Below are 144,179 nucleotides of genomic sequence, written 5' to 3'. Positions count from 1 at the left end.
TGCTGGTGACTTTTCCCCACTATGAATGTAGAAACATTATTCTTATCCTCTGCTCTTTCCTTTCTGAATTGTATCTACATCTTACAAATGTGAAAATAACTTTTCTCACACACGTCTGCAAACCATGGAGATTCATTATTAAGCTACATGAAATGTAGGTCTGAAGAAATGCCAGAGCAAAGCACACAAAGTAAGGGCAAGATGCTACACAAAACCATCAGTGGAATATTCCAAGTCCTTTTGTTAAGATGCAGTTTGTGGAATTGAATGATCAGAGATCAGTATATAAGGTGAGATTATTAAAGCCCATTTAGAGAAGTGTCCATCACAATTGTTTCATGTTTTGAATCTTCTTACAGCAGAGATCTCCAAATGGGACACAAAGGAATCCACGTGTCAGTATATAAAGTGTGAGAACACAAAGAAGGAAAAGCTTTCCCTGAAATCTGTCTTGTAATATACAAAACTCATTTCAGGAGAGAAAGAAGATACAGAAATATTGTTCTTTATGCAGTATGCTAAGGCCTTTTTATTGACTCAGAAAAGGACTGATGGCCACATCATTAAGGAAAAGCCTTATGGAGTTTGGATAAGGCTCATGAGTACCAGGTTCAAAATAAGCCCTTACTGACTGAAAAGATCCAGTCTGATAAAGAAGAAATTGATAAGGTACTCAGCCTACTGAGTTGTTAAATCAGCTTTCCATCTCTAGAAAAAAAATTTATTAAACAACTTAATTTCAGAGACAGCATTGTGTAGCAAGTGCTGGGGCTTTAAGCACTGTGTGCTTTGCACTTTGTCATAGAATGAGCTGTCACTTAAAGCTGATGTGTTTTTTTGCTCTTTTGGAGAGACCACCACCTATGGTGAAGAAGAATACTCTGAGAATCTAGATGTGAGAGCACATAACCAAAATATTTGCTCTTATTTAAGGTTTCCCCCCTAAATGATGTGTTGCAGACAAAAGAAGGAATCATCATTGGCAGTGAGGAAGAAAGAAGTGCCTGGGTCATTGATCATTTGCACAGAGAGGTAGAGGCTGTATAGAACATCCAAGTTCCTTGAGTCTCAGTCATCCCCTTATTAGAATAAACCCTTCAGTCATCCAGAAAACATGGTGGCAGTTCCAATTATTAATGGAAGCAATCAGAATCTACATTATAAAAAGGTAATCAGATCTTATTATAAATCCAGCTCTTACTCCAGAGTGGCATGGAAACTCCAAGCAATCCTACCAACAGAACCCAGTGAGCTAGCTCCTAAAAACATAGCTGAGAAATTAAATACAAAAGAATTTACTAAATAAATAATTCTGGATATATATAATAATTCTGTGATTAGTTCCACATCATAGGCTTGGAAAGTCACAAGATTAACAGAAAAAAATAGTGTTCAATGCACTGAATTGCTTGTTAATTAGATGTTCTATTGGAAAGTAACCCCTACTCCAGAAATTATTTTCTAATTCAAACTAAAATTGTCAAGCAATTTACCATAACATGTAATTGCCACTTAGCCAGCTTCTGAGGCACTGAACCCCTGCAATTCCCAGAGCTTTCAATGGCAGGTTGTGGTCCACCATGCAATACATAAGATATGTGCAAAATCTAATGCTGTCTGTGGAAAGGGAAGAGTGGGGAGTAAAATGCAAATGGATTTATCATTGCCTTCTCTCTCTTGTTACTAGCTAGCTGGGATTCTTGGGAAACCATGCTTTAGCTAGGAAAATCCTGGAAATTGAAATGAACATGAGCCAGAAGTGTGCCCAGGTGGCCAAGAAGACCAGTGGCATACTGGCATGCATCAAGAATAGCATGGCCAGCAGGAACAGGGAAGTCATTGTGCCCCTGTACTCAACACTGGTTAGGCAACACTTTGAGTACCGTGTCCAGTTCTGGACCCCTCAGTTTAAGAAGGACATTGAGACTCTTGAATGTGTCCAGAGAAGGGCAATGAGACTGGGGAGAGACCTTGAGTACAAGCCCTATGAGGAGAGGCTGAGGGAGCTGGGGTTGTTTAGCCTGGAGAAGAGAAGGCTCAGGGGAGACCTTATTGCTGTCCACAACTACCTGAAGGGAGATTGTAGCCAGGTGGGGTTTGGTCTCTTCTCCCAGGCAACCAGCACCAGAACAAAAGGACACAGTCTCAAGCTGTGCCAGGGGAAGTTTAGGCTGGAGGTAAGGAGAAAGTTCTTCCCAGAGAGAGTCATTAGCCATTGGAATGCGCTGCCCAGGGAGGTGGTGGAGTCACCATCCCTGGAGGTATTCAAGAGGGGACTGGACGTGGCACTTGGTGCCGTGGTTTAGTCATGAGGTCTGTGGTGACAGGTTGGACTTGATGATCTTTGAGGTCTTTTCCAACCTTGGTTATTCTGTCATTCTGTGATTCTGTGACCTTTAAGTTAGAGACAGCTGGGTATTTATAACCTGGTGACAACTTGCCTTTTTCACATCTTTATCAGTATAAACTCCCACAAGTACATTTGTGGCCCTGAAAACATTTATAACATCCCTTGAAGAAAAGCATTGCCACTGGCAATTCTTGCAAGAATCACCATAACATTTAAATCCATCACAGAAATAGAGATTTATAGCCTGATTAAAATCAGCCACGGCAGTAGCCTCCTTGCCATGCCTTGTGAGGAGGCATAATGAGAATAAATTGTTGATTTATGATATTAATTGTCCTAAGTCATAAAATCTTGTGTATCTGCCTCACACACTGATAAGTGCATTTCAATGCAAAAATCTTTTCCCTTTTTTATTCATCCCTTCTGAGCCAATTTACAGTGGGGCTTCAGTTACCAAAGCAAACTAGAGAAGCACCACAGACACAGAGATGAAGCATCTGGTAAAACGACAGAAAAAACCCACCCTAAAACAACCACAAAGTATCCTCAAATCTGCAATCTGCTCCTGAAGGAAATAAAAGCTGCTTTTTGCACACCAGTTGGTTGATTAATGATACAGCTAAAGAAAATTTAAAACCACAATACATAACAAGTTGAAGGACAAGCAGATGGTGACTTCTATCGTATGGCTTTAAAGCTGAGAAACTTCACTTGAGATTCTAATGATGCCAGCGATATGCATACTGTAGCTACCTTAAAAGCAGGCAAAGGAGCTCCAAATTCAGATGCAGGTTATTAGAGTGAACTACAAAGTTAAAGAATTGGGGCTGAAGAACAAAATTTTCTGTCAGAAAACAGCGACTTAAAAATCACAGAATCACCAAGGTTGGAAGAGACCTCAAAGATCATGAAGTCCAACCTGTCACCACAGACCTCATGACTAAACCACGGCACCAAGTGCCACGTCCAATCCCCTCTTGAACACCTCCAGGGATGGGGGTCAGAGATGGTTAAATCTATCCTTCCAGAAGCAGTTATTGCAGCTGGTGAAGATGATGAATGGCTCTAAAAAGAACCAGAAAATGAAAAGAGTAAAAGTAATTACTATAGCACAAAACCTTCAGGTCTGGGGTTTAGTTTATGCAATGTGAAGTAGCAAAAATATGAACAGAAAATTAGGTAAGCTTTTTGGTGTCCTTTAAAATGATTTGTCTCTTTCCATTTTAAAAATGTATTTTTATTTCTATTATCTTGAACATTGTAATTCCCTGAAGTTTACAACAAACAAAAAATAATGCAGGACTCATCAAGGTTTAGATCAATTCATTATTGTTGTTTCTTTGAGAGAGGATAGTATTCTCTGCTCAGACTTTTTAACTGCTTTTGACCCAAAACTCTGAAAAAAAAAGAATTCATTATTTTGAATTAATTATTCTTTTTAATTGTTAATTTCCTTTCCCCACAGTCACAGCTTAACCCTGGTAGGCAGCTCTGCCTCACACAGCCACTTGCTCAGTTTTCCCTAGGCATGAGGGGGAGAATCAGAAGATTAGAAGTGAGAAAACTTGTGTGGGTTGAACTAAAGACAGTTGAAGAGGTAAAGCAAAGGCTGTGCATGCAAAGCAACATAAGGAATTCCTTCACCACTTCCCATCAGCAGGCAGGTTCTCAGCCAGCTCCAGGAAAGCAGAATTCTGTCACACAATATGGTTACCTGGGCAGAAAAATGCCATCACTTCTAATGACCCTCCCCTTCTACTTTCTTTGTCCCCCAGCTTTATATGCTGAGCATGATGTCATATGGTCTGGAATAGCCTTATGGTTAGTTGGGATCAGCTGTCCTAGCTGTGTCCCCTCCCAGCTTCTTGTGCACCCCCAGCTTGCTCTCTGGTGGAGTATTGTGAGGAGCAGAAGGACACAGTCTCAAGCTGCACCAGGAGAGGTTTAGGCTGGAGGTTAGGAAGAAGTTCTTCACAGAAAGAGAGATTGGCCATTGGAATGTGCTGCCCAGGGAGGTGGTGGAGTCACCATCACTGGAGGTGTTTAGGAAGAGGCTGAATGGGGCACTTGGTGCTATGGTTTAATTGGTTAGATAGTGTTGGATGATAGGTTGGACTTGATGATCTCAAAGTTCTTTTCCAACCTGGTTAATTCTATTCTATTCTATTCTATTCTATTCTATTCTATTCTATTCTATTCTATTCTATTCCATGCCATTCCATGCCATTCCATGCCATTCCATGCCATTCCATGCCATTCCATGCCATTCCATTCCATGCAAGCACTTCTCAGCAACAGCTAAAACATTCCTGAAATTTCAATACTCCTGCACAAATCCAAACCAAAGCCTCATAGCAGCTACTGTGAAGAAAATGATCTCTGTCCCAGCACAAACCAGTGCATCCAAACTGAATCAGTAGAATGTGCACACAGAGTAGCAATGGGAGTAGTTCAGGAAACTGATTGTTCAGATGGTTGGGGAATTATTGCCAGTCAGTGTATAATCACTGCTTTGTGTGCCAGTGCTGATGTTTAAGATATTTCTCTACAGCTCACCCTTGATTATCTTTCCCTTATCTTTCTCATTTCCTTTCTGTTATTCTCTGCGGGTTTGTTTCGTGATGAAGTTCAAAATGAAAGGTTCGTTTCATTTGCTCAGATAAATCAGTCTCAAAACATGGCTGAACAGCCCTCTATGCCATACACTTAAAGGAGATCTCACCAGGTAAAATAATTCTCAGAATTCCCTGTCTGAAGTTGAAATGCCATCTGTGACCCTTCTCAGCACTGTATTTGCTTTTATCCTAGCAGTAGCAGTGTCAGTTTGTACTGTTTCACGATTCACAAAGGGCACAAGTTTGTACTTTTTATCATTGGTCATTTTCAGAACAGTTTTCTTTGCAGTTCTCATGACTAGTCTCCAAAAGTACCTTTGCATACTGCAGGAGAATATAAAACAGGCTAGGTGAGTTCCTCCAAATGTGCTGCTAAAGATAATCAAAATAACAGCCCTGTGTTTTGCTGTGCTCCATGGTAACTTCCTAACTGTGGTGAGAAAAAACCTGCATGGTCCTAGCAGAGCAGCTTAGTGCTTGTCCTGGACACTCCTCCAGAATGAATTTCAGTTTCCTGACACTGTATTTCACCCCATCTACATTACAGAAGGCTGTCCTGTACACTCTTCTAATCCAGCTCACATTGATCACACTTGAGAACTCTGGCATCAGCATAGTTTTTTGCTTTTTATGCCAAGGCCACTGAAAAAATCTCAGGCATGATTATATAATCCTACTCCTTTTCCCTCCAAAATACTCTTGCACAATCTCTGTAAAGGTTTGCTTCAGAAGAAGCAAAGCACAGAGGTATGAAATACCATTTGTCTTCCACCTACATCTGTAGTTGGCTTCAAGACAAGTCAAAAATGTGTCTTATATGCACAGTTTATGTATTACCATTACAGTGCCAAGTGTCAGCAGCTAATTACACAGCTCATACATTAAAGCAGTAAAGTAATGGATGAAAAGGTCACAGTGAGAAAGCAGTACTTAAATAAACTGGGTGGGAAAAAGGATGTTCAATAATTTCTGATTTGTGGAGAAAGTTCCCATGAGGGGGAACTTCTTTACTCTGAAGGTGATGGAGCACTGGAACAGCTGCCTATAGAGATGGCGAGTCTCCATCTCTGGAGTCATTCAAAACCCACCTGGATGCCATCCTTTGTTACCTTCTCTAGGTGAACCTGCTCTGGCAGGGGGGGTTGGACTCACTGATCTCCAGACGTCCCTTCCAACCCCTGTTAGGGGTGCATGGTGCCATGGATTAGATAGTGTTGGATGATAGGTTGGACTTGATGATCTCTAAGGTCTTTTCCAACCTGGTTAATTCTAATTCTAACTCTAATTCTAACTCTAATTCTAATTCTAATTTGTAAAGTACTTGCAAAGCATCTTCAGGGAATGGATGAGTGTCAGTGTAATGGTGTGCACCAATGGGGCACCCAGAAAAATCTAGGAGGAATTCACCAAAACTGGTAGCGTTGGAGATTAAGCAGGATTAAGCAGTATCACAGTATCACCAAGGTTGGAAGAGACCTCAAAGATCATCATGTCCAACCTGTCACCCAACACCTCATGACTAGACCATGGCACCAAGTGCCACATCCACTCCCCACTTGAACACCTCCAGGGATGGTGACTCCAGCACCTCCCTGGGCAGCCCATTCCAATGATGAACGACTCTCTCAGAGAAGAACTTTCTCCTCACCTCCAGCCTAAACTTCCCCTGCTGCAGCTTGAGACTGTGTCCTCTTGTTCTGGTGCTGGTTGCTAGAGAGAAGAGACCAATACAGAAAGAGTAAACCTGGAGCATATCAGAATTCCCTAAGAAAAAAGACACAAAGGTGGCATTTTGGTACACCTGTATGATGCCAAACACTCCAACTGTGGCTTAAAATCCATAGATGTAGCACAGAACTGTGTCTGTTGGTTAGCTTCACCACCCCTTGTCCTAATTTATGCTTGTTACGCTTGGTTTGAGGTTATAAACAAGGAAAATTTGTTTACTTGTTAAGAGTTTTGCTTATATTTGTTTTGCTCAAGGCAAAATACTGTTGCCTGAGTAAGCGTGACAGCTACCAAAGAAAAAACCTTTATGAGCATCCCTACAAAGCAATATATTCCGTGAAGCTAAATTAGAACATGCTTGTAGTACACAAAGGGTTCAATGAGTTTTAAACAACTCTCTTTTTGTACTTGCTTTGCCTGTTTGCAGAAGGGTGACACAGGGCATCCAAGCATCAGAGAACAGTTTTTTGTTTGTTTGTTTTTTCAGCAATGACATCTCTGTAGGAGATGTGGCCTAGCTGTGACACAGCAGTGACAATTCTCTGAGTGAGCCACATGGAGCAAGCTGCCTCCTCCATTTTTTTTTTCCTTCCTTTCCCCCTGTGAATATTTATTTCAGAAACAAACAAACAAGAGCTTCCTAGCTGAGTTAGATCTCAATAATGTGTTTTTGAAGCAACTGCCATACATATGGCAAAACCCCACACATTTTAGACCAAAAGAATGTATACTTGATAAGCTTGTAAATCCCAAGAGCAAGCATAAGAATTGTCTTACACATTTTTGCATTACAGGCAATGGATGTAAAACATGAATATTTAATCATAACAAGCCATTTTCATTAGCTATTTTAAACAGATTTGTTTATGATATTGATATATTTTGCAATACATTCTCAAATGGGAAATGTCAGCTAATCAGATAGCTTTGGATTTTTGGGCTAGATTAGCAATAAATATTCTTGAGGAGAATACTGGATGTGCAGCCTGAAGGGAAAACAGAGTTCCTTTATTCTCTTTTTCAGGAGAAGTAGTTTGGTCCCTTCCAAAGAGACTGAAAATTTTATTCTGCTTTTCTAATGGGTTACAAATCCCTTCCAAGCATATGCACATGTGCAGAGGAGTAGCCACACAGTCACCAAAAAAAAGTCCATGTTGGAAATAGAATGGAATGGAATGGAATGGAATGGAATGGAATGGAATGGAATGGAATGGAATGGAATGGAATAGAACAGAATAGAATAGAATAGAATAGAATAGAATAGAATAGAATAGAATAGAATAGAATAAACCAGGTTGGAAAAGACCTTCAAGATCATCGAGTCCAACCTGTCATCCAACACCATCTAATCAACTAAACCATGGCACCAAGCACCCCATCCAGTCTCTTCCTAAACACTTCCAGTGATGGTGATTCCACCACCACCCTGGGCAGCACATTCCAATGACCAGTCTCTCTTTCTATGAAGAACTTCCTAACATCCAGCCTAAACCTCCACTGGTGCATCTTGAGACTGTGTCCTCTTGTTCTGGTGCTGGTTGCCTGGGAGAAGAGACCAGCCCACACCTGGCTACAACCTCCCTTCAGGTAGTTGTAGACAGCAATAAGGTCACCCCTGAGCCTCCTCTTCTCCAGGCTAAGCAACCCCAGCTCCCTCAGCCTCTCCTCATAGGGCTGTGCTCCAAACCCCTCCCCACCTTTGTTGCCCTTCTCTGGACATGTTCCATCAACTCAACATCTTTCCTAAACTGAGGGGCCCAGAACTGGACACAGTACTCAAGGTGTGGCCTAACCAATGCTAAGTACAAGGCAGAATGACTTCCCTGCTCCTGCTGGCCACACTGTTCCTGATACAGGACATATAAATATTGGTTATGGATTAGGATTATCTCCTGCCTTTGACAGGCTGCAGAAAATGGTCTCAAAAAGCCATTTTGCTATATTCTAATGGTTCTGTATGGACTAGAAAGTCAGAAAACTGCTCATTCCCATAGTTGGAGTGATGCTCTACTGGACTGTTACTTATTGAATGTCTAGTTTGGGTTTTTTCCAAGTCTTTTTGAGATGGAGGGTGTCTTATTTATACTTTTCTAGCTTCAGCAATTTTCTTGGCCTATAATAGTTTAAAATGGCAGAAAAATTGCTGTCCCTTTTTGGGTCATGTTTGAACTGAAACGAAAATGGGGATGGGGAGGGTTGCTCAAGGAAAAGCTTTCAAGGCTGAACTTTTAATTAACATTTTAATGCCCCAATAAACTACCAAAAGAGTAAGTACTTTAAAAACCCATTGATAAAAATGAAAAGTCTTGTCACCTTAATCTGCCATAAAAGCTCACAAAAGTAGGGTGACATGAAATAAAACATTGCTGGTAATCACCTCTCACCTTAAGCCAAATTAATTTGAACATAACTGAATTCATGATTAAAGGCTTTAGAAACCTTCATGCTTTTTTCAGTTAAAATTTAGAAAGTTCAGATAATTCCAGCAGATAATATGACATTCAAGGTATCTTATATTTTTCTGGGGTTTTTTTTGTCCTAGGGACCATAAACATTAAACTATTTTAATCTCTTATAAAAATTGGAACATCACACTTCTCAGACTCCAAATACCACGTCATCAGCAAATCAGACCCTTGGTTGAGTGAGGCATGCTTAATCTGAATGCAGGAAATCTGGGTCATTTGGAAGCTACAAGTCAAAGTTTTGCTGCTTCTGCACAAAACAGCCTTCTAGATGTAGGAGAAGGTAGAAGCCTCATCCCTGGAGGTTTTGAAGTCCAGGCTGGATGTGGCTGTGAGCAACCTGATCTAGTGTGAGGTGTCCCTGCCCATGGCTGGTGGGTTGGAACTGGATGATCTGTGAGGTCCATTCCAACCCTAACAATTCTATGATTTTATGTGTCAACTCAAAACTGAAGGAATCATCTCACATAGTCACAACGTTAGTTCATCGGTCTTGTGTCCTGTTCAAGCCAACAAGTGGTGCCAAACCTTGGGAAAGAGAAACTGTAATAAGAAGTAGTGAAATAAACTCTGCAGAAGTAAAGGAACTTCCTAATCTCCCACAGCTGGTAGCTGACATTTTCTGAAGATCAGCTCTTTTATTTTTTCCCCCTTTTTTTGTTTTTCTTCTCCAATCTCTCCCTCATAAAAATGCAACAAGGTTTTGATCACTTAAACCAGAGTGCTGATAACTACTGCTACATATCTTCCAGTTGCCTTAGAAAATGAAAGAAAGTGGCTATTTTTGGATGCAAAATGCCATGGAAACATGCACTGATTTCTGCTGATGTAAAGTTGCAAAAATCATGTATTTAGCTAAAAATGAACCTATTCCCCCCAAACATACTAAACCAAGTTATTTTGTAAACATCTCTTGGTTGTTTTGTTCCGTGTGGGGGTTTTTGGGGTTGGTTGGGGTTTTGTGTGTGCTTTTGTTTGCTGTTTTATTTTTTGTTAATGGGAAATTACTAAACAGGAAAGGGTCTATCTCATGTTAGAATAGAATAGAATAAACCACACTGGAAAGACCTTTGAGATCATTGAGTCCAACCTATCATCCAACACCATCTAACCAACTAAACCACGGCAACAAGCACCCCATCAAGTCTCTTCCTAAACACCCCCAGCGATAGTGACTCCACCACCTCCCTGTGCAGCCCATTCCAATGGCCAATCTCTCTTTCTATGAAGAACTTCTTCCTAACATCCAGCCTAAACCTCCCCTGGCACAGCTTGAGACTGTGTCCTCTTGTTCTGGTACTGGTTGCCTGGGAGAAGAGACCAACCCCCAGCTGGCTGCAACCTCCCTTCAGGTAGTTGTAGACAGCAAGAAGGTCTCCTGTGAGCCTTCTCTTCTCTGGGCTAAGCAACCCCAGCTCCCTCAGTCTCTCCTCATAGGGCTTGTGATCCAGATCCCTCCCCAGCTTTGTTGCCCTTCTCCTGCTGGCCACACTGTTCCTGATACAGGCCAGGATGCCATTGGCCTTCTTGGCCCCCTGGGCACACTGCTGGCTCATGTTCAGCCTACTATCAACAAGTTCCCCCAGGTCCCTTTCTGCCTGGCCACTCTCCAGCCACTCTGACCCCAGCCTGTAGTGCTGCATGTTCATCTTTTGTGCAGCAAAACAGCTGCACAGTTGTACTCTTTATAAATTCTACTTTGCACAAGAACTGGTTTTGAGATACATTCTAAAGAAGGAGAAAGTAATAAGAAGGGGAAAGGTAGTAAGAGGGGAAAGGTAATAAGAAGGCAAAACCAGATGTTCTTCGTGGATGATGGTCTGATTCTTAATGCTCAACTGAGATTCCAGATTGAAAAGTTAAGCTAAACATCAAATCTCACTGAAGAAATGTTTAAAATGTTCAATGTGCCTAGTGTTCAGATAAATGGTAGGAGAAACCACTTTCTCTTTACAGCACAGAGTCACTTAGGGAAGGGCTTAACCAAACCCTTCATATGCTAATTCACTTAGGGAGGGGCTTAAGCAAACCCTTCATATGCTGATTTATTTTCCTGAGAACTACCATTTGGCTTTGAGAATCATCAAGTCTATACTGTGGTTTCCCTCATATGATAAATAGGGGTTTTTAACAAATGTCAGTCAAGAAAAAAAAGCCTTTTCCTAAAACTTACATTTAATTATGTGTTATTTCACAGTGATAAGCCTGGCCTAGAGGCTGAAGGCCAAACTCTTCAGCTCTATCAACATCAAAAATTACTTCACTGAAAAGCCAGGAACTTTCCAGTTATTTTTGTGATGTTGTTCATCAGAGCCTCAGATGATGCATTCTGGATTGTCCAGCTGAAAGGAATGTGTCAAAATAATAAGGTCAATCTAATTTCTGTTGCTCTTAGATAGTTAGGAATCCCCAAAGTAGAGCATTTTAGAAATTCATCCATTTTAATACAGTTATTCTGAGAAGTCTGAAGCATCACCCACTCCAACAGACAGAAGGCTAAGCCACTCTGGGTAAAGATGCATGAACACTTCTACTTCACAAGTTTCCTTGGATTAGTTGCATCATGATAACTGCCTATTTTTCTGCTCTTAGATTATGTCAAAGTATTTCTACCTAATTTGTCATCCAATAAAAAAGGATTATGGGGCACTGTACAATTTTGCATTTACAGTTATCACCTATGAGCTGATGGATGATCTCTTGCTCTGATGCTATGGTTTATGATCAAACTGTGATAAATAAATCACTTTTCCATCTGAGCCTTGACTTGCCTTGACTTGACAAATGAATCTGCAGCAGCAGAGCAATGTACTGCTAGTCTCCTCAATCCTAACAGTGTCTGGTTTATTTACCATTTGTCTTTAAGGAACACTGCTGTGTTTAAACAGCTTTTGCAAGCTCTTCAGTAAATCCATTCCTACTGGGAAAGGAGCACTATCATTAGGAGTTCTCTAGCAGTGAAGAAGGATGTGGACATACTCAAGTGTGTCCAGATGACAGCAAAGCTGGTGAAAGGGCTGGGAGGCAAATATCACATAATTTCTAAACTTTTAGACAAGGTAGAGGAATATTTTAAGGAGCAATGAATGAGTTAGGTCTCTCCCTTACCTTATGCCCTCCTGTGTCCCATGCAGATGTTCAACAGAGCAGAGTGGCCATGAAACAGCTCAACCAGCACCAACTCTCTCATCCTTTCCTAGCCCAGTGCAGCTTGATGTGCAGCAGTACACCTCAGAGAAGGAGCATCACTGCGGGGAGACAGAAATGGGAAGAACATCATCCATCAACTTATTCCATCTGCTGGATCTGTTCCAGCCCTGCCAGAGCAGATCAAAGATACCTGCCAACATGTCAGGTACCTTAAAACTGTCCAAGTACAATCTCCCTGAGGAGTCCCAGTGTTCTGACCTTTAAAGCATTGCCATAATACCCCTAGACAGATCCTGGTAGGAACTGTATGTGCTCCTCCACAGGCATAAACACTCTGTGTCAGGCCAAGCAAGCTCGAGTGCTGTACAATTAATATCCTGCAGCCAGCCAGGCCCCAGTAATAAACCTACCAAAATGTACACATAAATAAAACAAGACTCTCAATCTGTGCATTGCTTTGCAGTGTCAGGGAGCTGTTCTTGTGCACAAATGTAGTCACAGCTGTCAGCGTGGGACATCCTAAACTGCAGTGATTCAGCAGACATTGCTACAGATTTTAGGCACAAAGAATCACATTTTAGGCACTAAGAATCACATTTCAGCTACACAGCAGAAAGAATTCAATATTATTTTTTTTTGCCAGAAAAGTTATCCAGCCATTTTAGGCTAACCTAGAGCATTACCCTCTCTAAACCAGCACCGGCCCTGTGCTACATTTGCTTTGGCCATTAAATAAACAAGAATTGGTGTGCTTGATCTCCTCACCTGCTACAAACTCCTGTAATGGAGGAAAGGAGTACAAGACCAGAGACATACACCTTCCTAAATTAATATCCTGCATGACAGATATTAAATATGCTGCTGCCCAGGCAGGTTGTGGAGTCTGCTTCTCTGGACACTTTCAAAACCTGCCTGGATGTGTTCCTGTGCAGTCTGCTCTAGGTGATCATGCTTTTTTGGGGAGAAGATGCTTTAAATTAGCCTGCAGAGCCTTGGTTCTTAACCAAGAGAGCATTCTGCTTAGCACTAGCTTTGACTTTTTGTCTTTTGGATTATTATTTTTTTTCACTTTGGCTGAAGCCATTATGAATTCTGTCTGTAATTCCAACCCACGAAACCTTTGATTGCCACCTAGGGATTTCTACCTCTGAGAGATCTAGAAACAGCTTTGATCACAGCTGTCAAGGCACTAACATTGTTTTTTCTCTGAGACCATAACTCTGATCTTGCATTATAATTCATTTCTGGATTTAAGCCACATGCTGATTCAATAAAGACTGTCAGCAGCTAATGGGGAGGTTCAGAGGAGCCAAAGGAGAACCATTGCCTTTTCTCAGTAAGCATTCCCCCATTTAAAATCAGCAGCATCCCAAGAAGCTGTTTTCAATGCGGCCAAAAAGCAGGTAAGACCACGGGGATACCAACACTTAGGCATAAGGACAGGAACGATCACTAGTAGCAAAGTGGCTTTATAGAAGAACTAAGCATAGTAGAGATTGCAGAGATGTGAAAATGACTGCCCTCCCTTCAGAAATCCTAAATTATACAGCAGCTTTGTTCAGATTCCAATAACAACCCAGTGCAATTCTTTTCCCTGTCAGAAGAGCACTTACCCACAGCTCATCTTAGGCATTTTATTGCAATAGTGACTGACAAAATAAACCAGATCTCAATGCAGCAGACAATTTGTAAAAGATTATATTGGCTCCCAAATACTGAGACATAGATGGAGCAGATAATTGTGAAAAATATAAGATAGTGCAAAAGATACACACAGAGCAGTAGGTTTCCTTTGCTTCCCCTCTTTTAGCCAGTCAAAAGAGATGATTATTCCATTGTGTTCAGTGTTGGTGCAGCCTCACCTTGAGTTCTGTGGCCTGATCATTGAAGAAGGATGTTCAGGCACTTGAATGCATCCAGAGCAGGGCAACCAAGATGGTGAAGGGGCTGGAAGTTGTGTCCTTTGGGGAGTGGCTAAGGACTATCTTGGGTTACTCTTGTTTGGAGAACAGGAGGCTGAGGGACAGCCTCAATGCTCTCTATAGTGTCCTGAGAAGGGGACATCGAGAGAGAGATGCTGATCTCCCTGGTATTCAGTGCTAGGCCATATGGAAACAGATCAAAGCTCTACCAGGAGGGGTTCAGACTGCACATGGACAAACATTTGTGTACTGAGAGGGTGGAATAATCCTCCTTGAGAGGTGGTGGATGCCTCAACTGTGTCAGTTTCTAAGACATATAGAGTCATAGGATTGTTATAGTTGGAAGGGACCTCAAGGATCATCTAGTTCCAACCCCCTGCCATGGGCAGGGACACCTCACACTAGATCAGGTTTCTTAGAGCCACATCCAGCCTGGCCTTAAAAACCTCCAGGGATGAGGGAAGAAGTCAGTCCATTGCTGTTTGTAGATACTTCCCAACTGAAATACCTGTTCTACCTCCAGACTCTGTAGTCCAAACACTTACTAGTTAGACTTCAGAGCATTTCTTTCATCTCTGTTGAAAAAAAGATCATCCAAAAGCTTGCTAGCTAAACTTCAAGTGAGTATTTCACTCATCCCCATCAGAACAATGTTGTGAGCTGGTTGCTCAGTAACATATTATTATTATTTTGCTCTTTTTCTCTGCCTTGAAACTGAGCACAGCTGGATAAAATTCAGAGGAAACTTAAGATTGCTTTTGATTAATGTTGGCTCTGAATCGTTTCTGGTGACTCTGCTTGCTTTCTTAATTTATCTCTGCATAATGAGAAGCAGATATTTTTGATCAAAGAACTGCTGATAGCTACTAAACTGTTTCCCTGTGGATTTCTTTTATGAATACTCCTGCACTCTGTTCAGCAGGGGAAAAAAAATCCTAATTATTACATGGTACCTACATGACTCTTATTATGCTGGATATCAAAAGGAGAATAATGAAAATATTTAGTGTCTCATCCAAAGACTCTGAAGGCACCTCATCAACAGTAGTCAATCTTTTGGACAGCAGGCAGTAATAATTTCACAGGTAGAAAATTCTGCCAGGAACTTGCAGAATAGTGTCTTATTCTAATACTTTTGAGCCACAGCTTCTAGGAGGACCTTGAGCACAAGCCCTATGAGGAGAGCCTAAGGGAGCTGGGGTTGTTTAGCCTGGAGAAGAGGAGGCTCAGGAGACCTTATTGCTGTCTACAACTACCTGAAGGGAGGTTGCAGCCAGGAGGGGGTTGGTCTCTTCTCCCAGGCAAGCAGCACCAGAACAAGAGGACACAGTCTCAAGCTGTGCCAGGGGAAGTTTAGGCTCCAGATGAGGAGAAAGTTCTTCCCAGAGAGAGTTGTTAGCCATTGGAATGTGCTGCCCAGGGAGGTGGTGGAGTCACCATCCCTGGAGGTGTTCAAGAGGGGAATGGATGTGGCTCTTGGTGCCATGGTTTAGTAGTCATGAGGTGTTGGTTGACAAGTTGGACTTGATGATCTTTGAAGTCTTTTCTAACCTTATTGATTCTATGATTCTCCGACCTGTTCTATGATCTTCCCACACACAGAGGTGAGGCCTCTGAGGTTGGTATTTCCCAGGGTCCCCCTTTCTGCCTTTCCCAAAAATGGGTTCAGTGTGTTGGATTTTTTCAGTCACCAGGGACTTGACCTGACTGCCATGACTTTTGTCCAATGAAAACCTATGCAAGTGAAAAAGACAGACAGACAGATGAAACCCCCTGTGACAAGGATTTGTGGGACAGCAGAAAATACTTTTCAGGAGTTGGTTTCAGGGATTAAAAATTCCAATTTGGGGAGATTGCAGAGAAAAGTCATCTGTTAGCAGACTGGTTACATTAGCAGGATTCAGAGAGATGTGAAATTCAGTGCAGAAGAATGCAAAACAATGCATAAGTTAGTAAACTGTCCTCCTGTGCCTACTATTGATTACCAACATCAAAACTCCAACAGAGATTTCTCAATGGTGAGTTTAATCTTTTATCTAAAATTTGACACCCACACAGTTTTGTGACATTTAAAGCAAATAAGATTAGGTAAGAAGATTCCTCATAAATAATTCAAAACCATTATGGCTCTGACTTTATCAGAACATACAAACTACCTACTTACTATAAGGGCAAGAGGAGAATTTTATTACCTTGATATCTAAAGGCTCTGCGCTCGCTATAAATGAGGTTGCTTTGATCTGGAAATTTCAGCTACAAATTGTGAAACCCAACTTTATACATCCAAGCTTGAGTATTTTGGCAGAGTTTCAAAATTCAGAAGTGATTCTGCTTCTGAATGTCAACCATTACATAAAACAGGTTAATGAGACCCATTTTAGTGTGCTGCAATAAAGTAACAGGCTCTTCTGAGGATGATACATGAAAGGATGAAACAGCATGACCCCAAATTTCTATGAAGTCTTGATAAAAACATAGGATTAAGTAGAAAGAAAGAGGGGGTGGGGGTGAAGGAAATGATGGTACTGAAAACTAAAGCCTAATTAGCTAGCAGACCAGCCAGAGCTTGAAACAAATAAATAAATGATGTTTTCCTTCCTGAAATAAGCTTTGCAATGTTTTTAAGGTGGTAAAATTCCAGGAGGGGGTCTTCCAAAATGCACCTGGATGTCCTGCTCCTGCTAAAACAAGGCTTAATCACAACTTTCCTTTCAAAAACCAGTTATGCATTTAAATCAAAGCTATCTAACCACAGTTCTTTCATCTTCTGTTCCAGATGAATCACTACAGAAACACATGAGAGGCCAACCCTGTCCTGCTCTTTCTCACTGAAACATAACAATGGAAATAGACAATGTTTTGAGGAGCAGCCACTGCTTTTGGCTTCAGCACTCGATGCATAAACACAAGGATTCAGTCAAGCTAATGATGAGGTAGTACAGTGAAACAGCGCAGAAAGTATGTGGGACAGAGAAAAAGTGAAGGAGTAATATCCTGATGGTATGAAAATGTATCTTATACCTAATCTGTAGGATTCAAAGTGTGTTTTGAATCTTTTTTGAGAGTTTTCAAAGTGTAACAGGCAGTACACATGTCCGTGATGCCTGCTCTCCATTCACAATGTTGCATGGCATTTTGTAGCAGCACCATAATAAACCTGGAGCTTCAAGAAGGGCGCCAAAGGAAGCATTCCCCAATTCACTCCTATGTCCCAGGAGGGATGCAAAGCAAATGCAAACTTACACAAGAAGACTCAGAAGCAGCAATTTCTACTGCCAGTTGGAAATGAATGATTCATGAATAACTGTACTGTATGCAGAGGGATGAGGTAATGTCATTAGGGGAGGACTGAGTTAATGAGACAGCCTGAAAGCTAAAGATTGCACCTTTCAGAGGTAACCAACTGGCTTACTGGGAAGAGCCATACAGCTCTTATGGCAGTGCTTCAGTTCATGGAGCCAAACAACTCTGATGCTATTTCATATGCTAAACCCATTTAAAAGTGACTCAAGAAGGAAAGGATTGTAGCTCAAGTAGTTGTCCCTTGTTCCACTGAATGGTAACAACCAGTCTTCAAATAAATACATATAGACTAATATTTTGTAATACAGTGTTTGCTTTCCATCTTCTTCATAAGCGAGGCTTAGAAGGTTGGGTGGTTTTAAATATATTTCTGGTTTGGGTGCTTACATTTGGAAACACTAAACCAATCTGGTTTTACTTTGATGGAATTTTAGATGTCCCATAGAAATCAGAATTCTGAAAAAAAAAAGAATAATTAAATGACAGAGTTTTGACACATGGACTTGAAAATGCAGGAAGTGAGCCACAGACATCAAGATACATCACTAATGCCCTGCAGGGCAAAGTGAAGCTTTCTAACAAGCTACAGAGTAACATGTTGGGAAGTGAAAAATCCAAACCCACAAACCAAACATTGCTGCAACTTGCAGAAAAAAAAAAAACACCCCAAGAGGATGCAAGTCTGTAGTTAAACTGCAATGGAAATTAAGTGGCAATAATTCAAAGTTGAGATTGCTGTCTTAATTTTGTGCCAGTTATCTGCTGGGGACAGAGGAGGGAGGATGTTGCCGCCAACCTTCACCTCATTCCTGCAGAGACAGAAGAAAAAAAGGCTCATTAAGTGAATTCATATCAGCAAACCTGTCTTTGAACAAGTTGTCTCAGTATTCGAAGTAATTAGTAGGAGGGAATCAGGCAGCTTGGATGGCTGGCTTACCCTGCTCTAGACTAGGCAGCTGAAATTGATTGAGTGCAGGTCTACTTCCTAAACTGACATTACCTAAAAATCCCTCCTTTTCTCCATTGCCTGTAAAGAGTCCCAGCACCTCTAGCTCAGCTGCTAATGGCTAATTTGTTGCTGTACAAGGGAAATGCCTGTGCTGCCAAGAACACTCAGCACCTGTACAAGATGCCTCCCAGTGACTCCTCCACCTCTGATTTGCAGCAGAGACGTGTTCCTACATCCCTTATAGAGGGCTGCCAGCAGGAGTTAAATGCAACAAATTTTGCCTAACTTCTATAGCCAGATGGTTTCCTGACAGCATGCCAGCCCCATCCCAACAGTGTCCAAATCTATATGTACTACCTAAAGAAAAATCTCAGTTCAAAATCATCTGGGAAAATTACACCTCCTGTTTCTTGGGACCATCATGAAAGAGCTCTCATAATCTCCTCTCTTCACCAGCCTCTTTGTAATTATTTGAAAAATAAAGCACTAACATAAAAGGACTCTTAAATCCCTACCATCAAATAACAATGCTTTATACAGCTGTCAACTACTGTGGATTCTAAGCACTTGTAAGCAAACTTTCTCTCATAATTCCTGAACTCTGGCAGGCTCCTTAAATCTCTGCTTTTTTGCAGCCCAAAAGCTACTCTTGCAAGGTTATGTCAGAAATCATGAGAGCTGCATCACTAACTTGACACTGGGTTCTTCCCTCTTATTTAATGCTTTGGGAAACTTAACACATCTCAAGAATTCACTGGTTTTTTTTGGGGGTGGGGGGGTGGGGGGGGGAGGGAGGGTAGGTGAGAGGAGTGAAGCAATCTGTATTCTATTACTCTCTGCCTTTGTGCTCTGGTGGCTGTATTTTTATCTACATCAAAGGGCTTGGCTTTGCTTTCTCACCTGGGTTCCCTCCTCTTTTGTGCTAAGGTGGGAGTGAAGAGCTCAGCATGCTGAGAAGTGAACTCCAAAGGGAACAACACCTGTTCTTTTAAGTACTGGTAAACAGATTCCCATCAGAAATATTTGTACATTTTCCCCCCCCTGCTACTCTTTAAGCATTCTGAGCAGAAATTAACCCTTTGCTACACAAACAATCAAATAAAGCATAAGAAAATCCAAACGTAGCTGTCTTTCATAAGTATGAAGATTAATTACATGATCAGAGGTGATCACCACTTGAATGATCAAAAGACTTTTTCAAATACAAAGGCTTTTTACAGTGATTCTGTGATAGCAGCCAGGGCCTGGATATCCAATTGCTTCTATATACAATCAGTTCTTCAGCTGCATCACCTTAACCAACAATACTTTATCACAGAATCGCCAAGGTTGGAAGAGACCTCAAAGATCATCAAGTCCAACCTGTCACCACAGACCTCATGACTAAACCATGGCACCAAGTGCCACATCCAGTCCCCTCTTGAACACCTCCAGAGATGGGGACTCCACCACCTTCCTGGGCAGCACATTCCAATGGCTAAGGACTCTCTCAGTGAAGAACTTTCTCCTCACCTCCAGCCTAAACTTCCCCTGGTGCAGCTTGAGACTGTGTCCTCTTGTTCTGGTGCTGGTTGCCTGGGAGAAGAGACCAACCCCCTCCTGGATACAACCTCCCTTCAGGTAGTTGTGGACAGCAATAAGGTCTCCCCTGAGCCGCCTCTTCTCCAGGCTACCACCAAGACTTCATATAATTTTTTCTGCTTATGAATAGGAATGTAATATTCATGGGGTGGTTTTTCTCCCCATTTTTTTCTTGGATTAGAGAAATAAAAATCTGTTCTTAAAATGTGTAACCCTTTGTCACTTTCTGCCAGGTTAAAGATGAATTGAAGTCAAAGATCTATCAGAGGCTGAGTTGTGTGTTTCAGTTCCACACAATAATAGATGATGGCTGACATGAACTTGTCAAGAGTAAATCTTGTCAAACCATTGAAGCAACTGAGCTTGGGGAGAAGGAAAAAGCAAAAGCACTCTATGCTAAAGCTTTTGACACAACCTTCAGATAACATTGTTGCATAGTCTTGGGAAATTCAGCCGGGGGTTCCCAGATTTAATTTGCTGTGATTTAGGCACCTTGACCTACGTTACAAACATCTGAGAGCTCTACAAAATCTCCTCTATCATCACCCTCGTGAACAGTTTCCCCCACATGCATCAGTGTGGCTACACTATCATCTAGATCCTCTTTGTGAGCATGTGGCAAAGTATGCACAGACAGCCCAAGCTTTCTGCATGCTCTGAAACTACAGAAAAATCTCTGGATTAATTCTTTTCCATGAAACATCAAGAAAGCAATGCACTGTGCTTGGAGCACCTCAGTTCACAAGTTGAAATTAGAGATGGTGGCTCTAAGTCTGCTTTTGAGACTGAGGAAAACTGAAAAGCACAAATATCTCCCAGCCAGCTCAAAGTAGCTCTTGCTAGCTGATACAAAAGCAGGGATGCCAACTCAGTACTATTACTAAATTTGTCTCATCAGGTATGGATTTTATTGTTGTCTGGAAGTTCCAGCACAGAGAGAGAATCCAGGTGCTTCAGATTCTCTGAGTTTAACATTTCAATCTGATTTTCACCAGCATGTAATTCCTTCAGCAGCTTGCAGGAGGGAAACTCTGGGCAAGGCACGGAGTTTATTTGTCCTCAGGTAAAGCTGCTCCAGGGATGCCATCATTGCTAATTTGGAAGGGACAGTTTCCAGGTAGTTTTGAGTACAATCCAGCTGCCTTAAGCTTTCTCCTTCCCAAGGAGACAAAGACCATACAAAATTAACATTTAAAACAAAACAAAACAAAAAGGAAAAAGCAATAATTAAAGAGGGCCAGAAAAAGCTTTAAGGTCTTCTAATTGAGACATATGTTTGCCACATGTTTACTTGTGTTGTGGGAATCTATAAAAAGTCCCAAGCCTGCCCATCCCATTTAAGATTCTTTCAATAAAATGTGAGTTTGAGCAACGACTCCATTCTCTAAAACCTGTATTGATGAGAATGAGCACAGGCTGCATTGGATTAACAATCCATATTGTAAATGCCGGGCATAAAATAGATGATTACCATATAACTTGGAGACAAATTTGAATTAAATATTGATCCATACAAACTCTTAATGGCCAGAAAACAACTCAGCTGTCGTGGGTCTTGGAGGCTCCAATGGTTTAGATGGACACACAGAGGCAGAATATATGGCATTAAAACCCCAGAACACAGGGTTCCAGGGCTATTTATTGGAGGTGACAGCTGTAAGGAGTTAAAATCTAATATGTAATAGTTAAGTCTGAAGAGAAAACTGCTCAATGCAGTGATTAGCACTTGGATGAATGGAGCCAATTTCTAAGCCTTCTGGTGGAGATGAAGTGCACCAAGTGAACAAGATTACACAGGGAAGAAGGTGACAACATTAAGGTTAGGTTTTTAATTGATAACACTGTCTGAAGTGGCTGCATGGTGGGCAGTTTCGCTTTACATTTCCTCATAAGCTTTGGAATAAACAAATTAACAATAAGCTTTTAGACTGGTCAATGCTATGACAGGAAAGTATATAACAGAAAGCACAGGTCTGCCTTCTGCTGCCCAAGGTGTACCAAGGATATCCAGACATCAAAATAACTTTATGAGTTACAGGAGCAGCCAGGTATCTTTATGCTACACTCTTCCTCTCCCTGGATTAGTTCATTTCCCCAACATTATGTGGCAGAAGATTTGTCTATTCTCTAAGCCCAAAGGGACATAATTTGACCCCTGTTAAACATCCAGCTTTTGTATATGCTCAGGAGGGAGCAGAACTGATGTAAACATAACAAATTCAAATCACAGTGAAGCTGAGGTGAGATAAAATGAGGCTGCATTGATGAACAGTGTCTGGATATAACTGGTTGGTAAATCTTTTACTTTCTCAGTGTGGTGATGGTAAAGCAGGTAAATGAGGATTCCAGGAAAGTGCATTCACAACCTACCTTTTCTTTTCCCACAGCACTTTCATTCATAAATATATTGGACTGGGAACAGCTTTTACTGCTGGTTTCTGACTACCTCTTTGATCCCTTCCAGCTTAACAACTGACCACTAAGAACTGACAACCACATCAAGTTTTTCAGTGAGGTGATCACCCATCAGTCAGCTGCTTCATTTACAATTTATTTCTGTAGACTGCTTGTAAGAACATCAGATGAAATTGTGTGAAGGTATGTGTGTGAATTTAAAGCATCATCCAATGCTTCTGCCTTATCCAGAAGGACTGGCAACCTGTCACAAGAAATATGTTAGCTGAACTCCATCAGTACTTGAAAACTGTGTTCTTATCCCCTAGGTGCTTATAGATCAACTACTAAAACATATGCTTCAGGAAATCTGCTTTGTGAAATGGTGACATTAGCCCAATTAGTACACAGCTCTGAGATTACCTTTTTCATCTGATTTTTGTTTCTTTCTTTTTTTTCCCCCCTCAAATATAAATATATATGTATATCTCATATATCTCTTATATCTCTCATGTTTTCTGACACATGAGGTCCTCAGCTTTCAGCATAGAAAGAGCAGATTTCTGCTAACAAAATAAAGCAAACTATTTACACCTGAGGCAGCCCACTCCTTTCAGCAGTGCACTGTGTGCTGATCATTTCAGAGCTTTCACATCCACTTTTCATTCCAGAGTGAAGGAAATAATTTATTCCACTCTGTGTGGCTCACTCCTGCCCTCCTCACCTCCTCTTCTGCCCTTTATTTTATTGAGCTGTGCTCTGTATTTTTCTATTTAACAGCCAGAACAAACCCCCAATTGTCTCCTTTAATACTTTTGCCTGCTATGAGAGCTGGACACTGCAAACGAGCTCCCCGTGAGCCACCTGCTGCACAAGAAATCAAGCAGGAGGAGGTCAACCTTTAAACCACTGAATGGCTCTGAGTGAAGCCACTGCTCTCAGCTCTGAAGCTTTTCAGTGCTGCAGCAGCACAGTTTGTCACAACCACCCCATGCAAGGCTACAGGTTTGGGGCAGAGTAGCTTGAAAGTTGCACAGCAGAAAAGGGCCTGGGTCTTGGTTGGCAGTTGGCTGAATACCAGCCAGTGTGTGCCCAGATGGCCAAGAAGGTCAACAGCATCCTGGCCTGAATCAACTATAGTGTATTCAGCAGGACCAGGAAAGTCATTGTCCTGACGGGCTGGAATTGGAATAGAAGAGGGAAACTGGGAGGGGAGAGGAGGGGAGAGAAAAATTGCTTTGGTGCAACCAATCCTATGGTAGATATCTCTCCAACGGCATTGTTTAGACTTTATTTTCCTTTTTTTCACACCCAGTAGTGATTTGTTTCCATTTCCACTCTTTTCTGCTCAAGAGCTATGAAAAAATTTAAAGGTATAGCCTAAAACTGCCCTACTAATGACATCAGTCACTCCTAAAAACGATTAGAGGATCCATTTATCTTAGAACAGTAGAATGCTTTGAGTTGGAAGAGACCTTTAAAGGTCATCTAGGCCAGCTACCCTGCAGTGAGCTCATCATCTCACCAAAAAATATCCAATCACCTTCCTTCAGGTACACAGTGGGAACTCAAGTATCACCCGATGCTGGTTTAACATTCAGATGAGATTCTCCACAGATGAGAAAGGAGCTGAAGTCTGAGCATATTTCATGCCTGAGAGCAGTGAGCAGGACAACACAAACCCCAGCACACCTCAAACTGCAGGGATCTCAATGAATTAAAAACAAACAAAAATAAGAAGCTGGGAACTGTCTCTGTCAATTACAGTTTAAAGAGCTTGGAGTTAAACCAGGTGATTAGCCATATGTTTCATCTACCCTGGGCCTCAGCAACTCCTTGGAGAAACATCCTGCTTTGCCATACCCTGGTGAGTGTTTGCACTCACCCACCGGTGCCCATGGGTGCAGCTCTCCATACTTCTAGGGAGTGGTTGAGCCCTCCTTCTCTTGCCAAACCTTCCAGAACATGGGAAGAGATTTTGTGACTAATCTCCTTTTCCCTGCCATGAGACAGAAGAGTTCCAGAGCAATAAAAGCATAACCTGCTCGCTAGCTTGTACACCCGCTGACCTAGGTTCAAGGTTAGCTAAGCATCTCCCAAGCTCCATCATCCTGTGGCAAAGGCAGGCAAGTCTGGGCTGCTTCTCTAACGAACATATCTTGTGCCTATGAACTTCTCACTTTACCTGTCCCCTGGCTAAGACAGTATTTGCTTTGTGTTTTGTTTGGTTTTTTAGGATTCAGCAAATAAAGGTATTTGCCTCTGGTGCTGTTCAATCTAACCTGCTGTTAAGGACAGATGCTTCAATTTTCTTTCCACTGCTAATGAAGCAAGTGAGTATGTGGCTTGCTTCTTCAATCAGAGCTCTAATAATTGAAAGGAAAGGGACTGAAAAATGCAACACAGAGCTTTTAGAAGATTAATGTCCTGACATGTCCCCAACCTCACTGTTTTATGAACAAGTTAGTCAGATCCCAAGCCTATAGGCTGAATTGCACAATAAACCCAAGAATCATAGAATCAATAAGGTTGGAAGAGACCTCAAGGATCATCAAGTCCAACCTGTCACCCAAGACCTCATGACTACTAAACCATGGCACCAAGTGCCACGTCCAATCCCCTCTTGAACACCTCCAGGGATGGTGACTCCACGTTCAGCTACTCACAGAGTTAATTATTACTCAGTGTGAGAATATCACAACACGTTTTTTGCAAATGTTGTCCCTAATGTTTAATTCCTTTTAAAGTCTAAGGTGATTCTCTCAATGGAAAAGTGAAAATTTTGAGGTTATGGCATTGATGTGATGAAAACTGTCTGTAATGCAAACTTTTGATGTATGTAATCATCACACTGTGGAAAGGTTTTGACACAGAGGCCAAACAAGGAACAAAGAACAGTTAACCTCAGTGACTGCAGTCCAAGCAAGTAATGGATCAAATCTAATAGAAACCCAACCTTCCTCAGCTGCAGATAGACATGGGAAAAGCAAAGGATTTCCAAATCAAATCAAAAGTTCAGAGTAGGCTCAGAAAAGGAAACATGGCTTAGACTCCCAGAATCACACAGGAAGGTTTGTAAAGAGCAGGTGAAAGGTGTGGAAAATGAGAAAAGGACATCTGAAACAAGGAGAGGATCACAAATTTATGTACTTCTCTCAATAACTTCACATCAGTGACACCAATACAAATTTCACAGCTTATACAAGAAATAGATTCATCATTTTTACCCCCAACTTTCTGTGGGGGATTTCTTTTGTGTTTTTTTAATCTCTTGACATGAAAAAAAGATATTAGAAAAAGTTATTAAAGGCATTAAAGCTTTAATGCAAGATACATTTCCTGTTCAGTGTTGATTTTCATGGCAAAGTTTTATTGTTTGGGGTTTTTTTTAAAGATAAAGCAGACTTTTCTGCACAACACCAGGCTTAGATTCAGTCTACTACAACTACTTTAGATGGTCTGGTAGTTCAAGTTATCTCAATTTGTGTTAAGGAGATTATGGGGACCATAATCACCTAGGTAAACAGTGCTTTATATGCAGTGGAAAAGAAAGGAAGGCTTGGAAGATTATTTAAATTGCATTGCTAAAGGGGTGATGCTTCTCTCATAGCATTTATGGGCCTTGATAACAGCTGCAATTTGTAAATGTAAGAAAGCAGAGCACTGGGTGAAAAGTTTAAGTTAAAATGGTCTGTATGAGCTGGTGCTGTTTTCAAAATCCAGAACATCAAGAGACATAGCACGTGGGCAAGAGATTGTGACTCTAGGCATGTCCCAGCCTCCTTTATTGTGTGCCCAAGTGAGATTCAGATTCCTTTAAAATATCTCCCACCATTTGGGTGTAACTTGGAACTTACTGATTTGCAATGGGTGGTCACAAGCAGTTCCCACCAGCAGCTAGGATGTTTTTACTTCAGTGTCTCTGCATAGTCCTCCTCTAGAGACAAAGTACTTAGAAGAAAAAAAATAGCTGTTCATTAACTCATGACTACTCTGGTTTGCAGTAGTACAGCAAGATCTAACTTGAGTAACTGTTTTGCAGCAGTACAGCAAGCTCTAACCTGAGTAACTGTTTTGCAGTAGTACAGCAAGATCTAACTTGTGTAACTAGTTTTGCAGTAGTACAGCAAGATCTAACTTGTGTAACTACTGTTTTGCAGCAGTACAGCAAGATCTAACTTGAGTAACTGTTTTGCAGCAGTACAGCAAGATCTAACTTGTGTAACTACTGTTTTGCAGTAGTACAGCAAGATCTAACTTGTGTAACTACTGTTTTGTAGCAGTACAGCAAGATCTAACTTGAGTAACTGTTTTGCAGTAGTACAGCAAGATCTAACTTGTGTAACTACTGTTTTGTAGCAGTACAGCAAGATCTAACTTGAGTAACTGTTTTGCAGTAGTACAGCCAGATCTAACTTGTGTAACTACTGTTTTGCAGTAGTACAGCAAGATCTAACTTGTGTAACTACTGTTTTGCAGTAGTACAGCAAGATCTAACTTGAGTAACTGTTTTGCAGTAGTACAGCAAGATCTAACTTGTGTAACTACTGTTTTGTAGCAGTACAGCAAGATCTAACTTGAGTAACTGTTTTGCAGTAGTACAGCAAGATCTAACTTGTGTAACTACTGTTTTGCAGTAGAACAGCCAGATCTAACTTGTGTAACTACTGTTTTGCAGTAGTACAGCAAGATCTAACAGCAAGAACACATAATCCAAACCAACCAACAACTGCTACCTTTTCCATGGATTTGCTGAACAGTGGAGATATGGCAATGGGGAAATTACTTTTGTAGACTTTTACATTCATAAAGTCTTCTTAAAACTGGCAAACAGCAAAATTTCTATTACCTCAGACACAGCCATGATGTGTGTTTACTGCTACTCAGGAAATAATTACATATGCTAAATCCCTGTGTTTGTATATTCCCATTTTGGCTTCCATTCAGACAGACAGAAAAGATTTACAGTTCCAAACTGCAGGTTGTTTTGTACACTGCCAAAAACAACACTTCTGGTAAGAAAACAACTGTAATCACACTGATGAGATTTCAGAATAATATACTCATGTTTCTGGAATTAAAAACAAAACAAAACAAAAACAAAGCCCAAGGAAAAGGAAAAAAAAAAAGAAAAAAGAAAGAAGTCAAATTCACAAAATAACCATCAGCTAAAAGGTCATTCTGATTTTCTCCCCTCAATATCCCTCAGGCAATAAAATTCCATTATTATAATGTACTTCATCTGTGCATTTTATCATTTCTGCTCAAGTATTTGGCAGTTCATTTAGATATGAATTTGGATCAACTTTCAGCTTTTCATGAAAGCACTGAAAACACAGGGTGCTGGACAAGCTCTAAGCAAGGTCAAGTCATGTTATGCTCCTAAACTGCCTCTGTAATCCTAACATCCACCAGATTACTGGCAGGGATGCTTGGACTCTTAGAGGTCAAAACAGGAAATCAAATGACTCATTTTCATATTTCTACCTGTGAATCTTGCCTCAAATTCATGTCTCTTATTGAAAGAAATATTTTTAATGAATTAAAGCACTGGACTTTCTGGCAACAAGGATATTTTACACATAGACATAAGAGACTGGATGGGGCGCTTGGTGCCATGGTTTAGTTGATTAGATAGTGTTGGATGATAGGTTGGATTCGATGATCTCAAAGGTCTTTTCCAACCTGGTCTCGTCTCGTCTCGTCTCGTCTCTTCTCTTCTCTTCTCTTCTCTTCTCTTCTCTTCTCTTCTCCTCTCCTCTCCTCTCCTCTCCTCTCCTCTCCTCTCCTCTCCTCTCCTCTCCTCTCTTCTCCCCTCTTCTCTTCTCTTCTCCCCTCTTCTCTTCTCCCCTCTCCTCTCCTCCCCTCTCCTCTCCTCTCCTCTCCTCTCCTCTCCTCTCCTCTCCTCTCCTCTCCTCTCCTCTCCTCTCCTCTCCTCTCCTCTCCTCTCCTCTCCTCTCCTCTCCTCTCCTCTCCTCTCCTCTCCTCTCCTCTCCTCTCCTCTCCTCTCCTCTCCTCTCCTCTCCTCTCCTCTCCTCTCCTCTCCTCTCCTCTCCTCTCCTCTCCTCTCCTCTCCTCTCCTCTCCTCTCTTCTCTTCTCTTCTCCCCTCTTCTCTTCTCCCCTCTTCTCTTCTCCCCTCTTCTCTTCTCTTCTCCCCTCTTCTCTTCTCCCCTCTTCTCTTCTCCCCTCTTCTCTTCTCCCCTCTTCTCTTCTCCCCTCTTCTCTTCTCCCCTCTTCTCCCCCCTTCCCCCCCCTTCTCCCCCCTTCCCTTCCCTTCCCTTCTCCCCCCTTCCCTTCCCTTCCCTTCCCTTCCCTTCCCTTCCCTTCCCTTCCCTTCCCTTCCCTTCCCTTCCCTTCCCTTCCCTTCCCTTCCCTTCCCTTCCCTTCCCTTCCCTTCCCTTCCCTTCCCTTCCCTTCCCTTCCCTTCCCTTCCCTTCCCTTCCCTTCCCTTCCCTTCCCTTCCCTTCCCTTCCCTTCCCTTCCCTTCCCTTCCCTTCCCTTCCCTTCCCTTCCCTTCCCTTCCCTTCCCTTCCCTTCCCTTTATAATATGGAAGCACGGAGGGTTGAGATTTACCCCCAACATTAACTGCTAAACCAGCCCAGTTGGAAGCAAATGAAAAAGGTATTTACAGGCAAAACTACAATCTACAATGAAATGCAAGGAATATGTACAAAATATGCAGTATTTAGAATAGAATAGAATAGAATAGAATAGAATAGAATAGAATAGAATAGAATAGAATAGAAAAATATTATCTTTGATTGAGGGTACAGAGAGAGAATCCCTCCACAAAACTTGGTTGGAAGTCTTGGAATGGGCTGCCTGGGGAGGTGGTGGGGTTGACGTCCCTGGAAGTGTTTAAGAAAAGCCTGAATGAGGCACTTAGTGCCATGGTCTGGTTGATTAGTTAGGGTTGGGTAATCAGTTGGACTTCATGATCCTGGAGGTCTCTTCCAACCTGCTTGATTCTGTGATTCTTAATTTGAATTATCTGACCTTTTTTAAACCAAAATAATATCCTACATTAAAAAGACACATTGTTGGCAGCTCTTTCATACTGCATGGCACATACTGGCTGCTGCATGGAGCTAATCATAGTAGTATCAGTCAGGGTTGGAAAGGACCACAAGGATCATCTAGTTCCACCCCCCCTGCCATGGGCAGGGACACCTCACACTAGATCAGGCTTGCCAGAGCCTCATCCAGCCTGGTCTTAACACCTCCAGGGACAGGGCCTCAACCACCTCCCTGGACAACCCATTCCAGGGCTTCACCACTCTCATGGTGAAGAACTTCCTCCTCACCTCCAGCCTGAATCTCCCCACCTCCAGCTTCATTCCAATCCTCATCTGATGGAGAAGTCAGAGATGTGGTGGTAGAAGGTGGAGGAAGGAGAGGAAAAGGAAGCATGACTGCTTATGAAAGGAATGGGGATGGAACTCAGAAGGACTAACTTCTATTCTTTGTCACCTTTACAGTTCTGGTTTTGGGATTTCTTTGATTTTTTTTTTCTTGGGGGTAGGATGGGGGGGTTGTTTTTATTTGTGATATAGATCAAGAGAAGCATTTAAAGGAAGAACTGCACAAGGGCAGACTGAATTCCATTTTGTGTACTATTTTGCTCTGCAACTGATTAAATTGGACCTTTTACCAAACATGAGGACTTCACAGATTGTATGTATGGCAGCAACAGTCAAAAGCTAGCACTTTTCAGGGCTTATGAACCACATGTGATTGTCTCACATAAGCATATGCATCAGAGAGAGCTGCCACATGCTTTCAGTATCATCTGCTCTTAAGTGCAAGCAGAACAATATATCAAAAGACCAGCTCTGCAGGCACCACCTGAAGTGTGACTTCTATTTGCAGAGACTGCTTCAGGATATGAAGCTGATTTCTCTTGATAACTAGTCTTTGCAGCACAGGACCGTGAAACCAAGCTTTACTGGCAGTAAAATTAGAAAAGCAGGCAAAGAATAGATCCAGAAATCCCTGCTGTGCACGTTTTTAATTTGCTAGCTTCAGTGATGGGATCTTCCTGACAAGAGAGTGCAATCCTACACGTTTGTACCAGAGCTTGGGTGTAGAAATCCTCCTGCAGCAAAAAGATAGCAGTTATTTTCCCTTTGATAGAATTTTTTTATCTTTTAAACACACTGGGGAAGAAATCCCCAAAGTCAAATAAACAAAAAGCTGTTTACCATTCAGACTTATCAGTGTTTACCTGTAACATCACTGCTATGCTTTATTCTCTATTCCACAGAGCACTACTGCTTCCTCACAGCCCCAGCTGCCAGCACAGCTTTGCAGCTTTGCAGCTGTGCTGCAAAGTTTGGAAATGCAACATCTGTCTCTTGGAACAAGGATTTTAATCTTTTTGGACACTGCCAACTAGAAGAAGGAAATGGTGCATACACAGGATCAGATTTGTTATCATAGAATCATAGAATCAGTCAGAGTTGGAAGGGACCACAAGGATCATCTAGTTCTGATTTATTTTCTTAAAGGCATCTTACTGCCTTGAAAGTAGCTCTAGACAAAGCTTTGTGTGGGTTGCTCTTCTCCTGAAACCACAGCCTGAAGATTTCCATGTGGAACAGAGAAACTTTATATTTAATAATCACATTTATTTGAGAGTTTAATTACCAGCAGTTCTCTGAGAATAAAACCTCAGAATAGATTCTCATTATTCAGTAAGTCAAATATATCTCTGATAACCCTATCAATACTTTCACTTCCTGCGTTCTGTAAACCAACCCAACTATTCTTCCAAGTTGCAATCAGAATCACTCAATAACTTCACTGAAATACTTAAACATTAGTAAAACTGTCTTTGCCTGCATCAGCTCTGTAGCTAGTTTATGAGCCAATTGCACAAGGCATTCACTCATATGGGTAAAGAGCTGCTTTCTTGAGCCACTACAACATATATCACTCCTTTATAACCTCTTTACAGATCAGTCTGGACTTGAAATATAAAAGATGTCACTCCACTGATCTTTATAATCTACTTCCATCTCAAGAATTTACATTTGTAACATGCAGCTCCCTCCTCTCACTTATTTGTGACCTCATAAAGGCATCACATAAATGAAAGCTAGTTTGTTTTTCCCAGCTGCTTCAGTAGGTGAAATAAAAGATACTGCCTACCTGAATAAACTCTGACCACAACACCTTACTTCATTTTAGCAAGCACAGTCAACTTGCCAAAAATTAAATGTGGTTTACTTCTGTCCTCCAATGACACCTCAAGATGTGGAGACAGTTAGAATCACAGAATTAATAAGGTTGGAGAAGACTTCAAAGATCAAGTCCAACCTGTCAACCAACACCTCATGACTAATAAACCATGGCTCCAAGTGCCACATCCAATCCCCTCTTGAACACCTCCAGGGATGGAGACTCCATCACCTCCCTGGGCAGCACATTCCAGAGGCAAACAACTCTTTTTGTGAAGAACTTTCTCCTCATCTCAAGCCTAAAGTTCTGGTGAAGGAAACAAAACTGAAGTCTTCTTGAGGGCCTTCCCTTTTAGGCACCTTTGGGTCTTTTAGGCTTTGGAGCCAGGACTGTGAGCTTCCTTTGCCAAGTCCTTTGCAGGAAGCATTCTTTCTGACTTGTGGATCCAATTATTATCAATGGGCTGACATGGGATGCAAAAAAGAAAGTCATGTTTCTCCTCAATGAGCCTATTTAATAAGAAAATCTGGCAGCAGGCTGAAAGTAGATCATTTGGTCATTCTGTGGATAAACCCCATCTGCAGCACACCAGCATGGGGACAGGTTTCTACTTCATGAAGTAATGCTTTAAAAACAAACAAACAAATAAAAAGCACCTTGACAGAAATGCTTTTAAATATTTAATCACAGATGTATTGGGCTATGCCTCATATATATGTTCATGATTAGTTGCCACATTTCCTCGTGTAGAGAAAGGCAGAGGCTAAGACACATAAGGATTACAGGATATATGACCAAGGAAAGGTCAAGTCTAAAGTATTGTTTGATATTTTTCAGACTCCATTGTTTTCTTTCAGGGACAAAAAGAAGCTAAACCAGATCAATTTCAGTCGCTTTGCTGAGTTTATTTTCTATCCCTTGCTTGGTCTCAGCCTCCAGAAATAATAAACTGATTGTATCTACTGACATTTCTCTGGAAGATTGATCTTCTCAGTCACACAGATTTTGCAAACATAATGCCAGCTTGCATTTATATAGCTCATTTCATCCCAAGGAATCCCAAAACCTTTTACAAATTTAATGCTGTGGAATCTATACTCATCCTAGTTTGAATGTGGCTGTCTCCAGGGCAGAGGACACTGTGTGACTATCTAATACCAATTTGAGATAAGTAAGAAATGCAAGGCAAGAAATACAAGACAAAACTTAATGTGGCTGCACACGATCAGTAAAACTATGCCACCTTCTCCAGTTTTACCACAGAGGGGAGATGGGATGTTTTCAGATGGGATGTTTTCAGATGGGAGGGCCTTGCCTTGCACTTAGTGGTCAGTTTACCAGCTGTAGCCAGAGGCATCTCTCTCTGTCGTATATAGCCTGTTTTGAATAAATCTCAGCTGTGAGAAACTTCCCAGTTATGAAAACAAAGAGATCCTGTTGAAGAGCAAGTGTCATCCACTGTCAATACCTGCAGATCCTTTGCCTACCCTGCACAGGACACAGCATTGTGTGAGAAGAGTGAGGAGAAGAAGGAAGTCTGTAGCAAGAAGAGTGCTGGACAACATAGGTTAGTTATCTCTGAAACTGTGACTGCTGCAGCCTGTGCAGGGATCAAGCCCTGGAAGTCAAGGATAAGAAATGACCATGAGTTTCCAGCCATACCACTCAGTTTTCTCCCTCTAAGGTCTTTCATCTATTTTTTTGTTTCCCATGAACACATTTCTCAGAGATGCTTAATCATTTCCAGTAACAGCATTTATCATTTGTCATTTTCCAGAATGAAGAGATCACAGAGTACCTCAGGCATGTTTTCACCAAAGCTGTGCAGACAGGCACTATCAGTTCTCCCATGACATGTTATTTCTCTGTATATTTAAAATCAGTCACACTATTTCCTCCCTCCCTTCCTTCCTTCCTTCCTTCCTTCCTTCCTTCCTTCCTTCCTTCCTTCCTTCCTTCCTTCCTTCCTTCCTTCCTTCCTTCCTTCCTTCCTTCCTTCCTTCCTTCCTTCCTTCCTTCCCTCCTTCCTTCCTTCCTTCCTTCCTTCCTTCCTTCCTTCCTTCCCTCCTTCCTTCCTTCCTTCCTTCCTTCCTTCCCTCCTTCCTTCCTTCCTTCCTTCCTTCCTTCCCTCCTTCCCTCCTTCCTTCCTTCCCTCCTTCCTTCCTTCTTTCCTTCCTTCCTTCTTTCCTTCCTTCCTTCCTTCTTTCCTTCCTCCCTTCCTTCCCTTCCTTCCCTCCCTTCCCTCCCTTCCCTCCTTCCTTCCTTCCCTCCTTCTCTCCCTCCTTCCCTTCTTCCCTTCCTCCCTCCCTTCCTTGATTGTTTTTGAGCTCTCCAGTTAGACTACTGCACAACCCCAGCTGATAAATTCTTGCCTCTGCTTTACAAATCTGTTTGCTTCCTCTTGTGTCATTAATGGACAAATAAAAGTGAACTTAGCACCATCTCCAGCCAACTTCCCCCTCTCACCTCCACCTTCTGATTCTTTGTATACTGTTCTTTGCACAGCATCTGAGAGAGCCTTCTAACTACAGTACTATTCCAGCCTTAATATAATTTTGTCCCATCCTCCCACACTGGTAAATAGAACCTGGAGTTTTCCTTTTCAGAACTCATTCTGGTGGTCTAGGGGAGAGTGATGTTCATTTAAGGTTCTTCTGACTAGATGGAGGCGCACAAAATGCAGACCCTGAGCTACTGGACCAAAGAAGCTTCCCAGTCCTACCGTTCACTGGCCCTCAGCCAGTACCTGCAACCAGCCACCTTTATAAGAGGCACGTGCTGGGGATGCCAAGAGACATGAGGATGGTATAAGGGAATTTGGATCCTAAGGGACATTGACAGAGTTAGATAATTGTTACACTCAATTATCTTAAAGGCCTTTTCCAGCCAAAAAGCACACCCTGGGGACATGCACAGTGGTACAATTCCCAGCTGACCATAAAATGAGGATTATGTTCATTCTTAGTCATCTCCTCTTCAGGACAGTATGAGGACAGAAGCAGCAGTATATCCAGATTTATGAGAGCAAAATCATCAATGACACAAAAATGTGTCATTAACACCAAAAGTTAAAGCAAGCCTCATAAAGAGAAAAGTCAGTTTCTGAAAGAGTTGAAGATGTGCCAATGTATAAACATACACTGTGGTTTATCTTTTGTGTATATTTATATGTACACACTGGAAACAAGGGAAAAGAGATAGAAATCTTCTAAATAAATATTATGCATGTGTTTAAAGAGGAGAGAGAGGATAATCAGTTTATATACATTGTTCCTGAATTAAAATGCTGGTTAGAGTATCAATCATACATACTAATGGCAAACTGCAGGCTTTCAGTGCCCAAATCCTCCAGATCCTTAAAGGTGTCTGTTGGGATTTTTCATATCCTGTTAAGCATGAGGGGATTGAGTCCATCATCAGTAAGTTTGGACATGACACCAAGCTGGGAGTAGTGTTGATCTGTTAGAGGGTAGGAGAGCTCTGCAGAGGGACCTTGACAGGCTAGACAGATGGGCAGAGTCCAAGGGCATGAGATTGAACACATCTAAGTGCCAGGTTCTACACATTGGCCACAACAACCCCATGCAGAGCTACAGGCTGGGGTCAGAGTGGCTGGAGAGCAGCCAGGCAAAAAGGGACCTGGGGATACTGATTGATAGTAGACTGAACATGAGCCAGCAGTGTGCACAGGTGGCCAAAAAGGCCAATGGCATCCTGGCCTGTATCAAGAACAATGTGGTCAGCAGGAGCAGGGAGGTCAATCTGCCCCGTACTCAGCACTGGTTAGGACACACCTTGAGTCCTGTGTCCAGTTCTGGGCCCCTCAGTTTAGGAAAGATGTTGAGTTGCTGGAACGAGTCCAGAGAAGGGCAATAAAGCTGGAGAGGGGTCTGGAGCACAGCCCTGTGAGAAGCGGCTAAGGGAGCTGGGGTTGCTTAGCCTGGAGAAGAGGAGGCTCAGGGGAGACCTTCTTGCTCTCTACAATTACCTGAAGGGAGGTTGTACCCAGGTGGGGGTTGGTGCCTTCTCCCAGGCAACCAGCACCAGAACAAGAGGACACAGTCTCACAGGGGAGATTTAGGCTGGATGTTAGGAAGAAGTTCTTCATAGAAAGAGAGATTGGCCACTGGAATGTGCTGCCCAGGGAGGTGGTGGAGTCACCATCACTGGAAGTATCACAGTAACACAGTATAACTAAGGTTGGAAGAGACCTCAAGGATCATCGAGTCCAACCTGTCTCCACAAACCTCATGACTAGACCACGGCACCAAGTGCCACGTCCAATCGTTTAGGAAGAGACTGGATGGGGTGCTTGGTCCCAAAGGTCACTTGTAACCTGGTCAATTCAATTCAATTCAATTCAATTCAATTCAATTCAATTTAAATCTATTCAATTCAATACAATTCAACTTAAATCTATTCTATTCTATCCTATCCTATCCTATTCTATTCTCAAGTCTGTTGAAAAGAACATGAAATTGAATTGTTCTTATCTTGCAAACCTAAGGAAGTGCTGGGGGAAGGAGGGAAGTGTTTGGTTTTGGTTGTAGGATGTAATGCACATGTACGTCGTATCTCTTAAAATGGAGAAGTATGTATAGATGATAAGGTCAGAAGAAAGGAAGAGCTGCACCTGCTAGAAATTTCACAGTCTGGTAATTAAATCCACAGTGTTGTCTGCCAATTTCTCTTCTAAACTCTATAAAACCCCTGCCTTTCACAGGTGCTCAAATGCAGCTATACATAAACAGTTACTGTGGCACCATCTGCACATGCAAGTGACTTTGAAATGTTGCTTTTCAGAAACATCACAGGAAAACACAGGATAATTCCCATCAAAATAATAGTAAGAGCAAGATACACAGTCTCATCATGCATCTTTCAGGTAGAGACACCACACAGAGCACCTGCTGCTCATCACAACAAATGAATTCATCCTCGCCTCTGAACTTATCTGCACACAAATTAGAGCAGCAAACTGAGAGCCTGAAACGCTTCATGATCTGTTTGCAATGGCAATTGGAATGAAAACCAATCACAACAATGGAATAAGAAGCCAGATAAGTGAAAACAATAGGGCTTGTTTGTATGCCCAGACTGCTTTTAAAGAGTGCCATTCGTTGCATTATCCCCTAAATGCTATTTAGAGGAAAAGATTGACACTTCTGTGTTTAACCATTTCAGATTAAACAACTAATTATTAAACTTGCTTATCCAGCAGCTCATGGGCACAGCTTGAATAGAGCTCCCCTTCCCACAATTTCAGCTAGTCTTTAGTTTGAAGGAGAACTTTTTGTGCTTTCTTTCCACAATTTCAGCTAAGCAGTAGCTTGAAGCAGAACATTTTTTGGTGCTAAATCAAAGAAAGAGTAGAATAGAATAGAATAGAATAGAATAGAATAGAATAGAATAGAATAGAATAGAATAGAATAGAATAGAATAGAATAGAATAATCCAGGTTGAAAGAGACCTTCAAGATCATCATGTCCAACCTATCATCCAACACCACCTAATACATAGAATACATAGAATAAACCAGGTTGGAAGAGACCTTCAAGATCACCGCGTCCAACCCATCAACCAATCAAACACCACCCAAACAATTAAACCATGGCACCAAGCACCCTATCAAGTCTCCTCCTAAACACCTCCAGTGATGGTGACTCCACCACCTCCCTGGGCAGCACATTCCAATGGGCAATCACTCTCTCCGTGTAGAATTTCTTCCTAACATCCAGCCTAAACCTCCCCTGGTGCAGCTTAAGACTGTGTCCTCTTGTTCTGGTGCTGGTTGCCTGGGAGAAGAGACCAACCTCCACCTGGCTACAACCTGCCTTCACATAGTTGTAGACAGCAATAAGGACTCCTGTGAGCCTCCTCTTCTCCAGGGTAAGCAACCCCAGCTTCCTCAGTCTGTCCTCACAGGGCTGTATTCCAAACCTCTTCCCAGCTTTGTTGCCCTTCTCTGGACATGTTCCAGCAAGTCAACATCTTTCCTAAACTGCCCAGAACTGGACACAGGACTCAAGGTGTGGCCTAATGAGTGGTGAGCACAGGGGCAGAGTGACCTCCCTGCTCCTGCTGACCACACTGTTCCTGATCCAGGCCAGGATGCCATTGTCCCTCTTGGCTACCTAGGCATACTGCAGGCTCATGTTCAGCCTACCATGGACCAGTACCCCCAGGTCCCTTTTGTGCCTGGCCGCTCTCCAGCCACTCTGACCCCAGCCTGTAGCACCGCCTGGGGTTGCTGTGGCCAATGTGCAGCCCCCACCACTTTCTTTTATCCAAATCCTGAAAAAAACATAATTAAATAAATAAATACACATAATCTATCACAGGACTTGACTTGAATTCTAAAATTTCTTCCACTTTGCTCCTCAAAAGTTAGAGTTAATCAAAAGTTAAGGAATTTAAATTCATCCTCTGTACCTGAACATCAATATCGTGAATAGCTTTTGATATATTAGCAGCCTACAGAGCCAGGGAAAGATCTCAGATGAATCATTGATGTAGGGATGACCCAGCTTATCAAGGGGATGTGTCTTTCACTTCCACATTGGTTTTCTGTGTCTTTCACAAGGGTGAGGTTTTCTATTCTTCCTAGACTGCTAGTGGAAGAGCTGGTAAGTTTCAAGAGATGCATCTGGAGCACCAGGAGTGCCAACCCACAAACACAGCACAGTTCTCAGTCATTAGCTGCACCATCGAAATTCACTTTGCTGGGGCAAGGAATAAACAGAACATTTTTAATGGTCACAATCTTCTTTTTACTCTGGGGTTCTCAGATCCTCCCATGAAACCAGCAATCCTGCTAATTATGGGAAACTGTACAAATGTAAGAGTTCAGCTACAACTTGGTTTCTACCTCCTTTACCAAAGCCATCCCTCAAACATTCATTACCAGTCACAACAACAGATGTGCTGCCTCCAGAGCGCTCAAGCACTGATTCCTCACTATTGTCTATAACAGGCTGCTATTTCCAACAGATCACACCGAGGAACATGTAATTTCCAAAGCAATAGTATGTGTGACCTCTAAAAATCAAGGAAGTCTGCCTACTCCATTCACACCCTCCTTGCTCCCATGAGACACCGCATTCAGCCCTCCACCTCCATCCTTTCACCTCCTGTCATCTTTGTGGGCTGGATTCCAGAGGAGCTATTTATTATTTTGACTGCTAAATTAGCATACAGAGCAATCTCCTTGTAAGCCAGGACATGAGAGACAACTTAATAACTATTCTCCATATTAACTTCAAATTAAGTCATTCCTTTGTCAGAAGTAAGTCAGCTTTCAGCTTTGGGAAGTAATATTTGAGACAAATGAAGAGCTTACTCTAAATCATTTGAAATAAATCTCCCTAATCTTAAATATTTTGATCATCCAGTGTAAAAAAAGAAATAACAATTGGCTTGATAAGCTATTCAGGCAAGGTCAGATATATTTTTTAACTCATTTATTCTTCTTTTTTTCCTTCTCCCCCCCCCGCCCCCCCCTTTTTTTTTTGTGGGAGGGAAATTTAAATACAATTTGATTTGTGAAACATAGAATCCTAGAATCAATAAGGTTGGAAAAGACCTCAAAGATCATCAAGTCCAACCTGTCACTCAAGACCTCATGACTTAAACCATGGCACCAAGTGCCACATCCAATCCTTTTTTGAACACCTCCAGTGATGGTGACTCCACCACCTCCCTGGGCAGCCCATTCCAATGGCCAATCTCTCTTTCTATGAAGAACTTCTTCCTAACATCCAGCCTAAACCTCCCCTGTGAGACTGTGTCCTCTTGTTCTGTTGGTGGTTGCCTGGGAGAAGAGACCAACCCCCACCTGGCTACAACCTCCCTTCAGGTAGTTGCAGACAGCAATAAGGTCTCCCCTGAGCCTCCCTATGCTATTTTCATTCATTAGAACATCTCCCATCAAAACATGATGCATAGCAATGTCAATAATTCATTGCAGGACAAACAGGTCTTTATTAGACCTACTCAACAAATCTTCACTCTTCTCTGTCTATGAGATATCATTCCTTCCTTTTCATTGTGATTCAAACAGCAAGAGCTGAGAGCAGTCTCACTGGAATATTCCTGAACTAGGAGGTCAGTTGACTCTTAGTTTCAAGAGGACATATTTGTCTAACTTAAAGGCATGAGAGAATAAAGCCTCACAGCACACAGGAGTCTGGAAAGAGTGTGGCATGCAATCAGGACAGCATAAAATATAACACTTTCTCAAGACAGCCAGAAACCCAGAGGGGCTTGATGAGAAAGAGGTTGCTGCATGGGTCAGAAGGAAGCCACTGGTCAGCTGGAGTTTTTGCAGGAGGGAATAGTAAAGTTGTGTTGAAGTTTTAAGCCATAAATCTTGGGTTCTGGTTAAAGCTATAAAGTCTAAGAAGGCTCCAAAGTCTATTAAAGAAAAAAAACAAAACAAACAAAACCACCACCACCAAAACAACCTAAACCCCAAACCACAACACCCACCCCCCCCAAGAACAAAACCAGATGTGGTGGGTTTAGGCTATGCCTTAAAAATTTAGTTGCAGATTTCGAGCAGAAAAGTAGAAAAATATGAATAAATCACTATTGGGTGTAAAAAGGAAAAGAAAAGATTATTCTAAACAAATTCATTGGATAATTATCTAGAGTAAGAGGAGCTGTACCATAATGATTCTCTCCTGATCTCTGCTGGTTTTGCTTCGCTTGGGAGAGATTAACCTGCTTATCGGCTGGCCTTGGCTAAGTCTATCCCACTGCTTTCCTCTCTGCTTCTCTCTCTCTTGGGACAAGGGGTTAGGGGGGAGCAGTGGAACAGGCTTCCCCAGTCTCTGCTAATTGTAAATACCTGTATAATATCATAAAACCTGTATACTTTGCACATATTCATTGCATTCCATCATAGAGTGCAGATTTTGCTTGCAAACACAGCTTCATTTGCTTCTAACTGAGCTGGTCTGGGAAAGTTAATGCTGGGGGAGAAACTTCAACCCACCACACCAGAGAACCCAATGACAACCAACCAACCAACCAACCAACCAACCAACCAACCAACCAACCAACCAACCAAAATCAAACCTAAACAACAACAAAAAATATGAAGCGGCTCTCCCAATTTACTCAAAGGTTGTTGAGCGCTGTGATGAATGCTTGCTAACAATAAAATAGTTGGTGTTTGCAAAATAAAAGTGTTGCCATTTCATTGCTTCAGGGGTTTTGCCTTGAGGAGACAAAGCTACCAGACACATAACCCTGGCTGTGCTCTAAATCTTTCCTGACAGCATTTCCTATGCATAGCATTCCTAATAAATTCTGTCTTCTGATAAGAAACTGGTAGCTGTCAAAACACAGTTGGGTCCTTTTCTGTTGTTGCAGAAGTGCCTATTAATACAAGACTAGAATCAATTCAAAAGACCTGCAAGGTGAACTTTGTTAACCTTACCTTATATCACCTCTAAGGAGAGCTACAAGGAACAACTGAGATACCTGAAGAGTGGTTGCACAGAAGTGATGATGTCAACACAACAAATAAAAGGCTTCACGAAGTCTTTTGTCACATCTATATTTCATAAGTCAGGCAGTCAGTTCCACATTAATTTTTAAGAAGCCTGTGCTTGCCCTTCCACAGCATTTAGAGTAATGAATGCAAGTAGCAAACAGAGAGGTAACTCATAACTGCTTTTGACAAGCCTCATTTTCAAACACCTGATCTAGTCATATATGGCAACTGCTATCAACAGATCTGCAAGGTCAGAATGTCCACAAGCTACCAGTCAAACTTACAGCTTCATTGTTCTTCCTCATGTGACTGTGACTCTGGTTTGGTTTGGGATGTCTTACAATCAGCCATTCAAATTTAAAACAAACAAACAAACAAGGCAGACAATAATATCAGAATAACAAAAGAGACTTCTTTTATGCAAATTATGCCCTTTGCATACACCAAAGTGAAAATGTGTGTTCACATGCATAATGACTTTGATACAAATATCTATTGATTTTTTAGCTATTAAAAAATAATATTCATAGCAACAGGAACACATCCAGGTAGGTTTTGCTGTCCTTTTAGTTCCTTTAGACTTCTAAACTGAATCCTGGCTACCCTTCTAGGAGTGCATAAATAAATAAATAAATAAACACATCATAGTCTTCTGTGCCTAAGGTGCATCTCTGGATAAGTAATATATGTATTTTGGGGCATCTGTGTACTTGCAACTACCTGTAAGTGCCACATAACAATTTCCCTGATGTTCTAAAGCAGTCTTTGCATGGAGTACTTGTTACACTGCTTGCATTTCAATTACCCAGCTGCTAGAGCATAGGCTTGGAACGTCAGCCTCTTAGACAAAATTTCTGCCTTGCTCAGCTTTTTATGCCTGATCCTATATATGTGTTATTTGTGCTTTGCATATCTTGTATCTGTATCACAGTGGAGCTGCAGCAAGAAGAGTATTCAAACATGAATAACAAAACTGTGGTTTGATATTGAAGATACTGAGATGCTCACTTAGAGCCAATGCTGAGCTAGCTGTATGTATTTATTTTTTCCCTACTACCAAATCTAACCAACTCTTTCAACTGTGAAATTCCCTTAGTGATAGGTATTAGGAAGATACTAACATCACATCATCAAGCAGTCAGCTGAAGAGCACTGTGGTACAATATCCTCAAGTTTTTTTCCAGCTGAAATGGTTCTATGATTCTATATTTATGCAAACAAAAGCAAGATTGCTTTAGCTTTCAAATCTCTGGTGTGTTGGAGACTTGATGGGGAAAAGGGTCAAAGAAAGCTTTTCCTGGGGGCATTTAACTGTTCCATTAGGACATACTCAGAAGCTACAAGTGCTTGTTGTTCTTATTTAAACAATCCAAAACTCCATGTTGAGAAAGCAGCAGGACCACAGACACTGCAAATGATCACCACAGGCTCTGCACAGCATGTGAGGGATGCTTTATGTGAGCACCAGCCCCACGTCTGCCTGCCACTGATCTAGACTAGGACAACTTGTTTGCAAGACTGCTGGTGTCTGGGTCAGGTGCAATATGGAGCATTTTAGGCAACCATCAGACTTGTGCCAGAGATCAGATGAAGTGTATATTTTACTCTCATGTATCTAAGAAAACTGTCTGGTGAAGAAAGCAAGCTGGCTCCAAGTCTGGTAAGCAAGGAAAGAAAGCCATGTGATAAATTTGCCAGTGCATTTGATGAATATTTTATCCTTCTGTTCTGAAATATTTACAAAACACACATTTTCCTCCTATTTCACAGAAAAATAAGTATATAGGGAAAAGAAGCTGCTGAAGCTGTGTGCCTTCTCTGAAAACACTGACTCGGTTGATAGATTTTATGCCAAAATTATGCAAGATCACTTAGCAGCATAAGGGACTGCAATGTGTCAGAGAAGTTGCAGTCTAACGTGACTTATCACTTTTAAAAGCATTCCTAGTGGTGAGAACAAGTAAGATAATCAAGCCACAACCAACAGATGTATTAGGGTCACAGGGTTGCTAACAACACCGACCCTGTCGGATGCTGGAAAGATGCCAAACCTACCACAGGGGGTCACAAAACAGCCTGAGGGCAACCACAGCATACCTCTCATGTACACAAACTGGAGACATGAGAAATGTCAGATGTGAAAGATAAAAGAGCCACTGTGTGACCTGGACTTCATTGTGAACAAGAGCAAAACACATTCCTGTCACACATTCTTGTGACTGCATCTACTTATACCCTTGGTCTTAGTCAGTCATAAATTAACCCATGGAATGCTGTGATGGTCACCTGAGAGAAGTGACACAGGTATGGTTTGAATAATTTCATAGAATAGTTTGGGTTGGAAGGGGCCTTTAAAAGTCATCCAGTGCAAACTCCTGGGGACATTCAGATCAAGTTGCTCAGAGCCCCAGACAACCTGACCTGGAGTGTTTGCAGGGAAGTGGCATCTACCACCTCTCTGGGCATCCTGGGCCAGTGTTTTACCACCCTCACCGTGAAAAATTTCTTCCTTGTATCTAATCTGAATCCAATCTCCTTTTCTTTATCACTACAGACCCTACTAAAAAGCTTGCACCCATCTTCCTTTCAGTATTGCCTAATTGCCCAAATAATCTGTGGCAAATGGGAGAGATGGCTCATTACTCAAAGCTGATGGAATAAGCAGGAGCAGGTAAAACACTGTGGATTTTCAACTCTCTTGAGCTTTAACAAGTGTTCACAGCTGAAGAGTACACTTGGAATAAATTTTAAAGCAGGGATGGGGCCTGAATCTTACTGAATTTCCAACAGATGTTCCCACACCATTCAGAGGCAGTAAAAAGCTCACTTCTCTTTCCGTCACTTCAGAAGGCTGCTCTAAAATGTCTTCATTTCTATAATTCTCTGACCCCCTTCATCCTAACTTCTTCAATGTGTCTGTTTCCTCTTGAAAGAAACACCATTTCAATCTGCTTCTGCTTTTCTTTAGCAATATGAGTGTATGCTTTGGTAATTTAGAAGCCTGCTGGCTACAAGACTGTTAAAATGCACTGTGTCTGAAAGCATGCAAAGGCACAGCAAGCACTGCTGTCCCACCCCAGGAAGGTCAACCATGATAAATGGGCACTAGAATTCCCCATGGAAGTAGGTGGGGTTTTTTTGTTTGTTTGTTTTCTTTTTCAGTTCTGCTGCATCAGCTCTTTAAGCTCTTTCCAGCAGAGATGCCTCAGAGGAGAGAGGGCTGGAGGAAAAGCATAGCCAGGTAGTACAAAAAATGTCATTACCAGGCAAGAGTGACTAATCCAAATACAGCCTGAGGGATGTGCTCAGAAAGGGTCAAATATGTTTGAGTGAGGAATTTTTTTCAGGAGTTTGTAGCAATTGCTCTTTCTGTGTCTGTCCCCACTCAGAAGCAGCAAGGGAATGCACAGGGAATGTCCAGCTGCTCACAGGAAGAGATAAAGAAGGAGGTGGGTGGCAATACCACCATGCACAGAAAATACAGGCGTTGTGATTACTCACATTTCTACTTTAGTCTCTGTCCTACATCAAATATTGTAAGAGATTATCTTCCCTTCTTTTGCCAGAATAGAGTGAGGGCAAGGGGAGATTTCAGTGGGATCGAGTTCATGGCAGGGTGGATTCTTTGGTAAGGACGCAGTGTGCACCACGTGGCTTGTGAGCCACCTACTTAGCCCCTCTGTTTTCTTCAGCTGTAGCAGGGAGAGAGGAGGAAAAGGGCAGAGTGAGTTGTGAACACCCACAGGGGTGCTGCTTAAGGCCAGGCACTGCAGCCTGTATTTTCCTAGTTGTAGACCTGATGGTCTACAAATGATACCATAGTTTTTTTTCCACACATCTTCCTTGTTAGAAAGCTGAAAAGACCGAGGAATAATCTTCCAGACAAAGTCAGATATGAATTTCAGGCATAATAAATTAGAAACAGTCCTTTTGAGTGTAGCCATCACCTCCATATCACCCTGAGTCTTGAGTCACCTCCATATCACCCCGAGTCCTGAGTTGTCAATGTACAAAACGAGTAGCATACACAGGAGAGCGTGGAAGTGCTCTCATTAGCAAATCAACACAGTTTTCTGACTTTAAAATTAATGATGGAAATCCACATCATTAACTTGGAATGGGATTTTCTAAGGTCTGCAGTCTCAAGCTGGTCTTCAAATGTACATCAATAGCTGTAAAGAAAAGGTGACTGCTGGTATACAAATGTTAAGCTGTTAAAATCATAGAATCGTAGAATCAATAAGGTTGGAAAATACCTCAAAGATCATCAAGTCCAACCTGTCACCCAACATCTCATGACTACTAAACCATGGCTTCAAGTGCCATGTCCAATCCCCTCTTGAACACCTCCAGGGATGGGGACTCCACCACCTCCCTGGGCAGCACATTCCAATGGCTAACAAATCTCTCTGGGAAGAACTTTCTCCTCACCTCCAGCCTAAACTTCCCCTGGCACAGCTTGAGTCTGTGTCCTTTTGTTCTGGTGCTGGTTGGCTGGGAGAAGAGACCAACCCCCACCTGGCTACAACCTCCCTTCAGGTAGTTGTAGACAGCAATAAGGTCTCCCCTGAGCCTCCTCTTCTCCAGGCTAAACAACCCCAGCTCCCCCAGCCTCTCCTCATAGAGCTGTGCTCCAGACCTTTCCCCAGCCTTGCTGCCCTTCTCTGGACACGTTCAAGTGTCTCAATGCCCTTCTTAAATTGAGGGGCCCAGAGCTGGACACGGTACTCAAGGTGTGGCACCCAAGTATATTACTGCTAATAAAGACTACCTTTCTTTTTCTTTTTCTTTCTCTTTTTTTTCAATATGGGAAGATACACAGAAGCCACTCCTATTCCAGGTAAGAGGAATACTCTAACAAAACAAGACTTCTGATAGAATGTTATCTGCTTTCGTTATGAGATGCAGAGTTTCACACAATTTTGTTGTCAATTGATACTATTAGATCGCTACCTGATACAGAAAATATGCTCATCCTTTATGCTGTATGTTGCTCTGAGAAATGAAAATGTTTTCAAGGAAATGCAGTGTTCTAGCAAAGACCTTATTTTCACATCACCACCCAGTCCATACTAACAGTTTGACTATAAAGCTTTAAGAAAAAAGAAGGAGGGGAAGAGGGGGGAGAAGAAAGAGAGACAGAGGCAAGGGGAACTGTCCCTGCATGCAGAAGGAATTATCAAAGTCAGAAGCAATCTTTAATGCTGAACACTCAGGCTCCATTCTTGGATCCTGAAGAAACTGCTTTGAAGTTAAGATTTATTAGACCATGAGGATCCAAAGTAGGCACTGAGAAACGAAATTGCTATCTCTGAATTATTAATATGTCACTTTTCTTTAATGCAATTCATTTAATGCCCCCTCCCCCCCCCCCCTTTTTTTATACATACAAAAAGTTGAAATAATCTCATCATTCAGTTAAAAGAATAAAACTACAGCAGTTACTGTAACTGTTGGGTCTTTTTTTTGGCCCAGCTATAAAGCAAATGAATTAAAGAAATATCAGGAGTTTAAAGGTCTGGTACCTTCATTACATTTCTGATGCTGGCACATAGTATATTTTTATCCAACTGACAGTAATTGCTTCAGTATTCATTTTAGGTTCTTGCACAGTTCCACTGCTGTAGAGCCTTTCCACAGAAATCTGTGGTGCTCACAATACAATCAGATCACAAAGGAATGCTCTCAGCTTCCAACACCAAATACAGTAAAAGAGCAAATGCATCAAACAGTTCTACAGCTGGTGAAGACAAGATTAGATATGGATATGCTTCTCAGCTACTTTTCATCTTATAGCCATTAGAAAAATGCTGTATATAAGAAACTGTGAAGAAATTGCACTGTATCTTTATGTCATTTGTCAGTGGTGCATAGAGCTCTGCATGAATGCTGGAGATGAAAGTGAAGATCTGCAGCCGTGGGAGCTGCACTCCCTCTACACTGCCTGATGGAAACAAGCAGGGAAAGAAATGAAATAAATTTGGTGCCACAATTGAGAGAGAAGGAAAGGAATTAAATTGTCCTGCTCTTGTCAGATTTCAATGCTATAAATTTTAAGCAAAAGCAACTTCATCTAAGCCAGCAATCAGTAAGGTACCAAGGGCAAAATATTGTAAAGATCTACTGCAGTACATAGTTTCCTTTCTCCTGTCTTCTGTAGAAGTTAGCACAGTCCCCAGAGCCTGATCCTGCAGTATGGGGGAAACAGAGTCCTCTGGTTGTGACCTGTGAATTCAGACTATGAACCTAACAGGAAACATGGTTGGGATCAGGGACACATTTTCCATTCCCTTCCTTCCCTGCTCTTGGGCAGAGGTTTAAACCAAAACCCCTGAACTACAGCCTCCCAGGGACTGTGTGGTAACAATCCGAGGTGAGGTCCCAGCGAGGCAGTCAGCTCCAGCTGGCACCACAACATTCCTGCCCCAAGACACCCAGGAGAGCACTCTGTGCAGAACAGATCTAACTGTGAATAGCTCTGCAATAAGGCCACTGGAGTTATGTATGTGGAGATCCTCCTTAAAAACTGCATGACCTTCACAGTTACTTCTCCACACTGTACAGCCACCTTCCTGTAGAAAGAGATTGTCTATTAGTATTTTAATGTTAATAATTATAATAACCAGGAGGGACAGTGAACTAAGGCTCTCATCAGCAGTAGTATTCTAAGGAAAGCATTTAAAATAAATTACACTAACTCAGCTCAGCAAAATCAAAGGTTAAAACCAACTTCTTACTCTGAGTCTGGAAGGACCTGTTACAGGTTCAACATTTCCACATACAGAAAGGTCATTTTGCCTCATGACATTCATCTGCTATTTATGTCCACAAAAATATTAATAAGCTGTTGTTGACTCATCTCTCAAAGGTCCTGGGAAGTAAAATAACTATTTGGGAGGTACTTTGATCAATCATTCCAAGTTAACACACTTAGCACTTACTCTGCTCTATGCATCTTACTTTATACAAATAAACTCACCCAAAGATATAATCAGCTCCTGTCTTTCTTTTATTTATCCCTTCAGTTGTATACTGCTGAAATATGTATGCCATACAGTCTTTTTTAGCCTGGATTTGCACACACACATACACACAGAGACTATTTTGTGCTTTGCATAAGAATAAATTCTTAGAAGCAGCAAAAGCCATGGAACAGAACAATCGCTCCCTCTCCCTGGGACACCTAGCAGCACCAACCATATTTAGCTTAATTTTACTAGTTGTCTATACAAAGTGAGCTGAGTTGGCTACAGAGAATGAAGGATATCCACTTCAGAATGTCCTACAAATCAGCACTAGCATTGTTTATTTGCACATTTATAGAGGAGAATATGGGGCAGTGCACCCTAACCAAATACTGCAGACATTGCCTTCAAGGAAAAAAACAACCAAACACATTTCTTATTCCTGAAGTGCCTTCTAGGACCAAGCAAGTATCAACTTGCTGACAGGCATCACAACAAACCCTGGTAACCAGTTCAGTCCCCAGATCTGGGACTAGATGAGGCAGGGTAAGACCACTGAGCCTTGTAGTATTTCATACTCTACACAAAGGGCAAATCCTATTTTCAAAGCTTTTGGTTTCAGGTACTCTAAATCAGTGCAAATGCATTGCAGGACAGGAAATCTATGTCTGTATCTGATCAGGGCAATTTGATGATTCATGGATGCCAGGAAATCTCACTACCTTGCACTGCCATACAATTTGCATCATTTTTCATTTGCTCTCTCACACACTCTAATAAGATCATTTCTGCTTCAGTTTCTTCAGTGGGAGTTCCCTGGGGACTGGATTTCATTATCAATTTTGATGGCTGAATGCTTTCAACCTTCAGTTTACATCCGGACAAAACATGCAGGGAAGAATAATACAATAAATGTCCTGTCATCACTTACTGACAAAGTACAGTGATCTACTCATTGTGTGCTTTTCAGCTTTGCAGGATACTTGGTTATGTTATGTTTCACAGCCTTTGCTTTGCATAGTTCTCATCTCAGGCATTTGAAAACCTTAAGCCAAATCCCCGCACCCCTAAAGCCGCTTTAAAAACACTTATTGTGAAAACAAATGAATCCTAAAGTCCTTCTATGTGCCTGTGATCTGTCATGTCTTTCAAGTTCACATGTCTTAGGTTTTAGAATGGAATGGAATGGAATGGAATGGAATGGAATGGAATGGAATGGAATAGAATAGAATAGAATAGACCAGACCAGACCAGGTTGAAAGAGACCTTTGAGATCATCAAGTCCAACCTGTCATCCAACACTATCTAATCAACTAAACCATGGCACCAAGCACCCCATTAAGTCTCTTCCTAAACAACTCCAGTGATGGTGATTCCACCACCTCCCTGGGCAGCACATTCCAATGGGCAATCTCTCTTTATGGGAAGAACTTCTTCCTAACATCCAGCCTAAACCTCTACTGGTGCAGCTTGAGACTGTCTCCTCTTCTTCTGGTGTGGATGGCCTGGGAGAAGAGACCAACCCCCACCTGGGTACAACCTCCCTTCAGGTAGTTGTAGACAGCAATAAGGCCTCCCCTGAGCCTCCTTTTCTCCAGGCTAAGCCACCCTAGCTCCCTCAGCCTCTCCTTGTAGGGCTTGTGCTCCACACAGAGATACAAGGGTTTCATTTGAAAAACCCAGAAAGGAGAGTTTGGGGACTGGGACTTCAACAAAACCACAACTGTCCTTTTGGAAGGACAAGGCATGGTGAAAATTGTCTCTTCTTCCTTTGTTCACCCAAAGGATTCCAGGCATGTCCAGGTTTAATCAAGAAAACCCCCTCAATTAGCAGTGAAACCCTCAATTAACAATGGAACTCAAAACCAGCGTCCAACCATGTGGTAGAGCACAAATGCATATCAGAAACTCAGGAGACACAATCCGATGCAAAAAGTAATGTCCAGGGTAAAACTGAGCCACTCTGAGCTGAAGCTGCACTCATGGAGTAAATATTTGTAATGCTCTGAGTGCAAACCATTTAGCCTTTCATTATTCACAGGAACAGAGAGAACGACTCAACTATGAGGACAAGGAGACTCTACATTTTGCATATTTTTCAAAATGGGAATGCTAAGACATCTTCCTCCAACAAATATTTGAAAGGCGTTGTGAATAGGCTAACTCACAGAATCACAGAATCACCAAGGGTGGAAGAGACCTCAAAGATCTTCAAGTCCAACCTGTCACCACAGACCTTACGACTAAACCATGGCACCAAGTGCCACGTCCAATCCCCTCTTGAACTCCTTTGCCCCTTACATTTTGAGGGTTAGGTATTGTTTAGGTACCCACAGCACATTAATGTGGACGCTGACTTCAGAAACAGAGGTCCATGCTCCAATTGCTCCCCTGACTTTGTCCATTCTAGTATGTGAAATGTCTCTGCCTGTCTCTCCATTCTCTTTCATGAACAGTCTATGGGAGCAGAAGCAGATTTTTAACCATGGGAATAAAAGAAACAATGGGGAGGGAGGGGGAAAGCCAAAACAAAACCATGAATCCTCAATAACTTGCACCAAATAGAATACTTCTCCTGGGGATACCAGTGACTTTAAGAAAATAATGTATCTACACTTTTTGTGGTTGTTTGGTTTGGGGGTTTTCTGTTTGGTTGGCTTGGTTTGGGTTTGGTTTAGGTTTGGGTTTGTTTTTTTTCAGGAAGTAATCTGTCAAATGTGGCTTTTTTCCCCACCATAAAAACAATCTGGTAACAAACTAGAAAGCTTCAATGGAAACAGAACATATGTTGCCAGCATAAAGAGCAATTCTTCAATGGCAGCCATAGCATTTGTGCTAGCAAATCAAGTGAACTTGGAAACGTTCCCTGACACTTAGGCCAAATGGTCTGGAGCAGCCCAAATTTCCCCTTCCACATTTGCCTTAACATCCAAAATTCAGTGGCTTATGCCTACTTCATTCCCACTAGGAATTGCTGGTGGATCATTTTAACTGCTGAACCGCACACTGAAGAATTATCTGTGAGAAGCCTAGATTAAACAGTTTCAAAGCACAGCCAGGAATGACACTGCTCCTTGTTTTCCCAGGGCAAAAAGGATCTTCTACACATTGCTCCAAGGATTAGCCCATCTGGAGCACCATTTCCCTTTTGGGCTCTGCTAAGGAGGCAGTAAAGCAGCAGAGCAAAGCCTGAGTGGGGCAGTAAGAGCAGTCAGACTTTAAGAACATAGTCCATGAAGAGATATTTAGAGACCAGGCTAAAAAAGTCTAAAAAGAGACATCACTGTGACTTTCAAGACTGACACAAGCAAATTATGTTGCATTTAGAAAAAGTTCTATACAGAAAGAGTGATTGCCCATTGGAATGGGCTGCCTGGGGAGGTGGTGGAGTCGCCATCATTGGAGGTTTTCAGGAGGAGACTTGATAGGGTGCTTGGTGCCATGGGTTAATTGTTTAGGTGGTGTTGGATAGGTTGATGGGTTGGATGTGATGATCTTGAAGGTCTCTTTCAACCTGGTATATTCTATGTATTCTATTCTATGTATTCTATGTATTTCTGCTACAGATGGGTAAGTAGTAGGTGCAATTTCTGCCACAAAGGATATTTAGAATGGACCTTAAAGAAAAAAAGGAGACTGAAAAAAGGAATAATAATAAGAAAAAAAGAAGATTGCTAAACACATAATATGTAGGCATATATTAGACACATACTCAGTGGCAATTCTAGGCAGGGTCAGTGTTACCTGCAGGTAGGGGGATGGCTCACATTGTCTCCTTCAGTTCAGATTGTCTCTTTCAGCTCTACTTTACCTCACCCCTAGTTCTTATGGTCTGCTTTGCACTTTCTTTCCCCAGATGCTTAGAGATAACAGTGCAGATGAGATATAGCTAATGTCACTGCAAAGCAAAGGCAACCTACACCTGTACATAATTTTCCCCTTATTTCATTTGGAGCTGGAGCTCCAAAGCATATGGCAAGGAATGAAGAAAACAAAAGTGCAACTACCTTTTTTTTGTAGAATAACTTTTTTCCTTTTTTTTTTTAAGGAAAGTTAACTTCATTTAAGTTTTTTAATTCTCCTTTATAGTTTAGGGACACAGACTTCTCAGGAGACAAACCATCTGTCCAACACTAGCAGCACATATCACCCTTACAGTATCATCTTATTTCAGCAAAGTTGAGTAAACAGAATGAGTTCCTGCATTTGTTTTCACTCCCAAGTCATAGGGGGACCAAGTGTGTGTTGAAATAAGGATTAAACTAACAAGAAAAATGACATCAGGAAACTTTTCCAAGTCCCTTTGAAGTTTTGCTGAGAGTGTAGTACAACAACAATGCCAAAGGACACAGTTTATTGTTTGTATTTCTGCGTGACTCCCCTTCTGCCTTTCTAGTTCTGTCTTCTCCACATTCCCTACCTAGACATCCATAGTTTCTCCTAAATTCTTCACTTTTGGTGAGTTTTTAGAGAATCATTGTGACTTTTATCAGCTGATCTTGCTTGACTTTGCAGGTTTCTTTCTGTTATTTCTGGCTGCAGAGCTGGTTTGCAAAGTGACTTTCCTAAGATTCACATGTTCAGTGCTGTATTAGGGCAGCTTTAGGGTATTTGGTTAAACCTGAGGAATTCCATTCCTGTTTGCATAGCACTGTAATTGACTGACCTTAGGTCAGACAAGTCCCTTGGTGAACATGAGTTTCCAACATTTTCCAGCTCTATCACTGATGCAAAAGACAGGAGATCAATGAAGTGCACCTGGCTGAAGGTGAATCTCAGCTCCTGCTGCCCAGCAGCTTCATAATTTGTGGGCTGTGCTGGAGATATCTGTCCAAGCATTCCAAAGTTTTGGAGGAAAGCTGAGGACAACTGGGAACCACCAGTGACCCATGGGCTTGGAAGACTGAGGGACTGGGCTGCTGCTGTTCATTCCATCGCTGTTTGGCCAAATGCATCCAGGAAAGTAGAAGCTTCATAAACCACCTTCCAAGGGCTATAAGGCTTTTAAATACAATCAGATAAATTCCTCTCTGGGAAGCCAAACATCAACCAACATAAAGACAAATAAATTCCTCTCTGGGAAGCCAAACATCAACCAACATAAAGACAAATAAAGTCCTCTCTGGGAAGCCAAACATCAACCAACATAAAGACAAATTTATAGACAGCATTGTTCTTGGAAAGATTTTGGATCTCTTGGCAGTAGCCTTGAAGATTGTCAATAGTTATACCACATATGAAAAATAAGCCAGGGATTATATGATAAACAGCTCTCATCATGTACAAGAGTCAACATAAATCACTTCACTGTGGTCCCTGTATACACTGCAGAGATGAAAACTTATTTTAAAACACATTCCCTTTGTCATTTCCCTTTTTTTATAATTAACATGCTGACATTGATAGAATTAGAACCAAGCATCAATTAAATGCCTGACCTTGAGAATGTTACAGAAGTAATTCCATGAATACATTAAGCATTTTTTTTTTCACTCATCTCAGCAGGCAGGATACTATGAATTATGTAAAAAGGGGCATCAATTTTTCAAAGCAATAGATGTGACACCACTATATGGTGAAAACAAAGCACTTGCATTAAATGAGACATGCAGTTGGTCCAAACTAATGTGATGTAAACAGTCTTCATTTAAAATATTTATCAGGCCCAAAAAAACCCCAAGATTCCACAGCTACACTTTGCAGCAATATTTTTCCATGGTATTTAGTGTGGTTATTCTGATGCTAATGCTTTAGAATGTTGACAGCCAGGATAGATTTCACCATCAGGGAAGCCAGGCCTCTACTGTATCTGTGTTTGAACTGTGTGTACTTCACACTTTTGCTCAATCTGCAAGAGAACAGCAGGACCACAGAAAAAAGAAGCAGCATTGAAAATAGTCTCATGGAACCTAACCTTTAACTTCCTTTTAACAGTTAGAGAAATGTTAAAAATAATCTTCCTTTTAAAAGGTGCTTCTGTCACTAAAAAGTTCAGTAGAGAACTGAAAATATTGCCTAATAGGCAGCAATTTGAAGCAATAAAAAGTTACATAATCACTGTATCTTCTCCTTTATTTCTCAGGAGCACCATCTCACATCACAGTGAGGGCAGGCAATCCACCCAGCAAAAGAAAACAACCCACAAATTGGATCTCTCAGAAAATGCCTCTTTCTTTCCTAAACAGATTTTGGTCAAAAAAACCCAATAGTAATCCCCAAACCCCAAACAAACAAACAGGAAAACAACAGTGAGAGTTATCATACTGCAAAGAGCCATCATTAAAATACTATCTAATATCCACATAACCAATTTTGGTTTAAGATTTACATATGGTGTGAGATTTACACATATGTGTACCATACCAGCATTCATGCTGGATGCAATTATGCCTAGCCCCTATATGAAAAACAGCTATTGAAGTGCAATTGCATTTAAGCAGCTGTGGTTTGCTGGGATTGTTTAGCCTAGAAAAGAGAAAATTCAGGAGGGAATCTTGTCAATGTCAAGAAATGCCTGAAGATTTTTAGCTGCAAAGAAGTCAGAGCCAGGCTCCTTTCAGTGGTGCTCAGTGACAGGACCAGAGTCAATGGGAACAAACTGAAGCAACAGAAGGTTCCCTCTGAACATTAGGAAACACTCTCACTGTGAGGATGAGCAACTACTGGCACAGGTTGCCTCAAAAGGCTGTGCAATGTCCATCCCTGGAGATAGTCAAGCTCCTTCTAGACATAGTCCTGTAAACCAGCTTGAGGTGGTCCTGCTTGAGCAGGAGGGTTTGCCTAGATGTCCTCCTGAGGTCCCTTCCACCCTCTGACGTTCTGCAGTTCCGTGGTTTCCAATGTCTTCTGCAGTTTCAAAGAGCTGTCTGCAGTACAGCTCCTAGCACATGCAAGACTAGATCCATCCATCAGAGATACAATTCTGGAGGATAGCATTCAACATGGAGACCAATAGTTCACAAAATTCCATCCAGATGTCCAAATCATGCAAAATTTCTGAGCTGTCTCACTAATTACCATGTTCATAATACTGCACAACACAATCTGCTTTCAGTTTGAAGAGGTGATCCTGTTCAGTGTGGTTAGAACACTGAGGCCACATGCCTAATTAAGAATGCAATTCACAGCAAAGTGGGCTGATAAACTACTTGAATGGCACATATTTGTGTAATTAATGATAGCATTGATTTTGCAGTAGGTTAGCAGTTGAGCATAGGGCAGCTTGGTTCCTGTTACATGGAGCTTTAGTGTCGTGCTAGAAGGATTCATCATGAGCATAATTACTTTTGAAACAGAGGAACTGAGGCTGTAAATATTGAAGTAGCAATAAAGGGTTTTAAGAAAAAGCCTAAGGGATAGGTAACACAAAACAATCACATGGAAATTTTCATCCCAAAATGGGTTCTGCTTCTTGTAGTGTACCAAGTGGTCTCTGAGAGACTCAAGATAGGTAAAAACAAATTCCAATACCTCTCTGGATAGCTATCACTCAGTTGCTGAAGGACAGACACACACTGCTGCCCAAATAAAACTATTTTTCATCACTCAGTCTTCCAGTTGCTGGACCCAGGTTGCAGGACCACTCCCATCTTACTGAGCACTACCTCGCCATCCAGCAACCCTAAACTCATGAGGCAGGCCAAGAGGGCACAAATTAATTTCTGACCAAGTAGCTGCAGCACACAGCATTTTAGGAAGATTTTATTCTTTCTTGTCACTTTTTATAGTACCACAGGAAGGAAGAAAAAAGGCTTTGAAGCTGGGGAACAGACCTGAATTACAGTTCAGTGTATGATGATGGTCAGAATCCCCACTCTGTCATGGGATGCATGTACTCATACCTTGTGGGAAGAGCCACCAAGAAACAGTTCATGTAATTTTGACCCAAATTTGGTATCTTGCACATATTTTTCTTCAGCTGGTCTGATTAAGAAAGAAGGAAAGCATTCTACTTCTGCTAATGTATAGTTACAGGAAAGCTTATTTTAACCTAGACACATGCCCATAAGGTATTAGCAATCTGGGAAAAGGAAAGATAAAATGAATAGAATTTCATTAATCCTCTCACCAGTCTGTATGATGATCAGAACAGAATCCTAGAAGTTAGTGAAGGACAGGCAGGAAATTTATACAAGTTGTTTTGATTCTCTGTGCAAGAAAACAGCACTGCTCTGTTAGAAGAAAACTTCTTCCCATGCAAGTGAGTCTTCAGCATCATAAGAGAAGCAGCCGTGGTACACTTTCTACCAAACTCAAGCTAAAACCTAACATTGAATATTTAGTTAGTTAGTTATTAATTTTCTTTTGGGTCAATGGGATGCTTGCTGATGGATTCCTGAAAGCACTAAAGGAAAATCAGAAAGAGGAAATGACATTAAGCCCTAATCTGGATAAGAAAAAAGAAAGGGCATGATTTTCACTCAGATTGGCAAAGGTGGGATTTCTGTTCCAGGCCTCTGTTTTGCCTTTGGTTTATTTTCTTCTGTGTCTGTTGGACTTAATTACACACAGTTCAATTAAGTTACATTTTAAGGACTAACTGGCAATCTTAACTCATCTAATTTGCTGGGTTTTCTAGTACATTTTCTAGTACATTTCTGCTTGTATGAGAGATTGTTCCAATTTTATGGCTGGTTCTTTTTCAGTTTCTTCCAAGCACCTACACTGATCCATGTGTAGCTTTCCACAGTTTTGGAAAGCATCATCAGCTTTCTGTGGATGTATTCTTTAAGTGAAAGCACTGATTCAAGGACAAGTTACAGCCAAATTCTGGATGGGGTCATAACTTGGAAGAAAAAAAACGAGCCTTTGTAGGCCACATTGACACATTTAGGACCTTAGGAGCAGCAATAAGGTTAGAGCAGGTAAAGTATGATGAAGGCAGGGATCAATAAAACATAAAATTAAGACAGAGGAATTACTTCTATATTGTAACAAAGCATTGCTGTACAGGGGAAAACCACATAATTTACTGTCTGTAGTTAATAAGTGTGTGAGAGAGAAATATAGTGTAAACAGCTGCAAAATAAGTGTGTGCATCGTGGAGAGAAATGTTAAAACACATTTAGTGGTCAGATCACTAAAAAAATAAGTGAATGATATTTCCTTTCTCCCCTCCAGTGCTGTTTTTCATTGGAGAGAAAAAAAAAGGGGGGGGGGAGGAGGATGGTGGGAGCAGAGGGTTTGCTATCACTGCAAACATCCTCCTCTCATTTAAAATGTTGGAGTTTTCTCTGAGAAGTTGAAAAAGAATGTGAGTGGCATTGTCTCACTGAACATTTCTTGGCATTTAGATGCATTTTACTTCTTTTATTTATAATGATTTTCTTTTTTATTTCGGATGAAGAGGTCAGCATTTGACAGCTGCCTGCTCCCACAAGAACACTCATGGGACATTTCTTTCCCGACACAGCTCAGGCACTAAAACACTGCCTGGGAACCCTCTGGGAAGTTCCTCATAGTACTGGCTTCTAGCATTACCTCTCTTCTGTTGCAGGACTTGTTACATCCACCCACAGAAGGTGTGCTCTACCCCACCTGGCCATAGAAATCATCCAAACATAGAATCATCAAATTGTTAGGGTTGGAAGGGACCTCAAGGATCATCCAGATCCAACCCCCCTGCCATGGGCAGGGACACCTCACACTAGATCAGGCTGCTCAGAGCCACATCCAGCCTGGCCTTAAAAACCTCCAGGGATGGGACTTCTACCACCTCCCATCTCTGGCAGGTCCTCAGTTGAGGCATACTTAGCTAACCAGTAATGTTTTCCAGGTCCAAGTTTGAAAATAAATGCAAGCATTACTTAAGTATTTCCCAATCAAAATGAAAACAGAGGACAGAAAGGAATTTCATTCAAGGTGCAGTTAACAAAGCACTGTACAGAAAGCAAGGCTGAGGTAGAAGGACCTAGACAAGACTATGCAGTAACCAATTTGTTATGACAAATGATTTATAGCTGCTCTGTTAAGAATTCGTGTGTGCTTTAGAACCATTTTATTTGCGCCATCTTCACTTTCACCCTCAGAGATAATTTTCTGCTGAAGCACCTCGAGAAGCAATAAACACAGGATAAACAAAAAATTATCACAGATCAAATTATAGAAAAGTTGGTGCTTTGGAAAGCTGCCAGCTGTGATTAATCAGTTCAGACAACTCTCATTGATTAATGCTTCTATCAGAGGAGACTACTCCAGGCTTTGCTTTGTGATCCAGCAGAGATCAGAAGATGCTATAAGATCTTTTAAATTACACCAGGATCATTTGAAACACATCTGACATTAACATGAAAGTTAAAAGAGGCACTAGAGAAGCACATGCACTTAATGCCACGTGCCTGGTTTTAGATAGTCAAACATGCTTCACAATAGGCAAAAGAATCATAGAAGGGCTTAGGTTAGAAGGGATGTTGGAGATGATCTACTCCAACCTCCCTGCCATGGGCAGGTATGCCTCCCAACTAGACTTGGCTGCTCAAGACTTCATTCAACCTGGCCTTGAACACCCCCAGGGAGGAGCCATCCACAGCCTATTTGAGATTATCTAAACCAGATAAAGTGATTTTCCAAGCAGAGAGGAACGGAGTTCACGAACAGCCTTCTGGTGGGATTTCTGCTGGAGATGCATGGGAGTTGTTGCAAAGTTGTTTCTTTCCTTTTGTTTACACTGATTTTCAAAAGGCAAGTAAGCCCACTCTTTCTTCCTTGTAACTGCTGCCTGAGATGGAGTGGTTTCTTTAGCATACCTGACTTCTCAGCATTCATTTTATCCTGCTTAAATTTGCAGCTCTGTAATTAGGACATGGCAATTAAAAAAGCCAGCGAATGACACCGGGTTCTTTTTAGAAACTATGGATTTCTTCTTGAATGCTGCATATTTATCTACCTCCTACTCATATGCTGTAGGTGGGGTTTTTTTTCTCCATCCTCTGTGCATGGGAAGGAAACCATCTGTATTTATCAAATCTGTCTAATTCACATCTCTGCTGACACCACTCACAGCTCCACAAAGCAGCTCGCTCCAGTGACAACCCTGACTGGGTTTTCATGCAGTGCGTGCAACACAGCCGAATCCTGCTCATCACAACATGAGCCCAATGGCTCCAAAAATATTTGCATGACTGAGGTGAGAAGAATTCCTATTTGCCTGTAAGTAGGTACAAATTATTGTGCTTGTCAGGAATTATCCATGCACCTGCAATAAACCAATTTTATGGATGCAGATTTCCGCTTCGCTGCTTTCGTAACCCAAAAAGTTGTTTACCATTCCATTAACTCCAGGTCCAGGAACATTATGCAACCATTAAAAAGCTACACCTCAGATATTTCTAATGGGCTGGTATTTACAGACAAGAAGTAGGGCCAGTGTTTTGTCACAGTAAATTATACGTGGAGCAGTCTAACCATGGGAGGGAAAAACCACAGCGAGTCTCACAATTGGGTAGTAAAGCTGTCAGAGCTCACAGCCTGCTTTTTAATCAAAATGTACTTTATTTCCTAATAAAAATTGATAAAAAATATTTAACTAGATTTTTTTTTTTTTAAAAAAATTATTACATTGCTGCTATAAAGGGTTTTTGGCATGCAGGTGAGATATACAAACACCTTTTCTGCTTCACCTTTGCCAGAGAAGGCCATATTTAAAATTGACAACTGAAATTCCTCTTGAGAGTAGAATTCAGCACTGGTTAGGCCACACCTTGAGTACCAGTTCTGGGCCACTCAATCTAAGAAGGACATTGAGACACTTGAACGTGTCCAGAGAAGGGCAACAAGGCTGGGGAGAGGCCTTGAGCACAAGCCCTATGAGGAGAGGCTGAAGGAGCTGGGGTTGTTTAGCCTGGAGAAGAGGAGGCTCAGGGGAGACCTTATTGCTCTCTACAACTACCTGAAAAGAGGTTGTAGCCAGGTGGGGGTTGGTCTCTTCTCCCAGGCAACCTACACCAGAACAAGAGGACACAGTCTCAAGCTGCACCAGGGGAGGTTTAGGCTGGATGTTAGGAAGTTCTTCATAGAAAGTGAGATTGGCCATTGGAATGGGATGCCCAGGGAGGTGGTGGAGTCACCATCCCTGGAGGTGTTCGAAAAAGGATTGGATGTGGCACTTGAAGTCATGGTTTAGTTAGTCCTGAGGTGTTGGGTATCAGGTAATAGCTTGGACTTCATGATCACTGAGGTCTTTTCCAACCTTATTGATTCTATGATTCTGTGATTCTAAGATCTTCAATGTAGGCTCTCCAAACAACTTGGAAAGCAAAGGAGGAAGGTGACAGCTTCATTTTTCATAAACTGGCCTCAATTCTCATCATACTGTAAGAGAAGAGAAGGCTTAACCTACCTTATCCCATGCAGCCACCTGAAAAGTTCCTGAGAAGATGAATAAATGAGTGTGCAAATCCCCCTGCTATTGAAAGAAAACACTGGTCAGTCATGCTATAAAGGGCTAAGAAAGCTTTCAGCACAGCTTCCTCCTCCACTTCCTTCATCACAGCCAAGAAAGCACCTTAAAAACTTTGGTGTAGTGCTGCAGTTAATTAAATACCCCAGCACATTTCCTGAAATGAAGCTTACATTAATGTCATATCTACAGTTCCAAAGAAAAACTTTGCTTGCCTCCTGTTTTCCATGGTGACACAGATACCTCAGGGATATCTTCTGAAGTCTTCTCAGAGGTGTTGTGACAGGACTAGGAGGAATGGAGCAAAACTAGAAATGGGGAGATTCAGATTGGATGTTAGGAAGAAGTTCTTCACCATGAGGTTGGTGAGACACTGGAACAAGTTGCCCAGGGAGGTAATAGACGCCTCATCCCTGGAGGCTTTCAAAGCCAGGCTGGCTGTAGCTCAGAGCAACCTGAACAAACTTGAACTATTAGAGATCAAACCCCACATGACCTTGTTAACTCTTTATGCCAGTCACAAAACAGACCTGCTCAGTTCTCTCCTACAATTAGTAAAAGGTGAGGCACTGGAACAGGTTGCCCAGGGAGGTGGTAGAAGCCTCATCCCTGGAGGTTTTTAAGGCCAGGCTGGACGTGGCTCTGAGCAACCTGATCTAGTGTGAGCTGTCCCTGCCCATGGCAGTGGGTTTGGAACTTGATGATCCTTGAGGTCCTTTCCACCCCTGAAAATTCTGTGATTCCACGGTATGTAGATGTACGTGTGTATAGACACTTATCTATCCCATATTTGCCTGTACACTTGATTTAAATGAAAAGTGTGGAGGGGAAAAAAAAAAAAGTCTTAAATTAACATTTGAGAGCTTTAATCCCTTCCACATTGTGATGCAGCATAGACTCATCGATACAATGCCTCACAGATGAATGGTTCACATGACCCAGGGGAGAGTGTTTTGGTTTATTTAGTTTATACCAGGGTTGTGAAACAAAGAAAATAGAAAAGAAACACTTCACCAGAGACTGGGGATGTGTGTCAAGGGAATTGCCATATATTCATACCTACAGACTATGCCCAGGATTGAGAGCAAGTCATGTTCCCAGCTGTTTTTGCAGGTGACAATGCAGATATTTAAGTGAGTTATTATTGTCACTCTCCTGATTAAACCCACAATTAGTTTTCTAACAAGCCATTAAACATTTATCAGCCAACAGAAATACAACAGTTATTATGCACAGCAGTTTATCCTCTGCTGGAAGGGTTCAAATGTTTTGGGGTTGGGTTTTTTTTTAACTTATAATTAGTGTTTTTCAGTACTTGAAAAAGTAAAATAGATTAAAAACATGTAGCAAAACCTTATGAGGGCTTGTAATTATAGATTCCATTGCAGGGAAATTAATAGGTGATCATTGTAGAAAACTTCCAGTCTCATTCATGTAGTCAGCCAAACTGACCCTTTTGTCTTTCAATTATCCCTACCATCCAATGCTAAAGTTGTGCCCTGCACTGACACTCAGCTGAAATAAACAGCATAAAAATCCCAACTGTATGGGTAGATAATTGTTCATCAGTGTCATGGACAAACTACTTCATGCAGGATGACTGACTTCAAAATACTGAATCCCCATCTGGTGAGACCTAATGAGCAATGGAGAGGTTTGAAGGTAATGAAGCAAGTCCCTTTTTGGCAGATGTTACTTGACAGCTGCATCTTGGGATCCTAGCAGCAGTACTGCTGCCTCATATTAATATACTCTTGAAGATATCATGATAAAGCTTGTGGAAAACACAGGATCCTTTTTTCTTCTTCTTCTTCAATGGGCTACATTTTATGCTGCTGCTCTTAACACTAAGTTTCCATTTCAAGTTTAATGAGTTGTGGTTTTTCAAATGCTTTAGCACATGCTTTAGTCCACATCTTGCAGGCTGAATACCTGCAGCAAATCAGATTGACCTAACAAGCCTGTCAAAGTGTTTGGTTTTCTTTTTTGGTCCCCCTAAGGAAAGAGGGAAGAAACATGGTTTTGGGTCACTGCTCACCACATGCATCTTGCGGCTCTCAAGTGAGCTCCACAAAGCTCTATTCCTGCCACATACTGTTCTGCAGCTCTTCACTGTCCCAGGGCAATGCTGCTACCTGAATGGCAGAAGCGTCCCCAAAGTAGGCAGCTCTTAAATACCAGGTACATCACAGCACACCCCAGCTCTCAAAAGGGGCCAGTCACTGGCTTTGCTCAGATAAGAGCACATCGTGCTAAGAAAGTCTTCAAGTCTCTCGTTAATGCAAATCTGTCAGATGAATTGCTGCAGTGCACTGAAGTCCTGAGCCACACAGGACCATACAAGAAAGAAAGAAAAAAAATCCTTCATGAGATGAATGCCTCCTAATAGCCACTTAGAGACAGAACAAAAAGAACTGAAACACTTTTCTGGATTTTATATCTGCCAATGTCTCCTTTGAACCAAAGGGAAGAAAAAAACCCCAAACCCACCATTTCTAATGCATGACTTCTTTCTTTTTTTCTTACTTTCTTTCTTTCTTTTTTTTTCTTACTTTCTTTCTTTTTTTTTTCTTTTTCTTTCTTTTTTTCTTTTTTCTTTAACTATCTGCAAGATAAAAGGGTGGCTCAGTTGAAAAAGACCTGATGTTTGATTGCATTTCTTTTCTTCCTCCATCCTCTCCTCAGAAAAACTGTTTGCCTGTTCATCTATCAAGGGAGGTCCAAGGAGAACATTCAGTCCCTTTAGTTTGTTCCATCCCCTTCATAACAATACACAGGAATGAATCATAACACACATTGCACTGCAGTGCTGCAACTCTGAGCCCAGGTTTTTCACTTTCTTTTCATTGTGAGTCTACAAGGAAGTGTTCTTCAAGGGCTCTCTCACAAATTAATAACTACCAGAGACTCACTTTGTTTCTCTTTCTTTGACTTCAGAATGCAAGCTTTTGAAGTGTTTTATGGGAAGTGTCATTGTATAATGTTAAAAGTCAACAGACCTAAGTTATTTCTGACTCAAGGTCTGTTATATTCAGTGGAAAAAAACAATTCTACCAATGTGACTGCACTGGAGGTCTACTCATTGCTCTTGGTAGCAATTATGAGTTCTATGAGAAAGGATAGCCATAACCAACAAAAAACTTCACAGGTTTTCTGCTTTACCCCCTTAATATTTTGGTTTTGGCTTAACAGGCTTCATCTTGGATTTCTTGAGAGGCATGGTTTGAGGGTTTGGTTTGAGGGTTTGGTTGGTTGGTTTTTATTAAGGAAAAGGGAGAGGAATGGCTCCTGGCCCAAAGTTTATATTTTACTGCTCTCTTTTTCTCAAGCCAAGCATCTGAGCAATGAAAAATAAACTAAAGAGAACCCCCAAACTTAGGCTAAGTTGGCATTCTCAATGTCACAATTGCTGTGGTGATCACCTAAAGCAGCTGCTGCTGACAGTTTTGTTGCCTGCAGCTCTTGTTGCAGAATAAAAGAGGCTCAGGTGCTCCAGTCCAGCTGGATTTATCAGATCAGAACATGCAGCACCATGCCAATGGTGCAATCCCAAAACTGCTGCAGTCATCAAGGCCTGCTGGACGCATGTGGGCAGCATGCAGATCACTTCAGAGTTTCACTCTATTTCTCTACTAGGCCAGGCAGTACAAGAGCACAGGTGGAACTGCACAAACCAGCTCAGATCCAGCCCAACAGCTTCTGGACTGTGCTAGGCCAAATAAGGCCATCCAGGCTTGCACTGGTTCCATGTAGAGTCACTTGGATGTTTGCATCACTCTGCCCAGTGCATTGCCTGAAGCTGGTGAGATGCCTACATCTGCAGCAGGACTGGTACATGATGAGGATGCACCAGTGCTGGCATTATTCTGCAATACTGTCCTGTAGAGCATGTGTCTCGTGGGATTTCCCTTCTGACAGAAGGAAGCAGGACATGGCTAACACAGCAGGGAGGTGTACAGGTTCTGTATTCACCATGACCTCCACGCCCAGCTATCATGTATTTTAACACATCTTTTGGGAGCTGATCTGAAAAGGATGACAAACTTGAACTGTTAGAGATCAAAGACAAGAATACATTCCATAGGCAAGCGGTTCCAACAACAACAAAGATTACCTTGTTAACTGTCCTCCTATTTTATGCCAGCCACACATAAACAGACCTGCTCAGTTCTCTCCTACAATTAGTAAAAGGTGAGACACTGGCACAGGTTGCCCAGGGAGGTGGTAGAAGTCTCATCCCTGGAGGTTTTTAAGGCCAGGCTGGATATGGCTCTGAGCAACTTGATTTAATGTCAGGTGTCCCTGCCCATGGCAGTGGGGTTGGAACTGGCTGATCCTTGAGGTCCCTTCCAGCCCTAACAATTCTATGATTCTGTGATTCATTCATATCCAAAAAAACCACATTACAAACCTGAATTTCAAAGTGTGCAAAGAAGGCACACAGCATTGTTCCTGCCTTATGCCTGCCTAAATTAAGACGAAATAGCTTGTGCAGTGCTGGGGAAAAGATGAGTGGCAGAGAAAGGACTTTTTTTTTCTGATGCAGAATGAAATGCTCCATCCACTGAACCATGCCTTATGCATCAGCTTGCTTTATTTCAGATGCACTTGACCACTCAACTGTTTCAGGTTTGTCACTTGCCTAGAAGGCAGAGGGAAAGAGAAATGAAGGGCAGGAACCAGACGGGTGAGGAATAAAGCAGGCAGTAGCAGCAGAAGAATTGGGATGAGCAGTATTCTGAGAACAAGGGTTAAGGAAAGAAAGCAAACAAACACCTGATGAATGCAAAGGAAGCACAATTCAGCTGTAACAGTTCTGGATATAGAAACATAGAATCAGCCAGGTAGGAAAAGACCTCAGAGATCATCAGGTCCAAGCTATTACCTGATACCTAGCACCTCATGACAACTAGACCATGGCTTCAAGTGCCACATCCAGTCCTTTTTTGAACACCTCCAGGGACAGTGACTCCACCACCTCCCTGGGCAGCACATTCCAGTGGCCAATTATTCTTTCCATGAAGAACTTTCTCCTTACCTCGAGCCTGAACTTCCCCTGGTGCAGCTTGAGACTGTGTCCTCTTGAATGCTCAGAGCATGTTAGCCTGGCCAAAGCTTGCCTTCAGATCCTGAAAGAGCAACGTATTCCTCAGAGGTGAAGAGAAGAGCACATCACCTAACACTCCAGCTGCTCACAAAGGCTCTCCACCTGTGCTGGCCTGATAAAGAGGCTTCCTACCATCACAGCACTGTGTCAGTGCAGAAGGCTGACAAGCAAGTATTCTGGGGCCCCTGGAAGCACTCATTCAAGCATATATAAGTGTGTCTGTAGAGCAGAGGCTCTTGCTTTCTCTGCCTGAATAGATGAATTCGGAAATTATCCGTGAAGATAACAGGAATACATGATCAGCTCGAAATTTGCCAAGTGTTCTCACCATGGTGACTGCCTACATTTATTCCAAGTTTCCGTAGTATCTTAATCCTTCAAGCAGCATCTCATTTACTATCCTGAGTCATTACCTGAAGCGAGTGGGAGAAAGGAGCTTTGGAAGAAACACAATTCACAGACTATAGCAATAAGATATATAATATATATATAATATATATAAAATATATAGTATCATAGTACCATAGTATCAGTCAGGGTTGGAAGGGACCGCAAGGATCATCTAGTTCCAACCCCCCTGCCAAAGGCAGGGACACCTCACACTAGATCAGGCTGGCCAGAGCCTCACCCAGCCTGCTCTTAAACACCTGGGCCCCTCACTTTAGGAAGGAGGTAGACTTGCTGGAGCGTGTCCAGAGAAGGGAAACAAAGTTGGTGAGGGTCTTGGAACACAAGCCCTATGAGAGGAGGCTGAGGGAGCTGGGGTTGCTTAGCCTGGAGAAGAGGAGGCTCACAGGAGCCCTTATTGCTGTCTAGAACTACCTGAAGGGAGGTTGTAGACAGGCAGAGGTTGGTTTCTTCTCCCAGGCAACCAGCACCAGAACAAGAGGACACAGTCTCAAGCTGCGCCAGGGGAAGTTTAGGCTGGAGGTTAGGAGGAAGTTCTACACAGAGAGAGTGATTGTCCATTGGAATGGGCTACCCGAGGAGGTGGTGGAGTCACCATCACTGGAGATGTTCAGGAAGAGACTTGATAGGGTGCTTGGTTCCATGGTTTAGTTGATTAGGTGGTGTTGGATGATTGGTTGGACTCAATGAACTTGAAGGTCTCTTCCAACCTGGTCTATTCTATTCTATTCTATTCTATTCTATTCTATTCTATTCTATTCTATTCTATTCTATTCTATTCTATTCTATTCTATTCTATTCTACCTCCAGGGAATAGAACCACCTCCCTGGACAACCCATTCCAGGGCTCCACCACTCTCACAGTGAAGAACTTCTTCCTCACCTCCAGCCTGAATCTCCCCACCTCCAGCTTCATTCCATTCCCCCTAGTCCTAGCACTACCTGATATCCTGAGAAGTCCCTCCCCAGCCTTGTTGTAGGCCCCCTTCAGATACTGGAAGGCCACAATAAGGTCACCTTGGAACCTTCTCTTCTCCAGACTGAACAGCCCCAACTCTTTCAGTCTGTCCTCACAGGAGAGGTGCTCCGGCCCTCAGATCATCCTCATGGCCCTATATAACATAACATATATAGTAGCAATAAGTGACAGCCTCAGTAGATTTCTCATGTCCAGGTCTCATAATTTATTTTAAAAAAGAAAAAAGAACAAAAAAGACTAAGGAGTGGTTTGAAATCCAAATCAGTCCAGAAGGACACTGCAGAGCCTATGCACGTGTTGGTGGGCCCCGAACAAAGCAAACCAACCAGCCAAACAAACAAACAAAAATTAACCAAAACAAGGGGAGGAAAAAAGGGCAAAACAAAAGAGAAAATTTTATACCTTACAGCTTTGCTCCAGCTCTTCATGCTAATAGTAAAAAAAAATATTGCTCAAGTGAAAATTGAATACAGTGTTTCTCTTCATTTCCTAGGTTTGTTGGTTGGGTTGCTTTTAGAGGGTTTTGTCTTTGCAGAACATTTGGAAGTACTAAATTTTGCTCCAGTTCAGGACATATACACAAATTGCAGCTTTCTGTTAGGAGTTCTCTTTTTTTGCTAAATCAACAGAGACTACAGTAAAAAAAAAAAAAAATCCAACCCAAGGGTGCACACAGAGAACACAAACCCAGAAGAAAATATGAATCATTGGAAATGGAAGTGGAATATTTATCCCAAGTGACACTTCCAGGCATACTTCCCTACATTTGGAGCAGTATTTCATTACCTCTCTAACTCCTAGCAAAGTGTTTGCTCTCTACCAACTGGCACATATGGCTCTATATAACACAGTTGCCTTAGCTTGTGAAAACAAGAGTTTCACTGTAGATGCTCTGCCAAACGGTGTAAAGCCTGGACTTCAGAGCAATTAGACACGTCACAGGTGACACACTTGGCTCTGATTAGGGGGAGAGTGACATTTGTTCAACACATGAGCACTTCATGCCAACTGCTTCATTCACAGGCAGCTTCAGCCAGAAAGCCTGGACAGCACGGGAAGGATGGAACCAAACAGAAATAAAATTCCATTTAAAACTGACAACCTTGGCTAAAGCAGGATGCTAGACACAGATAGAGGGTATCTCTGAAACACAGAATCATAGAATCAACAAGGGTAGAAAAGACCTCAGAGATCATCAAGTCCAACTTATCACCCAAACACCTCATGACAACTAAACCATGGCACCAAGTGCCACGTCCAATCCCTTTTTGAACACCTCCAGGGAGGGTGACTCCACCAGCTCCCTGGGCAGCACATTCCAATGGCCAATCTCTCTTTATGGGAAGAAATTTCTCCTCACCTCCAGCCTAAACTTCTCCTGGCACTGCTTGAGACTGTGTCCTCTTGTTCTGGTGCTAGTTGCCTAGGAGAATAGACCAACCCCCACCTGGCTACAACCTCCCTTCAGGTAGTTGTAGACAGCAATAAGGTCTCCCCTGAGCCTCCTCTTCTCCAGGCTAAGCAACCCCAGCTCCCTCAGCCTCTCCTCACAGGGCTGTGTTTGAGACCCCTCCCCATCCTCCTTGCCCTTCTCTGGACACTTTTAAGTGCCTCAATGTCCTTCTTAAAGTGTCAGTAGAAAGAGCTTGGCTACCTGGACAGCCTCTTGTCCCTTTTTGCCTTTCCCATTTGAATGAGGGCAGTTGCAGAAGCTTTGAAGTCTTGAGCTGAAAATCACCTCACAAAGGAACATGTCTGTTCACAGCAACTTACAGAGATAACTCCACTGGTTTTCCAAATATTTTTGACACTTCAAAAAAAAAGAGGCAAATTTTCAGTGTAGCAACATGATTATCAGCAGGGAAAGAAGCAGAACACAAACCTTGCTCTGCAGGGAGCAGCAGGAGGGTAGCCAAAATGTTCCTAGGAAGGAGACTATTTTCTCTTGACCTCTCAAGCAACAGGGATGATGGAAGACAGCTTAGACAGATTTTCTCAGCAGCAGAACTCAAAGTGTAATTAGCAGCTCTTTTCTAAGCCCTCTTTTATCCTTGTATAACTACAGTCACCTCTGCAGTGTGTCTGGTTGTTTCAAATATGTATCTTACATATGTTATGTGGTCAATGCACACAAGAACAACAACAAACACCGAAAAATATGCCTATGAGTGCTTACATCAACTCCCTACATGAAAATGAAAGAGATACTGGTCAGTATCGTCCCAGTTAGCTCCCCAGCTACCTTTGGTGTCACACAAACCACACAGCTCTGGTCTGAGTGAAGGGATCCTTTCCAGTCCTTGCTCACCTTTGCCTAGGATAACTAACTCCTGAACTCCCTGACAAAGAGAGTTTGCAGTGTAGGTCAGTCAAGGTTTGGACAGCATCACTTCTACAGAACCCATGGCTTGCTGAAGTCTGGCATTAGGATCCCTCACCCCTGCTGTGAGCAGAGGCTGACATTTGTATACTGTACTGGAAGTAGCTTGGATAAGAAAAGCCCCATGAGGCGTTTTTGTAGTTGTAAAACATGCAAGAAAGCCACAAGAATACAAGATTTTAAACTTGGGTTGCCATCAAACACATTATCAGAAGGTGGCATTACCACTTACTTGAAAAAGCTTTGTGAAGGTACTCTGTGAACGAAGAATAGAAAGGGAGACTGTGTGGGACTCATGACTGTTTACAGGAAGGTTCACAACAGAACTGACCATGTCACCACTGACATTTCTCCTGCCTCTGTTCATTTAGCACACAGGAAGAAAGTCAAGGACAGGATGAAATAAAAAAGCAATAGCTGAGCTACTTCCTTCATTATACTTCCTCCTTCCTTGTACTTAGACAAGCTGAATAGTATGAGGTCATTTACTATGAAGCAGGGCTAGAAATCAACAAATGCTGAAGAATCTCCACAGGTTTTAAAACATCACATTTCCTACAGTCTATAGTAGTGCTCTCTCTGAAGCCTTGTGCAAGCAGCAAAGACAGACAGCTTCTTAGTTTGAAGCAGCACTAAAGGTTTGAGCCTGCTGTGTTGAACAGATTCTCAAATTGCTAGGAATGAGAGCAGCTTTAGTACTTCCCATATAAAATGTAGATCTATATTTCAAGTGGCATTTCAATTGCCACTGAGCTGCTGCACAGGCTGAGTGGACAGAACAAGAATGCTTCATCTCCTTGATTATTTCCTCAGAGGTCTTCGAGCCATTCTGTGGAGTATAGCCACACATCTTCAACCGACGGGCAAAACTGAGGCATGAGTGTAACAGTACACAAACACTGCAAACACATCACAGACGTGCTCAGTCACGAGGATAGGAGCAGCTGCTTACACTTTGAGCAGAAAAAGAGCAATCCTTCCAAAGGCAGCTGTCTGAGCACTCCTTTGTGATCCAGGACCTCAGGGCACCAGCTTCAGCATCACCTGTTTATGGCAAAAATTCAAGCAATTATTGGTGAGATGCTCTCCTGAAGGATATGTTCAAGGCATGGAATCATAGAATTGTTAGGGTTGGAGGGGACCTCAAGGATCAGCCAGTTCCAACCCCCCTGCCATGGGCAGGGACACCTCACACTACAGCAGGTGGCTCACAGCCACATCCAGCCTGGCCTGAAAAACCTCCAGGGATGAGGCTTCCACCACCTCCCTGGGCAACCTGTGCCAGTTGTCTCACCACCCTCATGGTGAAGAACTTCTTCCTAACATCCAATCTGAATCTACCCATTTCTATTTTTTTTCCATTCCCCCTCATCCTATCATTACCTGACACCCTAAAAAGCCCCTCCCCAGCTTTCTTATAGCTTCCCACTCCTTTTCAGCTTTCCTCCTCAACTTCAAGCTTGCTGTCTAATCAAGTTTTTCAGCTCCTCATCCTGGTTTCAGGACTAGAATTAAAACAGACACAGTGTGAAACGGAACGGAACGGAACGGAATGGAATGGAATGGAATGGAATGGAATGAATAGAATACAATAAAATTAACCAGGTTGGAAAGATGTTTCACCTCAAAGCACTGAGTGCTCTGTGATTTCCTACTCCCTCCAGAAAGAGGAAACTCAGCACAATCTTAATGATCCTTTGTCAAAAACAAACCAGCCAAACCAGAAAGAAACCCCAAAACCCAACCAACCAGAAAAACCCACAAAACCCCAATCCAACCAGCCAACCATGCAAATAAAACAACACAACCCCCCAAAAAACCCAAAGAAACAAACCCCCCAAAATGCCCTAAACAATAAAATAACTCAAGAGCATAAGAAAAATGGAATATCATCCTTAAAGCTCAGAGGGGAAAACAGAACCTAAACTCATCCAGGTATTTCTTGAGGCTCTGTCTGAAACTAAAAAGAATAAACAAACACAGAAAGATGAGGTGGAGGGGAAAGCATTAATGAGGCTCAGGGGAGACCTTATTGCTCTCTACAACTACCTGAAGGGTGATTGTAGCCAGGAGAGTGTTGGTCTCTTCTCTCAAGCAACCAGCAGCAGAATGAGAGGACACAGTCTCAAGCTGTGCCAGGGGAGGTTTAGGCTTGAGGTGAAGAGAAAGTTCTTCACTGAGAGAGCTGTTAGCCATTGGAATGTGCTGCCCAGGGAGGTGGTGGAGTCACCATCCCTGGAGGTGTTCAAGAGGGGATTGGACGTGGCACTTGGTGCCAGGGTTTAGTCGCAAGGTCTGTGGCGACGGGTTAGACTTGATGATCTTTGAGGTCTCTTCCAACCTTGGTGAGGCTGTCATTCTGTGATATATACGACCCCAGCCAAAATGTATTTATTATGTTCTATTTTTCAAACATTAGCACCAGCAAATTAAACTCACGGCATGAAAAGTACATAACCTCATGGTTTAGAGAATTTACTTTGGTTTAATTTTGGCAATATATTCTGGTACTAATAGTCATTAGGAAAGGGGGGAGGGGGGAAGATTAAAAAGAGACCAATAGCCTGGAAGCTTTTTAAAATTCAAAGGAAACTTGATCATTATTTGGTGGTGAGTGTTAGCAATAGAAGATAGCATTAACAACCAAGCCTGTTTTCCATTAGACAGCACAATGTTTTTGCTGCTAACACAAATGAAAGTATTTGTTTCTACTGCAGAAATCTATCCTATCAATTTGTCCTCAGAGGCTGTGTTTTCTCACTCCTCAGGGTGTCTGGCTCTTGGAAAAGGGGAAAAAAACCCCACCCAACCCTTGATTTAAAACTCAATTCTGCAAGACTGTTAATTGTGGAAGTGGATCTTATGCACAAGTCATCCCCATGAAGCTAATGGAAATGTTTGTGTGCATAAGAATTAGAGCTGCCTGGGAATTTCTTTCTTTCTTTCCCCTGGAAAATATTTTTCCATAGATATGGCAACTTTTGAGGAAATATATGAGTTTGTACACTGAGCTTTCAGTAAGTTATCATTTTACTGGCCAGGCTGGAAGAGAGCAAGAACTTGATGCTGGAGGGAATGGATGGTTTAGTCATTAGGTCTGTGGTGACAGGTTGGACTTGATGATCTTTGAGGTCTCTTCCAACCTTGGTGATTCTGTGATGTCATCCAGAGGGACTTCAACAGGCTTGAGATGTGGACCTATGTGAACCTCATGCAGTTCAACAAGGCGGAGTGCAAGGTCCTGCACCTGGGTCTGGGCAATCCCAAACATCTAACTAAAGCTGAGGATCTAGGAGTGATGTTCTCCAGTGTCCTCACTCAGGATAGATTTGCTGTGGAACTTGCCCCATGGCAAAGTCTGTCTGTGATTAAGTTTCCTATTTCTAAAAAGTGGTAAAGCAGCTTTTTCATTTCAGCCAGGGATTTTGTGCAGACAAATAAGTGGTGCTTACAAGGGCCAGGTACAAATGTAAAACAGAGTCTGAACAAGTCTCAAGAAGATGAGCATGATACTTCTAAAGCAAAAATATTAAATCAGTCAAGCAGATGTATATCATCAAACTATTCTTCTTTCCAAGGTTGTAAATAAGATCATTCCCCTGAAGGTGACCTGTCAGGAACATGTGCATTCCCTGTGAGCCACCAATCTCAATTTGCAGTTTGTTAAATATTGCTGATAATAGAATCAAGGCTTTTATGCCTCAAAATGTGGTGTTTTCCACAGCTACCCAGAGAATCACCTACCTGTCAAATTTTCACATCACACACCAAGAAGAAATAAGGGAAGAGGAATGGGATTTCTCTTGTGTAGTTTTATAGCACAGACATTTAAATCTCAGCTAGTCACCCAAGGCTTCCTTTCAGCTCCATCTTGTGACACACTCCTTCTAGCATGTGATTCATTGCATCCTAAAGCAGAAAAATAAAACAGGTGGGAGGTGCAGAGTGGGAGGGTTTTTTACTTCTGTCAGCTGTAGCAAGAAGTTAGCATGAGAAGCTTACCTGAAGAGGTCCAGACAGTGCCCCACTGTGCATCTTTGTTTGGCTTAGCCCTTCTTTATCTCAACTCTCATGTCTGTTTAGAACATCTTATAGCACAGTCTAAAATAGTTTCCCAAGGGGTAACATGTTTAGAAAGATTATTAATGAAGATCACACCATCTCCCTCCTATGAAATGAGTGTTCATTGTGCAATTCAATTGTACTAAACTTTTCTGGAGCTTGAATTTGTCATAACTGGCTGAAGAATAGAGAAAGTTTAAATGCCAAATTGCTCTCTTCCTCCCTTTTGTAGTATATGTTCCTGTTTCCACAGAAATGTGGCATTTTCTGAAGCCAGGCTATAGGATAGGATAGGATAGGATAGGATAGGATAGGATAGGATAGGATAGGATAGGATAGGATAGGATAGGATAGGATAGGATAGAATAGGATAGGATAGGATAGGATTGAACTGAACTGAATTGAATTGAATTGAATTGACCAGCTTGGAAAAGACCTTTGAGAGCATCAAGTCCAACCTATCATCCAACACTATCTAATCAAGCTATACAAGCTATGGGAGAAGAAAAGACTATCTGGTATTCCAAAATTAATTTCTTTATGATTTTTCCCCCAAGGTCCTTCAAAAAATAAGTCTGTGACTTCTCTTCACAGCGCTTGTACATGCATCCACATCTCTGTGCAGAAGGTTCCTCCACCTCTCAACACAGAAAGGATTCAAAACAGAGCAGCTTACCCACAAACACAACACTGAGGATTCAAAGACTCACTCAGAAGTTTCATAAGCAACAAGGAGATATCTGCACAAGAATAAAGTTCTGTCAGTAATAATTAGGAAATGGTCACATGCTAATAGCTGTAAAAAACCCAACACACATTTTGCCCACGGATGCTAGGGTTTGAGAAGGCATTTGTGCCTTAAACAGAGAACAGCTTCCATCAGGTCTTGATGAATTTTCCTCATCTAACTCTTCAGTGATCAATAAAATGTTCTCAGTAGAGGCATCTTGGGAAGACCTCCTTAATGAACAAACACATTCACCAGAAATATCCTCTTATTAGTGCTTGCTTTATAAACAACTACTGCCGAAATGAAGGACAGCAGTAAAATTAACTGTTGCCATTAATACACTAAAGAGGATCTTAAAACAGACAGAAGAGGAAAGATATTGTGTGGTTTCGTGACTTTTTAAGATACCACTACCAGAAGAAAGCAAACAGAATTTTAGTTACAGAGTGGTAGTACAGATCTGCTTGTTACTTTTAGTTATTAAAGGATGGGGGGTGGGAGGGGGAAGGGATGCTTTTAATGAGAAGAGAAGAGAAGAGAAGAGAAGAGAAGAGAAGAGAAGAGAAGAGAAGAGAAGAGAAGAGAAGAGAAGAGAAGAGAAGAGAAGAGAAGAGAAGAGAAGAGAAGAGAAGAGAAGAGAAGAGAAGAGAAGAGAAGAGAAGAGAAGAGAAGAGAAGAGAAGAGAAGAGAAGAGAAGAGAAGAGAAGAGAAGAGAAGAGAAGAGAAGAGAAGAGAAGAGAAGAGAAGAGAAGAGAAGAGAAGAGAAGAGAAGAGAAGAGAAGAGAAGTGTGGTGGTTTGAAAGGAAAGGCTCTGCTTTCCCTCCCCCACTGAGAAAGAAACCACGGCTAAACCCAGTCGGAGAAATGAGATTATATTTTACAAGGAAACAGATTCTATGTAACACAACAAATACAGGGATTTTACAATATATACAGGAATATACAGCAAATGAACTCAACCAGAAACCAGACCCCCCACAGAGGGGGCTTCCCCCTGTGCCCCCTTCAACCCCCTACCTCCCTTCTCCCCCAAAGGAGGTAGAAGAAGAGACGAGGACAGTTAACAGGGCAGGAAAGGAAGAAAGGCCTTGCACAGGAGTTAGTATCTTATCTTAGTTGGCCAGAATCCCAGAAGCAGATCCAGCCGAAAGGGACAGCGAAGGAAGGAAGACTGAGAGAAAGTTCCCAACTCCCCTGGGTCCAATCTCTCCTCCCACAATCCTACCAATGAAATTCGTTTAGAAAACCAAAATATTTTACAAACATTTAGCCAGTGTGCCCCTTCCTTAAAGGCACAGCGTCAAACGGCCACAATCCACCCCTTCTAAACAATTTCATTGGTCGTTCGCACTGTCCATCCAATCGGAAACAATATTTACAGTTTGTGAGTAAAGTTCATAGTCCGTTCCGGCTATACTCAGATGTAGATGATTCAGAAGTCCAAACAAGTCAGGAAATAAGAAAATGGAAACTTGTCTCTCCGCAGACGAAGTGAAGAAAAGGCAAACAGGAACACAGGGACTCTCAGTTGACTCAGGGCTCTCAGGGTTCGTGCACTGTAGATTCCTCAGGGATTCTTTCCTTTGGACGCGCTGTAGCTGTACAACATTCTGAAATTAAACTCTCTCAGCTAAAGTTAAATTTCTTTGTGGAATACACTGAATTTCACCATTCTCTTGCATTACCCAATAAGTGTGACCCGGACCTTCTGCTGAAACCACCCCTCGGACAGGTTTAGCCTCTCCTGAGGGCGAAAATACCCAAACAGTTTTACCTAACAGATTCTTTTCTCTAACAACAGGAACTCTATCACCTTCTACTCTCCGTAGCAAATCTGAGTGTGCCGGTCCAGCTCGGTTCACTGAACCTCTACTATTCACCAGCCAGGTTGCTTGTGCTAAATGTTTCTCCCAGTTTTTCAAAGATCCACCTCCCATGGCTTTGAGAGTGGTCTTCAACAAACCGTTGTAGCGTTCAATCTTCCCTGCAGCTGGTGCATAGTAAGGAATATGGAAAATCCACTCAATACCGTGCTCTTTTGCCCAGCTCTTTACAAGGTTGTTCTTGAAGTGAGTTCCGTTGTCTGACTCAATCCTCTCTGGAGTTCCGTGTCTCCACAGGATCTGTCTCTCCAGACCCAGAATGGTGTTGCGTGCAGTTCGTGTGGAACTGCATAAGTTTCCAGCCATCCGGTGTTTGCCTCTACCATAGTAAGCACGTACTGCTTACCAGAACGAGAACGTGGTAGAGTGATGTAGTCAATCTGCCAAGCTTCACCATACCTGTACTTGGACCATCTGTCACCATACCACAAGGGCTTAATTCGCTTTGCCTGCTTAATAGCAGCACAAATGTCACAGTCATGGATGACTTGTGTGATAGCATCCATGGAAATGTCTATGGATCTGTCACGAGCCCACTGGTATGTTGCATCTCTGCCTTGATGTCCTGACGAATCGTGAGCCCACCGAGCTAAGAATATCTCACCTCGGTGTTTCCAGTCGAGATCAAGTTCAGAGTCCTTGTCTACTTGAGAAACTCTTGCAGCTAGATCTGCCTGATGGTTGTGCTGCTGTTCCTCAGTAGCTTTGCTCTTGGGAATGTGAGCATCAATGTGTCTCACTTTCACTGGAATTCTCTCGATTCGATCAGCAATGTCTTGCCACAGTTCAGCTGCCCAGATGGGTTTTCCTTTCCTCTGCCAGCCATTCTTTTTCCAGTTCTTTAGCCAACCCCATAGAGCATTGGCTACCATCCATGAGTCGGTGTAGAGATAAAGCTTTGGCCATCTCTCACGTTCAGCTACGTCGAGAGCTAGCTGGACAGCTTTTACCTCTGCAAACTGACTGGATTCTCCTTCTCCATCCTTCGCCTCTGCAACTCGGCGTGTTGGACTCCACACTGCAGACTTCCACCTTCGCTTGTTCCCGACGAGACGACAGGAACCGTCTGTGAACAAAGCATACTTCTTCTCATCATCAGAAAGGTCATTGTAAGGAGGAGCTTCCTCAGCACGAGTTACTCTCTCCTCTGGAGGTTTAGCACAGTTGGTACCTTCAGGCCAACTTGAGATCACCTCCACCAGACCAGGTCTTTCAAGATTTCCCATTCGAGCTCTCTGTGTTATCAGAGCCATCCACTTAGACCAGGTGGAATCTGTAGCATGATGTGGTGTGGAACCCTTGCCTTTGAACATCCAATTCAAAACTGGCAATCTGGGAGCTAAGAGAAGTTGTGATTCAGTTCCAATCACTTCAGAAGCTGCTTTCACTCCTTCATAGGCAGCTAGAATCTCTTTCTCTGTTGGAGTGTAATTAGCCTCTGAACCTCTGTAACCTCGACTCCAGAAACCAAGAGGTCGTCCACGTGTCTCACCTGGAGCTTTTTGCCACAAGCACCAGGTTGGACCATTGTCACCTGCAGCCGTGTACAAAATGTTCTTAATGTCTGGACCATCTCGGACAGGTCCCAGTCCCACTGCTTGGACTACTTCTTGCTTTATCTGGTCAAAGGCTGCTTGTTGTTCCGGTCCCCAGTGGAAACTGTTCCTCTTTCGAGTCACATCATACAGAGGTTTCACAATCTGACTGTATCCAGGAATGTGTAGTCTCCAAAATCCCACTATCCCCAAGAAACGTAGAGTTTCTTGCTTGTTGGTGGGATTGGCCATGGTAGAGACTCTATTTACCACATCCACTGGAATGTGTCTGCGTCCATCCTGCCACTGCACTCCCAGAAACTGGATCTCTGTGGTAGGACCTTTCACCTTGTCTCTCTTGATGGCAAAACCTGCATTCAGAAGAATGTCCATGATTTTGTTGCCTTTCTCAAAGACTTCCTCAGCAGTTTTACCCCAGACGATGATATCATCGATGAACTGGATGTGTTCTGGAGCACCACCTTCCTCCAGAGCATCGTGGATTACTGCATGACAGATGCTGGAGCTGTGGATCCAGCCCATTGGCAGTCTGTTGAAAGTGTACTGGATTCCTCTCCAGGTGAAAGCAAACTGAGGCCTGCATTCCTCTGCTATGGGAATAGAGAAGAATGCATTAGCAATGTCTATGGTAGCATACCATTTGGCCTCTTTGGATTCCAGCTCATACTGGAGTTCCATCATGTCTGGTACTGCTGCACTCATAGGCGGAGTTACTTCATTCAGGGCTCGGAAGTCCACTGTCAGACGCCAGTCTCCATTCGGCTTTCGCACAGGCCACACTGGACTGTTGAAAGGTGAATGAGTTTTGCTGATGACTTTCTGACTCTCCAACTGACGAATCAGATTCTGAATGGGCAACAAAGAGTCACGGTTGGTTCTGTATTGTCTGTGATGCACAGTCTGAGAAGCAACCGGCAACTTAATGTCCTGAATCTTGTGTTGTCCCACAACTGCAGATTCATCAGAGAGTTCAGGTCTAGCAGACAGCTTGAGCTTTTGTCCATCAATTTCTACAGAAGCTACTCCAAAAGCCCATTTGTAACCTTTAGGGTCCTTGAAACGCCCTTCTCTCAGAAAATCAATTCCCAAAATACAAGGTGCATCAGGTCCGGTCACAACTGTATGCTTCTTCCACTGCTTACCAGTTAAACTTATATTAACCTCTACCTTACTTAACTCTTGAGATCCACCAGTGACTCCCAGAATAGTTATGGACTCTGATCCCTGATAATTTGATGGCAATATGGTGCACTGAGCTCCTGTGTCAACCAAGGCCCTGTACTTCTGAAAGTGTGAAGTGCCAGGCCACTGGATGTACACATCCCAATAGATTCTGTTATCTCCATTATCCCTCTCCTCCCCCTGGCGGGAGGCAGGGCACCCCTAATTATGGGGAACATTTCCACAGGTGCAACGAGCACACTGTGCAGTGTTAGAACTGGAGTCACTGTTGGAGCTGTCATTGTTGTCCTGGGGAACTGTGGAAGTAACAGCTACCCTTCTGGTATTGCTACCCTGGGTTCTGCCACTTTGCAGTTCCCTCAGTCTCCTGAAAAGATTAGAAGTTGATTGACCATCCCACCTGTTCATGTTCTCACCAAACTGATCACGTAGAGTTATCCAAATGGTCCTACGTGATTGCCTTGGTGGTCTGTTTTGGTTTGGCCTGTTTTGGAATGACCTCCTTGGAGGATGTCTATTCCTCACAGCTGAAACCTGCACCCACCTGGAGGAAGAATTGGAATCATCTCTTTGTGCCAATTGGCATATGGAATCTTTGATTTCATCCTTCAGCTCTCTCATGCAATCCTTTATCTCACTAGACAGAGCTTTAATGGCTGAAACCAAAGAAACACGTGTCATGCTATCATCCAATTGTCTTAGTTGATCAGTGAATTGGCCAACCGTAGGAGGATCTCCACCATAATTTCTTGCCACAATTCTGCTTGCCAAAATGTTTGCATAATTGGAAGGAGCAAGTTTGATGAGCTTTTTAGCAAGACCAGCTGCCACAGGAATATCGTCAGGATTCAGAGTATCATGGTCACCATAGAGTATCTCTCTAATGGCAAACTCTCTCAGACGCTTAATTCCCTCATCTATGGTAGTCCAGGGCTTAGGATTCCATGGAAGATCATCTCGGGAAGGGTATCTCAGGGAAACCGCCATTAAAAGGCGTATCCACAGATTAACCTTACCGAGAATCCTGGCTAGATGTCTATCTATTCCATTATCCTTTGAGAGAGTTCCTAGCTGAGCTGCTGACTTGTCTCCAACTATTAGAGCTGGAGCACCTGTATCATAACACCTAGCAAGCCAAGATAGGATGGGTTCCTTATCTGCTCTGAGGTAATCTTTGCGGACATTGCGAATCTCCTCCCTTGGTGACGAGCAGCTCTGCAGGTCATCCTCCTCTTCATCTATCACATCTTCCTGAACGTTTTGTCCCCATAATCCTGCTGTCACTCTCCTAAGGACCTCTTTAAGCTGAAAAGCGCCACTGCCAGCTGCTGTCTTGGCTGCATCTCCATCCTGTGATGATCTCAATAACTCAGCTATATCTCTAAGACAAATCTTCTCCTCATCTTCAGCAGGCACTTTCCTAGCAGAGGTTCCCTCACCAGGATCATCCTGTTTAGCAGAGGTTCCCTCACCAGGATCAGTCTCCTGCTCTTCTCCTCCATTAGCTCCACTAGCTCCTGGATCAGCTTTGGCCTTTCCACCTCTGGTCTTTAAGACTGCTACTTGTTTAACTGGAGCTGTGTTTGAATTTACAGCCATCCTGATAGAAGCTGACAGGTCCTGATCTAAATCAGCCGCCGTGGGGGCCCCTTCCGGTCCTGTCATGGTGGACGGAAATGACCTTGCCTCACTACCGGTCGCCATCTTGGGAATGGGAGCCGCCCCTGGCTGCTTGCCAAAGTCATAGAGTGGAGCATTTAAGGCTGCTTTGCCAATAGGTTTTGCTATTTTTCTAACTGACGCAGCCCCTTCCTCGTCACTCGAGGACTCTGGGGCAGATTTAGAGGAACGCCTACGCTTTCTAGATTTTTGTTTAATCACAAAACATGGTCGAGAAACCTTTTTCTCTATATATAGAGCCCACAGCAGATAGACATTAATTATCAGCGACAGCAGGATTACACCCGTCAAATAAATCACCTTAAGATCCCAGCCAGCACTTAAAGTTACTCTTTGACCTCCTGAAGTGTTAAACTCCCTTATCTCGATCGGCAAAGTGGAAGACGTTCTATTGCCGTAATTAGTGAGCCGAAAAAAACCCAAACAGTGTTTATACAACAGCTGGATCCTATGCATAAACCACAAATAGATTTTACGCATTAAATATTTACCTATCTGGTCTAACATCAACCCGATGCAGTACCGGTAGACCAACATGCCACAGACCGAGAAGAATAAACGTTCTAAAACCCAGAGCACCTTCATTTCGTTTCTCCGGCTGAGACAAGCAATAAATCAACTTAATTACTTAATTACCCAGCCCCACGTTGGTGAGCCAATAAAAAAAAGAGTGTGGTGGTTCGAAAGGAAAGGCTTTGCTTTCCCTCCCCCACTGAGAAAGAAACCACGGCTAAACCCAGTCGGAGAAATGAGATTATATTTTACAAGGAAACAGATTCTATGTAACACAACAAATACAGGTATTTTACAATATATACAGGAATATACAGCAAATGAACTCAACCAGAAACCAGACCCCCCACAGAGGGGGCTTCCCCCTGTGCCCCCTTCAACCCCCTACCTCCCTTCTCCCCCAAAAGAGGTAGAAGAAGAGACGAGGACAGTTAACAGGGCAGGAAAAGAATAAAGGCCTTGCACAGGGAGTTAGTATCTTATCTTAGTTGGCCAGAATCCCAGAAGCAGATCCAGCCGAAAGGGACAGCGAAGGAAGGAAGACTGAGAGAAAGTTCCCAACTCCCCTGGGTCCAATCTCTCCTCCCACAATCCTACCAATGAAATTCGTTTAGAAAACCAAAATATTTTACAAACATTTAGCCAGTGTGCCCCTTCCTTAAAGGCACAGCGTCAAACGGCCACAAGAAGAGAAGAGAAGAGAAGAGAAGAGAAGAGAAGAGAAGAGAAGAGAAGAGAAGAGAAGAGAAGAGAAGAGAAGAGAAGAGAAGAGAAGAGAAGAGAAGAGAAGAGAAGAGAAGAGAAGAGAAGAGAAGAGAAGAGAAGAGAAGAGAAGAGAAGAGAAGAGAAGAGAAGAGAAGAGAAGAGAAGAGAAGAGAAGAGGACGAGATGAGACGAGACGAGACCAGGTTGGATGAGACCTAGGATGGAATGGAATGGAATGAAGTAGAATAGAATAGAATAGAATAGAATAGAATAGAATAGAATAGAATAGAATAGAATAGAATAGAATAGGAATGGACCTGATTTTTTTCCCCCTCCCACCCAAAGTTTACATCAAGTAAGGGTCACCAAAACTTGAGAACACTCTGGCTACACATCATTTTCTACAGTGAATTAGAAAGGGCAACAAAGAAACCAACGTGGGCATTTTCTAAGTTTTTTTTTGTCTTCCACCAAAGGGGAATTCTGGAGCAGTCAGTGAGATGGATTCAGCAGTATCCCTGTTGGCAAAGACATAATAGAATATTTTATTCTTGAAAGTCATACTTTTATCTGCTGTAAAACAAAAAGGATAGAGGAAAAAAAGAATTTTCTACTTGAAAATAAAAAGAATTTTCTACTTGAAAAGTCTTTTATTTTGGTGCTGTGTATCCAGATGAGGATGCAACAAAGGATTAAGACATCAATATCTTTTTAAGAACCCAGTGATCTGATCCAGTATTTGCCAAGAACTTAGTCTCAGATGCATGCACACACACATTCACATTGCCTTATACATTAGCTGATCTCAAATTTCTTTCTCCTCTTGACAGAGCTGTATAACAAATCAGAAAGGGTAACAGGCAAAATTACCACACAAGAGAGATGAGCTGGAAAAATGGATAATGGTGTTTATGTTAATAATTTACATTCAATTTGCAACTTCATTCAGAACTCCAGCCTGAGAGCCAGCTATAGTCTGAGTTAGATAATTAGTTTTATTATTTCCATTGCCTGTAAATAAAATTATTTGTTTTGTTCAAATCTGTGGAATCCTCTCTAGGTAATGAACCATTTGTGGCACAATCTCTCCGCTTTAATAGAAAGAGATGCCTGAACTTTATCTGGATGGGTAGAACTGTGCTGGTACTTCTCAAGTTTGCACAAACCCAAAGTTAAACTTAATAACAATGAGGAGGGGAAGAAAAAAAACAACACAACTATACACTTCCACTCTCTTTGCAAAGAAAAAGAAGTTCTAGGCAATTTCAACTAGCTTTCAAACTGTACTTTTGTTATTTGTCACCGAGAAAATTGAAATCCTCCTAAGCACGTGCAGCACAGTATCAAATAAATGGGTTTTCTGACAGCTTTCTCAGGCAAACAGATGAACTGACCTATGAATAGATGCAAAAAAAAAAGTCCAAAAATTATGTTGCATATTAAAACACGAGCAAAACCTAATTTATCATGCAACAACATGGCAAGTTTTTATCTCGGTGTGGTCTAAAAATTAAACTTTTCCAAAGAGAGTCAAGGGCAGCAACAATCAAACCTACAGAACATAGTGCAGACAGGGCTTCTCAGAATCATAGAATCAACAAGGTTGGAAAAGACCTCAAGGATCATCAAGTCCAACCTGTCACCAAACACCTCATGACTACTAGACCATGGCACCAAGTGCTACATCTAATCCCCTCTTGAACACCTCCAGGGATGGGGACTCCACCACCTCCCTGGGCAGCATATTCTAATGGCTAACAGCTCTCTCTGTGAAGAACTTTCTTCTCACCTCGAGACTAGACTACCCCTGGTGCTGCTTCAGACTGTGTCCTCTTGTTCTGGTGCTGGTTGCCTGGGAGAAGAGACCAACCCCCTCCTGCCTACAACCTCCCTTCAGGTAGTTGTAGACAGCAAGAAGGTCTCCCCTGAGCCTCCTCTTCTCCAGGCTAAACAACCCCAGCTCCCTCAGCCTCTCCTCATAGGGCTTGTGCTTGAGGCCTCTCCCCAGTCTTGTTGCCCTTCTCTGGACACGTTCAAGAGTCTCAATGCCCTTCTTAAATTGAGGCGCCCAGAACTGGACACAGTACTCAAGGTGTAGCCTAAGCAGAAACACTTGTGTCGCAGAAGTGACACAACTCAGCTTGAAGATTGCTAACTAATATTGAAATTCCTTTGTGATTTCCACTCTTCTTTAACTGAAAAGCCCTTTGCTCCAAATACCTCTGAGTAACTTCCAAGCATCCTGTTATTTCTCCAGCCAAGCCACACAAGAGGCAGGGAGGTTCATAGAGTCCCCTCAACCTGCTGCCGTCTTTCCACCCAGACAGAAAGGACAGGCACGTGGACTGTAAGCCTGCTCATTGCTAAACATTCCTGGTTTCTCAGGAATTCATGGACTCTGAAATTGCTCCCTTAAATCCTGGACTCATGACCTGCAGCAGTAGAGATACACAAGTCTCTTGTTCCCAATAAGCCACGTATTTCACTCCACATCTGCCTGCAAATCTCCCATCCCTTTGTGATTGTTCAATGCTCACATATTTGTCCTTCAGCTACAGGTCAAGTCATAAATGAAACCTTACTATTGAGAAGTCATTTCTTAGAGAAATTTTAGAGGGGAAAAAAAGCTTTACTATCTGGCCACTTAGAATATGAGCAGTGCAGGGACCTTTACAGGTCTTTGCTATCCATCCAATCTATGCTTTGTTATGCATAACATTTTATTGCAAAGGAGATCAGTTTGCTACAGCTATAAAGAGAAATCTGTAAGAAATGACTCAGTCAAGTTGTGACTGCACTACCCTAGCTACAACACATCCACACACCTTCCTGCCTCTGGCATTCAGCAGAGGTGGACTTTGTCACATCTCCAGTATATGCAATTATTTTATTCACGAAATTTAACCTTCCCTCCAGAGACAGACTGAAGGATGTTCAAAACTGTGCAAATTGAAGATAGCCAAAACTTGAAAGAAGACTGTAAACACACATGGAGAAGTGGTTAGGTGAGCAGAACTTTGTCATCCTTTACTGAGAACTCATCCTTGCAAAGTACTTGCAAGCCTAAACAGAAGGCTTAAACTAAGCCTCAGATCTTTTCACTGCTCATACAACAAATAAAGAAAAGCTCAATATCCTGAATAAAAGCAGGATCTATTCTCCATATTCCTTCCCTTACTGAGCAATACAAAACCTACCCATGGCCATGGCTTAGTTAGTCATGAGGTGTTGGGTGACAGGTTGGACTCGATGATCTCTGAGGTCTTTTCCAACCTTATTGATTCTATGATACCCACACTCTGAAAGCTGTAGCCCTTGAAGCAAACAGCCAACAGTCTTAAAGCATCTTCTCTAAATCTACTCTTCAGTGACCAAAACTTGCCCTAAAGGTCAGTTCCCAGTAACAACTACAGAGCAGAGCCCTATGTACTTATCTAGGGAAAACATATTGCATAGTGCACATTCCTGTCTCATGCTCTTATTAAAGGAATGCAAATATAGCCCTGGAGACTCACTGATTTGCATTTTCTCCTCATAGAATCATTTTGACTTATCATCATGACTGTAAGTTACCTGAAACACGAGGTGGTGCACTGAACTCTTCCTCAGAACTGCTTTTGCAAACTGGCAGAACCCTGGACTTCTCCTGTTACTAAGGACCCAGTATGTCAACCACAACCAACAATTCAGAGCAAAATTCTAAATCTGGTGTGAAAAAGTTATTTTTCCCCTCTTAATCAGAGGAATGCAGTTCAGCATGCGCTTTTACCCAGGGCACAGATGGAATTTGCTCACCAAAGCAAAGCTGCTACACAAATGCTTTATATAAGTTTCTATGACTTCAAGGATTTGTCCATAAAATTTTAATGTTCATGTCAGATTTTAAGGTCAAATTAGAATTTTTTTCTGGGTAAGAATGATGCTTTTTACCTCTCTTCCCTCATCTACACTTTTTATATGCCAGACCTCACAGACTGACTTCAAATTTGCCTTTACAAATGAAGAATTGATACCACAGTGCATTAGCCATTCTTGTGGATTTTCCATCCCATGATTAAAATTTCAACATTGGACAAACTTCCACCATGCCAGAAACAAAGGTGCTAGCCACCAGAACCTCATTGAAGTGCACCTTTCAAACTAAAACACAAAGGACTCCATTTCCTCCAAGACCTATACTAAAAAGGCAAACAATGTAAGTATGAACATAGTTAAGCCACGAACATCTCTTTTAGTTTTGCCTCACTTAACATTAACATGTGGGAGCCTGTTAAAGTGAACAGTGTCTGTAGAAGGGAGTACAGCTTGCTGTTTGAGGGAGAGGATAAAATACAGGCACAGAACAGAGTCTTGACTTTTCTCTTCCCCTTTATTTCTACCTGCATGCTGCTGCAGCCCTTAGCCTGCTCAAGCTCCATTTCTTTATGGGATGACATTTGGATTGTGCTGGTAATTAGCCTAGGGAGGCAAAGACTAATGACCCCAATTACTGCTGGAGGCACAGCTGGAGAGTCTTAAAAGCTAAAGTTTATCAGAGTATGTAGGGGGGGTGAAGGGTGTTAAAGTACAAACAGAACAGCTTTCCTTGAGCTAAGACATCTAATTTGGGCTGCAGCTATGTATTGTAAATTGAAGTTCTTTGGGAAAAAGCTTTGTTTTGTTTTGTCTTTTTTTTTTTACATCCAAAACAAAGGTGTTTTTTAAGCACTCCAAGTGCTCAAGATGGGCTGATGACAAGGAGAATTTCTGAGGAGCATAAGCACCATATGAAAAATGTCCACATGTATTCAAAACCACCTTTTACTCCTTCAGCTGTGTAGCCCTGTAATTGGGTGATTTAAAGGTTGGCACTGTCTGCCTCTTGTAACTTCATACTTTGAAGTATTGAAAGAGTTATAACAAAGGAATTAGCAGAAATCAATCACCAAACCCTTTACTGAAGAGCAAGGCAGGAATCCATTTCCTTCTGAGAACATGACTCTCTAAAACAAAAAGATAAAACACACTTCCAAGCTGTCTGCTCCTGGTATCGTAATGAGAATCTAGGTATAATGTTATGGGAGCTCCTGTGGGACTATGTATAAAGTACACAATTTTACACAACATTATGTATTCATAGTCTTCTAAGCATAGGAACTTCCCTCCACAGCACTCAGTCCAGTTGCACATTTTGCTTCTGTTTCTGCTGAGCTTCTGGGTGGCTGATGCAGAGCAGACAGGCACCAGCCCTGCCCAGTGAGCACATGCTCTCCTCACACCCACCCACCCACAAACAGAAATTGTGCTGCACAAGAGATGCTCTTCATTGTGCTCACAGGAAAGACCACTCCAAGGCCAAGGCAATGATCAGTTCTGCATCTCTTAAACCCAGCTCCATTGTAAACCCCTGCTGCAAAAACTCCTTTTGGGATATGGGCTTTTTCATGATCCCCAGGCTATGGCAGGGTGCAGATGTAGAGCACTGCACTATCTTCCTGTAAATATATATATTTGTTTTAACTGTTAGAAGTATAGTATTTGAAGAACCACACTAGTTCCCACACAGAAATGGCCAAAGCTATCAACATATTAAAACCCTATTCAGCTTAGTCCCAATTCTGAATTCATAGATTCACAGATTCATAGAATGGTTTGGGTTGGAAGAGATTGTAAAGATCATCTAGCTCCAACCTCCCTGTCATGGAAATGGACACCCCCAAGTAGACCAGGTTGCTCAAGGCCTCAAGCATCATCCAACCCAGCCTTGAACATCTCCAGGCAGGGGGCATATATGACCTCCCGTGGGCAACCTGTTCTTGTGTCTCCCCACCATCACTGTAAAGAATTTCTTTCTAATCTTCAGCCTAAATCTCCCCTCCTCAAGCTTAAAACCATTTCCCCATTGTAGTTCTATCACTACAAGCCCTTGAAAAAATTCTTTCCCAGCTTTCTCGTAGGCCCTCATCAGGTACTGAAGGCTGCTATAAGGGTCTCCCCAGAGCTGCCTTTTCTCCAGGCTGAATTCGTAGTCCCAAAGGCTGAATCCGTAGTCCCAAAGGCTGAATTCCTAGTCCCAATCCCTTCTCCAGGCACGAAGGCAGTATACAACTATGCAAAACAGCTGGGCTAAGCGCTGTGCACATGCAAGATCAACAGAAGAAGGGGGGAAACTTGCCATATTCAATTTACTCTTTTACCTCCCTCTGCACTGAATTGAATTGGATAGGATTGAATTCCTGTAGTCACCTGAGGGCAAACTGTTAGCAAATAGTCATCCTTGTGCATCTACATATGCTGAAGTTTGCCAACGTGTTCCTGGGAGTGCGTGCTCCTCCTAATCTCTCAAATTTCTCCCGCGACACAGCCCCTTGGCCAGCACTCTAAAAGCTTTGCCATTTCACGCAGCTGAACTGCTCATTAGTGCAGGAGTTGATGGCGTTGCATAAGGCAGCACACACACTGCGCTGGAGCAGAAGATAAGAAAGAAAATGAAAGTAGTAATTTTCTCTCGCTCAGGCTTTTTTCTCCACTTTGATGTGATTTGTTGGAATGCACTTAGTAATGTGATAGCGTGTTTTTTTCTCCCCTCCCCCCCCCAGTCAGGTTCCAGCAGTACTTTAAGGGTGCCCCAGGGTGCCTGTCACTCTCTGACATCTGTTACAGTTGAAGGCCATCAGCTGGCTTTGCACGTGGAAAGCAAATTCTCGCCTGGGTTCTGCAATTTCTCTGTGCCGTTGCTGTGCAGCAAAGTAGTATCTATTGATCACCGACTGGAACTGTGGTAGGTCAACAATTACTGCTGATGGGAGCTCTCCTGCGCCTCAGAGTAGCAGCACACATTTATGTTGCTCTAAATGAGCAGGTGGAGGGGAGGGTGCCTGGGTATATGAGACAAGGAAAGGCTCTGCCCCTGAGAAGCACTTTCATAAACAAAGAAACTTTAAAGCACTTAAGCGTACAAATGTAAGGCCACATTATCTGGTGCAGAGTATCCATCTGGCACAGGAAAAAAGGAAAGGCCAGGAAAATTGAAGCAATACCTCCATCAAAAAGTCAGAGATGATAATGAATTATTCCTAAACTCTCCCAATTATTCCATCCTACATCTGATGTTTTTAGACACAAACACGCACCCAAAGAATTACAGTACTACTGCATTCTGAGAAGTGCTAAAATAATTTCCACTTACAAGTGAAGCTATTTTAGGCACTATTTCTTCACACCCCTTTTACAACATAAGATTTTGCAACTTCAATCAATTCAATTGCACACCAGTAGTCAAAAATTGCCATACTAATTGTAGGTGAGAGAATAGTAGGTGATTGCACATTTTTCAACGGTGCTGCACAGATTTGGACATTTGGGGGTCTGGGTTGGGTTTTTTTTGGTTGGTTGGTTGGTTTGCTTGTTGAGGGAAAATTGAGAGCTTGCAGTTCAAGCATCGAGGAATAACACCTTGTGTTGTATCACAAGAGGTAATGCATAAATGTCAGGCTCGTTGAGCTGCACAGAGCTTTGGTATTATGGTGTAGATTTCCCAGAGACGTTGTTTCAACCTCATTTACTAAGACAGAGTGCAAATGGCCACTGGCAAGCACCTTGAATGAAGACAGTTTGTGAAACTTCACTGTCAGGTCTGTTGGGTGTTAGCAACTCTGGTTTATTTCTCTCTCTTTCCTTTGGAAACAAGCAGTGCTTAAGGTGCATACTCTAGCAACCATGCCAAATGCACTGCTGCCAGGACCAGGAAAGTCATTCTCAGGTTCCCTAGGGCACAGCCCTGTGTCTCTACCCAGTATGAACAGTGTCTCCACTTCTTCTCCCCAACACCTCCTGGTGAGGAGGCTCCTCTCTTGCCAGGCTACAGAACCACCAGTGCCAGAGGCTGCTGCCTAGAGTTCCATCACCTCCCCACATTTTTGTATCTCCATTCTCCCAAATAAACCTGAACTCAGAGAAAAATGCAAGACCTTTCCTTTCTTCTTCTGAAGTAACCTGTAACACACCTTCTATTGGTACACTTGGCAGAGGGTTACAATAAGCTCTGTATTACTCTTGTATAGAGAGCTGAGAGCAGAGATACTCAGTCTACTGCATTCATGTTTTTTACCAACTCTGTTCCCTATTTTCACATGAAAAGGAGACTAAATAAAGCCAGAGACTGACACACTTTCTCCTACAAACAGAAAACTCCCTTCACCTGGAGCAAAGTGTCTTTGCTCCAGATGAAGGAGAAGAGGAGGCTCAGGGGAGACCTCATTATTGCTATCTACAACTACCTGAAGGGAGGTTGTAGCCAGGTGGGGCTTGGTCTCTTCTCCCAGGAAACCAGCACCAGAACAACAGGACACAGTCTCAAGCTGTGCCAGGAGGGGTTTAGGCTGGATGTTAGGAAGAAATTCTGCACAGAAAGAGAGATTGGCCATTGGAATGTGCTGCCCAGGGAGGTGGTGGAGTCACCATCACTGGAAGTGTTTAAAAAGAGACTGGATCAGGCACTTAGTGCCATGGTTTAGTTGATTAGGTGGTGTGGGTGATAGGTTGCACTTGATGATCTCCAAGGTCTTTTCCAACCTGGTTAATTCTGTATTCTGTCTTTTCCACTCTTAACATGAGACTTTAGGATGCATTTGCTCCATGGCATCTCAGCAGAGAGCAGCGATAGAAGGGAGCAGGACTTAGACACTGGTGTTTTTGAAACAACAAGCAAGAAGATATTAACCAGAAATATATGTAAAAAGAAAAAAAAAACCAACTAGAAATTACTTGCTTCAAATCATAGCAGACAGTTTTAAAGCTGGAAGCTACCTCTGAAGTATCAGAAATGCCAAGAAAAGTGTAATCAAGGGCTGTTTGAATTACTCACACCAGCATGACTTAGGCAAAGGAGGTAAAGCATTTCCAATAGTGCCTCTTTCCACTAATTACAATGATGCTAGAAGGAATTAAACCATGGCAACAGTCTTGTTGCTTTCAAAGAACTTGATTTGGAACTTGTAATAAGAAAGTAATGAAACAGAATGAAAAGGGTTTGTTAGATTCAGGTATACCTAAGCAAAGGGTTGGTAAAAGCTGTAAGTAATTAGCATGATCTTCTGGGGGTTTTTGAATGATAACAACACGAAGCTTCCTTTGCATTGGTTTAAACTTTGAAAGCATAAAAACTTGTGCAATGTGGTGAGCAACACAGGAGTTTAAGAAATAGTTAGTGCTTGCTTTCTTTCCTTGGAAGCTTCTTTTAACAGTATAAACCAGATCTAGTCTGCTCATTAAGAATTTCACAATATATAAACAAACACAGTGCACTTTTCATAGTCTCACATACTAACAGTGCCCGGAGAGAAGATTTCTTGTATTGATTAAGAGAATGGACAGGCTGTACAACTGTAAGCCCTTTCAGTGGTTTAAAAACCCACTAGATTTATTTACAGTGATAGCAACAGCTAAACAGAGACAGAAAAAAGAACAGGCTTAGCAAATGTTAAACTGCTGTATGAAAAGGGGTTCTGTACAGATACTGTTTCCCATTTAGCATCCTAATGAAACAAACAAACAAACCAAAAAAGAAAAGAAAAACCCAGCCACACAAAACCCAATGAATTTGAAAAATCAAATTCTTATCAGCCAGGTAATATGAATCAAATGCATTTAGAATAGAACAGAATAGAATAGCATTAACCAGGTTGGAAAAGACCTTTGAGATCATTGAGCCCAACCTATCATCCAACACTATCTAATAAACTAAACCATGGCACCAAGCACCCCACTAAGTCTCTAACACCTAAACACCTCCAGTGATGGTGACTCCACCACCTCCCTGGGCAGCACATTCCAATGGCCAGTCTCTCTTTCTATGAAGAACTTCTTCCTAACATCCAGCCTAAACCTGGCACAGCTTGAGACTGTGTCCTCTTGTTCTGGTGCTCGTTTCCTGGGAGAAGAGACCAACCCCCACCTCCCTTCAGGTAGTTGTAGAGAGCAAGAATGTTTCCCCTGAGCCTCCTCTTCTCCACGCTAAGCAACCCCAGCTCCCTCAGCCTCTCCTCATAGGGCTGGGCTCCAAACCCCTCCCCAGCTTTGCTGCCATTCTCTGGACACGTTCCAACAAGTCAACATCTTTCCTAAACTGAGGGGCACTCAGCTGAGTTATGTGAGACAAAGGTAAAAATCTTTGTCAGCAAGCAGTCAGTCTGCATCTAAAAGCCCCTGTATTTGTCATTTTAGGTTTTTTTAAAAATCCCTCAAAGAATGTTCTGATCCATTTCAAAAAGCCAGAGATTTTCCACCCTTTAGGTTGGTAAGGGAATTCCTGCTCTTTGTGAGCCTCTAATGGTGTGTCACACGCATGTATAAGCAGGGCAATATTGAAAGCACAGGATATAAGATTTCTAGCAGATACAGTTCTGATTTTAGCTGAAGTTTATTTGGCTTGTGCTTAAACAGCCCCAGTTTTATACACTTTGACAGAATAAGGTTATAGCTTAAATTAATAAATAAAGTAAACAGGGTCAATTAAATGCAGACAAGCCTTTCCCTAGTGTGCTTGTGGGTACATTTGCAGTGCTGGCTAGGTTGTTGTATTTTTTTCTTAGGGTAAGTAAGCAGATCTGTTCCAGAGCAGAGCTTTTATCACTTGCATCTTTTTTTGCGGGCTGCATGCCTGAAAAATGGTACACTGTGGGAGTTCAAGGCATTGCTTATAACACAGTGCAAACCTTTGCTACCTTTAAATTAAATACTTTAGAATAAATCCTTCTGCTCCCAGAGGTTTACATTTGCTATGTATGTTCTACCTTCTATGGAGTGTGTGGTCGTGTAAGATCCTGTATTAGTGCTATGTGAAACACTGATGAGTTATACATAGAATAGAATAGAATAGAATAGAATAGAATAGAATAGAATAGAATAGAATAGAATAGAATAGACCAGGTTGGAAGAGACCTTCAAGATCATCACGTCCAACACCACCTAATCAACTAAACCATGCAACCAAGCACCCTATTAAGTCTCCTCCTAAACACCTCCAATGATGGTGACTCCACCACCTCCCCAGGCAGCACATTCCAATGGCTAACAACTCTCTCTGTGAAGAACTTTCTCCTCTCCTCCAGCCTAAACCTCTCCTGGTGCAGCTTGAGACTGTATCCTCTTGTTCTGGTGCTGGTTTCCTGGGAGAAGAGACCAACCCCCTGCTGGCTACAACCTCCCTTCAGGGAGCTGTAGAGAGTAATAAGTTCTCCCCTGAGCATCGTCTTCTCCAGGCTAAACTCCCAGCTCCCTCAGCCTCTCCTCACAGGGCTTGTGTTCCAAACCGTTCCCCAACTTTGTTGCCCTTCTCTGGACACGTTCCAGCAAGTCAACATCATCAATGACAAAGAATATGACTGAAATAAAACCACTCTCCTTCCTGGGGAAGACATGCAAGTGATGATTGTTGTGGCAGGTAGCAGATTGCCCACATACAGCAACCTGGAGGGGACTGGTGCTCTCCCAAATGCCACAGCTTTTGACAACAAAAAACCAAACCAACCCTTAGACATATTTGGGTTTTGTTTTGCTTGGTTGGTTTGTCTAATATTTTTTTCTCTCTCTTTTTTTTTCTTTTAATTACCCATGACATAAAAGAAATTGCACTTGGAGTCTGATGGTCCTAAACAGCATCTTGGCAAGTTACATCTTCTCCAGATAAACCAGAATTGCAGAATGCATCCATATTGCCATCTACAGTTACCTGAAGGGTGGTTGTGGCCTGGTCTCTTCTCCCAGGAAACCTGTGACAGAATGAGAGGACACAGTCTCAAGCTGCGTCAGGGGAGGTTCAGACTGGAGATTAGGAAGAAATTCTTCACAGAGTTATTGGCCATTGGAATGTGCTGCCCAGGGAGGTGGTGCAGTCACCATCACTGGAAGTGTTTAGGAAGAGACTGGATGAGGCACTTATTGCCATGGTTTAGTTGATCAGGTGGTGTTGGGTAATAGGTTGGACTTGATCTCAAAGGTCTTTTCCAACCTGGTTAACTCTGTATTCTGTATTAAGGAATAAGGACGTTTCAGTGACTTTTCTCTACAGACTTTTTACCTGCTGTCTTGTATATGCAATGTCTTCCCAGTGCTGCTACTCCCCTTCTGCTATGTGTCTCCACACTTCATTCAGCCGTGGGCAGCATCTTGCTGGGTCTCTGGCTCTGACCAGGCAAGCCATACAAGCAGCATTTACATACCAGCTCACTGCCTTCCACAGAAGCAGCTCCCGCATGGAGAACAGGAAGAACCAGACCTTAAAGTGTAAACTGGTGCATGGACTGTGCAACAAGCTTCACACATGGACCCTTCATGAATGATTAGTGACTCAAATACAACACAACAGCAAATACAACAATCACAGTGGTTTTGATAATCTCATTGTAATTCGTCAATTAATTCCAATATAATCCACAAGCCACTTAACTAAGGCCTCCAGCACTCAGCTTTAGGTAGGTGCTGTGACTGTAAATTGCTGTTTCTTTTCTTTAGGGGAAATAAGTAAGTGAGCTAGGGTCAAATTTGTATTGATCTGAGCTTCAGGAAGGAGAATTTGAAGGAAGAACACACACTGCTGTGACTATAAGACTTAGCGCTTAGCAGCTTCAGGTAGCACACTGTATTGGAGCCAATTGGTCCCATTTGGGCTTGGGAAGCTTACAAAACCTCAGGAGTGTTCCATGCAGGGTATGAAAATCAGTGGCTTGTTCCTCCAAGCAAAAATCTTCTCTTTCATTCTCACCCTACTCCCTCTCCTACTAGTAGAATCGCAGAGCAAACCAGGTCCATCCTCACAGCTCCCTCTCACCTACCAACTTCCCTCCTCAATTTGTTTCTGCTTTATCTGCTCAGCTCATATCCTAGCAAAACCTTCATGCTCCCAGGAAGGCTCCAGCTCACAAGGCTCCAGTTCCAGTTTCAACCCAGCAACGGCCATGCTTTAAAAGGGAACAAAATCCTTTTTAAAACAGAAAATATAAGAACTAATGTGACATGAAACAGGTTGCACACCACTTGCATAACCAACGCCTTTCCTACACACTTCACCTCTTGTCTCATACTATAAACTCTTCAGAGACAGAACACTTTTTTTGGAACAGTGAAATCCAGTGTTTACTGTAAGTGATAGCAGAACCCCTGTTGACTTGAACAGCATCAGTTTAACAAGGACATTGAGACACTTGAAGGTGTCCAGAGAAGGGCAATGAGGCTGGGGAGAGGCATCGAGCACAAGCCCCACGAGGAGAGGCTGAGGGAACCGGGGTTGTTTAGCCTGGAGAAGAGGAGGCTCAGGGGAGACCTTCTTGCTCTCTGCAACTACCTGAAGGGTGATTGTAGCCAGGTGGGGGTTGGTCTCTTCTCCCAGGCAACCAACACCAGAACAAGAGGACACAGTCTCAAGCTGCGTCAGGGGAAGTTTAGGCTCAAGGTGAGGAGAAAGTTCTTCACTGAGAGAGTTGTTAGCCATTGGAATGTGCTGCCCAGGGAGGTGGTGGAGTCCCCATCCCTGGAGGTGTTCAAGAGGGGATTGGATGTGGCACTTGGAGCCATGGTTTAGTAGTCATGAGGTCTGTGGTGAGAGGTTGGACTTGATGATCTTTGAGGTCTCTCCCAACCTTGGTGATTCTGTGATTTCATCTTTTCAGTTACTCCTGAGCAGAGTGCTGCTCTTTATCAAAACAGATCAGGGCTACTGCTAGCACGTTAATGTTGTAAGTATAATCCAAGTCAGAAATTTATATTCTGTTTAAAGTAGTAGTTCCTAGAATACTTATTTGTAGTGTGTCAGAGTGTAATACAGTGAGCAGCTTGTTGTTCAGCTATTTTTTGTTACTGGCTTTACTGACTGGTCTTAGCCATATCCCCAAGCAGTAATTAGGAAAACCGCTTTGACTCAGAGCTTTAAAAATCGTCAAAGCAGCATGGTTGGTGTGTTTGTGACCAAACAAACACTTTCAGTAGCCTTTTCAATCTCTCTTTTCTTTATATTGATTCTGAAATCTCCAAGCAACACAGCAGCAAAGCAAGGCTGCATTATTAAAGGCAATTGACTTACAATGCCATCATCTCTAGAGGAAAGAAAAGATTTGAACCTACCATAAGGCACATGCAAGTAAACAGACACTCTGCTCTGTGTTTATGTCCCCTAAGATCACAGTGGTTTGTTGGTTTGGTTCTGGTTTGCCCCAGAAAGGTGAAATAAAGTGAGGCCTGATATCCTGGTAGTGCTGAGACAACTTGTTGGGAACAGCATGGGATTCACAGGAGTCAGTATGATGGCATGGGAATGATTTCAACCAACCACAAATATAGAAGCCTATACAATAAGAAAAGATGGCTCTTGTTCAATTCCATAACGTCTCCCAACATGGACAGTAGATCCCTTACCTGTCACAGAAGAATGTAGACTGAAAAACCTTCATCTTCCTGGTTTTGGGCGAGCACCTGCATCAGGATCTTCTGCTCTTTGCAACAGCAGCAGTCAGCTTCTCTCAGATCCAAAGCCTAATTCAGCAGGAGTGTTTTCAGCTTTCAGGATAAAATGAACTGAGGAATACCTGCTCTGGGATCCTTCTGGGGACTTAGGTGACAATAAAATTGTTATTAAACCCCATGGCAGGCAGGTGGAGATTTGAGGTAGCCATTTTGAAACTAAGGACATAGAAACTTTGAATTTGGGTGCTTCAGGTGGCAGTAGGATGCTTCAACCTTTTGTGGCCCCTTGCCTGTATGATTTACAAATCCTTTGATTTTATTTCTATTTGTCTGAAAGAGATCTCATGACTCCATTATCATGCTGTTAACAATGAATATTTCATCTGTGCTGAGATCCTAGGTGTGACATTCTCCTCCAAGCATACCTTACCCCAGCAGTGGCTTGCAATTAGTGACCATTGGAGATACAAGGGGAAAAGATCAGCAGTGGAGAAGACAAAAAAACCAAACAAGGTTACTGTGACAGAACTAAATGTCTCACCACAATAGCTATCACCACTGCAGAGGAGAGGACATTACCCTAATGATTTTGACAGCGCTAGAAAGGAAGTATTAACAGGAAGATTACTACATCAGAATTCTTACTATGAATCGTGTTAGTACCACACCACTATCACTCACCAAAACCTCACTTACCTCCCTGATCCACAAAAAGTAATTGAGACACATTTTTGTGCTTAAGGGGAAAAAAAAATCAGTCCTGATTAATTTTTAAACCAAGTTTCTTGAAGTGACTTAAGATCATGGAGATGCATGTCATTACTGAAGATTTGGAAAGGGTTCAAGAAAACCTAAAATCCCACTTTCCGGATATGGGAGAGGTCACCAAGCATAGGTACTTAGAATGATGATTCTGTAACAGCTTTCTACAACATATTCACACAATGCCTATTTTAGGGAGTGTCTCAGAGTTGGAAAGAGGAGCTGTGGAATGATGCAGTCAGGGGTTTTGTAAGGAGATGGCTCTTGTTACCCCTTGCCCACATCTCAGCACATACAAACGCTGGTCCAAAAGCTGCTTTAGTAGCACTTTATGCACCTTGTGCTATTTGAGCTTAAGAAGCCTGCCAACCTTTGCATCCATGTAAAGCCTCATTTTGGCCTCTGACCACTCCAGCATTCCTATCCTCCCTCTGCTATCACAACAGTTTAGAAACATGTTTTGTTTTTCAATAGAGGTTCAAACTGCATCTCAGTGAGGGTGCAGCCAGCGCTCATCTCAGCACTGGCATCAGCAAAGCTGGGATTGTGCTGTGGAAACAAGTATGACTGATCTGTTTGTCTCATGCTTTAAATATGACTCTTGCTTTTTTGGCCAACATTTCATATTTTCCCCAATTTTCAGAAGTACATCAGGAACTGCCAGAGACTATAAACTCTCAGGACTGCCAAACTGCCAGTTTACATAATCCAGAGGCTTGGACAGCAGCTTGGCTTTTGCTGCAAACACTGAAGGTAGGACTGGGATCCATCTGTGGCATAGCTAGAAGATCTGGAATGGGTAAAACTCTTGTTGGTTCTCTTGGCAGCAGCGCAGCAAGCAGTGCTCCAAGGTACTCCCCCTTGGGTTACATCTCTGAGATACGTTGTCCCATTGGGACCAGGCTTCAGTGCCACACGCTTCATAACATTTAATGTGCATCTGCTTCACAAGCACAGCCTCCCTTCCAACCAGTGCCTCTGCAACACACAACTCTCCCTCTGAGAGGAGCAGCAGCACTGTCCAGCAGGCACAGCAGCGGCTGCCTACTGCATTACACAGGTCTGAGCCACACACAGGTATAGATGGTGTCATGCATGGCAGTTTTCTGCACAGCCATGCTTTCCTCATGGCCAAACATCCAGTTCCTACATACTCTCAGGTAAGCATCAGTATGAAATCCAAAACTGGCCACTGAAGATGCCAAATGCCCAATTACACAGCTAGCCAAGCACTTACAGACCTTTCTAACAGTGTGGGACCTTCAGTTTCTGTGAATGGAAGGCTTCATCCGCATCAACAACTCTGCAGAGGTCTCAGATTACATTAAACCATGCCTCAGAAAAAAAGCCAACCCCCCCCAACCCTCAAACTGTTAAACCATACCCCTAACCCAGAAATTTCATAAATTAGGAGAAATAAAAACCCCCACCACACAATCATAAAAAGACTCAGAGAATGATTCTACATCTTCCAGATACATATTTAAGCAGGTTACTCAAATATTTCATTATAAAAACATCAATGTAGATATTTTATTCAGTCTTCTTCTCTAGCAGCTGGCAAAAGAGAGCTTTCAGGCTTCCTGCGAGGCAATCCTGCCCTCTTTTGGTGTAATTTATTATGCACAGTGTTTTGGATACAATTCCTTAGCAAGGTTAGAAAGCTTTTCTTTTTTTAGGGATGTACTGCTTAATTTCATAGAAAACTGACCCCTGGAGTTGTGAAGACAAGAAGTTTGTTTGGTTCAGCTTAGTTTTTTCAGGATGTTGATCTAAAAAGGTCACTGCTGGTAACAGATTGCTGATTACATTCATTATTGAGTTTGCTACAGGTGGAGCAAATCTGTGCATTAGAACTTTGCTCCTGCTGTTTACAGTACAAATGCACAAGGTCCCATTTAACAGAACAACGAAGTGGAGGCCAGGACACAAAATGAATTTGGAAAGATTAAAGCCAGGTCATTTAAAGTGGTTAAAACACCAAGCAAAATCTCCTTTCACCCTAACATACAAAGATTATGGACTGTACAGACTGGGAAGTGGGCAGAAATTAAAGATATTGAAATAAGAATCAAAACTCCTTCCTAGTCCCCCTGTGACTCCTCTTTAAAGCATCACAGAATACACAGGATGACAGAAGAGTCTAGAAAGAAAATATTGCCATCATTTAACCCCCCCCATAGACTATAATGCTGATTTATCATTGTTCCGTATTGACCATAAACACAGTGCAAGGCTGCGACTAAACAAGCCAGCTTGAACAGAGTAATTCACCAAGCTGACACACAGGCTGTAAAGCAACAGAAGGCAGCCAGCCAAGCACTCATCAAGCCAACCATCCACATTTTACTGAGGGGAATTTTACTCAGGGAAATCAAGAAACACACAACTTTAAACCCTTGTTGTGCCAATCACACTCCAATGACCTTCTCAAAAGAAGTTTATGCAAAGGACCCCATACATGATTCAACTGTCAGCAAAATAATAAGCAGCTCATTAGGTGGAGTTCTGTATACACACCTCTAAGGAGTACAGCATACAACTCCTTTATCTTTTAGAAAGGATTAGCACATCACACACAGGTAGAAGCCTTCAACTTTTACTCAATTACATGAATGATGGAAGGAGACACTCTAGAGGAGATATGGATTCATATTTAATGAGTTAAACCAGCTTTAATCAGAACACAGCACAGTAGATTACGTTCCCTATTTGTTTTGGATTACATCCCCTATTTGTTTTGTGAGAGGTAAAGATGCACTTGAAGAAAAAAAGAAGGGATTTGAAATAAAACAACATCACTACCTCAGAAAAAAGAAACAACCCAACACCTGCTCAGCTGAGATGTTAAAGCTCATTCCACTGAAAACTGTTTCCCAAGTTTCAGGGAAGCAGCTGCTCAGATTTTCCTGACTAACATGGGATTAATAGCTCCAGGTGTTCCAAAGTGATTGCCCTGGTCTCAAGACCTCCTCCCAGTCAAAGATGAAATAAACAGCTGGAATCACAGAATGACAAAGTGATAGGTTAAATGGAAGTTCCCATTCCTCAAATCCCTCCTTACAGTGGCCCCAATTACAGTACTGCTCCCCTACACCTTGGATTTTCCCCTCATTTGTAACCAAGGAAGTCTGTGTCCAGAAGGATTTTCAGTAGGAAGTGACTCACTAGATGCTCTCCATTCTTGCTGATCTTAACAGAGTTTTCATTATTTAATTTAACCCTGTGGTTCTGCTGCTGAAAACTATCTCAGTAGTTAGAAAACCAACCCAACCCACCATGGGAAACTGTTCTTGAATATGTAACTCAAGTGGAGTACCTCTGGGACTGGTACTGGGACCAGGATAATTCCATATATTCATCAACAACCTGGCTGACAGAGGGCATTGCCAGCAAGTTTGCTGATGACACCAAGGTAGGAGGAGTGGCTGACACCCCCTCAGGCTGTGCTGTCATTCAATGAGACCTGGACAGGCTGGAGAGTTGGGTGGTGAGGAATTTAATGAAACACACGGACAAATGCAGAGTCTTGCATCTGGGAAAGAACAACCCCATGGACCAGGATATGTTGGAGACCAACCTGTTTGAGGGCAGCAGAGGAGAAAGGGAGGTGGAGGTCCTGCTGGACAGAGAGATGCCCATGAGCTGGCACTGCGTCCTTGTGGCCAAGAAGGTGTATCAGAAGATGTGTGGTTAGCAGGTCACCCCTCTACTCCACGCTGGTGAGACTGCATCTGGAATATTGTGTGTTCACTTGAGGTGGTCGAGCTCTGGCAGGGTGGGGGCTAGACCAGATGATTTCTCAAGGTCCCTTCCAACCCCTAACATTCTGTGATTCTACAACAGCTTCTGGGCTCTCCAGAAGAGACTTAACTCTCCCTGTAAGTACTTCAAAATAGCACTGGACCCAAACCAGCTTTCCTGCATCATCACACCTCACCTTCCAGCCTCTGCAAAACTGCCAACAGTTCTCAAGAAGGTCTATTACTCTAGTTCTCAAATTCAAGAATAACCTTTATTAAGAAGTTACTGACCTGCTTAGGAACAAACTGGTTCTAAATTGCCAAGTAACTGAAAACACTTGCACAGAAACACTGGAATTCAAAGCCAGCAGAAACCACAGAAAAGAAAACCAGTTTATTGCAACACTGTCCCCATCAGCAACCCAGATGGCCAAAAAAAAAAAATATTAAAGTTTTATTTCCTTTTCCATTTCTACCTTTTTTATTTATGTAAATATAAATCCAGGAGTGTAAAATAAATCCACATATAAAACAAAGAAACATTCTCTTTCAGTGACTCCAAAAGAAAAGAATTAATAAAACAACCAACCAACAATCTTACATACTGAAGAATCATGACAAGTCACCCACTGCCCATTTTCCCATGGATACAGGTAAAAGAATGCAGAAATTTACTCTCCAAAAGCATCCTCTATAAAGTCCTTAAAGTACTTGAGTAGTATTTAGTAATCTCATACCCTTGAGCTTACAGATGTAGATTCCGGGTAGAGAGACCAAAAAAAACCCATCTCAAAGCTTCAGATTATTAAAACTCCACCTAAAATAACCCATTTAGAAGAAGATTATGTTCAATTCCTACAGCTGAAGCATCACAATTTACTTTATTAGTATCATTAGTTTTGGAAAACTACCTCCTATGAGTTGTTTCCTGCTTTTAAAAATAAAGTGAGAATATTGATTTCCTTCCAAGAGTTTTGTTGACTTACACTGTAAAATATACTGCAGAAAAGTTAACTCCACATGCTGGTACAGCAGGCCTTCAGGAAGTTCCACTTGGGCATTGCTAGGATGTACCTTAAAAACAGGGACTACAGCATGAAATGCCCCACACAGTCAGTGCTCTATTCCCCTTCCCTCTCAGATGCAACTAAACGCTTCTACATTTGGGAGTGTTAGACCACATGAACATTGGCTGGTTGTAAGTACTTGGACTAGGAACATTTCCTGGCTTAGGACAATGTGCTTATTCTGCTTTATTTGTTGTTACACCAAAGGTTGTTAGCAGTATTATCAACTGTATCGTGCAGGACATTTCAGAGAGGAGCGTTTTTCACTGGGTCCAACAGGCATAAGGTTTCAAATGATTGTGGCTTTTAATGCATTACCATGCCAAGTTCTAACAAACAGTGGTTTCCCTCACGGTTTTGTTACAGCAGAAGGAAGAAATGAGGATGGTAAAATGCAAACAGAAGTCAGAAATGAGAGCTGCAAGTAACGTCACAACTAGAAGAGGAAAAACTGTAAAAAGGATCTCAACTCAGCACTGTTGTGGGTCCCCACAGCTGCACTGCTACTCTTAGGTTTCCAAAAGATGCATATGATTTTATAAATACCTTTGTGCTAAGAGCCATGCTCAGAAACAAAATAGAGGCTAGCACAAGTCTACCTTTCTTGGAGATGCATGTTAAGTATAAAATTCACTTACTAAAGTGCATTTGCTGAACAAATTCTAAGTATTCTACTAGTATAGCTACCCCAATAAGCAATACAAACTAAACTCTGTTGAAATTCTACCTCTACTTAAAAGCAGTAAATATAGATGACTGAAATCTAAATTACAATCTTGTATTACCAAACAGTTTTAAGTCTGTGAGCTGCAGAAATAAAATGTACTGTCCTAAACTTTCCATAAAGGAGGGGAGTGCCTCTGGTTAAGAAATACTGGAAGTGTAGAGTGGAGTGAAATACAAGCAGAGCTGAAGTAAGCATTGCTTTGCTCCTTATTCCATAGGATGTTTCCTTAAGGCTCGGAGAGAAGCTGTGACTTTTCTCAAGATCTTTTGGCAAAAGATAAAATGCAGAAGTAGCAGGGTCATCTGACATTTCAGAACTTGCATTTCCCTATTTCATTAAAGCCAGCTCATTCAGTGTCTGTGTACGTTTATTGCACTTGTGTTGTTGGAATACACCTATACCAACGGAGTGATAATGATTGCAACAAAGCCATAGTAAAATAAACCTTTAAACGGGGGGTCTGATTCTGACATTAGAGGGTAAGTGTCTGCATGTTTTAAAATGTTCCCCTAATAATAATAGTAATAAATACAGACAAATTGCTCATCAAGTCAGATGCACATGTTTTTAACAATTATTTAGCATATATAAAACGTCACTCGTCCTTTTATCAATACAAATCTGTTAGGGAATCAAAAAAGACTTACCATGCAAAATATTGATTAGTGTTGTATAATGGAATATATATATATATATATATATATAGAACTTCTATCAGAGTTAAAACAGCATTTTCAAAATTTAAAGAAAAATAGATCTTTAAAAAGGGATTCTACTGTTGAATGCAAGTCTTCCTTGTAGCAAAGACAAGATAAGAGACAAGTTACCATTTATCGCTGCACTTCAGTCTTGATGAAAGACTAATAATCATTTGTCCACCTACTTCTGAATAAATGCTACATTTTTCAAGAATAAAGGAACTATCAGTAGGCATTATTTCTACTTTAACCAAGTTATTTCTCTCTGTAATAGGTCAAGTATGCTTTTAAAGATTCGGGTAACGGTAGACTCATAATTTTCTCTCTCAAGAGATTTCGAGGAGGCTCTTCGGGCTTCAAGGCCTCACTGTGATCTTTCTCCTCCTCCTCTTTGTTGTCATCTTCCATTCTTTCATCTTCTTCACTATCTAGAGGCTGAGGAATGAGCTGATTACCAACAAAGACGTAGGTGTTAATCCTGCGCCTGCGACATCTCCTGCGCTTGCGCTTGGGAGGAGCCTTCTGAGCAATGCCCTTGGCTTTCATCTCCTCATTTATGAAGTTTCTAAGGGTGCGTCTGATATATATTCGAGCTAGGTCCTGGAGGTTCCTCACAGCACATGGAGCTAAAAATGAAGGAAAAGGAGGTTACACCAAGTGAAATTTCCCTCCAGAAAAAAAACCAACAGCAAAAAATCCTCTGCAAGGCAGTAAGAGGGATGTTCAAATTAATTGACATTTTAGTACAGGATACAATATGCAAATGGAACAACGGCAGAGTCAACTTGACACAGGAATTAAGGAATTAAGTAAAGTCTTTGGACAGATGTGCAAGAAAAGTAGAAAGCATGAACAGATTAAGAAAGGAGACAAAAAATATTGTCACTTTCTAGCATCTGGCAAGTCTTGGCACCTACTGATGGCACTGTTTGAGGATTCTGCAGCTGGTAAACAATTTCTACCCCTGTGTCACATTTGTTTAGGCAAATGCCTCTTTTCTGCCTCCCTCTTGTACTCACTATGCCTTTCCCTGCTTCCCACTGAATCCAACACATGAGGGGGGCCTGTCAACTTCACAGCTGACTAACCAGGCAAGTCACCCACATCTTTGCAGCAGAAAAGGAATCAAATTTACTGAAGCCCTGAAGTAGCAAAGCAAAAAGCCACCTATTTTTCCAGCAACAGACAGGCAAGCAATGACAAAATATTGCAGGGCTGGTGGGTGCCTGCCCTGGGTGAGCTGACTAACTCCAAGGAAAACAAAACCAAAAAAGCACAACAAGCAGCACTGAAGCCTGTTGAACTGCCTTGCTTATCATTTTTCTTCCTATAAAAATTAGCATAAAATTTATGGGGACTACAGCAAGGAAGAAGCTAATGAAGAAACAACTCTGGGAATTTAAACTTCCACTATTACATATTCTACTTAAAAATAATACTCAATGTAATTCAAATAAAAATATTTTGTTTCATACACTGAATTCACCTTCATGCTCTTCACTCATATCCAGGACAGAAAGGATGTTTAAGATTGACAAAACTGATTTCAGCTAGTGCCAACAGAAACAGGAAAAAACCAAAACCAAACCAAACCACCACCACCACAACCCCCCACAATAACAAAGCCACCCCACCAAGTCCCATTTGATTAGAACACAATTAACCAGATTGGAAAAGATCTTCAAGATCATCGAGTCCAACCTATCATCCAACACCATCTGATCAACTAAACCATGGCACCAAGCACGCCAGCCAGTCTCTTCCTAAACACCTCTAGTGATGGTGACTCCACCACCTCCCTGGGCAGCACATTCCAATGGCCAATCTCCCTTTCTGTGAAGAACTTCTTCCTAATGTCCAGCCTAAACCTCCCCTGGTGCAGCTTGTTCTCCCTGGTGTCCTCTTGTTCTGGTGCTGGTTGTCTGGGAGAAGAGACCAACCCCCACCTGGCTACAACCTCCCTTCAGGTAGTTGTAGAGAGCAATAAGGTCTCCCCTGAGCCTCCTCTTCTCCAGGCTAAGCAACCCCAGATCCTTCAGCCTCTCCTCATAGGGCTGTGCTCCAAACCCCTCATCAGCTTTGTTGCCCTTCTCTGAACATGTTCTAGCAACTCAACATCTTTCCTAAACCGAGGGGCCCAGAACTGGGCATAGTACTCAAGGTACTCTTACTCTAGGTTAGGTGTGGCCTAACCAGTGCTAAAACCAACTCAAAACTGAAGAAAAAATCCCTATGTCACTATCCAGAGCATGCTTATAAGATCAGGCTAAACAAGCCATGATTGCAGGCTCTAAGTTCTCATGGTAAATGCAAGCATAAGGTATGCAAAGTTGAGTAAGGGACTGGCAGGCACTTGTCCCATATACAGAATTGTGTAGAAGTGACTACATAAAAGCAGCAGGAAATAAAAAGGTTTCCTTCAGAAAAGAATGGAATAAAATTTTTAAACACTGGATCCTGAAAAAAACCAAAAGTACAAGTACTAAGCTCTCAGCATTCTTATCCTGCTAGATAATATAAAACAACCTTTTGTTGTATTTGTTTGCTAGCTATGATTGATTAGATTCTAATTGATTTTGGAGTAAACATCACCTAGAAGGTTTAAAGATAGAGCAGAGCTCCTCCCAGTCCCATCCCAGCTAAGCTGTAATTGGTGAAAACCAACAATTCATACTGTATAAAGGAAGTCAAGGCCTGAAGCCCCTGCCCTAGCCAAACACACACACCCCCCTAGCAGTGAGATATGTGTTCCTGTTCTGTGACATTATGTCTGTACAGGAGGCTCTCCACACTTTCAGGACACCACCAGCAGGCAGCAGAACAACCTCAAGCCGAAGGGAGTGAGCACAAGTGACACTTACGCAGTCCCACAGTGTCGTGTTTGCCGTTGTCCTTTCGGTTTGGCTGCACCAGCGGAGCGAATGAAACTGCAAGGATGTTTTTGCTCTCCCAGGTGTTCTGTCCTGTTCTCAAGATTTGTGTTAGCTGCATAAAAAGAAAACCCAAAGAAATCAGCAGTTAGCTTTGTCATACTCAGTATGGTTCAGGTTGCTGTTCAAACACCGCTAGCTCGATTTGCTTCAAAATTAATTTGTAAACACTGTTTTATGAACAGAAAACTTTCACATTCCTTGAAACATCACTTGTTCACTGGGGTACTGAACAAGGCTTTGGCAATGGGAAGAGATGCAGTTGGAAGAATTAAGGCCCAGGGTAAGTTTTGCTTTCTCTGTTTTTTCCAAAAGATCACAGAATATTTTAGGTTGGAAGCAGCCTCTGGAGTCCTACCTCCTGCCTGAACACTCTCATGAAAAAAGGCCTTTCATATAAGCAGGCAGAATGGTCCCTTGCTGCCACTTGCAACACTTCTTTCAGTTTGCTGTGCACCTGTCAAAATTGGACTCCTATCTACTAGGTAAACCCTGCACCTCTTTAGACAACCCAGTAAGGAATTAAAAGCTCCCTTAGCTGCTTCTCTGCATGCTAGATTAACTCAAACCTTTCAGCTGCTCTTTATCCTTTATACACTTCTAGTTTCCTAACCATTTGTGTATTTAGGTTGGACTTGATGATCTCTGAGGTCTTTTCCAACCTTACTGATTCTATGAAGAAGAAATCTTCACAATTTTAGCTTTTCTTTCAGATTGTGACTTCAGGGTGCTTTCCATCCATTTTACTGACAGTATTTTAGCCTAACAAATACTGGACAAAAGTACTTATGGAACTGAACCACATAAGCTATGTTTGCATTAGTGTCTGCTTTCTCAAAAAGCTAATGTGATAATTTGGGGAGGGAAGATAAATTGTTCCTCAACAAGCATTTTAGTGATTGTATTTAGGAGGGTATCAACTTAAGTCACAAACTGGTTCTTTCTCAATTTCCCTAACAGTAAAACAGGGAGAATAATACTTACCTTTGTAAAGCCTTTTGAGATCTAAGAACAAAAAGTGATAGAAGTGTGAAGTATTATTAAAATATACCTGTCTGAAAAACCTTTAATCTAACATGGAAAAGCAACACTGAAAACTGATGGAAGTAAGTTTGGGGGGTTTCCTCCCCCTTCCTTTTTTCCTCCCCTTACAATGTTCCACTAATCACAGCTATTTCATATTTCCCTGAAATAAGTTCTCTTGGTTTAGAGGGTAGCTTCTTTGGTTTGGAGTATAGACTGAAAATAAATGTCTGTGTGGCAGGGAGATTTAAAAGCAGTTCTAGAACTGGTGTATTACACTGAAAATGGAACTCTAGGTTCACTGGAGAGAGTTTTGGCACAGCAGGATTTTACACGAAGGCTGGACAGGGACTTTTCATAAGGTGTCTAGCAATAAGACAATGGGGAATGGTTTTATGTTGAGGGAGAGTAGGTTTAGGCTGGATGTTAGAAAGTTTTTCAGTACAAGGGTGGTAAGAGTGGAATAGTCTGCTCAGGGAGTTTGTGGATGCCTCCCTGCTGGGGGTCTTTAAAGCCAGATTGGATGAGGTCTTGAGCAGCCAAGCCTAATTGAGAGGCATCCCTGCTCATGGCAGGGAGGTTGGTGTAGATGATCTCTGAGGTCCCTTCCAACCTAAGCCATTCTATGATTGTATTATATTGATGCTGTCCTCCAAGTTTAAGGGAAAAATGTTCAAGACTTCATAAAGGCAACTAATATCTGCTTAACTGTAACAACACACTAAATCAAAGCATCATTAGTTGAACATTAACTTAGTCAAACATACATTTCAAAGCATTCCTTAAATTATCAATTTCTCATACTAAGAGATAAAAAGGGGAAATGGTCACTAAGTCACCTGATCTTCTATAGGCATTACTAAAATGCCTCCAACTTTCAATAAAATTTTCATGTAGTTTTCATGGTCTTTCTGGACTCCAGCTCCACAGTAAATCCGGTCATACTGATGACTGTCTGAGGCTATTTCCAAACAATTACCAACCACAAAGGCAGGTTCACAGAACTCAAATCTAAGGGGAAGAAAACAAAACAAAAAAAACAAACAAGAAGGGGACACATTTCAAATCAGGATTTTTCAGACAAGCCAGGCCAGATAAAGACAGTAAAAAAAATAATTTTTCACATCTTCCCTTACGAAATGAAGAAAGATTAGCACACAGTTTAGGAGTCTGTATTAACTCAATACTACTATGAAAAATAATGTTTGGCTTTTTGAGCTGCATCAGGGACAGGAGAAAAACTTTAGTAGTTATAATTATGTATTATGCAAACCAGAAAAGGTTCAAAGCATCACCAGACTTCATAACTGCAAGCAAGCACTTCTAAAGAATCCTCATAAGCCATACAGTGAAAGTACATCAACCAACTATATGCAATATCCAGGCTGTTGAATATTGGAACAGTTCATTTATCATATATTCTTTTAAAGATTAGGCTTTTAAAAGACTTATTTCACTCTACCTTCAGCCCAATTCACCTTTAAGCAAAAGAACAGGAAAAAGGTGTCATTTTTTGACTGCACACAAAGGGGAGGGGGGGAACGATTAATTACCACAGAAGCATCTAATTTTCATCAGCAAATGGAAGTTACACAACTTTTAGGTGGTCCTGTGTATAACAGCAGTTGCAAGGACTGTAAGTACTCTTTGTCACTGTATAAAATATACCAAAGGGAAGATGTACAGGAGAGAGCTTTGTTACCAAAGGTGCAAATATTCCCTGTTACAAGGATGTTTTTTGACATTTTTCAAGTCTCTGCTTCAGCTGTTAACAGCACAGTACATGCAATTTACCTTACTGTACAAATAAAATAGTAAGTCACCCAGCAAGTAACATTACATGTTTCAAAACACTTTTGAAGTGCTCTTTTTTTTTTTAAAGCACTTGAAAACTGAGAAGAGAAGTTAAAGTAGCTTAGAGAAAGGATTTATGGTTTTCTTTGGAGAAATAATAATAACAATTAAAACCTAACACCTCGTTGTTGAATGAAGTATTTCATGAACTTCATCTGGTACTAATGCATCTCAAACTTCAGCCAGAAGGAGTAGTTTTTTTTAAACCTTCTTCAAATACATGTAGCTGTTTTATGAACTTTTCATCTGTCATTGGAAAAGAGATATTTTTTCCCCATTTTCTTTTAACTTGACTAGCAGTAGCAAATCTCAGTACCACCACCTGACAACATTCAAATCGTTATTTCTTCAGTTACAGGGAAGCTTGGCAGCCTTCCCCGCTTCCAAGGCTTGGTTAACCCTGCTATCGACAGCACTGCCATCAGAATTCTATCCAACTGCAGGTTTTGCTTGATGTTTCCCCCAACCCCAAGATGGGTTGCTTGATCTTGAGAATAATGCAATGTTTCCTTCTTTGAGTAATCACAAACCCATGCCAGAATCCTTTACCAACTACTGCACAGCTCTCTCATGTGCTGTATGTGGCCAACAGCGCACAATGCTGTTCCCTCTTCCAGATCAAGGAAACAAAATAAGAAGTTAAAACCAACTCTGGTAGATCAAAAAGAAAACAAAAAGAAAGGAAAGGAAAGGAAGGAGGAGTGGGGAGCACTTGCCTTACTGCACACAACTGGGCAGACAGCCCAGCCTGAACCATGGTTGAAATAACTTCAGATTAGCACAGAAAGATCTAGAAGTATGTATTAGGAAAGGTTAAACACCAGGGTGGGGGGAGGAAATGCAACCCAAGGTACTGAAGGTGCAATCTTATTTCATAAGCACTTAGACTACTATCAGGTATTTGTCTACATTCAGTGAAGATCAATCATTCAGCGAAGGTTTGTGATATGGTTTTAATTTCAGGGCTGTCTACAGCTTGTCAAGCATCACCACAGCAATTTCATTTGAAAGTGCAAGAAAAAAAACTAAAAATCTTTGTGGGCTTCAAAAGAACAGGGTGAGGGAGGGAGAGAGAGTAGGGTACTTCTCTAAAATGCAGTTTTAAATCTTGGAACAGTGACTGTTGAAACTTTAGAAACCTGAAGACAGCCTCTGTCTGCCTAACCTGAAAAACTTTTTCTGGTCTTCTCAGAACACTCCTCTGAAAGCTGATGCTTATTACTAGACACTCCTAAACTGATTCCTCTACCACAGACCACCCTGAAGTTCATGAAGCAACTGGTTACATCCTCTTAAAACAAGCAGGACCACCAAACTCACCAAGGAATCAAAACAAGATAAAACTAAAACCCAGACGCAAAATACCCCATATGTGATCTGTGGCTGAAAATCTGCAGTGGTCTTTACAAATACAATAAAAGCTGAAGAGAATGTCTCATTTAGCTCCATAGCTTGCAACCAGAAGGGCAGAAAGTGAAAATGAAGACACAGCAGCAACTTCCTGGTACACTTTGTGCTGGTTTTGGTTGGGACAGAGTAAGTTTTCCTCACAGCTGGAAATGGAACCAAGAAATGCCAAGTGTTCTTTACTTTTGCTCACCTCTACTAAATGGCCAGGCTGGCCTTCAGGAGCATTATATACATAGCATGCATACACATGACATGTTCTTTCATACAACAGATTCTAAAACAAATGGCAAAAATAAAGTGCTGAAACAATCTGGAGACATTTTAATCAGATGAGGTTCCTCAGTTGAATCTGGTATCTTGATTACAAGAGAACCAATAGCCAAACGAGCAGAAGACTTCCCACGGGAGGTAACACAGCAACAGAAGATTCCTTTGAATGAGCGCTTGCCATAGGATAAATTTAAGCAAGGAGAGATCACATTTAGCCCAAGACAACCAAGCACTTTCAAGTACAGAAAACATCTGCTGACCTGATTGTGCCCTTCCACCTTTTGGACTTCCACCATTTATCCCTCAAGGAGAGGCATTTTGAGTTCATCCACAACATCACCACAGTACTTTACCTCCAGCTAAATATAAAACCATTTCTGTACAACCTAAAGAGCATTTAGGTGTTTGCTGCAGCAAAAGGAAATTATCAAGTAATAGGGTGTTACTGCCCATGTTCTTTTAAGTAAAGGTTCAGTATCAGTATCACTAAGGTTGGAAGAGACCTCAAAGATCATCGAGTCCAACCTGTCACCACAGACCACTTGACTAGAGTAGGGAGGACACTAGTGCCCACTGCAGGCTTGAACTCACGACCTTCCCATTAAGGGTCTTAGTTCCCCACAGGTACCAACACAATGTTGTGATAAAATGAACATCCAGTTTAAAGCAAAGTCATAGCAAAGGACCAAGATTAAAGCTTGTTGCTCTTGTATCCATATCCACCAATCTAGTATTTGTGTGACAACTTTAAATCCCTTGGTTCCAATTACAGTAACAGCAATTTTAATCAGCATTAGTGTAATAGCTGAAAGTGATGCTGGTAACCTTTCTATTCAGTAATTTCATCGTGAACATTCTTTTCAGGCAAATCTGTAGGGGCAGTGAGTAACAAATCTGTTTCTCCATTTTGTTTCTAGCTGTCCCTTTTTTCTTCATATAAAATTGCCTTGCTGCTTTTACTGTAGACCCTCAGTTAGCATGTTTCTAGTTTCTGATGTTGCTCCATTGAAGTGGACTGAAACCCTTGACTCTCAATTCCTGAGGAAAAAATTCAAAGACTGGTTCTTAAAAATCCTCACAACTAATCCCTTCAGCACTGGTTTGCAAAATGTAGGCTTCATGTAGCATGTCAAATTTTGTGGTAAAATGAGGAATTATATTGAAAGAGTATTTTTTTCCCCTCAATGATACAGTGCATTTAAAAAAGAAAAAAGAAGAATGGGGAGGCCATAGAAAAATGTTGTCACTGCAGTTTATTGCCAGTGCTCCAATACATCCATGGATAGAAGTCTGCAAATGAACTTAGCTGTTTACAACTGCAGAACACTTTTGGTTTTATTAAGTAAAAATGGTTTCTAGGTTAGAACTGTCATATTTTCTACTGAAGGTTTGCATAAAGCTTTCATGGAAGAAATGTTCTACATATCAGAGTTTGAAGCAATGAGGTATTTCCAGAGAACTGCAGTGCCCACCACGGCATTTATTTATTAAAGGTATTGTAGGTGTGGTTTGGAGAGGCCAGGAATAGATGTGTTTCTTAAACTATCAAACACCTGAAAAATGCAGGTTTAGTTCCTTCCTTGGTAAGTGTCAGTTGTCATTTTTGGAGCCTCCTGGTATACAAGGTGTAGGCTTAAAAGCAGTGCTGCTTTTTATTATCTCTACATTTTTAACATAACCTCCTTCTGGTTAGACCAAACTTCAACTAAAACTAATGCACCACTAAACCCCCTCTATCTTTTGCACTACTGGAAACTAGGACAAAGTTATCAGTAAGATTTGAAGTGAGAAAGCCATCAGTGAGTTTTAGAAACAGTTTGCTTTTCTTGCTTAGATCCTGACTGCAATTACTAACAGCAACCTGTGCAGGCAGGCAGGAGCTTTACTTCATTTGTGTGTACACACAACATTTCCAGTTTCCAACCTGCTCTACTAAAAAGCAAGTGAGCCCTTCAGGGTCCTAGCAGAAGCTCCAATTTTCAATGAAGATGAATACATCAGTATTCTGTTGGAAGATTAAGCTTGCTATTTTTTCAATGCCAACACAATCTACTACAGGAGTGCAGGAAGATGTTTCCCCCGTAACAGTTATCCCAGAAGTAGTACTAGGGTTCTTGTCACTTACCATTGAAGTGGTTTCTTTTGATCTTGAGAAGGGTTGGTGATTTTCTTTCACAGCAGGGACTTCACCAGCTTACCCAGGTTTGGTTTTTGATAGAGTGCTAGAAGATGGGCAACCTAGCCTTGCCCTGTGGCTCTCTCTCCAAGCTGGATATTCTAGGTCTAGAAGTTGACTGGGAGCAGAAAAGACAACACATTCCCCTTCAATAAACAGGTGAAGCGGGGCCTGGTACTGCACATATGTGTTTTAGATAGAGCCCTCTTAAGGAATGATTTTTTTTTTTCCCCTTAATTGGCATGCATTCCCTGAAGGTTTTAAGAATGAAAGAGAGCCTTATGCATATTTCAGACTCAAGAGAACTTTAGTCTGTACCTAAAATCCTTGCACCGCAAGCAAGACGACACTTTCAGATGTTTCCAGAGGGATCTTCTCCTTTGACTCCACTGGCAAACACACGTTGTCAAGTGAAACCAAGGCAGCATTTTACCTCTCAGAATGAACATCTCCACCTCCATTTTGAGGATATCTACTGTTATAGATTGGTGGGATATGGATACAGATACAATGAGTACTAGAATTATTTGTCTTTCTGAAAAAACTTCTTTGATGAACAGTTCATGAAGCACCAGAGGCAGACAATCCTCCCTTTAGGCAGAGAGTGTCCCAACTCCTTCTGAATGCGCTATTTTTACACTCCTTTCAGATTTTAGCTAAGCACCTATCTCCATCATGGAACAGTGAGTTCTTTATTACATTTCAATCACATTCTTACCAGGAATCAAGAAAAAACCAAATGTGCTATTGCACCACACAGCACTGGATCACTGCCCAGTAAGAATGGGAGCAAAGCAATAGTCCCTATCTTGCAAAAACAGGCAACAACCCACCTAAACCATCATGACCCAGCTCCACACGCAAGTCAGATGCAAAGCCAATGGTCTGTTGCTCCAAGCAAAGGAGTATCATGAAGTTATCAAGTATTCTTTAGGATGAAGCTCTTCAAGTACCTACCCATAAGGTTGAACCCCTGTGTTTTGTTTCAAAAAGAGGTTGTTTAGGATATTCAGAGCAGATTCAAGAACATTTTACACTGAAGAAAGAATGCAGGGAAGTGGCAGTGCCAAGTTTTCCAGGATTCCCTACATGCATAACTCAGTTACTGCAAAGAAAGAGGTTGTGGTCTCTGTGTTCCTTTTGCCCCCTGTGCACCTTGTTAGAGGCTGCTGGAAAGTATTTCCCCATCACACACCCCCATTCACTCTGACAATTAACTTCATTCACACCAGCCTGCCACACAGAATCTATTTTCAGACAGTGAGGGCACCTGCTAGACAAACAACAGTGTTCAACACTAGACAGACACCACACAGCTTTATCTTGGGTGGGCTTTCATCCAAATACTAAGCCATCCAAATTAATGGTGACGTTCAGATGCCACGATCTACGCAACTTGGGGTAAATTTCTTTCACTTACAAATGAAGATGCATGGAAGTTGCTGAAAAAATAATCCAACCCAGACTTACTGACCCAGAGCACAGTATTTGAGAGACAGATTAGAATTCAAGACCTGTTGTATAAATCTGCTTATATTTAAAAACAAATATAGAAGGACCCCACTGCAGAAAACTCCACACTACCATAAAATACAGGTCATTTACAAAACATGCAGTTAGCCAGAATTAGCTATAAACACAAGTTACAAATCCCCCACACAAAACACAAAATCCACCCAGGATCATGTCAGCTGCAGTGCAGCTCCTACCAAGTAGATCTGTATCAAAAAGCACTTTGACAGAGGTATATTTTTTGTTAGTTTAGCGAGGAAGGTATTTCTGTAGGGACTGCTTAGTATTTCACTGTCATGAGGAAAAGGTGGACTGTTACAAGGCACATGACAAGGCATAATGTACAGATTAGGGATAAAGTCCAGATCACATTCTGACCCCACTGCCTTCTCATCAGAGTAACACTGTATGACTGAAGACCAGTTTAACATTGCAAATAGTACACAGCATCTGTTACTCTGTCCCCAGAGCTGATCTTCACTGAATTGGGGGAAAATACACCTCAAGAATATTTAGATCATTTACTATAGATGATCACTTATTCCTTCAAACACAGTATACATTCAACAGTGAAACTTACTGATGCAAAGTTTAGCAACTTTGGTTTTGGTTATGTGGTGGTTGTTTTTTCCCCCCAGTTCTTGCATGTTTTGGTGTCCCAGTGTTCTGATACTCATTTAAACAAAATCTTGTTAGGATACTTATGTAAGCAATAATAGGAATTTCTTTGCTAACCATTTGCTCAGTTTCTCCCTATTTCTGCAAAGGTATCACCAGATTTGAAAGACACTTTAATTTCAACAGTAATTAAGAGCCTTCTGAACTGGGGTATGGAAAACAGGAGACTAAGCTACAGCCAACATAACCCAGAGCACTGCAGTTCATAAAGCACATGGCTGCAAATGTAAAGGGATAGAGAGAATTTCTCTGTGCTGCCCACTGGAAAACAGGCACAGGACATACAATTCTTAGGGTACTCCTACCATCTCAGCTTTCCTGCATTGCCTATAAAGAAGAAAAAGTCTTTACAGGGAACTGCCCTAGCTACAACACTGCCTTCTGTCCCTTTTGGATGCAGAGGCCCAAGATTCAGATTCTTATGGGCCACCATAAAAACTTGGTGAGCAGATAGAACCAGTTATGTTCAACACCCCATATCCAGAGGCACAGCAGTAAAAGTGAGTGGTGCATGAGCACAGGTGAGCACTTAAGTCCATCTCTTCAGTTAATAAACACAAAAGCAATCAGATAAAATTAATTCACGTCTAGAACAGTGGCAGATTGGAAAGAAGTTGACAGTTTACAGAAAGACTAGGTACAATCCTGTAATAAAAACTGACAATGGATACAAATTACTCTTTACATGCACAGACAACTGCATATCACATCACTAAGTCCATAGGTATATATGCATATATGTGCACATACAGGTGTGCACATGTGTGTATACACACTGCCACAACACAGGGAATTCAACTTCCTTAAGTATCATACAGCAGAAATAGCACTCCAGGAGTGTGGAAGTTTCTTAAGCCTTAACTTACCTTATGAGCTAATGTCACAATATGGAGGCTTTGTGTTTTGGTTGTTTGACACCGTTGTTCTCCCTTCCCTAGGCCTGTAAGCAATGACTTAGGTTGAAAATAATAACATTGCTGCAAGGTGAACTAGACAAATCAGGTACTTACTTATCAAAGCTATCACTATATTTTATGAAGCTCTCCAATTTTTCCTTGGCATATTCTACCACATCTGAATGAAGCTCTATTCCATGGTTAATCCCAAAAGGTCCTGTAAATAAAAAAAGCAGGGTGGGGTTTTTTTGTGGTTTGTGTTTTTCCTTAAGCACAACTACATGGAACAGCATTATGCCTTTCATTAAAGTACTAGCATCACTTAAAACATGGAAGTCTCCAAACACTGCTAAGCAAAGACATTTTTGCATCTGCTTTACAAATTAAGAGGAACATAAAAGGCCAAAGGATCCATGAAAGAACAATTTTATAGAATTAATATTTTTATGCATGCTCATGAAGAAATTCATCTGATTACATGTCTGTCAGTTTGAGCAACTTCTTTGACTGCTGTATTTGTTGGACTATAACCAATTCAAATCATAATTTAGGCTAATTTTTGTTATTTAAATTTTGAAGTTCTATGGCAAAATTTTCAGCTTTTGCTACCTCAGAGATCAGGTATTCTATCCCTTAGCCACATCTGCTCTTCTGCTGTGCAGATTCTGACATCAGAAGCCAGATCCTGAATCACTTATATAATAATTAATTTCCATCTACAACACTGAAACTGACCACATGTTCACTCATCATAATCCCATCACAACTGCAGCACAGCTTTCCTGCTATCAAATTCAAGTATGTTTCCAAGTCAATTTATGTGCCAAAAGTTAATGCTATTTTTCAGGACCAAAGGGGAAAAAAAAAAATAATCATGAGACAGTATTATGAGGATTATCCACATCAGGAAGGAATCTGAATCAGATAGTCACATTTGCTGTGGGGATTCTATATTTAACATGCACTCATAGCCCAGGGACTTTAGTCATTGGAGCATAGAATAGGAAAAGGGAGTGGGAAGGGAAAGAAGGCAAAGTAAACATCAATAAGATCAGACAAAATGTGTATCTTCTACTGCAATCTAAAGCTTTCCTAAATATTTAGCTCAAAGAACTTAGTCCAATGAAACATAATTCAATCTGTCTTTTCTAGGACACTGATTAACCTAAGGTTACTAAGAAATGTTTCATTCCAATTCAAGAAAGATAAAGTATATGCCACTAAGGTGGTTAACTACTGCAGTTGTTAGCACAGTTCAGAACATTTTCCACCAGGTGAAATAGAACCAACTCACTGATTTAACACTGGCAGTGCTTGTGAGACCTCTGATGGCAGACAAGGAGTAGTTAGATTATTTAAGAAATGCTTTTAGAACTTGTGAAAACATCTGGCTCCCACTGACACACCTACTGCAAAGTTATTATCTACCACATTAAGAAAAGCATTAGGATAGGCAGTCCTCTCCTAGCTTTTTAAGGTTCCCTTGCACAGTAACAGGCTATCATGTTTCTAACCAGCATAGGTACGGTTCTACAGGGTGCTGCAGCATCCCAAGTTTGTTTTCTTTAATTAAATACTAATTGCTATTGCTTTAACCTCAAATTGAGGTAAACTAAAGATGCCCCATGATCTGTCCCAAGCTTCACATATACATTCAATACTCTCTTTTGCAAAAGAAAGAACTTTTCAAAACCCCCTGTGAACGCCAGTTGCTCCAGCAGCTTGAAATGGTATCTCTGAATGCCAGATACCTCCCCCATGATGATACACAACTGCATCTGCAATTTGAACAGAAATATCCTAAGTATGCTGTCTTTCCCCTCCCCCCCATCAGGAAAGTCACAGCTGTACATTTAAGCAGAGTCAGCCTGTCTAAAAACTTGAAATTAACTTCTCTTCTGCTCTTCAAAGTCAACTGGCCTCTCTCAGCAATTCCACCATCTAGTCTGAGCTACACTTACATTTTAACAGCATCAGCAACAGTTAAATTTAATCTCTGTGTAGTGGTGTTAGCTGGGGTTTTTTTAGTCAGTTGCCACATATACAAGCCTTTACCAGTTTCACATTATTTGCTAATTTAATTTAGTCATTCTGACACTGTCAACATGGCAGAAATACTACTCACTGTGTTGTCAAGCTGAAAGATACCCAACTCCTGTCAAAAACCACATGGCTCTGTTACTAATTGCAGTGCATACCAAAATCAGTTTAAAAAAAGCTTTAAAAAAAAAAGACAGGGTTTGTCAGAAAATTGTCTGTTTACTTCTCTTTGTTAAAGCAGCTGTTTCCTGATTTAAAACAAATACTAAAGTAAGGAAGTATGATTATATGTAACTAGTAATTTTACCAAAGGGAGCAGAGTAAGAAAACAAGGGCACACAAACTGTATTTACACCTTGCCCATGCCCTAGTCTAGCACTCAAACCCTATTACAACAGGAAGAAGCCTTTGGAGACTAGGTGCAGCACCACAGAAACATGGCAAGTCTACTTCTGTAAGCAGCTGAGCAGTCACTTGCTGCTTCAGGCTCCTCAGCACTGCTAGAGAAGTATCAGCACCTGAGCTGGCTCTGTGGGAACATCTGCAGTGTCACTGTGCTCCTTGGGGGATGTCAGCCAATCTCACCTTCCGTAGAAGACAAGCCTTTTCCTGTTTTATTTCTTCTACTCTGCAAATACTCTGAAGGATATGAATTCTGACTGATAAGAAGAGGTCAAACCCAGAAGCATTCAACAGCCAACCAACAGTCACTCAAAAGAGGTTAGATGAATACAAGTGCAACAGAAGCCTTTTAAACATCAGAGTTGAAAAGAATAATGAAATTAAGAAGGTTTCTACAAGGCAAAAAACCAAATTAATACTATTACTCACTATCCTAAGCAATCACTTCAGGGAAAAAATGAAGCAATGTTTACTAATTGTTTTAGCACTGAAATAGAAAATTCAATTTAAAGTATTACAATCTGAGTAAAAATAATCTACTCTCAAACAGAAACACTCTTGAAAAGGTCAAAGTCATACCAATAGAGTAGCTTTTCAGAATTATTTTTAACCTGGGAAAAGAATTCCCATTTCTACAGGAGTGAAATTTGCTGAATTTATTGGTATTAACTGGAACAAAAGGCACTGCCAGCAATGCCAACAAGTCATGTTTATGACTGTTAGTCACAATTTCCACTCTTTGATAAATAAGAGTAGATAAGAGTAGGATCAGACTGGATGTGAGAGTGGTGAAGTCCTGGAATGGGTTGTCCAGGGAGGTGGTTGAGGCCCCATCCCTGGAGGTGTTTAAGACCAGGCTGGATGAGGCTCTGGCCAGCCTGATCGAGTGTGGGGTGTCCCTGCCCATGGCAGGGGGGTTGGAACTAGATGATCTTTGTGGTCCCTTCCAACTCTGACTGATTCTATGATTCCATAACAGAAGTAACTAAAGAAGATAACCCAACTCTTCACACCTCAGTTGTGTATATAAACATGTGCAAAATCCATGTATCACCTGTCAGCACAGTTTCTGCAACCAAGGAGATATGAAAACTCCACGTAGTAATTAACTACAGAGTAAAACAAATGGCATGTCATGGATTTAAATTAATCTGTTAAAAATGCAAGTTACTTGTTGGTAGACACGCTCTGTATTCTAAACATCAGGAATGGGGGCAGGATTAAAGCCTTTGTTCCTCTTGCCCCTAAGTTCCAAATGAGAATTTTCACAGAATCACAGAACATTAAGAGGCTGCAAGGGACCTCCAGAGATCATTTGAGTCCAGCCCCCTGCAAAAAGCAGGATCATCTAGGGTATAGTAAGGCAAGCAGGAACAAATGTCTCCAAACACAGGCACAGTTAAGAGGGGACAGTCTGAAACTGCACCAGGGGAAGTTTAGGCTGGAGGTGAGGAGGAAGTTCTTCACAGAGAGAGTTGTTAGCCATTGGAATGTGCTGCCCAGGGAGGTGGTGGAGTCACCGTCCCTGGAGGTGTTCAAAAAGGGATTGGATGTGGCACTTGAAATCGTGGTTTAGTAGTCACGAAGTGTTGGGTGACAGGTTGGACTTGATGATCTTTGAGGCCTTTTCCAACCTTATTGATTCTATGATAACACTCCATGAAAACATCCCTGAAGAACGTTAATTGTGAACAGCTCATAGATAACACACAGTATCTTAACAACACATCTCAAAACACCAGTCTTAATTATAGTACTGTCATTTTTAAAGAAGTTTTACAGGGCTAGTGTAATGTTGTAAAAATACACAGAAACACTGTATTGAAATAAAAACATTCAAGTTACCTAATATTAATCCCACCATTGTACTCAAGTAGCCGGTTCCACTACCCAGATTTAGAAAAGATAATCCAGGTTGAAGCTTCAGTGCTTCCATGACTTCAGAATAAATGCAAGGTGCTGACAAGTGTATATTTCCATGCTTCCAGGCCAAGTCTTTGTAAGCATTGTCCCTGTATCCTTCCAGATAATAATCACCACGATCAATTGCTCTGAAGGCTTGCTCCACACTCTCAGTGCGAATGTATTGAGCTTCTTTCAAGTTATCAATTAAGTCATCGTTGTCTTCTCCAGCACTCACGGCTCCTCCCATGCTGAATTTCTATGACAAATCAATTAGTTCTCAAAATGCATCAGGAGGAGAGTGTTCCCAAAGTGTAACTATGCAATGGATTCTCAGTTCTTCTTGCAGAAGCACATCACAACTGAATCCTGGAAAATAGATATGTTCACACAACTTGAGTTTTAAAACGGAAACAGATCAACAACTATTAGAGGGTGATGAGATGTGGTTAGTATTGGATCACTGTATGAAGAAATAAACACTAGCTGTTCTGACTCCTAATAACCAAAATTCTGCCCTTCAGTTTTGAATGCAATGTTACTCTGCTTAGCTTTAGTATGTCAAGTTGGGCTTTATGCATCAGCAAGCACTGCAGCATAAGAGTTCACAGACCCAGAAAACACTACAGTGCTAAAAACCTATTATGTACACTACAAATATTTGGTGGGGAAAGCAACTGCCTTTGGAGTAGCTCTGGTCCCATCCATAGAACTGAATTTCCAACAGCAGTTGGAACACGTCACATCTGAAAGAACTGGGTTTACACTGAAGTCATTCTGCAGCGAGACACAAAGGCAGGTGAGTGGGGATGATCAGGAGATGCTTCTCAGATGTTTGCTTTTGAGGTGAAGCAGAGTAATAGTGCAGACAACTACACATTTCTTTATTCTGGATTCAGACCAGGAAACCCCTCTGAGCAGCTCAGCTGCTCCTAATGCCTGCCACAATCACTAGAGCAGTACCAATTCTCTGAGTATCTGGAAGTTTCAACACCTTGCTGGCTCTTGCGACTACCAATTCCACAGCTCTTGTGACTACCAATTCCATGAAGCCTACACAGCAAATTCACTTCAAAGCAATTCCTTGAGAGCTGTATTTTATCTGCAGCTATTACATGGCCACTAAACCCCTCAGATCCAGATGTTAAAAATGTTGATGTTGCACGAGTTACCATCCTGAGTTTTGTTGCAAGTTTTAGATGACCTAAGGAATGAAACAAACCCAAACAAAACCCACTCAAACCCCACCCAAACAACAGAACGATCCCAAACCAAGACACCCTCACCCCCAACTCTTCAGCAGCACTGCTGAATATCACCTTTTGCAAAATTCCCTCTTCCCCTTCAAACAAGCATATCTCACCCAGCACTCTTTTTAAAAACACACTGTCATCTTGTGTGGAGAATGCTCCAATGCAATTCAGCAAATTCCTGCTTTGTACATGCCTATTTGTGCAAATTCCTGAGCCAGGGATTCACAAACACAATCCCAGGTGCCCAAGGTCATTTAACACATCAGAACGAAGCCAGCTCCCAAGTTTACATTGTGGGGATCGCCACATGACGCCGTTTTTACGGTGAAGTACTTGAAACAAACCTTTGTAGAACACTAATGAATCTTTATCTACATTTAACAACTCTCTATCAAAAGCAGTACTAAAGTCAGAAATTTTTTTACTGAAGTGAAAAAAAATCTGTACAAATATTCCAGCCCTGCTCACATATCTGCTCTAGCATCACAACTGAACGTTCAGTGAGCCACTGAAATCAGATGACAGTTAACAAGTTAAAAGACATACAGGGACTAAAGCAATAGTTTTGCCATCTTGTCATCCTAAAAAATTAATGATTCTCTGGAGATGTTTGGAAATAACTGTAACTGAAACTGCAAGTGTAAGAACTGAGCTGTTTGAGGACTAATGCAGCTGCTACACCAGAGAAACAGAAGCATCACTGCCAGCCCTGCCTGCAGAGTGCATTCACTGCCTCACACCAGCAGATGGAGAGCTTCACCAGCTATCTACACTGCTGAGCAGGCAAATGAGCAAACAGCACAGCTCAGGTGTGTAATGGGTTGGGGCAGATCCCCTCCCCACCACAGGCAGAAATAACGACTCAGGCAAACGGATTGCAAAAGTGATGAAAGTTTAAATAGAAAGCAGTGAATGTTACACAAAACCCAAAGCACAGTGACAAAGAAAGATCCCATCCCCACCTGAGGGTGCATGCAAAACCCCCAGGGCTCCTTCTTCCCCCTCCCTCTGCTGGGCTAGTCTCAGCTGGCCAGGCCTGAGACTGCCCATCCCCCTGTGGCCTTGGGCCTAATCAGGCCCATGGCCGGGAGATCTCTCCCCCAGTTACCAAGTCTCGGAGAGGGAAGGAAAGAGGAAGTGCCAGACTCCGCACTGGATCTTATAGTGGTGCAAAGAATTATGGTAGGGAATACACAATTTCCTGTGTCCATCCCTCTGGGCTGGACTTCTGGACACAGGAAGTGAATGCACCAGGGGGGCACCCAGCTCAAACTACAACATGCCACCCCTGTATTTCATACCATAATCCTTGCACCCAAACACATCATCAGATCAGAAAACTTCTGATGACATGTCCGGCGGAGTCCACATCTTCATCTGGGCGTCCACTCAAACAGTCTCTCATTCAGGCTCAAGCATCAGTCCATTCCAGTTGTTCTTCCTCATGTGATGGAACCTCCCAGCGACGCAGTCCTTCTCCTGCAGCGTGAATTCCTTGTGGACTCCTTGGGACATCCTGGTCACCTGGAAATACCTCACAACTTCTCAGCCAAGCCTTTACTCTCCTATTCAGCAGCAAATTCTCCACCCCTGGGGCAGGCCAGTCGGAACAATCCGGCTCCACGACTGCCTTTTTCAATCCATCCAGGGTGCCGCAGCCAACCGCTTTCACGCGGACCAAAGCTACACGGATGCATGTCAGAGGCACTCCGCACCCCCCGGCTGGGCGCTCGCGTACCGAGGCAGGACAGCATCCGGCTGCACAACCTCCACCCCCGGCAGAGGGAGGAGCTGCGCCACAGCCCGCTGAAGAAGCAGGGAGGCGGAGCCAGGTGCTCGGCGCCATTTTCGGAACACGTCCGAAAACACCAGGGAAAGATTTACAGCTGCCGCCGCCGCCTGAACGCAGCCCGGCTCGGGCGGTGCCGCCGCCGCCGCTTGAACGCGGCCCGGCCCGGCCCCCGCCGTCTCTGTCGCCGCGATGCAGAGTCCGAGTCACCACCAGCAGTCGCTTGCCCGCTCGCCGCGGGTGTCCGCTCCCCGCAGCGGCCGCGGGCTGACCACACTCTGCTTGCCGCTGCCCCTCCTCCTCTCCCTGCCGCTCCGCAGAGAACGAGGAGAAGGCAGGTCTCGCCTTCTTAGGCTACTCGAGCATTCTTAAGCTACCCTGGGCAGAAAGTCACAGAAAGAACCACCCCTCGCTGTTCCCAAACAACAGGAGGGGCTTCCATGCCATCAGCCACGCACCAGCCATCCTTCTGCAGCCCACAGGAGTTCACACAGTCGCCCTGGTAACACAAAACCTGAGCCCCAACTTTCCAAACCCAAACCGACGCCCAGAACTAAATTTAAACTCTCCATCTTTTGCAATCCGAGCTGCAGTTGGCCCCACGTTGGGCGCCAAAATGTAATGGGTTGGGGCAGATCCCCTCCCCACCACAGGCAGAAATAACGACTCAGGCAAACGGATTGCAAAAGTGATGAAAGTTTAAATAGAAAGCAGTGAATGTTACACAAAACCCAAAGCACAGTGACAAAGAAAGATCCCATCCCCACCTGAGGGTGCATGCAAAACCCCCAGGGCTCCTTCTTCCCCCTCCCTCTGCTGGGCTAGTCTCAGCTGGCCAGGCCTGAGACTGCCCATCCCCCTGTGGCCTTGGGCCTAATCAGGCCCATGGCCGGGAGATCTCTCCCCCAGTTACCAAGTCTCGGAGAGGGAAGGAAAGAGGAAGTGCCAGACTCCGCACTGGATCTTATAGTGGTGCAAAGAATTATGGTAGGGAATACACAATTTCCTGTGTCCATCCCTCTGGGCTGGACTTCTGGACACAGGAAGTGAATGCACCAGGGGGGCACCCAGCTCAAACTACAACAAGGTGGAAAATAAAGTTTATCTTCCAAGCCTTACTGTTTCTATCAAAAAATGTCTTCACTAGTTATTTACAGGAAAGCAGTTTTATGTGGAGCATTTGCTAACTTCAATGCACTCACTAGACTACAACAAGAAGAAATATGGTTTGGATTGGTTGATAGGTTGGATGTGATGATCTTGAAGGTCTCTTCCAACCTGGTTTATTCTGTTCTATTTTCTTCAGGAATTTTGCAATTTTCTGTCTTTGGTCTTACCTATCTGACACCTGAAGTTGGTGTGTTGTCACAAGATTTTCTCTTGGTGATGCCCACAATGTGTTTCACCTTCAGGAACTGTTATCAGGAAGAAATCTCAAAAGGCAAGAACAGAAAAGGTTTGGTGCACAGCATGACACAGTAGGAAACAGGGGAGAAAACAGCCTCCTCTCAAGAACAGGAGGCTTGTGCAGCAGCCTATGTACCTACCTAAGTGTGGTTCAAAGGGTGTGTATTATTCTGGGTACACTGCTCCTGACTGGAAAAGGTGACACTAAGGCAGGCAGTGAGATTGCTTTTTAAGTGTCTTGCTTTTGGTTTGCTCTCGTTAATCAGCTGTGGTGTTCAACTCTGGACTCTACAGCTTTAGGTAAGCAAAAACGTACTCAAGTGGAAAGTATTTTTCTTTAGAAACAACAAACAAAAACACTGCAGGAAGTTAAAGAAACAGATTTTTTTTTTTTTTCCATGAAAAGAAAAGTCTTCTGCTGTAGAGAAATATTGCTATTTTACTTTGCTCCAACATTTTTATGTTTGGAAGCTTTTCCCTTAAGTAAAATTACTTGCTCCTAGCAGAGGCAAAGGATGTGTGAAGGCAGATACATTTTTTACTATTTTAAACACACAAAAGAAACTACCTCATAAGCTATTTTAGCACAGCTGCAGAAAAAAAAAGGCGAGTTAGTCAAAGCTTCCTGTGATAGCTAACCCAGGACCAAGACAAAGACAGCAGGGCATGCTATGGTAAAGCTTTCTACACAGCTGCAAAGCTCACAGATACCCAAATTAAATCACAGGCAGTTCAGCGAGCAGGAGCAGTATTCTGATGCCTTTTACACCAACAGGTATAGAAACTTCCAAAGGAAGGGGAAGAGTGCATAAAGGCAACAAAACAACAAAATTCTGCTTGCCTTAGGAATCTTACACAGCAACAAAAACTGTAATTTAGGAGATAAAACTTCTATATAGTCTTACAAATGTTTAAGACCACTTGCTGATTAGAATCAGCTACAATTAAAGACAACTGTTCCTCACTCCACACTTACCCATGATTTAATTTTACAAGTTGGAACATTTTACCTTGGAGTTTCTTATACTCACACCAAAAATGTCAACACCCTCCCCAGCTTCTCTGAAAATCCACACAACTATCACAACACTCCTAGACTTGCTTCTGACCTAACTTGTAAGATTTTACTGAAATCCCTTATTATAAATAGTGGGATTTGATTTTTTAGTATTCTCATATTAATTGAACAGGTGCTCCTCAGTTACAGGAATCTAAGAAGCGCTGACAATTTGAGTGTATTTTAACTCTTCACTATTTTACCAGCTATGCAAAACTCTTCTCTGAGAACTTAGTGACCAGATGTAAGGTTTGCCAAGCTGTTTTGCCAGTTCTCCCAGGGACACAAGTTTTGCACATCCCAGATTTTTTACAAGTGCATCTGCACTTCACATTAATTCTTTTGTTCACTAAGGACTTGCACACTCCCTTGAAATCAGATTGAATACCATGCTAACAAGGTATCCAAGTTACTTTGACAAAGCTTTGCCTTTGCTATATTCATAATGGGAAGCATCTTACAAATTTAGTAGCTTGCAATACTGACAATCCTGACTTGACATAGATGGCTCCTTAAAAACAGAAGCCATTTGATCCCACTGACTTGACTCTTATTTCAAAGGATGAGAAACAGTGGGGATCAGCCACTGATATTTTCACTAAGGTATCAGCTTGGAGCACATCACACTACTCTGAAACAAGGCTGTAGTACATTACCATCATATATAGCATACATAATTGCATGAAGAACTTTCCCCCTTACCCAGGAGGGTGAAGGGACAACAATAAACCATTGAGCTATACACTGATATAGACAAAGGAGTAAGCTTTCATGTATCCCTGTGACTGGCCACAGAAGGGAATTAACCATCCATGTACACAAGGGCCTGAAACACCTCAGTACAATTAAGTTCTGATTTCTTCAAGGCAGAAGTCACCAACACCACTCTGATCAACAGAGGTTTAAAGTTTCCCAGATGTGGTGGTTTGAAATTACCCCCAAATAATCAAGTGTTAGATCTACTTCCGAATAGATTCAATTTGTGCCACTTCTACAGCTGTAATGAACTCAAGATCATGTTTTGCCTGTCCTTGCCCTGTCCAGCAACTCCTACAACAAAAGGACTCCTTTTTTAGTTTAGTTTCCCCTTTCCTCCCAAGTATTTTAAGTGCTGCACAAGAGGAAATGTAGCTCCAAACTGCAAAGCTGAGTGTTAAGATTTCAGCTGCACCCTTAGCAGTCAATCATTCTGTTTATTCAATCTGAAAGGAAAAGAAATAGCAACATTAGCTTCACTAAGCAAAGGCTGGGTACACCCAAAATGTTGACTTGTGTGCTGGAGGAACTGCAGTGATGAAAATCAGAATAAACTGCAGGACACAGAGGAGTTTCAGAACGAAGCTTTACAAATAGTCTTAAAACTTTTATTCCTAAGCCTTGCTGCTGAACTGCTACTAAAAGCAAGACAAAGTCCAAGTGCTTTGGAAAATTAGCTCCTATTTTAACTGCCTTCTCTGCCACAGCTATTTGTTTTGTCATTCCAAATAATCCAGAAAGGAAAACTGTTGTTTTCAGAATATAGTAGAAACTACTTGGTACATCAAGAAAAACTCTATTGGAAAGACTGCACGTTTTGGAAGCATGTACCTTAGACTTAAGTCACTCAAAAACACTCACTCCTAACCTACTGTTTAAGCTGCTCCAGTCAAATAGGAACAAGTACGAAACCAAGTACAGTCAGCTTCCCAATGTAATGCAGTCCCCACAGCATACTTCAAGGTTCTTTGCAATATAGCAATGGAACAAGGAGCAGACCACAGGATTAACGTTAAGCCAAACGAATGTAAACAGCTACAACTACTGACTTAACCTGAATTGCATTGACCTACTTGGGCAGAAATGTTTGTCAAGTCTGATGTAAGCATAAACCTTGATCCTCCTGTTTAGGCCTTCAACAGCTGTTTATACAAAATTCCAGGTGTGTACTTGCTCTCCTACCTCCACCTCCAGTCACCTGAACATACCAAACAGCACGTGGTACTGCGCTCGCTGGGAAGACGCGCTGAAGCCTATGGCACTCCGCAAGCGTATCAGCAGCGACAAGCACATCAGCACAGACTGCATGATCAGACTGAACCTTGGTAGTTATACAAGGGGGGAATTTGGGGATAAAACTTCATGAATGTCTATACAACTTTTGGAATTTTTTCTTAATTTCTTGGTGGGTTGTAGGCTGGGGTTTGGGTGGATGGTTTGGTTTTGGTTGGTTGTGGGGTTTTTTTGGGGGGGGACAATGGTTTTTTTGTTTGTTGGGGTTTTTTAGATAATTTTGTGGTTGTCCACTCAGGCACAAAACCATTTTTCCTTTTTCCTTCCTTGGGCTAGGATACATTCCTCTTCTGGTCTGTTTTCCACTGTACTGCATTTGTTTTACTCATCTGAAATTCTGTCTACTCTCTTCACACAATGGCAAGGATCAAATGCAGAAAGGAACATTTTCTATACACCAGTTCCAGATGCCAGACCTACTTTTCAGGTATGCTGATAAAAGAAATTTAAATTCATTACCTTTTATTATGAAGCAAAGAATCCCACACACTTCCTGGATGGAGCTTTTAATCCAAAGCTTAACATCACATCCTGACTCAGTTCTTCTTGCTGCTTAAGCTCTGGGCAATCAAAAAACATTTGCAAAGGTGAGCCTACCAGGCTGCAGAAGCAGTTTCTTCTTCCAACAAAGTCTCCCACCTGTGATACCACAAGTTTTGAATGCCTGCTTCAGAGCAGAAGAGTCCACCATGTCTACCCAAGATAGCTAGCAGTGTAGTTTGCCATTTTGGGGGGGAAAACTACAGTACAGAATAGTTTCTGAAATGTGAAGGTGTAGATCTACACCCACTAAGCACTAAGGCAGCCCTGTACTCTTCAGAGAGCAAGTCCTCAGCTGTGTGGTCTCTATTTAGGGTTGTGCTTATGATTCTGCAATAGCTGTCGCTATGGTCACCACAACAGACCCAGCTTCAGTGCTGACATCCTAGAATACCCTCTGGCCCACAAACTGACCTTTCTTAATTATATCCTGCAAAAACTCCCTGCTGAGAAACAGGAAAGCTGTCTCACTGCCCTACTTTACTGACTCATTAATCACTAGCAAAGAATATGTTGGTCATCTGCATAAAACAATGTTCTCCCCACCTCAAACAAAACATTTTGGGTATTTTCATACCTACAAACATTCTGAATCTAGTCATTCACGTTATGAAAAGCTTCAAATTGGGACCAAGCACAGAAACACTCCTTTCTCTTAGAAGGATTTGCTACTATCCAATTTCACAGTAAGTTTTAATGTACCCAATATCTAAAACTTGTATTATAAAGTGAAAAAGCCTCCATGGATGAGATGTTGATGAAATGATAATCAGCTCTGCAATAGCCTGATTAGCTCATCTTTGCTGAAGTCTCATGAGATTTGAAGCACCTGACATTACCTGCATTAAAGCTGTTACTTGGCATCAGGCATAAAGAGTTTGCCAATTACTGATGGGCAGTATTAATAATCAGTTGCTGCTCAGTGCTCAGAACCAGCTCCTCCTCATATTCTTCAGCAGATGAAGAGAAGCGCTTCAGATGCTCTCAAATGCTTTGAAAAATAATTTTCCAAAGCAGCAAGATGCTGTTCTCTGGTATCATCAGACCAAAAAAAGAAGTAGAAAAATTGGCTGTGTCAGTCCAGTGACACTGTCTAAAAAAAGAGAGTAATCCTAAATTGCTTCAATAATTTCAGAGAGCGCTGCTAACTGCTAAAAAGAAGTCTGAATACCTGATTGGCAAGGACAGGAATTGATATCTATGACTGTGCATGACACAGCCTGAGTGGTAGAATGAGACAGCTCCTGGTAACAGTATTTGATCATGGAAGAACCTGGCAGTTCTCTTCAGCACACTTTTTAAAGGTCCTGGCTCCCGAGAAGTATGCCTACAGCTCTGCCTGTGCCCAGACTACAACTATTTTAAGTCTGTCCAGCATAAACTAGTCAAAGACTACTGGTTTATCACAGACAGGCTGTGAGGAAGGAGAAAGATGAGAAGCTTCTCATCTTTCAGACCTTTCAGACCTAACAGACCCACAGAAACAGGAGGTGCCACGTAACAGCAGCTGGTTCACTGGCAAGACTAAAATATCAGGGCTTCGTAAGACAGATATGTGTCAGTGATGCTGAACATACAGGTGTTTGATATTCACTGAGCCTGCTTTCAGAAGAGAAACTGCTGTCAGTGCACACCTATCACAGGAATGCAAAACTCAGGCTGCAAAACTCATTGCCACAACACACAGCTTTGTGCAAGGGTATTTGACAGAGAATACTCAATTCAAGCAGGTTTACATAAGCCACAACAGTCAAATGTTCAAGAGCTGTAGAGAGATGGTGAGAAATCAAGCAACAAAAAAAACTTTTGGAATATCTAATTCTGTTTAGTCTAAAAGAGGTGAAAGGCATATAAGTAATACAAATATTTCTGCAAATTTTAACATTACCCTAATCATAAGCTGCTTAGGTCACCTGGGCAGAAAGGACATGCTGAATACTCAACTTGTTTAAAACAAAACCCGTTGCTCTTCATGAAAGGAGATGCTTAAGTCTGTGGTGACCAGAATGCAACAAGCCACAGTAAAACGTGATGGTTCTTTATTTTCAGTATCACCTTCACAGAGCAGCCAGTAACAGCTGGGAGTGGGGGGAGGGGAGAGAGAAAAGGGAGAATCCTCTTTTGTAACGACATACAAAGCAGGTTTAGTCCAGGAACCAAAATGCACTTTCCTCACCTTTCAGCACAAATGTAATTTCTGTAGTTATTAGCTCTTAAACAGATCAAGTCAAAGCTCGTATCATTTTGAGTACGCAAAATGGGGCCCATGACAAAATAGTCACTGTTTCAGCCAGTGCTAAAGTTCAAAAGCTTATTGCATATAAACATTTCAAGTTAAATAACTCCCTTCCAACAGCAACAGAACAACATACGCCTGTTGCCTTTAGCAAAAGAAATGAGGTCAAGTATAAAAATAGAAGATAGTTACATTCCTGACACTTGAAACCTCATCTTAAAGCTATGCATTTGCTGCAGTCTCTACAAGAAAACAAACACAACAAAAAACCCAGACCCAAATAAAAACCAAATGTATCCATTTTATCAAGCTCCAAGGGTACTAAACCGTTTTGGCTTTCTGCTCTTTACAAATGCACCCAAAAGCATTAAATTTGCAGGCAACGATCACAGCACAAGCAACTTTTAATCCTGTCTTATCAAAATGCTTATTTCCACAGCCTGAGAATCTCAACTTTTATTTATGATGTGTCCTCTTCTGAGACACTAAGTAACTAAAAACATTCAAGTTCTGATCCTGTTTATTGTAGGCTTAAAATAGTACCAGTGCAGTCCATCAGCGTGCTTTGAGAAGTTACTTTTATTACTTGGGGCTGTAACACTCAAGAGGGAGGAGTGAGTAAAGCCTACTCCTGCTTCCTCCTTATCTTGCTCTAAATTATGATGTAAAACTTTCACAAATGCAATCTTCCAGAAGCATTACACTGGATTCAGCAATTTTCTTCCAGTGTCACTTGTTTACTAAACCACGTGCACATATTTTCATCTTGACAAAGCAAACAATGGTTATCTACTTGCACCTGACTTTATTCTTTTTAATCCCCAAATCCCACATATTGCCAAGTGCCTCAGAGTTAGAGGCCCATGTCATGATTTGCTGCATTCTCCATCAACAGTGTGCCTTAAAATGAAGCGACCCTGTCAATAAATCCTGATTTCTTAAGATGCACACTGCTTACTTCATATGAAACAGAGACTAACTGTCCCCCCTTCACGGTTCTTACTTAAGTAATCGTTCATCAATACTTTCTGACTGTACAAATCAAGCATCAACTAAATCTATTTTAAATGTTTACTAAGTCTCTACACAAGTGCAAGTAACCCAGAAATAAAAGACCAACTCCTTATTTTATAATTTAAAGGGTTACAGCATTACTACTGTTCCTAATGCCTGTTACCAAAGTCTCATGCAATCATTCCAGCATTCTCCCTGTTCCTGTTGCTATTAAATTACCCTCCTCTGAGGTAACATTTCAAAGTATTTCTTTTTTTAACCCTATCACTTTACTTCACACCTCTGTGGCCAGCCACTAACTCCTACCAAGAATTTTCAACTGGGCTTGCAAATGATTAACAGGTTATTTGCCAGCACCTATCAAAGGTTATGCAATAAAAATCTATTCTGCACACAGCAAGGGAGCAGAGGCACACTTGTGGGTGGGGGAACCCACTGAAATACCCTGATCCAGCTCCTCCCAGGGCTATCACAGGAGAACTGCCAGCTCTGCCCCCCACCACTGATCCTCTCCAGAGCACTTTTCATACTGAGAGTTGTGACTGCTTACAAGGCTACCAGATTTACCAAGAGAAGCAGGAGAAAAGCATTTGTGGATTGCTCAAGTACTGCTATGGGATTTGGAGAAACCAAAGGAGGAAAGGGAAGAAGAAATCAATGTGTTTTGGAAAGGAACAAGCATGGAAAAAACAGGGCTACAGTGTCAAAGGGAACAGGTCAACAGGCTGCAGGTCATTCTGTGTGTCTGGCTGTGCTCTACCCCAAATCACCACTGTCTGTCCTATCTGCCCAGTAATTTCTTCTTTGTACCTTTCCCTGGAGCTCTGTTCAGCATGCCTGTGGGTCTACGTGACAAGTGGAGGCAGACGAGAGGTCACAGAGGTCCCCGAGTCTGTGGTGCCAGCAAATGAGATGACCTTTTTGTGGGTCAGGATGACAGGAAGGACTGAGCCAGACTAGTGACCAAACTGGCAACATGGCCTGGAAACCAGGGACAAGGCAGACTGCCCAAGTGAGGCAACTGAAGGAGCTGGCTGCCAGAGAACAAGCAAAGTTGAAGTGAGCTGCTAGAGAATCTGTGGTGCCTGGGACTGGCAGCTGAGCCCAAATGTCTGTATACAAGAGGCAATGGAGGATAAATGGACCCAAGAGCCAGTTTCAGGGTAGACCAAGTGTCTGAAATCCAGTAACTGGAAGGATCCATACTATATACATGCACATGTTTGCCAGCAGACACTCAGCTTGACCATCAAGAAAAGACAATAGGGTAAGGCCATTGGCCATTTGTGCTTGCATCAGTGCTGTGTTTTCCATGCTATGGTGGCCAACTACGTATTTATGTATGTATGAATACATGTTTGTGAGCTACTCAGACTACGTGCTTAGCCTCACTACTCTCTGGACCCGGGGCCATGCCTGCCTGAACTAGGAACTAGAAAGACTTGAACAAAACCCCTTATAAACCTTCTTTAGAAGCCAAAAGCAAAATACAAAAGCACATTTTAAAGTTTAAAATCTTTCTGCCACTATTGCTTCTCTGTCTCCAAGTATGAGTCAAGCACTACTACAAATATGGCTCTGAAGTTATGATTTACTTATAGTACTAAGCAGAGGTGGTCTGGAGAGGATCTGGAGCATTTGGGAAAGCTTCAGAGACTATTCATACAAATATTTCAAGAAATGGCATATGAGAAGCTTTTATCATTGCTTATGTAGCAGCTGTGCATTTGCACAGCCCAAATGTACCCATCCCATCCAATTTTTCTGTCATGGAAGGCATTCTTCACCTGGGAGGAGTGTAGTTTACAGATGTAACACAAGAGGCTGCTACAGTCACACAACCTGCCACAGATATGAACAACTCCAGTTGGTCCAGAGCTTCCCAGAATGGAGAAGCCAAATCCTGCACAGACTTTTCCTGACAAATCAAGAACTCCAGAAAACATTACAGAATCTCAGGAAACTCAGCAGTAATGAGTCTTAGTCATAACGAATGCATAATTAGCTGAAGTAAATAAGCAGAGACTAAGGCCTATGGGATTTTAAAATGCTTTAACTGTCAGCTCAGCAGAAGTCATAAAGAAACTCAGCAATTCAGTTTTGCTGACCTCCTCACTTAAAATAATGTCACATTTAGGGACCACAACAAAGCATAAGAAACTGGACAGCAGGTGACTATACTGAATGGAAACAAACCCACAGTTCATTCTTAGAAGGGTACAGGAGAGAGTTTTGCAAATAAACAGCAGGGCCACATGCCCCAAAAGAAGAGCCAGCAAAGCCCTACCTGCCAGAACCCAACACTAACAAGCATAAACAAGAACTCAGCAACATTTTTCAGATGGAATTCAAAGCCTGTAATGGCAAACTGATGTCCTAGCAGAAAAACCTCACAGCATGCCTAATTACTTGAAGCTATTACTACTGCAGGGACCCTAACCTTTTGCTTTGCTGAAATTAAGCATCTCCTTTCATGAACTTCAGAGCTCATTCTCACAGCAATGCTAACTTTCATACATTTTAGCCACATCTCTATCAAGTGAAAGAACTGTGTTGAAAATATGATTACCAGGACAGTGACTTCAATTCTGGTATTCTTTTTAGCTTCATTACACAGAACAGTGGTCCTAACTACACTGACTTTTTCTTTCAACTGTTTGTCAAGAAAACCACATAGTAATTCCTGTATAGCCACTGAAAATACCTGCTACAGAAATAATACACATAAATTCTCAGAATAGTAACCACTTCTCATTTTCTTCCAGCCACAGGGTCCTAATTCCTCTGTCAATATTAAAACCACCACTTACAGCAACCAAGCTTTTCATTTGGGAGAGACACCACAAGCCTATCAGTTGCTGAAAGAGATTCACTAGTTCCAATGACTATCACTTCACTTATGGAAGCCATACATTGATGCAGCCATCCCTTTCAGAAGCAGCAACTTGTCCTTTTACCAAAAACTACCAAAAAAAACCCCAAACAGAAGCAAGACATCTCTGAAGACAACAGGAACTGATGACAAATGCTGCTTTACTTGAAGGATACTACAATAGACATACTTTGAAGAGTTACATTCAGCAGTGCATGTATTCTTTGTCAACTATTACAGCACGCTGCCTTTCATCTTAAATTGCAGTTCTTACAGAATAGTAGTTTAACTCTAACTCCTACTGCCAAATCTACTAAAACATCTGCAGACATCCATTGAAAATAAATAAAATCTCCTCAATGATGATTAGGTGTCTCCTTGAACACTAACCAGCATCACAAGGTTGCTGCTATTCATCCTGAAGAGTTGAAGATTGCTTCATTTGCCATTAGAAAAATGCATCTAGCAAGCTAATTTTCAGAGGGGAAAAAAAAAAAGAGAACTACTCATGACTACTGACATGAGTTTTAATAAGCATTATCTATTTAGAAATTATGCAAAGGCAAGTTTTTGTAATAGTTACAGCAAGTCTCTGATACCTGCAGAGTGACTCAGGTGCTCCAACACAGACCTCCAGTGCTATTTTAGGTACTCATGTGAACCTGGCCTACGATATGGCAACGATTAGTGTTAAGTAACACAACAGAGAAGTTCTGCCCACATCCTGTCCTTGCCTCCCTGCAAATAAGTATGAAGAGCTGCTGTTGTGTGATTTAAGACTTCCATACAGCATACAAACCACACACAGATCTGAGGGATATGTCCTTTGAAAGAAAAGCAATAGTAGGGACTGGAAAAGCAAACAGATAGAAGTTAGCACATTATTGGCAAAAGAATCATAAGAAAACAGACCAAAAGAAGAAACCTGGAGATACTCAGAACCAAATGTGCAGTCCACCCCCACCAGGTTCTAATGACTCTTCAGGACAGGACCCTGTTCACAATGGCCGCACTTCCCCACAACTGGTTGGCCCTACACATATGTAGGGCCACATATGCTCCAGTAAAGCATGGACAAGGACTGCCCCTTCTCTAACTGCTCAGCTACCCTGCTTCAACTTACCCTGCCTGCCATATTTCTTTTTTTAACCTTAGAAGAATGTAGGCTTCAGTAAACCTATCTCATAATTAACAGCTCCACGCTGACAACTCAGATGGCCTGTAACACCTTCATAGAAATGTCCTTCAAACAGAATTCCAAACCACTTGCTTGAAGACTATTAGTGCTTAAACTTTATTGTAAATGTTTGTTGGCACATTCTGGACTGTTTCCTCAAATTTCTGAACACTAATTCCCCTTGTCTTTTACATTCTAGAAACACTGCTAATCCAAATTCAGCTCTTGTTTTGCAACTGTATGCTGAGCACACTACTTTGAGAAAGCCTGGAGTGAAATGCAGTACTTGAGAGAAATACTAAACCTCAGTATTTCAGGTTACCTTAACAACATTCACAGCATCATTCATCTCCAACTCTGTGCAACTCGCAGAACTCAACACTCTGCACTTGCAACAAATTAGATCTTTACATTCTTACTTTGCAAAGCATGATACAGAAGTGCCTGAACTCCAAAACTATCCTTCATTAAATGCACCTTCTAAGCAGAGGGCTCTAAGTCTTTTTCTGCCACAACACAGCCCTCGAACCAGAGAAGCAGTTTATTCATGCTCCACCACGGTCACATCCTCACTCTACAACTCCTCCACATGAGAATACATCAGAATCTGTAGCCTGAAAGTTACCATGGCAACTTCTGATGTCACCTCTAAAGTATTTTAGGGCTGTGGGGCTTGAGGTTTTGACTTTTTCCCCCCAAAACTGCTCTATGACCACTGTTTTCTCCTCACAATGAAGTGGAATGTTTATTTTGGTGCTTCAATTTCAAAGACTCACAGACTCAGCTGAGAAGTAAGTCACATATCAATTGCAGTCACAACCTACAAGTGATGGACACTGCAGCTGCTTTCTAGATACAACTTCCAATACTTCTTGCTTTATAAAACAAGTTCCTTAGGACAAGCTGACACTTTTAAAGATATCTTTACTTTCAGTTCACTTTTACTTCTTACTTTCGAGGCTTCTGATCAAGCACATTTGAAAAGAATGCAGACATTATTTATCAGGATTTCAGGCTCCTTGGGATTACTTAACATCACTGTCATCATTGCAGGAGCAACACTTACTCTGAAATAGGAAATTTGCATAATGTACTAGGACAAAAAGGACAGAGAACTAACACCACTGTTCTGAATGGCAGCCAGCTAATCTTTCAGTCCTGAAAAAAGAAAAGAAAAAGAGATGATATTCAGCATTCTAAGCTGCTGTAAGTTCTACCTCTTCTTCAAGGTCCAGAAGTCCTGCCCAATGGTCTCTGACAACACAGCAGCAATAACTCCTTTAAGAGCTTGCACTGAGAAGGCCTGAAGGCTCTCATTAACATCCAGTGCACACAAATAAGTTCCAAGGGAACTGGGGCACAGCAGTTATTTCCTGATGTTGTAATGCAATTACACCCATAATATTTAATACAAAACTACTTCACTTTACTCCCTAGGAACCCATACAAGAAAGAAGTGGAACAGAGTTATCAGTTCTGCAAGGCAAAGACACTGCAAGAATTCTCTCTAAAAAATCTGCACCTGTTGGTTGGAGAAGATGAAGCATGCACAACAACTTCTCACCCTGCTGGCAGATTCCTAGAGGGCCTTTAGGCCAGGCACACACCTGATCTGCAAAACAAGGTGGCACACGTATGCTTCCCACTTTTGCTTTGAGGAATCTACATTCTAAATAGGTGAAACAAATAAATGATAATATTGAACGAAGTTTGCATTCAAGAGTGCCAAGAGCTGTAGACTTCAAGGCCCTTTTCTTACACAGAGAGCTAGCTAATGATCAGCTACAAAGCACCACTTTCAATCAGCAGGGTAAACCAGCAGATCTCTGCTAAAAATGGGAACGAAGCAGGAGATTTGAACAGAAACACTTAAAGAGACTTCCAATCCAGAAACAACAGCTATATTCTCAGATGCTTCCCACCATGCTCTGAAGAGTTGAATGAACACTCCCATCCTGCCTAACTATTTTATATGTCTAAATGTATTTGTTTGGGAAAACTGTTAAAACTTATGGTACAAACCCTTTTGGAATATTGCAGAGAAAAACCATCTTGCCTACAGAGTTTTGGAAACATCTTTGGGAAAAGAAACCTGTATTACTAACCACATCTTGCAGTAGCAACTTCAAATTTGATCTTTGTGCTATGGTTTCTTCTTGCCAGTTTGCCTAAAAAACAAAAAGTTACAGGCAACCTGCTCTTTAGAGACATGCCTAAGCTTCAGAATACACACTTAGCAACTCAAAGCAACCACACTTCAAGTTTAGGGGAACACAGCCAAGTGACTGCTCTGGTATGGTCCAGTACAGGCATGGAAAACTACAATATGTTTGGTAGTCAGGTCCTATTCTTAGTCTCCTATTAGGCAGCAGCCTCTTCAAAAAGAGCTTGGGGCAGCCACTGACAGGCAAACAGAAGACTAAGCAATAAATATCACCAATCTGCCAAGATAGGACTATAAAAATGGCAAGACTTCATAGATTTATAAATAGAATAGTGCAGAATTGAAACTGGCTGGTCAAATATCTAAAGCAAGCCATCACATGAGGTGTGAGACTGAAGAAATCACAGAAAGCAAGCCAACTAGGAGAAGCAGACAGATTTCCACAAGAATTCTGCAGTGAAGATTTGTGATTATGCAGGGAAGGAATCTAATCCTGCACAGACCAAGGGATAACATTTGACTGTCCAGGGCTGTCCATTATTGCATGATTCTTTCTGTGATTTCAGGCCATTTTCCTCACTGTAGACCTCCCAACAACATGCAATTGTTTATCCTTGCATTTCTGAGGGACATTGACTGTTGTCAAGAACATCTGGCTAAGTGTCCATCCCCAAAGCCCTTATTGTGGCTCTCTGACCTCACTCATGTACTTCTTACATTCCTATCATGTATTTATTCACTCAGAGAATGTTAAAACACCAATAACTCTTTCATGTATTTGTCTACCTACGCATCCAAAAGATTTTCAAAAACTTTCCCAACAAATCAGGCAGGAGACAGCTCATTTATCCATGCCTGACCTCCTTCCAGAGATCGCTCTAAGTAAGGTAAGAGTCCTGGGGGGGGGGGGAGAAATAAGGTATCACATGTATGATTCATTTGCAATTATGGTTACAGTGGTATTCTCACAACACAACCATGTCATTTGCTAACTTTAACATTACAATTTTTTGCATCTTAAAAGCACTCTCCATAATACAGAGGGCATATAGTCAAGAGGGATTTGGCATCTTCATTAATTCACTAACTAGCCTTACCTGTGTCTCTTTCTCTCAGTTTACTGCTCATTGCCAGAAGACACCTTACTGCCTTGCTGAAGTCTGCAGTTCAGCTGTGCTTGACTTTTACTTGACAGGAGTGAAAAATACCCACTAGGAGAACAGTGGCTATGTGGGCACGCACTGGTAAGTACTGCAAGGACATGAGCGTTCTCCACACATTGCAGCAGTTCAGTACTTCCATCTCTCCTCTCATGCAGACCCTAAAGATGTTTTCCTTCGTCATCAAGAAAAATGAATGCCCCTCGCCCGTCCACCATAGGAGGTTTAAGTGTTTCCCCTTTTGCTGTCAAAGGGAACAGAGCTGCAACAAAGCAGGCCCAGACTGCTGACTGCGTATCAAATAAATGCCAAGATTCCTTTCCCCTTGGCCCTCCCTTCCCCTTCCTCCAACTTCACTGAGAGCTGCGGACAACTGCCGAAGCGGAGGGGGGGGGAGGAGGACGACGGCGAGGGAGACACAAAACCTGCAGATGCAGAGTAGGCGATCTGAGATTCGGGGACGAAGAGGAACCACATTAACCGCTGACCGCAGCTCAGCTACAGGCAGACGTGACCCCAGGACGCCTCCCCCGTACAGATAACAACAACAGAAAAAACAGAGAGGAGGAGGTAGCTGCCCCGGAGAGAGTTCCTGCTCCTCCCCTTACGCTGCTCGCAGCCAAAACAGAGACCGCAATGTAAACAGAAACAAAATGTGCGTGGAGGGCAGTGCCGGGGGCAGAGGCGGCCGGTTCCTTCCCTCCCCGCTGCACCTGGAACGCTCACTCCTACTGCCGCCCACCTGCCTTGGCTTTCGAGGCGAAAAGCTAAGTTATCGGGCATTTTAAACACTTATGTAAACGAATTGTTTTCCTGTCGCTGATACCACACCACTTCCTCTGCTTACCCTTCCTTAGCTCACAGGTTTTTCTTGAAACAAAACAAAACATTGGCTCACAATCCCTTTCTCCTCCTCCAAAAATCTCTCGACCTGGAAGAATTATCCCCAACAACACCCTGGGGTTATAAAGATTCCGGAGAGGGAAAACAAAAAACAAAAGCAATACCCAAACCACCCACGGACAATCAAAACAATACCATGCTAGCTCCCGCTCTCACCGCATTTCCTCAACGGCAAAAAATCCCCAGTCGTCACGGGGAGGAGGCAGGGCGCAGAGCCGCAGCGGGGGACGAGCGCTGCCCTCACCTTGCCTCTACCCCTCCTCAAGGATGGAACCTTCTCTCTGGTTCCTGTCGTCACCTCCACTACACCTGCCCCCGGCCCGCGGCAGTTACAGCAGCCACCTCTTCTCCCAACCCTTTTTGGGCCAGGGATTATTCGTTACGCAGACGGCGAAGGGACGCGGGGGGTGGCGGAGGGGGATCGAGCAGAGGAGGAGCAGGACGACTGGGCTGCCGAGGGCGGACGCGCTCTCTCCCCGTCCCGTCCCTCCCCACCCCGCAGAGGCGGGCGGCAGCAAGCCCTTGCCCGTCCCGGCTGCACGAAAACAACCTTCCCCCTCCTCCCCCCACCTCTCCCCGCGCCTGCGTGCGGGGCAACGGACAATGGGAACAGGAGCGCCCGGAGAAACGAGGGGAGGGCAGGGGGCCAGCGGGCCGCACTCACCCCCAACCTCACCGCAACTCACTGTCCTGGCTGTCCCACGGCGGCCTCCACACCACACAGCGCAGCCGAGGAGAGCAGCTCTGCCTGCCCTCTACCCCCGACTCCCTCCTTCGCCCCCCCTCCCCCCCCTTCTTACTGCGGGATACTCACCCGTTCTGCAACGGGCCCCGGATCCTGCGCGGGGCAACAGCGGCGAGATCCCCGCCTGGGGTAAATACAGGCGGGAGAGAGTTGCGGTGGGCCGGGTGGGAGTGCAAGCAGGGGCGATGGCAAAGGGAGCGGCAGGCAGCGCCGCGCTGCCGCGGGCCGCACGGCACAGGGGTCCGCGGGTCGCGGCCGGCTCCGTTGGTGTGAGACGGCAGGGGGAGGCGGGGTCCAACAGCTGAGAGGATGTAAACACAGGGTCACGTGACCCGCCTCCGCGGGCGGCCGGGCCCCCTCCGCGCCACGGGGCGCCTGCGAGCGGGGGCAAGGCGAGTCGCGATTGGCGCGCTTCGCCAGAACGAGAGCCAATAGCAGGCCGGCGTTCGCGGCGCTCGTCACCAGTCGCCTGCGGATGTGGGGAGCCTTGGCCTCCGTCACCAGGTCGGGCTCTGCTGCCTGGGGCCGGGCGGGGTCACCTGTGTGGCCTTGCCCTCCGTGGTCCGCGGTTCATTTGTCTGCCGTGAGCCGCTGAGGATGGGAAACAGGCTCAGAGTCTCTCAGTGGAGGACCGGCGTGGGTGGAGCCGCAGCCGGAGGACGCGCAGAATCTCGGGGCCTGTTTATAAAATGGGCTCAAGGTGCCCAGTGCTTACCCGTACCTGTTCAGCATTCACCGGGCCTCCTGCTTTTATGGCGGTTTTCGCCTTTGTCTTTAAACAGAAGCAAGGGAGAGGCTGGCACGTTTGCAATGCCCCTTCTGTAGGGCCACTCACAAGAGAAATCCGCCAGTGTAACTGCCCCCCTCCCAGAGAAGGGATTTAAGGCTTTGATGTTGCCGATACTCTGAAAGATGGGATCGTTTGAAAAAGTGCAGGGAGGAAGAGACATTCCAGGGACAGCTCAGAGGAATCTGGGAAAAGAGGAAGCACTGTGAAAGGGAATAGACAGGACTAAGTGGAAGTGGAGATAGCTTGGGGGCTCGGTGCAGGATGCTGGAGCATGAGGTGGATAAAAGATAGTGGCTCATTCTGAGCCTTGGCCTCTGGTGAGGTTTCTAAGGCAGCGTCTCATGTTTGGTTTCAAAGGGAGGTGGAGGAATGACATGCAGTTCAGTGAGTCAGTGAAGCTGCTTCTGGTGTTACAAAGAAATAAAAGTACACAGGTGTCAGGACTTGCAGCAGCTTGGCTAATAAGTTTTCCATTAAGGAAAGGAATGAGAAACAGCAGAGATCAGTATCAGACAATGGATGATACCTGCATTTGTGGAACAGTAAGTTTATATTCACCAAATGATCATCAGGGAAAAGGTGTGAAGTTTATGAACCCAAAGATCTAGAGTGGATGTTACAATAAAAATTTAGGTAACTTGGTGATGTTTACAATGATAATTTAATCTGGAGTGGTTGAGAGTTTAGTTAAAAGCAGCTGACAGGCATAAAGTTTTGAGCTTTAGCCAAAGTTTGAGTACCAGTAGAACAGGCTTTCTAAGTAAAAATTTAGTTGGTAAGAGGCCAGGAGGGAGTATTACTCTGTTGGGGGGAAGAATTAATACCTGTGGCACACAGTGGTGGTAGATGGAAACAGCTGAGGTGGAGATACTTCTCTGCTGTGACTGAGAAATAATACTCACTTGTTAGTTGCACTGAGGGATTCACATAGTCCTACAGGTGGACATACTGCTGAGACTGCTGCCCCTTTACATAAGAGAAATGGAGTGAAAGAGCAAGAAATTCAATTTTTACACTCTCAAATAGTAATCTTAAATAGTTTTTGATGACTTTCAGTATTGTACCCCAGCAGCCATCATGCCATTCCCAAAGATTTATAGTGAGTGGTCTTCAGCTTCCCCCTGAAGACACCTGGATCAGTCCCTAAAGAGTGCCAAACCCAAGCATCAATCCTCTCATAGTTAAGCTATACTATAAAATAAAGTCCTGCAATCAAATGGTAAAACCAAATCATTTAAAGTTTGACACCAAGACAGATGTCTGTCTTTCTGATTTCACGTATAGGAAGTCACCTGAAAACCTGTATGACATTTTACAAATAGGAGAGAATATTAAGCCATTATTCACTTTCAAAAGGTTCTGAAAGTTCTGGATACCTACTCTAATTCCTTCTATTTATTTATTATTTCTATTTTTCCCATGACTCATGATGGAAAAAGAGATGTCTTCCTACAGTGTTTCTGCTTTTTTACCATTTGTAACTTGTCTCAGAATTATATTAGGATACAAAATGAATGTGTCAGCAGAAAGTGTCATATATTATCACCTCTGTCCTACTCATTGATGGTAAACTGCAAGCACGAGACACTCTCCATGGAAATATGTTGATTTGTCTCTAGCTGTAGCTGACAGTGAGTCAACAACAGACTCTTTATGTCATCCTTTTCTTAATAGGGTATTTTTGCTAAATACATAATGTTATTTTTTTAGAACCAACACAGTCCTTTGAACTGAGAAAAATTCTGTGCCACCATGATCAATAGTTTGAATCCAAAGTCTGTGAGCTTCCCTTGAATAAGTCATATTGAAAGGAAGTTACTGTATTTCGTATCTTAAATGGCAGCTAGAATTTTATTCTGAAATTAGTTAATGTTGAGAATTTGCCTGTAATTTACCTTGATTCTGTTAAACAAACATGGAACAATAGGAAATGCAATTCCTGTGAATTAACATATAACTTGTAGAGCCTCTTTTCTGTCTGTGGGCTGATAATAAACCATTAGTCCTCTTACTGAAGGCAGCTGGCTTGTGCAGTAATTTCAGAGGCTTTTAAGACCAGCCATTTACTTAGAGTGACAACCTATTAGGTATCTATTTCTTACATGCTCCTTTTTAAGTAGGAAAGATGAGGAAAACTATCTGCATGTTGTAAATCTGTCAAAAATCCAAATGCCTCTGGTTTAATTTCTAACACATTTAATATTTTGGCAAAGTGAGAAGGTTAAATTTATGTGATTCCACCCCCCACCCCCCCGAGAGAATCTATATCTCTTAGTAGGATTGAGTTGTTGAAGACATTCATTTAGTCTTTTGGGCTCTATCAAACCATCCTCTACTAACAGGCTACCAAACTGACAAGGAAATAATAATTAGTTTCATCGAAAGTAGAATTAATGTGCTGTTTGGCTTTTTAAAACATCACTTCATGAGCTACAATGCTCAACATTTTAAGTATTTATTTTAAGTAACGGAGAATGCATTAGATCCAAAAGACTTACCAAGAGATTTGTGCTGAATATTCAGCATGCAGATTGCTTTTTCAAAGGTCTTCTCTCAGAATACAATCTTTTAGCCTCCTCCAAACTCCTGATGCTTTCCAAAAAACACCAATTTTCCAAATTGGGCAGAGGTTTGACACCTTTCTTTCTTTCTTTGGTTTTGCTTTGGGGATGATGCAATTGACTATTATGGAATCTTTGATATATATGCAGCTGGCTGGGGCAGTAAAATTTTAGAACTGTCTGAGGGGAACATTGTTTAGTAAGGTAGATGAAACTGGATTGTTAAGGGAGATGTAAAGCATCTCTGGAAC

The 144,179-nt window shown here is 42.3% G+C and overlaps 1 protein-coding gene across 3 annotated transcripts; it reads right to left on the bottom strand.

Annotated features, from left to right (window-relative positions):
* Positions 1-101,628: 101,628 nt before the first annotated feature.
* Positions 101,629-140,886, bottom strand: PCMTD1 (protein-L-isoaspartate (D-aspartate) O-methyltransferase domain containing 1). 3 transcript variants are annotated; one of them, XM_054179610.1, is made up of 6 exons: positions 140,647-140,886; positions 120,155-120,580; positions 115,982-116,084; positions 107,911-108,082; positions 105,980-106,103; positions 101,629-103,744 (listed from the first exon to the last, which is right to left on the bottom strand). In XM_054179610.1, exons 2-6 carry the CDS (start codon positions 120,459-120,461, stop codon positions 103,374-103,376), a joined length of 1,077 nt encoding a protein of 358 aa, XP_054035585.1. In that variant the 5' UTR covers positions 120,462-120,580; positions 140,647-140,886; the 3' UTR covers positions 101,629-103,373. The 3 variants fall into 3 exon arrangements, with proteins under 3 accessions (XP_054035585.1, XP_054035586.1, XP_054035587.1); XM_054179611.1 differs by lacking the exon at positions 140,647-140,886 and adding an exon at positions 139,989-140,132; XM_054179612.1 differs by lacking the exons at positions 115,982-116,084; positions 120,155-120,580; positions 140,647-140,886 and adding an exon at positions 112,731-112,810.
* Between the last annotated feature and the right edge of the window lie 3,293 nt (positions 140,887-144,179).

This window comes from Dryobates pubescens, chromosome 3 (genome assembly GCF_014839835.1).
Source record: "Dryobates pubescens isolate bDryPub1 chromosome 3, bDryPub1.pri, whole genome shotgun sequence".
In the NCBI taxonomy this organism is placed as follows: Eukaryota; Metazoa; Chordata; class Aves; order Piciformes; family Picidae; genus Dryobates; species Dryobates pubescens.
This window is presented reverse-complemented; position numbering and strand designations above follow the sequence as displayed.

Coding starts and splice junctions, on each gene's coding strand:
- PCMTD1 (XM_054179610.1), bottom strand. CDS start 120,461: ATGGGAGGAGCCGTGAGTGCTGGAGAAGACAACGATGACTTAATTGAT. Junction 108,083..115,981: donor TATAGTGATAGCTTTGATAA/GTAAGTACCTGA, acceptor TCTTCCCCTTAG/ATTTGAGTTCTGTGAACCTG. Junction 106,104..107,910: donor TAATGCCTATAGAAGATCAG/GTGACTTAGTGA, acceptor CTTTTTATGCAG/CTAACACAAATCTTGAGAAC.